Below are 114,548 nucleotides of genomic sequence, written 5' to 3'. Positions count from 1 at the left end.
AAAGAGGGACCGAATTGAGTTTCACTATTAATAATATTTAAATATTACCAAAACCTACAATCATTCAATATTTACACAACTGAAAATACAATCTGGCTAACTAACATGTATAGCAAAGCAAAATAGTTGAATACTCCATGCACTGCTTAAAGGGTTACACAAGCTACTCAATGTGGCGAGCATGCTAACCCATCACATTGGCAAAGCTACATTCACAGGTCCACCTGCTCAATGTGGCGAGCATGCTAACCCATCACATTGGCAAAGCTACAATCACAGGTCCACCTACTCAATGTGGCGAGTATACTAACCCATCACATTGGCAAAGCTACAATCACAGGTCCACCTACTCAATGTGGCGAGCATACTAACCAATCACATTGGCAAAGCTACAATCACAGGTCCACCTACTCAGTGTGGCGAGTATGCTAACCCATCACATTGGCAAAGCTACAATCACAGGTCCACCTACTCAATGTGGCGAGCATGCTAACCCATCACATTGGCAAAGCTACAATCACAGGTCCACCTACTCAATGTGGCGAGTATGCTAACCCATCACATTGGCAAAGCTACAATCACAGGTCCACCTACTCAATGTGGCGAGCATGCTAACCCATCACATTGGCAAAGCTACAATCACAGGTCCACCTACTCAATGTGGCGAGCATACTAACCCATCACATTGGCAAAGCTACAATCACATGTCCACCTACTCAATGTGGCGAGCATGCTAACCCATCACATTGGCAAAGCTACAATCACAGGTCCACCTACTCAATGTGGCGAGCATACTAACCCATCACATTGGCAAAGCTACAATCACAGGTCCACCTACTCAATGTGGCGAGCATACTAACCCATCACATTGGCAAAGCTACAATTCACAGGTCCACCTACTCAATGTGGCGAGCATACTAACCCATCACATTGGCAAAGCTACAATCACAGGTCCACCTTCACTATAACCTGAATAACCTCAATAACCTCTTTGGTTACAATACATGGTGACTCACATATAACGCTCACATATAACATCATATAATCACAGCACAACCGGTAGTATTCTGGATTCTGTCTACTTGTATAAACCTGGTGTATACACCAGAAAAGGAATTATTGTTACATCTCGTTTTTAATTTGCATTTTATTAACACTAGCAAATGTAGCCAATACATTAGGATCTATAGTTAGGACATACATTTATCTATATAACTGAAACTATTGTCTTCGATGAATACAGTGACAAGCAAGATACTAAGCTGGCGATACACCTGTACATTTCTAAGTGTCCTACTGAACAGCGACAATTTACCCTTTGTACTCATTTCGTCATAATGGACGCATTTGATAACGTTCGATCAATCCAAGCAAGAAGACGAATTAAGTTAAGATCATCTCCGTTTAATGACGGATATAATCATACATTTATATTATTAAGTCTTTAAAATACCATTAAATCTGTAAACAAAAATAAATTTATTACAAAATGTATTACAAAACGAATTTATCGTACTACTGTCAGTTTTAATGATAAATGTTTATCACACACTGTCATACCCAAATACAAGCCTTCCTCACACTGAAAGATATATCTGATACTCGTCTTTATCAAACTAAAACATATAATGAATACCTGCCTTCCTCACACACTGAGCCACATATATAACACCTGTATTCACTGACATAAATCATTAATCAATTTACATGCATTCGCCTGCTTCAGACACTGAATTCCAAATCAAATACCCGACTTAAGTAAACTAAAACATAGTAAATATTCCATACCACAATAAACCATACCATAATAAAATATGTAATATTAATACCAAGCTTCACCACATTACAATATATATCAAATATCCGTTCCATGCATATCAACACCGACATGTGAATAAGTAAAAACGTGTATAAGCAGAAGAGAAATGTAGCTACGACGGTCGGATATACTGTTGAGTCTTATATTTGCAAAGGGAACTCAAGCTGTTGTCCACAATAAATAAAAAAGTTACAAGGAAGACTCCAATGGTACTATAGGTCCGTGTTTCCCACAGGACGGACAGTGGGTCAAGCATGCTGTGATGTCAAAACACGGTATAAATGACACCTTCTTTGAGTACAATGATATGAATAACACCTTTGAGTGCAATGGTATAAATGACATTTTTGAGTACAATGTTATAAATGACAATTTTGAGTACAATGGTATAAATAACACCTTTGAGTACAATGGTTTAAATAACACCTTTGAGTACAATGGTATAAATGACACCTTCTTTGAGATCAATGGTATAAATCAAAACTTCTTTAAGGTCAATAGTATAAATGACACCATTGAGTACAAAGGTATATATGACATCTTTGAGTACAATGGAGTAAATGACACATTCTTTGAGCATAGTGGTATAACTGACACCTTTGTGTACAACGGTATAAATGACACCTTCTTTGATTACAATGGTATAAATAACACCTTTGAGTACAATGGTATAAATAACACCTTTGTGTACAATGGTATAAATAACAAATTTGGGTGCAATAGTATAAATTACACTTTTGAGGACAATGATATAAATGACACCTCTCAGTACAATGGTATTAATGACACCTTCTTTGAGTACAATGATATAAATAAGTCCAATGGTATAAATAACACCTCTGTGTACAATGGTATAAATAACACATTTGGGTGCAATAGTATAAATTACACTTTTGAGGACAATGATATAAATGACACCTTTCAGTACAATGGTATGAATGACACATTCTTCGAGTACAATGGTATTAATGACACCTTTGAGTACAATGGTATTAATGAAACCTTTGAGTACAACGGTATAAATAACACCTTCTTCAAGTGCAGTGGTATAAATGACACGTTCCTTGCGTACAATGGTATCAATGACACCTTCTTACAGTACGGCAACGTATCTGTGAAGGAAGGATACAAGCACATTCAAATCTACACAGGGTTAGGTCATACAGTGAATCAGCGTAAATGATAAAGTTGTCATCCGTATTGGTGTTTGTACCATTTGGTGTGGTACCGATAGAGCAGGACATGATCACCCTTCCGCGAACACCTGGTGTTCTCGCTGATTTTCAGTGATCCATTCATATAACTTTCACCGCTATTTATACTTTTACGCCCAAAGGAATCTGTTTCGGTGGATAATCGAGATTGGATATTCTCTGGCGTTGACGTTTTGTGTGTAACTACAAAGACGACATGAATGCCAAATGATTTATCAGTACCTGGTTCTAGTGTCAATATACCTTGTTGAAAAGCGACAAGGTAAACACGACATTATGCTCTAGTGTAGTCTTGTGTTCTGCAGACAAAACACGTTGATGATGTGTTATACTTCTGTGCAGCTAATGCACGAGCAGAATGACAGATTATAGGCACGCAAACTACAACAGGTTATTCTAAATGAAAGCGACGAAAACATTTCCATAATCATAATATAAAACGAGAATAATCAGTCTCGATTTTCCCACGAAATAGATTCCATAGGTCGTAAAGATAAAATAGCGGTGACATTTGTATGAATGGTTCAATGAAAGCAGTGATGACACCACGTGTTCGTGTGAAGGGTAAGCATGTCCTAAGGAATCTTAAACAAAAGCAGAGTCTTCCCAACGATTCCGACCCGTTCGTAAGCAAGCGTCTATGAATCAGTATCAAACAGTGAGGACACCAGGTGTTCGCGAAAAGATTTAATGGCGTACCAAATGTGACAGTTTATAATGATTTTATATGCATTTAAAACATAAATTGAACATCTTGCCGTCAAGGCGAGTAAAAACTGGTCCGGTATCTAATCAACGTGTCGTACATCTTCCCGAGGCAAGGGAGTCAGCTGACTATAAAAATCCAGTTTCCACCCTTGCCGAACTAAGCTGGAATTATGAAGTTATATTTTGGCTGGACAAACGAGTCTGTGCATTGTAAAATCAAAATCGACAGCCGGTTCGTAAACTTTCGTGCAGATTTTGGTCAATTGCAGGATTGCAAAACACGTGTACCGTCAACACGGTGTCCACAGATATTTTCAAATCTTTTCATGTTTTTAATCAAGGAGCTGACGCGATTTCATGCAGTTCGCGAGGTAAGACCCGTCATTATCTTGTGATATTCCTGTTTATATCATTGTCACCATAAACAAAATAAAACGTTTGTGTGCAGCTGGAATACGTATAATTTAAGACTGCATTAATTCATATCATTGTTTTATTAGCTGCTGATGCGGGTAAAATACTTGTCAAGAACACAAAGTAATAATACTGTTATATAACTGATATAGTTGTTGTGTGAAGTATCTAAGCTGAGAAATAGCGAAGATAGAACATTTTGAAAGTCAGATAAGAAACAAGATGGCTATCTTACGATCTGGGATGTTTTATCATCTTATGGGTTTACCATCCCGTCTAAGTGGATGAGTAGGATCACGTGACTCATGTAGCACATTAATGTGGGCGGTTGTCAGCGTATCAGTCCATCTGATCTAGATGATAAATGAAGGTTAGAATTACTGGCAGAACAACAGATGATGTCCGTTAAAGGCTTCCGTCTTTTCCACAACAGTAAATCTGAATACCAGGGGCACTAAACTCAGGCAAATTGGCAGCTCGAACAAGATTAAATCAAGTCGTTAAACATCCAAAGTGTTAGTCTGCTAGCGTAAATTCTTTGACGTAAACTGTTCAACCTATCATAATAATATTCTCCACATTCTGCAATCTGCGTCATGTGTGCAAACTGATCTCCATATAACACAAACCATTACAGGTTTAAATACTAACTGTTTGACTGGTTTTCTAGAAGTTGGTGCGAAAATAAGAAAACAAACAACTTCAAAAATGACAACTTCTGGCTTATTTCATTTAGCAACGTTTCGATGTAGATTCTTACACCGTTATCAAGCTGGAGTGCGTGAGTATGTTTTTACGCCTCTTTTAGCAATATTTCAGTAATATCACGGCGGGGGACACCAGAAATGGTCTCCACATATTGTACCCATGTGGGGAACCGAACCCGGGCCTTCGGTGTGACGAGCGCACGCTTTAACCACCAGGCTACCCCACCGCCCCGCTGGAGTGACTACAACGAAATAATCAGAGGTATATATACACGATATGTTGCGATGAGCAGCAGATTAACACTAACAACACCAGAATGGATAACAAGTTACACACATAGATTTAAATATAAACGGAGTGATTTAATTTATCATAATGACATATATGACATATATGACAGGCCCACGTTAATTATTACTAGGAAGGAGCATGAGTTAAACAGCAAATATTTTCACTTGTGGAAATCTCCCCGCTATGTATTATTGTACGATAAACAACGACCAGGAGTCGTTTATTTCTTATATGAGATATTAACATTATGTACAGCCTCTTTAAGGGTAGTAATAAAATGTACAAGCTTTAAAATAAATATTTACCCGTACTCAAATAATGATAACTCCCAGAATACAATCCGACATCGGCACTGTCGGACAAGTTCACTTCATGAACAGGGAGGTTAAGAATATTCCCGAATATTCTCACAGTTTTCTCACCCATTATCTGTATCTTTTCTCCTAATACTGATTTTCACATCTCTCCCACTTTTGGGTGAAATCGTTAGGTCATTGCGTCTATTTACGTTGACAAGGTACATCTGTGGGGACCAACCCATTAGACACTTCCCTCTCAAAAACAACGTCGTCCAGTTTGCATGTTCGAATCTCCAGAAATGACCTCATCGTAGAACAATGTTTTATCGTTTATCATTGTTCTTTGCAATTAATGGCGTAGCTGTCTTATATAGGTGACTATACCCACTACACACCAAGCAACAAACAAACAAACAATCCGTCACAGAGTTGCATTTGGTTTATCACTTTCCTCCGATATTTGAAACAATCCGTCACATGGCGGTTTACTCAGACAGCTTCGCTGAACCAGTTATATGAAAACGTGTTAACTCTTGCTCGTTATAAAAATGTTCATATGTTATGAGATGTTCAACCGTTTACAGTACCTGTCTCTGTCTGGTTATAAATCTTACATGCATACCTGCTTTGATAAACTCATCTAAATAACAATAACGAAATATATCATGACATTTGGAATTCAAAATATAACTTGCCTGAAATTGGGGCAAATGTACGGACGATGAGATTGCAAAAAGTGTACAATGCTGAAACATGGAAATATGCTAAACGTCGATCTTAAACGTTACTTCTGACAGCTAGGGTATAGCTTTGGAACCACGTTTTTGGTTATGGCTCAGTGATATGTGTGCGAACTTGAAGAAACTTATCTTCATTCAGATAGTTAATGGTGGATCCCACACCCAGCCAACGTAGCGAAAACGTTAGGAAGAATCTCCTTGATGCATTTACCTGCTTAGTGTTCTCATCAAAACAGAATATTTGCAGATAAAATCCTTCACAAAATCCTCATCTTGGATTTTTTAAAAGTAATTTGAGTTTACAGTGAGAATCATTACATCTCGGCTGATGCAGTTGGGATGCTCTAAGGACCATGCGGGGACGTTGACCTTGAACATTAGTGAATTGAAAACTACTTTTTGGTAATTGTTATGCATAAGCTGGTTTAGTGTTAACTGTTGTAAAGGTATATTTTGTAATTGGCAGTGGCAGTAAATGATTGAACTACAGTAACATATGTTAAGTGTGGTGGCCGGATTTGAGTGAGTGAGTTGGGTTTAACGCCGCTTTTAATAGTATTCCAGGAATATCACGGCTGTTCAGCTTGATGTGGGAGGAAAGCCCGAAGTGATGCAGGACTTCGGGGAAACCATCGTGCTCGGGTATGGTGCTGACAAACCTAGAAACATAATTGGAGCGAACCGAGATTCGAACTCACAATCATAGGTTTCTGGCGTGCGCAAGGGACGCAACTCTGCACAGCGAATCGCGGCGCCTGAGACGACTGGGCCAGCCCTGCCCCCTCCGCCCTTGTATACATGAGCATGGCAGGCTTGATCGTTCGAACAATTTCTGGGTAGGACAGTTTCTAGAAGGTAGACTGTACCTATATAAGAGCGACAAGAGATCGATTTCAGCCCCTTTTTGTTTCTCATGTACTTGCCAAGTGAGGATACATATTTGGTAACATCGACTTTCTGCCAGCTCCCAACACTGTTCTGGATTTAAAAACGAGGTCAAGAGCTCTTTCCAGACATAAAACAATGCCGCCATTCTGAACATTCGTGAATTCACTGACATATCTAGTCCCGTCACTTATTGCTGGCTCCACTTATCTGACCTCTTGTACTCTTTTTAATGTAAACCCTGATTGTGATTAAGTATACTTTTTTGATTATTCATTGATCTTGTATGGTCAAATAATGATTTCACAATTTAGCTGTGTGCGAACTGATTGCGAGGTTAATCTCTGGGTTTCAATTTGGAGATCACCTCGTAATATAAGATATATATTTTCTACACTTATAAACGGGCGTAGGCTCTCTAGGAGTCAAAACATACTATTTCATTTGTTCATATTTCCATTTTTTTTTTTTATTATTCCCTAAAACACTAACAACGATAACAATGAGTGAGTGAGTATGATTTTACGCCGTAGAATTATTCCAGCAATATCACGACGGGGTACATCCGAATATGGACTTCGTATCTGATGCCATTGTTGAGAATCAAACTGACGAGCGAAGGCTTACTGCTCGGCTACCCCACTGCACCGATAGGAATAATGACGAATAATGATACAAGTACTACCAAGAAAAATATCAACATTGATAATAAGTATAACAATAACATGATGATAACAGTGATGATACTACCACAACAACAATTAATATATATTATAACAAGAATACTACAACTACTAGTTTTACTGCTACAACTACTACTAGTTCTACTACTACTACTACTACTAGTTCTTCTTCTACTACTACTACTACTACTACTACTACTAGTTCTTCTTCTACTACTACTACAACTACTAGTTCTACTACTACTACTACTACTACTACCACTACTACTACTACTACTACTAGTTCTTCTTCTACTACTACTACTACTAGTTCTACTACTACTACTAGTTCTACTACTACTACTACTAGTTCTTCTTCTACTACTACTACTACTACTACTACTACTAGTTCTTCTACTACTACTACTACTACTACTACTACTAGTTCTTCTTCTACTACTACTACAACTACTAGTTCTACTACTACTACTACTACTACTACTACTAGTTCTTCTACTACTACTACTACTACTAGTTCTTCTTCTACTACTACTACTACTACTACTACTACTAGTTCTACTACTACTACTAGTTCTTCTACTACTACTACTACTACTACTACTAATTCTACTACTACAACTACTACTAGTTCTACTACTACTACTACTACTACTACTACTACTACTACTAGTTCTTCTACTACTACTACTACTACTAGTTCTTCTTCTACTACTACTACTACTACTACTACTACTAGTTCTTCTACTACTACTACTACTACTACTAGTTCTTCTTCTACTACTACTACAACTACTAGTTCTACTACTACTACTACTACTACTACTAGTTCTACTACTACTACTACTACTACTAGTTCTTCTTCTACTACTACTACTACTACTAGTTCTACTACTACTACTAGTTCTTCTACTACTACTACTACTACTACTACTAATTCTACTACTACAACTACTACTAGTTCTACTACTACTACTACTACTACTACTACTACTACTAGTTCTTCTACTACTACTACTACTACTACTACTACTACTACAACTACTACTAGTTCTACTACTACTACTACTACTACTACTAGTTCTACTACTACTACTACTAGTTCTGCTACTACTACTACTACTACTACTACTACCACTACTACTTCTACTACCACTACTACTATCACTATTACTGCTGCTAATAATTCTACTACTAAAACTACTACTACTACTACTACTACTACTACTACTACTACTACTACTACTAGTTCTACTACTACTACTACTACTACCACTACTACTGCTGCTAATAATAAATAAATAAATAATGACAACAAATTTCTTCTCAAATAAGGATGATTTTCGCATGAGGCGACTAACGGGGTCGGGTGGTCAGGCTCGGTGACTCGGTTGATGCATGTCATCGTATCCCCACTGCGCATCATGTCAATCACTGGATTGTCTGGTTCAGAGTCGATTGTTCACGGACCGGTGTCATGCAGCCGGGATTTTTGTGAGTGCGGCGTTAAACAACAAACAAACAGAAAAGTAAGAAAGAAACAACCACAAATAAGGGCGTTGGTTATAAACGATGACTCGTGCGAAGTGCGTCGTCATTTGGCAACTACTCTACACAAACAAATACCCACTGTCCTCGTTTCATCAATATCGTTATCATCACATCACATCTGACGTCACAAACATCACACACAAAAAACAACCCCAACAACATTGGGAAAACACGAAAGAAGGAAACTATATTCCTTGTTGCCACGATAAAATATCACCATTACCTGGTCGCAATCATATATCTAACTCAGGCAACACGATAGACACTGAACGCAGGGCCGACGTAGATCGTGCATCAGATATGGTCGTTCATTATGCATGGACATATAGCGAAGGACCTGCTTTGAGATCTGAGTCCATGATTATGTATTAGTAGATGGTGGGAAACCAGTGACCCGCTACTGATGCAGTAACAACGGAACTAGCTTCGCGTGTCACTTCGCCAGTAGGTTTGATTAGTGCTATTTCAAGCTACGTTGTGAAACTGGCCTATAAACCCAATATTGGTGTATTGTCCGCAAACGAACTTCTGGATGGATTCAAAGGATATCATTATTTTATTAAGCAATATGAGACAAAGGCTTGGCCTTTGTTGAAGGGCTTCATCCCAATATTGCAATCAACTAGTTCTAATCCGAAAAGTGTTTCGATCCATGTAAAGATTGTCCTACAATGGCAAAGTTTTTTGTGAGTCATTATGACTTGTCTATAAGTTACATTTGAATAACTCACATGTCAAGTGACGTCGGTCGTATTTTATATCACCAAACATTGCTATGGATAATCTGAGTGTCTCCATGGGGGACAGGAGGTTTGGAGTTGTTGGCTTACGAATAGGGCATGGTACCGACGCTTGTCTAGCTTCAATTCAAGTATTAATAAACATTAGAGTGAGTGGGTTTAACGCCGCTTTTAACAGTATTCCAGTTATATCACTGCGTGTCAGCTTAATGTGGGAGGAAAGACTGAAGTTAACAGGTCTCAGACGGGTATGGTGCTGACAAACCTAGAAACATAATCGGAGTGATTCGAACCCACAATCATAGGTTTCTGGTGTGCCCAAGGGACGCAACTCTGTACAGCGAATTGCAGCGCCTTAGACGACTGGGCCACCCGTGCCCTCATAAACATGAGAAGAAACAGCGGGTTTTGTGTTGAGACAAAGAATGGGAAAACGTTGATGATTGTTCACACAAATGCATGAGTCCGAACAATACTACTCAACTCCTTATAGGGATACTGTGCAAGCTTATATTTGTTCGAAAGTCGCAAGAAGACAGCGTTCATAAATATTTACTTTTGTTTATTATTAAATGAAGTTTAACATGTGACAGGTCCAGCCAAATCGAATCCTTTTCGTTCGGCATCTCCAAAGAACCAATCAAATGTATCCCCCACCTGGACACTCCGAATATCCCTATAATATGTGGATTAGTATATACTCCTTTCGTCAGAATGATTGAAATGTTTGTGTGTTTGTTTATTTTCACCCACTGCACTCAGCAATATTCAAGCTGTATGACCGCGGTCTGGAAATAATCGATTCTGGACCAGACAGTCCAGTAATTAATATTAGAGCATCGATCCACGCAATCAACCAAGTTAGCGAGCCTGACCACCCGATCCCATGGAAGAGCTCCCTTTTGTTACACAAGTCCCAATCGTGGCTGATATGCAGAGAACAACCTCGTGGCACCTCTTGTCCACTGAGATTCGTGGTGTTCCATGAGGTGCATCGTGTTTTATTCTCTCTAAGGATTACGGTGTATTCACAAATGAGTACTGCGTAGTTGCTATGGTAACCCGACGGAGGATCGTTGCTCATGCTATCACCTATTGGTTCGACTGCCGACGCGAATATTCCCCGGCCGATATTCACCTTGTACAACCTTGACCCAATCAACACTTTCGACAAAAGAGGAATAAATGTGGTTAATTTTTAATCGTTAGCCTACATATTTTGATATACATACTTTTCTGAAAGTGTAAAGTTTCACATTGAGCTCCCATTTCTATGTCATTATTTATTCAGCTCCTAAATGATTTGAAATCTTCTCATTCAAATCTCCTTCTCCCGTGCAGCAATTATTATATTTACCAGGAAGGCAGTCGCATTCGCTTCCGTTCTACACCATAAACACGCCAACTGCGTGTGTTCAGGAAACCACATCAGTGTTTGTCCACACCCGGTTAGCCTAACAATACCCGTATCACGCCAAGCCTGGTCTATCCTCCGGCTCCATTGTTGTTGAAAAAATGATGAATGTGCTCGACCAGAAAATTAGAGAGGTCATGGTATGAGGGCAGAGTTCACACCGTCCACTGCAGAGCTGGGCAAGGCTTAATAGACTGCAAATGAACTCTCATGACCAACAATGGCATTGGCATTACCTCGACAGACCGTCGATGACGGCCCATACTGCGACTTGATTCCTGGAGTCGCAGAGAACCATTAAAATGGCCGGTCCTGTCGACTTGATTGATGTATCATCGAGAGAACCCTCTGTTGGCTGTGACAGCCTATGTACCAGCATCAGTGGGGCCTGCTTCTCGACTCCCGTGCAGATTGTTTCATTATAGCTTCGGCTTGTAGGGTATGCTGATGTACAAATTCTCAGTCATTTAACTAGATCTCGGTACGGATTCAGAATAGACTAATATGTTATCTGAATCTGGTACTATTGGAACTGAAATTGAATCTGATATTTTACATAGTGTTTCATTAGGTCGTCGTTCTTGGTCGAAATGTAGCCATTGATGGACTAACATACAGGCCACATGCCGATAAGGCACATACAGAACACACCAATCCTATACCGAATGTAGGGTTGGTTGAAGACATTTTACATGAAAAGCATGAAATATGTATGTTCGGCCATATTCACCTCAATGTAAGTTTCATATGTTGTAACTGGTTTGGGTCAGATGACAGTTACTGTTTTTGGAAAACATAAATAAAGGTTACCTACCTTTGTTACTCTGGCTGTTGGTCAGGTAAAATTGACATTTGAAACGACGTTTGACTTATGATCATAAGGGCCAGTTTTGTAGGTTAATCTTCGTGTTTCCTTGGCTTTGACCTTAGCTTTGACATATTTCTTATGGGATGTTATTTAGATTACAAGAATCCCAATAGCAGCTGGGCCAGTGATTATGAAGGTCTTTGACCTTACGAATACATTTGCGTGACTTGAACGTTGATTTTCACCGTTTGCGCAAGAGAAAAACGTTATTTTACGCCGCAGTCAGTAGTATTACAGCTATATTATGGGGGCCTGTATTTGAGTTTGAGTCAGTTACACCAGTGGTTGACAGCATGAGCAACGATCCATGCCGACATCATCATGCACGTCACACATTGTGAGAATCCGATCCTTGAGATGTTTCAAGACAGACATAGGGTGCTGGGGACCTATTTTACCCCCGGACTCCACTCGGCAGGTTTTCAGACAAACATACACTGATGGCCCAGAAAAGGAATAACTCAGATGAAAGGCCTAGCCATTGAAAATATGACAGAATGTTAGCTTTTGTCTGTGTGTTATTTTGCAGATAAGAGTTACATGTGTGGGACAAAAACACACGTCAAACACACGTCATCAGCAACGTGAATCAATTACAAAGTAATACAATTCACAACAATGTATTTTCTATAACGCATTACGCATACATATTTGTTTCAGGATTAACGCTTATTTGATGCAGTTTTATAGATAACTTAGATTCAACACATCACGTTAAATTAAACGGATTCTTTCATCTTTATTTGTAACTTTACAAACGAAAGTTTTCCTATTGGAGATTTGTTAACACCTGATCAAAGATTGAATTAGATCAGCTTACAAAATAAACTTCAATGATCTGTAGGCTTGAGCGCATGACGGTAGCTTCTTTGGGGATCTCGCCGACGGTATTCCGGGTGAGGAAAAGAGGCGACGAAATGCATCGGGTTGTCCATGACGATTGCGTGTCATTGTGTTCCGAGGGCGTGGCTCGTGGGTAGCAGTATCAATCACTTGCTTGTCTGGTCTAGACACGATTAAGTACTGGCTGCGACCATACAGCTGGATCATGTTTTAAGTTAAGAAACATTTGGGATCTTTGTAATCATAACTTAGGTTGCTATGGGCAACAGAAAGGTTCATACTCTTTCTGAAACCAAGGTGTTCCTGCTTTTATACAAAATGATGCATCAATGACCAAGCTCATCCACGAAGTATCATATCTCGAACAGTGACCAGTATTGGGCAGTAATTACCACACAATCGATGGTTTATAATACGTGCCGCCCCGATATACGTTTCATGGGATTGTAATGTGGCCAGCTATGGATTATTTACAGAGTCTGGTCATTTTCTTAAATATTGAAAAGCTTATTCGCACCTTCATGTATAATATTCTTCTGGGATATATCCCAGTGAATAATAGGTCATCTTATTCCATTGAGGTTTATAAAAACTGGTATGGTAGTTCTCTAACAAAACGTCTAATTTTCTTTGAGGTGAGTCAGTTGATTTACATGTATGTTTGTCGATATTGTCTCAAATGCGAACGGAATTGGGGTTTAACATGGAGTGTATACGCTATTGTTCTTATAAGCATCACGATTGAGCAACCACAATCGTACCCATTAGAGACTTAACAGAGATGGCTTGAATACAGACGAAGTCTCTATATTTATCAAGAACGCTCGCTTATGCCTCTAAACGGTTTAAATACAGTTTAGAAGGTTCAGACAAAGAGCATATTCTTTAACGTTTTCAAATATTTCCTGCCGCGGAAAATACGATTCCTTTAATGTTGACACAAGCGTGAACTGAATTTTGACGAAAAGGCAAAAGTTTAAGTGTCTCACAATATTCTTTGAAATGCGCCAGCCAATACGACTCCTCTCAGAGCTGAATACTCGTGGTCTCGGCGGTATAGGAGTATGACCAACTTCGTGGGTGTGTGTTGTGTCAGATCGGAATCTACACATGTTGGGACATGTCCCGTCTCTATGCGGCACAATTAAATATGTCCCCATGCCCCTCTAAGTACACAAATATAATAGAGCCCAAATCGGCCAAAGCTGTCTGGAAAGAGACAATGTAATTGCAAGACAATAAGATGTGGCACACATGAGTGCGCATGACCGGGGGGACTAGTTCGTGTTTTTGTTACTCTCCACGACATGTGCGCCAAATCAAGCGACGACATACCATCTGTCCACGAACTGTCCTCGCGGAGCCCGTGCTGCACGGGCTAAATCTGTCCACGACCATTTCGTGAGCTGATCGTTTGAAGTCCTAATTAAAGAAACATTTTAGTTGATTTGGGCTAAACCTTCTTCCTGTGTCATGATCTCGTTTCTCCTTTTGATCGTTTATGTCCATTTTGGACGAAAACTCTATGCTCCACCTACTTACGAGAAGCGAGCTGACAGAGCCACGCGACGCGCACGAGGACAGACGGAGCGGCCGGGCGGGGACAGCCCAAACATCGATAATTTTATTGTAATGGCAGAGAGGACGAGAAATCTGAGATGGAGGCTTTTCAGCTTTTATCGCCAGTAATAATCGTGAGAAGTCCCGTTCTCTACTTGCGCCATTGTTTCCCGTTGGTGTTCAATGTAATATGGCGTTATTTTCTTTTCACTGTTTCGCTCCTTGTGAATAATTGTCGACGGCCCAGCGCTGTAGGGGGTGGTACCTCAAGGCGAAGGTGTTAGGTGGCATTCAGTCCTCATGTTAAAGTCATCTTCAGACTCCTCTCAGCTCCACGGGAACTCTTTCATATTGACAACATTAGTTTACGACGTGCTATTTGATGCATAAAGTACAAAGTACCACGTGACATAAAACGAAGTCAGTGAGTATTTTAACCGGTGGGACGGAAGAGCAGATAGTTTAATCTTACTGGGTAGCCAACGTATGAAATCTCATATTTGATGTCGAACGCTTGGACAATTAACGCATATTTTATGTCCAACTTTTACATGTGCTTCTTGAAATTTTTTAGGCCCCCGTGATAGCTTGAGAAAAAAGCAAGTTTCCAAAGCTTTGATATCGAATCTGATAGCGATGATGAATACTTCTAAATGCGGGAGGATATCTGATAATCATATTAACACGTTTGAAGAAATTACCTACAGAAGCATCACAAGAAGAACTGAAAATGAGGGTGTATGTTTAAAATATTCCTGATCTATTCCCATCTTGTGTGGATGGTGTTCGCGCCCTACACGATAGCTTCCTAGCAAGTTTTGTTGCTTAGAAACACATCCGATAAGACGTAGATGTAGGCTCATCTCTTGCCCTTCTCTCCACATTTACCACGAAACTTGAAAACACACTGGAGTGAAGTCAAGTTGTGATTGCGGTTGCTCCTTCGTGATGACTTTATTGTATAGTCCCTGAGTTCATGATGTCACCATTGCAGTCCCCTGTGTTCCCGACGACGTTATTTCAGTTCCCCGACTTCAAGACACGAAAGTACATTCCCATCTGTTCATTATGAAATTATGCCCCGAGTTCATGATGACATCACACTACTGTCCCTTTAGCTCATGGTGACATCACACTACTGTCCCTCTAGTTCATGATGACATCACACTACTGTCCCTCTAGTTCATGATGATATCACACTACTGTCCCTCTAGTTCATGATGATATCACACGACTGTCCCTCTAGTTCTTGATGATATCACACTACTGTCCCTTTAGGTCATGATGATATCACACTACTGTCCCTTTAGCTCACGATGATATCACACTACTGTCCCTCTTGTTCATGATGATATCACACTACTGTCCCACTAGTTCATGATGAAACCGCCAGAAACCTATGATTGTGGGTTCGAATCCCGGTTCGCCCCGATTATGTTTCTAGGTTTCTCAGCACCATATCCGTGTTCGTGGGTTTCACCGAAGTGGTAAACGCCTGAGACCTGCATCACTTCGGGCTTTCCTCCCACATTAAGCTGACACACCGTGATATTACTGGAATAATGTTAAAGGTGGCGTTAAACCCAACCCACTCATTCATGATGAAAGCAAACTGTACCTTGAGTTCATGATTGCATGTATTCTTCTCCTAGTGTTCATTATGCTCTTATGATGCAGTCCCTTAGGATCATGATGATATCAGACCCGTGAAAATCCGAGGTAGGATGAGTCTTCATCAACCCGGCCATGCTTGTCGTAAGAGGCGACTAACGGGATCCGGTGGTCAGGCTCGCTGACTTGGTTGATGCACGTCATCGTATCCCAACTGCGCGGGTCGATGCACATGATATCAATCACTGGATTAACTGGTCCAGGCTCGATTATTTACAGACCGCCGTCATATAGGTGGCATATTGCTTACTGCAGTGTTAAACAAACAAACCACGAGGGATAATAATAAACGAATAAACTTTTTGCCTATAAAGAGATTGTCATAACGAGGTATATACCCAGAGGGATTCTTATAAACTGAGGAGCAAAAGAAATTATACCTCTTTGTTAATTGTATAATACTTGGTTTCATCGTTTTATATATAATCTTATTGAAAACTTATATAAATTAATAAACAATTCGCTTAATACACAACTGCAGGTGGGTAACTTAGACGTCTTATCTTTGAAAATCAAATTCAGCAAAACATTTCAACATTTCAAACATGGTGGGGGTCATGTGGTTGCAAATTCACTTCGTCATTGAACCAATTCATTTTTACACAAAATCATTCTGCCACACAGTACTCATCACAAACTGTTGTCGGAATTGTTGATGGTTAAATAGACAAAATCAATTTTAAGAACATTTCTTTCAATTTCAATTACATAAAAACAAACTCGGTATACTTTCTTGTGTCCCCCAGTTTATATAACATCATAATTACCAAAGAGGATTTAAACAAATAGCATTATTGCCCATAAAGTGATTGTTGCAACGGAGTCACCAGTGCCTCAAGGGATTGTTATATATAACGTCATAATTGTAATATAATTATCAGTATTACCTATAAAGAGATTGTTTCAACGAGGTTATAATTGCCACAAGGAATTGCTACATGTAACGTCATAATTATCCACTGAGATTGCAATATAGCTATCAGTATTACCTATAAAGAGATAGTTGAAACGGGGTCATTATTGCTGCAAACGTCAAAATTACCCAAAGAGATTGTAATATGAATATCAGCACTATCGGTAAACAGATAGTTACAATGGAGTCATCATTGCTGCATGGGATTGATACATATAATGTCATTATTACCCAAAGGGATGGTAATACAAATAGCATCATTGCCTAAAAAGAGATAGCTACAATGGGGTCACCATTGCCTCAATGGATTGTTATATACAACGTAATAAATACCCAAAGGGATTGTAATATAACTGTCAGTATTACCTATAAAGAGATTGTTACAACGAGGTCATCATTACCCCAAGGTATTGCTCTATATAACGTCATAATTACCAAAAGGGATTGTAAACAAACAACATTATTGCCTATAAAGAGTGAGTGAGTGAGTGAGTGAGTGAGTGACAAACCTAGAAACATAATCGGGGCGAACCGGGATTCGAACCCACAATCATACGTTTCTGGCGTGCCCAAGGGACGCAACTCTGCAACCCGTGCCCCCGCCTATAAAGAGATTGTTACAACGGGGTCATCATTGCCTCAAGGGATTGTTATATATAACGTCATAATTACCCAAAGGGATTGTAAACAAACAACATTATTGCCCATAAAGAGATTGCTACAACGGGGTCATCATTGCCTCAAGGGATTGTTATATATAACGTCATAATTACCCAAAAGGATTGTAATACAGATAGCATTACTATCTATCGCGTTGTCATCATTACTAATAGGGATAGTTATATTATAATGTCATAATATCGCTTCTGTGGATTGTAATATACGAGTAATACAAGATATATATATATATATATATATATATATATATATATATATATATATATATATATATATATATATATATATATATATATTGATATCAAGGGATAGTCATATCATGTGCCATGTTATCCCAGGTGAAAGACACCGACTAGTTCATCGCTATCTCAAAGACTGGTAATATATTAATATATAACATCATCGTGTTGAATATAATGTAGAATAGTGTCATAAGACTAGACTATAGTGGCGGTTTACAAAAACAATAGATAAGGCACAAAAGAGATATTTTTGTTCAACATATGTTTCAAGAAAATATATTTGTAGACGAAAGGATTGTAAATGAAGTATGGGTGCCGTACTTGTTTTCGACTTTTGTCACTTTTGGTCGGAAACAAAAAAATGACAAAATGATGGAAAAAATACTTCGTGTCTCGATCGAAAGTCTGGACGATAAAATGTGTCTTTTACATGTGGAGAAACTAACGTGCCATTCAATTCTATCAACACCTTCAGACCGCCATACATGCATGTTCTGGCGGAGCCCCCAATCCCTAGTTAGGGATTGGTCTCTAGTATCCTATGATTCCTTAAAAGTTGACAAAAGGGATGGGATGGTCAGGTTCGGTGACTTGGTTGATTGTGTAATAGTGCACACCGACTGCATTGTTGCTGCCAAGTTAAAAAAATGTTCTTGTGTTTCTTTCAATAAATGTTCTTCTTTGTCAGCATATAATTCATTTTGTCATCCTATGTCGGGCTTTAATGAGTATTGAAGTTTTCAGTTATTACACAAACTGACTGAAGGTTTTCTGTTATTTCTCAAATTGATTTTCAGTTATTGTACAAATTTTCTGAATTTTTCCGTTTTTTTACACAAATTGACTGATTTTTTCAATTATTACACAAATTTACTGAATATTTGAACGAGTGTTTCAGTTATAATACAAATGCACTGAAAATGTCAGTTATTACACATATTGAACGAGTGTTTCAGTTATTATACAAATTCACTGAATATTTCAGTAATTACACACATTGAACGAGTGTTTCAGTTATTATACAAATTTACTGAATATATCAGTTACTATACACATTGAACGTGTGTTTCAGTTAAAATACAAATGCACTGAAAATTTCAGTTATTACACAAAATGACCGAATTGTTCACTTATCTTACAAATTCACAGGCCGCGGGGAACAGGACGCTAATGTCTCGCCATATTTCACCAGCCTTCCTGCCCTGTAAAACAATTAAGCATGCTCTATTTGTAGACTCGGTCTCTTACAATTGTTACTCCTTTCAAACTTGTCATTTTACGGTAAATTAAGATTTGGCAAAACGCATACAGAAATTAAGGGTAGTAATATATCTTAAAAAACGAAGACATACATTTTTATGTGATACGCCTTAACCAAGGAATTTGAAGACAAGGCATCGACACCTGCTTGAAACTGTCACATACATGCAAAACAACGAACTGTTTTTTCATTCAAACAGAAAAATAATGGTTTTAGAAAGTTTCCAGGCAATGCCATAGCCATGAAGTTTGAAGTGTGTAATATATTACAGGAAATTAGTTTTTGTTCGTGTTGGTTATCTAAACGTTACGTCAGGGGTTAAACCATTTGTCAAGGGAAAATATACGAACCCTTTCACGTGTCATGGGACACAACCCGTTTGTAAATGACATGTATACATTGTAGACGTTTATGGTTTGTTATGGACCAAGAGTGAGTGAGTGATTATTGCTTAACGTCGCATCAGAAATCTTGCATCTCATTGCGGCGAGTATTGACCAAGACATACCCTACTGTGTTATTGAAAGCTGTGCTCGCTTAGCCAGTGGGAAGGGCCTGTTATTGGTCCCTGCAGCTAATGCATGAATGTTGACAGCAGTTTAGGCGTTGGTCCGTTTGTGAGTGAGTGAGTTGGGTTTAACGCCGCTTTTAACAGTAATACAGTTATTTCGTGGCGGGTCAGCTTAATATAGGGGAAAGCCCGAAGTTATGCAGGTCTCAGGCGTGTACCACTTCGGTGAAACCACCAGCATGGGTATGATGCTGAAAAACCTAGAAATGGGGGTGAACCGGAATTCGAACCCACAATCACAGGTTTCTGGCGTGCCCAAGGGACGCAACTCACTTTATCAGATTCATATTTATTATAGTATGATTATTGCTTCACATTTCCCACAAGGTGTGGAAAACTAACTCCTTGATGTAGAATCATATCATATTTTCACAAAACCCATGTAAACATATCCCTACAGGCAAAAGTATCAGGTCTAATCCATGTATACATTTTAAACATAATTATGACGATAGGGACTGTTTTGATTTCCAGATTGTACACGTGAAAAGTAATTTCCCCATAGCATGTGTCAAGAACGAAAAAATGATATTAATAAGTCCAAATACATTTTAAAAATGTTTATAAAACCTATGGGATTCAGAGTCCTTCTTCAACCCAATTAAATATCAGTAAACGTCACAAATCTTTAAAAAACAAACTTAAAAACATTTAAAAAATAAATATACATATGTACTCCAAATTACATTTTTTCACAAATTCAGTCTTTAACATACAGTAGACATGAAGTAATGGCGATGACATTACCCGTTTTACGGTGTTTAGAAAGACGAGTCATATATACAGATGTAGTTATAAAGAAACAAACAAATTGGGTAACATATATGTACGTGATGGTGCTTCGACGTCAATGTTTTTTTGTAATAAAGAGATATCAAGCGCTTGTTTCAGTCTCAAGGGCTATCTAATTGCGTACCTTACAAACTTATTGACATCGGTTACTCGTTTATTGTTTTTGTGAAAATGTATAATTTCCGTTTTAACTAATCTCACACAGGTGCGTGATATTATTTTTCTATAGTTATTTCTGAATCCCTGATTTACTTGCATTTAATTTGTGTTCATGTGTATATAAAAACCGTAACATGTTCCGAAATACAAGCAGTCGCTTAATACTTGTTAGTACGCTTACGATGTTTACTAACGTGAATTTGATTAACCTGACTTAATCTGTGATCGACAAGGTGCGGTTTAGGTAACTGATATATCTACATACTTAGGGACCCGTGAAGATCCGGGGAAGAATAGGTATTCAGCAACCCATGCTTGCCGTTAAAGGCGACTATGCTCGTAAGAGGCGACCAACGGAATCGGCTGGTCAGAATTGCTGACTTGGTTGATGCATGTCATTGTATCCCAATTGCGCGGATCGATGCTCGGGATGTCAATCACTGGATTGTCTGGTCCAGACTCGATTATTTACAGACCACCGTCATGTAGCTGGAATATTGCTGAGTGCGGCGTTAAACAACAAACAAACAAACAAACAAACAAACTTAGGTTTACTTCACAAAAGGGGAGAATGCTTTCAACCAACATTGTTTTGTGTTCACAGTAAATAGTGACAACACGTCTGGCAAATTTCGTAAACAATGCATCCTTGCAGACTTTAAACACGTATAAACCGAAACCGAGTAATCACTAAACGTTGATTTTATATTTTGTCAACATGTACACTGAACTACATGGGTTATAAATCTCTTCCTTTAGGAAATACGTGCTTGAAACCTCACCAGAGTCACACTCATGTTTTATGTGTTTTCGCTCTGAATATCATCGATGTTTCACGCAATTTAATGGCCTTTCCACCGATTCCTCATTTTAGTAAAAACCTCCTAAAGTAACGATTACCCTCGAAGCGTGGTAGTCGGGAGTGTTAAACCCATAACCCGGGGTAATTCTTTCCGCGTCAAATTTGATGTCATATTCAAAGCCGTGCCACCTCACGCAGTCTTTCTTTCATTTTCTCCTTACTTCAACAAGAAATATATTTTCGCATGATGTATTAGGTGGGTGTGCGTTGTGTGTATTACTCTTCAAAGAATCATTTGACGTTCCTGTAAACAAAATGTCAAAATAATTTTGATATTTTATAGGATATGTAAGTTAACGCACCGTAGGATTTAAATGTTTTTGAGACTGTTTACTTCCAGCTTCATTTCATGTTTAAGAAACAAGTTTAAATAACAACAAATTCGAGTTCTTAATTTTATAGGATAATGCATAAGTGAGTGAGTGACGTGGGTTTAACGCCGCTTTTAACAGTATTCCAGTTATATCGCGGCGTGTCAGCTTAATGTGGGAGGAAAGCCCGAAGTGATGCAGGTCTCAGACGTTTACCAATTCGGTGAACCCCACGAGCACGGGTATGTTGCTGACAAACCTAGTAACATAATCGGAGCGCACCGGGATTCGAACCCACAATCATAGGTTTCTGGCGTGCCCAACGGACGAAATTCAGCACAGCGAATCGCGGCGCTTTAGACTACTGGGCCACCCCTGCCCCCAATAATGCATAAATAAACTTACTAAATATCAAATGAATAAATCATACTCCTTTTAGTCCACTCCGTGGGGATGCAGAAAATAGTCCTAGGTACACTAGTGTCGCAATTTCAATGTACAGAGGATCAGGGGGATTTGGTTGATTAGGTGCTCATGCTTTCAATCACACGTTTGTCAGACTTGTCTACAAACCGTCCTGGGAACCGTTGTACAAAACGATCTTAGCGCTAAGGTGGCCGTTACCCACATACTTTAACATAGGCTTACGATTATGGTACCCTAAGGTTGTTTTGTACAACGGCACTCTGGTAAAGTTAAAACAGTGCTGACTCATATGTTGGATGGCAATTGTCACCCGTTTCGCCATTACGTAAAAAACACACAAAACATCAGGCAGATTTTTATTTGAAATTTGTTACATTTTACTTTATGAAACATTGACAATCTTTAGAGATGGTACTGTATTTACTTCAGTTCAAAATTAAATTCCACCTTCAGATAAAATAAAAAAACACAGTAATTATTAACTTATAAAGAGAGATAGGATTTTCGTTCTGTGCTTCTAAAATTCAACAAGATGATATGCTTAGACATGACCACATTCAATTTAGCCTTTTACAATACGATATGGTAATAATCGTAACACCTTTAGCGTCAACACCATCTAAAGACTCGTAAGCCAAAAGCAACACTGTTGATGTCATGTTCAAAATATACTGGTATACACAATGTGACGATAGTCAATTGTTTTAGGTTATACATGTATACGCCAATACTGAGTGAGTGAGTGGTACGACATTAATACTGTAACAATGAACTCTTTCATACCTATGTATTAATGTCAACAAACAAGTAATATAACAACAAATTCGAGCTCTTAACTTTATAGGATAATGCATTTATAAACTTACTAAATATCAAAATGAATGTCATTAATTATTTCTTCATGTAAATACTATATATAAACACAAATCCGCAATACTTTCATATTCAATGTGCAAATAGTATTTATATAAGTGCAATATATTAAAAATGGAATCTGCAGCACTTGCATGTAACTATTCTATATATAAGTAAAATATATAAACACTGAAATCTGCAACGCTGTCATATATTGTGTTTAAATACAAAAAACTATAAGCAACACTTTCACATCTTAACATACATGTACACCTTCTTTGAAATAACGTGCTTGATAACGATGTCAAAACTATACACCGGGATGTCGCACCTAATTGTAACAAATCCGTTGTTCATTCATATGTCTTATCTTTACACACAGTCTAAGTGCAACATGTGAATAATGGTTCTGGGAGCACTTCACATGTTATCTGCACACAAATATTTCAACAAAAACCAACTTTCACTATGTCATCCCTCACAAGATATGCCAACCATTCGCCAAGGGTGCCTTTCATTCGCCAACGTTGACCCCCTTTATCGCTCTATCTAGGCTGGCAATATCCGGAAACAACAAACACTTTCTCAATCAATGGAAACTAATACACATGTAGATCATTCAACGACTCGGATATTTACAAAAAACTCATCTATCTTTATTACCATCATTTTCAAACAAATTTTCTTAAACACACATAACATTTTAACGAAGTTAAAGAACACCCGATTATTTCATATTACAAACGTTAATCTGTTATGGCAATTTAACTGTAGTATTATGAAAGAATCGGGTGTTCTATACCTTTTCGGAAGTTTATATGCAATGATAAAAATATTGTCATTGACATATTTAAAAGCAAAACCAGCCAGGAACTCATCATCCCGTTGGCACTCCTTAGGTACTTGTCAATGTAGCTACTCAGTATATAACCCACAATAACGGGACTTGTAACGGGACTTGTAACGGGACTTTTAACGGTACTACGGGTGGTGTTCATGTCAGGACTTTTACATTTGATCCCTTGAAAACAAGCATAAAACCCCAACAGGTGTGAAATCTATAACGTTATAAACCTCCGGACTATTTTCAGATTTCGTACCTGGTCATTGATTTCTGTCAAACACATACATCGTTAGGGAGAATGCCTTCAAAGGAACTATCTTCAAATTCTGTTCACAGTAACGTTCTCGCCTTAAAGCGTGGGACAAAAAACACACGTCTCACATTTAATATCGGTGTAAACTTGTGAGTTTTTATGCCTTTGTTTGTCATTTTCTTGTAAAACCAGATAACTTAGTTTTCTTTTTCGCAACATGATGTTAGTTTATGTTAAAGTGCTTGTCGCTTTCGTTTGTTCGCCGTCAGCAAAGCCCGGTTAAGCTTTTAGTATCCCCCATCTAAAAAGCTGGAGCGAAATCCAGACACGGACCCCGACCGCTTTCCATTCTAACGACACGCTATAACGTCTTACTCTTCACTGATGGCGGTCTAAGAGCCATGAAAAACCTGTAGCTCTCATTAGAGCCAAATGTTTGCGTTATTGGAAATAAGTTCCGCTCCTGCGGGTAGGGTTCGTCGGAGAAGCAGGTGAATTTATGCCCCAGTGATAAACATGTTGGAAGGCTATCAACGTGATGAAATTCGCCATAATTGACGGCCATCAATTTGTTCAACGCCATGTTGAAGCTTGTAACAGGACAGGTTTTGTCATTACCGAGTAATCTCCCCTTGAACGATAATGCAGATGGCGCTAGCGAAATAGATGGCGACAGTTGTGATGTTGTTTCATAAATCTTGAGAATGCTTACCGCATCAGTCGCCGCGAAATGAGCATTTAATACGAGATTTCAAACTTTTAACGGTCTTTCATTTGGTTTTTATTTGAGATTTTTTTGTTTCTTCATCACGGAGGTTAGGAATGAGCTGTCAGCCAAGAATCCTACTATGAATTTGAAACGTGCTGAGTCGATGTTTCATTAGAAGTTAAAACTGCCTTGTATTTTATGAACACATATCCTGACGTGTTTTACGTTTTGCAACTGAGCGTATGCATGATGTAATGAACCCATATAATTCCTCGTTACAAGGAAGAACCGATATGTGCTTTCTTAAATATCCATGGCCGATCAAGTATGACGTGAAATTGACAGAAAAACACTGATGCCTCAAAAAAGGATTATATTATGCAGTAACCTCTGCATATCTCACGGAGCGAATTAGCGTGAAGAGAGCGAGAAATGAGATAGTGTTACGTGAAATTGACTGTGCTTAACAGAGTGACTTAAAAATGATAATATTTAAGACCTGTATGTATTCACAGATAGAGAGGAAAAAGGGCAAAGCGGGGGAGAAGGGACAAGGAGAGAGAGAGAGAGAGAGAGAGAGAGAGAGAGAGAGAGAGAGAGAGAGAGAGAGAGAGAGAGGCTGCCAGTACATCTCTAAAAGACCGAACTAGTATATCCTTATTGCAGACATGGATATTTGCAATCGATCGTCATTCAGAAACTGCCTGGGTTCGATTCTCACAAGGTATAACGATCGCCGTGTTGAATTATGGCTAAAGGGGCGTACAGTCATGATCACTCACTCACTCGCAACCCCAATCCCCCTCCACTTTCCGTAAGATCACTACAGTCCAGCATAAGCGAGAGCTGAATAACATTATTAACACAAGAAGAAAATAACTCGGATATGGGAGTTCGTTAATACAATATATCAATGTCAAAATGTTACCTGATCATGCCTCAGAGATATGTTTAAGCGGATGATAAAACAATTGCAAGATAAATGTAAATACATTTGTCGTGTTGAGTTTAGGCCCCATTGTACATATGCTCATAGTGTGTGGAAGCACTGGGAATAAAACGGTCTTTTGGGGGTCGTTTACTTCAGCTTAAAACACTCTCGCTTTATTCCTGCCCGTCTTCCGTGACTTGTCACACTTTACCGGGTCATAATTGCCACAGAACTACAAAACAGTCGACTGACATCAAGAGCCCTTCATCCCGTTATCTGAGACAATACAATGCTCGCGCACCTTTGTCTCTGACTTCCTGTGACACGCTCCAACATCCGGGACTTCTTGGTTCTTAAGACAAACAGCATTAGGCAATGAGAGGCAATTGAGCGACTCAACGACCCCTGTTAGGATGATCTAATTTAGTCCGGTGCCCGAGTAGCTAAACTGCCATTCACGACCGATCCGCATCCTAGCGCTGTGCCATATTGAGAGAGGTGCTGGGTGATAGCGAGCCAAACACAGGCCGAATTGGATCACATTAGCTTCGTCCAGCGTTCAATTGCCTGGAAAGGGAAGGAAATTGGTTAACCCAGCTTTCAGTTTCTTCTTTAAAGCAATTGCAGCCACGAATAGCCATTACATCGGTCATGTGCATGGAATCAGCACGCGCGCACGTGCATCATGCACGCGCCCTGCACGGGTATCCGCTCGTCTGCTGCGCCCAAACACGTGACTTGAATTGAGGGGAGAATTTAATGAATAAAAAAGTCATCTACGCCTCCTGTTCGTATCTGGATGGTCAAACATCCCGATGGTCACTCTATGCTAATGTCCAAAGCAACGTGTCGTGCGAACGTCATACCAAATTTGATTGGGTCAGCCATATTACTCTGTCAATCCAACGTTTGTTTATGATGAGTAATGATAGATGGATGAGTGCTGCGAGCGGAAAGGTCAGTGTGATACAATCTGTCGTATGGGAAAAGGTCTCGGAGCTTTATAGGTGAGCCTAATAGAAGAACGATTCCGGACAAAAGAATACAATTAGTCCCCTCCTTGTACACATGTACGTGTGTGTGCGGCGCTGTATGATCATGCGCACACGCCACCATGAGCACAAGGTGTGTCTATTGCACTCTACGTCAACTTTGATGTCGCGTCTTTTGCCAGACGACGTCACGCTTTCGTGTATAATTCATATAATAAACTTGCAATGATTACGTCATGGGGTAGGTAATTTTTAGTTCAAAGGAGATTTCAAACAGTAAACAGTGTGAGATGTTGAAATTACATAAATTCGCTTCCATACCGCATTTCCTCAGATAAACGCTCGACCGTATATTTCTTTAAAACACTGTTTACCCCCAGCGTTTAAGCGCAAAGATAATAATGAGGAGAATTCCGCGCATAAAATTTTAATCGCTCGGCGTTTAATCGAAAACCGGTATTTTATGGAGGAAATACGGTATATTGTTTTTGCTGCATGACCTTACATCGGGATTATGACGAAATGCACGTATAATATTAAAACAACAGCGACCAGACGAGAAAAAACTATAAATTAAATTATATCATGTCTCAGTTTGCTTTTATTTTCTTAAGAGGCTGCAGATTTTCTAGAGGATAATCGCCTCTCTCTTCAACAGCTTACATTCACTTCTCAACATGAAGTCGCCGCTTGGCGGCCTGTGGCAAAATACTCCAAGAGCCATGTAGACACGCACTCCTGCAAAGAGAAAATTGCATTTTGAGTTATTGACTTTTCTTTTATGTGCCCTTCGCAAATATTGCCATCGATATTTAATAATAGTTAAAAACTGCCCTTTCATTCTATTTAGTTTTCGGCACGTCGATACCAGGTCATATCGTTTTATGATTCGAAAACACTGAAAGAGTGTGGCCTACGTTTGCATTCCTGTGGTATTTCAATGTCAAGGTCACGTTTGCTTTAGGTCAAAGGCAGCCTTTCGAATTGAAGTTTCATTACCCCGAGTGTTGATGAATGTTCGAAAGCTAGTGTTAATCTTCTGTGTCAGCTAAGACATAAAACTTTTACCTCAATATTCCAATGAAGCTTACCGATGATCCATCAATTTGAACTAAAGTCCCCAACTGCAAATATGTTCCCGTAACAAAGCTGGGATTAACGGTTAGCTGGAAGTTGATTAAACATCAATAAGGCAACTGATAGCACATGAAAATATCCAAATATTATTTCATTTCACAATTATGACTCTTCAAAAGCGGTTTTAAATCATGAAATAATCAATGGTAATTGCTCTTGGCCAGCTTAATGGCGGTCTTATCTTCTCATCCACTTCTCGCGAGATTTGAATCGAGGTTACGTTGCAATGAAGGGATGTCGTCACGGACGTGCACGGGATTTATGGGGCGGGGGTTGACATGGGGGGTATCACTGTGCCTGACGAGCACGAGGGGTCAGTACAGGAATCTCATAAAGTAAGCTGAGTCACATTGGGGACAGGGGGAAGAGGAAGATGGCGGTTTTCGAACTCCAAACATTGAAAACTCTTAAAATAGTCAGGGATTTGCGACTCTGGAACTATATGTAATGTCACACCACTAAAATGAACTGTTCGTCACATAAGCAATTTAACAGTGTGGATTACATTTGGATGTAGCAAATAACAAAGAATAAAACAATACTCATGTTTTGAGCAAGTGAGTAGGAAGGTGGTTAAGGCGGCTGTAATATCAGTGATGTCAAAAAGGGAACAAAAAAATAAATGGGATCCACCATCTTTGTAATCGAACTCGGGTTTTCGCGTTACGAGCGAACATTTTAACCGCTTGACCACGAAGTTGTGCCTTTATATGTCAGAATAGCATTAATAAGTTGTTGGACACAATTAGTCGTTGTGGACGTCAGCTTCTTGATTGATGTATAACACGAACTGTCAAGATAGATACTTGATAAAAGATGAAGAAGAATTGATCGGTTTGATGGAAGGTGGTTGATGGCATACCATTGTGCCCCGACGGCATGGATCATTCACAATGTCACTGGATTGTCTGGTCCAGGCATGGTTACGTACATGTCTCCGCCATTACCTGGGATATTGTTGTATGTTGCATCAAACCCAAACATATATGCTTACCATGACATGTTCTCTGTACTGACTGGCGTATTGATACACCAGTAGGGGATCTATAAGAAATACGTTGAGTCATATTGTTGGATGATGATACGATTCCGTGTTCGAGGCAAAGGATTAAGGTCGAGTGGAACTTATAACTACAGAAATATGCTACATGAACGTACATTGAATAAGCACCATAAACCCGTTGTTTATTTGAAGCAGGCATATATTCGAGGCAGGTATGTTTAGTGAGGCGTTTTGGTGGCGTTTTTTTAAGCTTGAAGCAGACATAATTTGACCAGGCGTTCCTGAAAGAGAGGTGCTTTTTTCTTTCTATGCGTCTAGAGCTTATTCAAGGACTTACCATATATTTTATCACTATAACCAAAGTAAACAAGACTATTAAACGGGCCATCCGATGTGCAGAGTTGCTCCCCTTTGGCATACCATGATCTTATGACCGTGGGTTCGAATCCCAGAGTCTCCCTGAATATGATCCTTTGTTAACACAATACCCGTATCCGTTGGTTTCACCGGAACGATAAAGGACAAAGAGCTGCATCCCGTCGGGTTGTCCCCCGCGCCCGATACTGTTACTTTTCATATCAGCGTTAAACTAAACTCACTCACTCTTAGCGGCGTGGGAAACAAAACGGCCCGTTACTGTATCTTTACGCGGTTCTGTTGTTACACTTCATCTCTACGTAATGTTTCAGGACAATGAGAAGTCCCTGTTGTGGCTATTTGTGGAATGTGATTGTTAGCTGGTTGTACTCCGGCTCATCACAGCAAAGTCAAGGAACAGATACTTTTCTTTATTTGCACAGAGCCTAGTCTCAATAATATCATCATGGACAACCGCTGGTCAAGTGGTCCTTTCACAATATTTATCCCCGTGAGAAGTCTTGCGGATTGGAAGCACAAACAGACAAGTTATGAAACTGGACGCCGACATGAAGCGCAGAGAGAACGCACCTGCAGAACCAGTCCCGAGGCAAGGGGAGTTGAACGGCGACCCGGCTTTCATTTAGGGTCATTTAAAGAGGATTTTGATAAATTAAGTTACCGTTTTCGGATATTTTGGTCATCGCCACCAGATGACCTCCGGCTGTGTGTTTGCTACAATCTTTGTTGTGTCAGGTTTTAGAACGACGTCTTAAGTACTCGCTAATGATGGAGGGGGTACAACCAGTTATTTGTTGATGGTTGAGGCAGGCATGGTTGAAATACTTGGCATATGTCCCTAGAGGTCCTGCTTAGCACCCGTAAGAGTGTTTACAGCTAATGGTTAGCCTTTTAATGTGGTAAGGCCCGTGATAATCCGGGGTAGAATAGGTCTTCAGCAACACATGCGTGTCGTAAAAGGCGACTATGCTTGTCGTAAGAGCAGACTAACGGGATCGGGTGGTCAGGCTCGTTGACTTGGTTGATGCATGTCATCGATCCCAATTGCGTGGATCGATGCTGAAGTTGTCAATCACTTTATTGTTTGGTCCAGACTCGATTTATTACAGACCGACGTCATATAGCTGAAATATATTGATATGTCTGGCCTTATATAGCTGAAATATATTGATGTGTCTGACAAACAAAATTTTAATGTGGGAAAAGTTTACCTCAAACTCTCTTTGCAAGGGTATGATAATGATCATTGAATAATCTTTACGTTTGGGATATATTGTCGTGAAACATTTTGTACACTATCATATGAGCAAAACGAAAATGTTGTTCTTACTACCTTATCAAAATGTATTGGACGCATGGCATCATCTAGTTTGGATATAACTTAAGATCTGATAATTATCATAACTTTCATAACGTAGTTGTCCTCATTTCTGACTTTATTCAAATCAAGTTGGCCTCAAACAGTTCTTACTTCGTCCCTTAACATAATGTTGCATACAGTATTGCTTTCGTCTTTCATGTAATGGTGTTGTGCATGTGTTTTGAGTGAGTGAGTGAGTGAGTTTGATTTTACGCCGCTTTTAGCAATATTCCAGCAATATCACGGCGGGGGACACCAGAAATGGGCTTCACACATTGTACCCATGTCGGGAATCGAACCCGGGTCTTCGGCGTGACGGGCGAACGCTTTAACCACTAGGCTACCCGACCGCCCCGCATGTGTTTTGAACCTTTTGACATCCATATACCGACTCACAAGGATTATCAGAAACTCGGTTGGTTATACGTTTAGTCATATTATACCAAAACGTATAGCCCTGGTTACATCTTTATATATCGTGTATTGTACCTTTAAAGAACGGTTGAAAATTCATATCATCCGTGAATAATAATGTACGTTTTGTATGAAGGTATTCATGAACATATTTTCTCTCCAAAGAATATTAAAAAGTTATAGAAATAATAGACTTTTATTAAGTGAGTGAATGAGTTTGGTTTAAAGCCGCCTTGAAAAGTATTGCAGTTAAATCGTGGCCTGTCAGCTTAATATGGGAGGAAAGCCCGAAGTGATGCAGGTCTAAGACGTTTACCACTTTGGGAAATGGTAGGGTAGGAACATAATCGGAGCGAACCGGGATTCGAACCCACGATCATAGGTTAATGGCTAGTCCAAGGGACAGAACACCGCACAGAGAATTGCGGCGCTTCAGACGAATGGGCCACCTGATCTTCAGCAACCTAAGCTTGTCGTAAGGGGCGACGAACGAGATCGGGAGGTCAGACTCGCTGACTTGTTTGATGCATCTCATTGTGTCCCAATTCTTAGATCGAAGCTCACGATGTCAATCACTGGTTTGTCTGGCCCAGACTCAATTATTTACAGACCACCGTCATATAGCTGGAATATTGCAGAGTGCGGGGTTAAACAAAAAGAATCCATTAAAAATCCAAAAAATCCAAGTATGTGACGCGGTTGACTCTTGATCTCAGCATCTGCTCTTCTTCTGAATTGCAAAGGCATTGTAATGAGAGGCTTAATCGAATCAAGTTTCAAATGAGTATTTTATACAATTCTTTGTCCACCGACATTTCAATTTCTTCTGAAACCCTGGTTCAAACAGTAACCGAATTCACATTTCAGTGCTTGCATGTATAATTTACGCCTCTTTCAGAAAAGCAGCAACATCGCGTCGGGGGGCACCAGAAAAGGTCTCCCTTTTCACGGGAAGATGATAAGAGTTACAGTAAAGGTACACGTTTGTGTCATGTAACTGCTAAAACCCCACATCTAAATCAGAGACTGACAAGGACGTGTATTTCTAAGCTGAAGTGCAAACACACTATGCCACAGCTCACAACCTTATAACGCTGCACGAGAACATTTCGTTTCGGCACTGTATCTTTTTCTCTACCCGTTTGCACCATATATTGTCACGTGACCATGCATATCCCCAAGGTATATCAGTCCAACAGATGTTATCGCGTGTTAAAGATAAGACAGCGAGGTCTAATTTCAACTCTCCCAATTTGTACAGAAAAAGCGAGGTATCAAAGTTTCCTCCCGGGAGATAAAACATAATTCGTCTTCCGTCGATGCGTTTTCCGGACTTGAAATGTTTGAGACGGTTCTGTTTTAAGCGTTATGTAAGATGCTTATCTGTTCCTGGAAGTTCTTCTTCTGACAATTAAGCCGAATTCCGGTACCCTGTAACATAATTGCCCAGAGGTTTACCAGATGAAAGCTAGAGCGCTTGTATGGTGATATGTATAAAATGCACCAACTGAAAGCGTTTTCATTTTCGTAAATGTAAACACAGATCATGATGAGATAAGATGTATAAAACTGCACGGTTCGACAGACGCGCGGCGTGTGACGATTCGAGAGTTCGTAGCCAATCAGAATGTGAAATATTGCTTAGCCTGGTCTCCATGGGTGGTAGACTAGGTTTGCAATAAACACCCCTTTTTTGTCACGTTTTCGAGATATCGCATATTTGTGAAGATAAAAAGTGTGAGGGAGAGGCTGTGTGTATGGTTATGGTAAAATAGTAAATTCACACATCACACGGGTACAGAACGTGTTCTGTGATGGTGATGAAATTTGCGGAAGAAATCCTGACCGTGAAGCTGTATTTGTGTACCGTGCCTAAGTTCTGGCACAGTCAGGCCTATCATTATTATTGTCATGTTCAGGTATATTCTTCTTCTTATTGTTTTCAGTTGGCGCTATGGTGCGATGAAATGGGGTTTAACGTCGCGTTCAAAATTTTGCAATTATATAGCAACGTGCATGCACGTGTGTTTGTGGCTGCTTGTACTCAGCGAGGGTGGTGCTCGGCCCGGACGTCATCAGCCTTGGGCCACATGAAAACTACAACCTTCTCAGCCTCAGTGGTCAGTTGATAGTTGATGTACTGCCAGTGCATGTATTTAAGGCCAGACTAATGCCGATTTTATTGTGCTGGCTCACTGAGATATCATGCCGCAGGTTAACGTGAATGCCCCCAAAGACACAGTATATTGACCCCGAGCCTACTAGTCCTTGTTTTAGCCCCTTAATGCCGAGCGCCAGACAGGGTAACAACAAGTACCATCTTTTGTCTTTTGGTATGACACGGCCAGGGATCGAAACACCAACCCTCCACTCTCCGGGCAAACCCTCTATCCATTAGACCACGGAGGCGGTCCGTTTTCGGTTAGCAGTTACAGTAATAACAACAACAACAACAACAATAACAACAACAACAACAATAATAATAATAGGCCATTTATATTGCGGATATTTTCACATCACACAGGGGCATGCTAACTGGATCCCGGTAACTGGATCAGTGCGCACTCAACAATCATTCTCCGATCCCTGGGAAGTATACAACCCAAGCTACCTGTTAGGAGCTAGAAGGTTAACAACCACAATGCCGTCTCATCCTACCGGGTACCCATTCACTGCTGGGTGAACAGAGACACATTTCGAACAAAGTTACTTGCCGAAGGAGCACTTAGTTACATATGCTTCAGTTTGTTTGTTTGTTTGTTGTTTAACGCCGCACTCAGCAATATTCCAGCTATATGACGGCGGTCTGTAAATAATCGAATGTGGGCCAGACAATCCAGTGATTGACATCATGAGCATGGATCCACGCAATTGGGATTGATGACATCGATTTACAAATACGCAATAGTCTTGGCCCAGGGAGTAAAAATATATCGAATAACCAAAATCAAAATTATTTAATATAAATATCTAAATCATAGGACAGACCCTGCAGTACAAGCATAAGTTATACTAACTAGCAGCCTCCAGTGAATTGGTACACTGTGTGATAGTAAGACATTTGATAGAAGCTGTAGTTGTAGCAGCATCAGTAGTATGAGCTGTCATAATAATAATGTAATCATCATCAATTTCAGCCACTAAGGGGAACTTTTCTATTCTTATCATTTTAATAAAAACCTTATATTTTGAAAACTTTTAGACTCATTACCTTCGTAAGTTATAATGCCATCTGCAGTAATGGCATCCAAAGATTGCCTAACGATTTGAACACGTTGTGATTAACGCCTTGGCAAATGGAGGACTGTTCCCCCTACAGCAAGTCTCCAGATGATGGTATTGCCAGCACGTGGCACTTCCATCCTAACATGACAGGCCATTCCATCTCGTAGTGGTAAATGCTTCTATTGTGCATAATAGGCACTTTCCTGCTGTATAGATAAGGTTTTCTATTGGAAAGATTCCTCTGCAAAATGTAGTCATTTCATGGAACTACAGTCGCCTCTTCTTCCTGTGGTAATATACGTTCCGACTCAGGAAATAGGCGGTCGTCCGCCGTGTATGTTTATCACGCACTCATGCGTTTCTTTCACGGTAATATACATTCATATGCGTTCATCCCACCGTATGCGTATCCCCCACTGTATGCGTATCTCCAGCTCTATGCTTGTCTCCTGCACTAATATGCGTTTCTCCCGCGGCAGGAAATATGCGTTGCCTGTGCTGTAATATGCGTTTCTTACACAGTAATATGCGTTGCCTGTGCTGTAATATGCGTTGCCTGTGCTGTAATATGCGTTGCCTGTGCTGTAATATGCGTTTCTTACACAGTAATAAGCTTTGCTTGTGTGGTAATATGCGTTGCCTGTGCTGTAATATGCGTTTCTTACACAGTAATAAGCTTTGCCTGTGTAGTATTATGCGTTGCCTGTGCGGTAATATGCGTTTTTCACACGGTAATAATCTTTGTTTGTGTGGTACAATGCATTTCTCGCAAGGTAATATGTATTGCCTGTGCGGTAAAATGCGTTTCTCCCACTGTAATATGCAATGCCTGTGCGGTAATATGCGTTTCTTACACGGTAATATGTGTTGCTGGTGCGGTAATAGGCGTTGCGTGTGCGCTAGCATGCGTTGTTTGTGAGGTATTAAACGATTATCAAAAGTGAAATTGTTGCTTGTGCTGTAATATGCATTGCTTGTGCTGTAATATGCGCTTTGTTTTTTTATGTTTTCCTTCCACAAATGCGTTTCTCGAACTGTAATATGCGTTCCTCACCTTATGTCTGTCTGCTGCACTAATATGCGTTTCCCACGTAGACATATGCGTTTGCCTGAGATATCATATGTTTCTGCTATAATAATATATGTTTCATGTACGGTATTTTGATGGAGACTGGTATATATTTGTATCTTTTGTGTGCATGGTCGTGTCTGTGGTGTGTATAGTCGTGTCTGTAGTCGTTTATGTAGTGTGTATAGTCGTATCTGTGGCGTATGTAGTGTCCGTAGTGTATATAGTCGTGTCTATGGTGCGTAGGCGTATCTGTAGTGTATATAGTCATTTATGTAGTGTGTATAGTCATATTTGTGGCGTATGTAGTGTCCGTAGTGTATATAGTCGTGTCTATGGTGCGTAGGCGTGTCTGTAGTGTATATAGTCATTTATGTAGTGTGTATAGTCATATCTGTGGCGTATGTAGTGTCCGTAGTGGATATAGTCGTGTCTATGGTGCGTAGGCGTGTCTGTAGTGTATATAGTCATTTATGTAGTGTGTATAGTCATATCTGTGGCGTATGTAGTGTCCGTAGTGTATATAGTCGTGTCTATGATGCGTAGGCGTGTCTGTAGTGTATATAGTCATTTATGTAGTGTGTATAGTCATATCTGTGGCGTATGTAGTGTCCGTAGTGTATATAGTCTTGCCTATGGTGCGTAGGCGTGTCTGTAGTGTATATAATCGTTTATGTAGTGTATATGGTCGTATCGGTATTATATAGTCGAATCTGTAGTGTAAATAGTATGTGGTAGATAGTCGTATTTGTTGTGTATATAGTAGTATCTGAAGTGTATGTAGTCGTATCTGTTGTGTATGTAGTCGTATCTGTAGTGTATATTGTCGTATCTGTAGTGTATATGGTCGTATCTGTAGTGTATATTGTCGTATCTGTAGTGTATATTGTCGTATCTGTAGTATATATAGTCGTGTCTGTGGTGTATATAGTCGTACCCGTAGTGTATATGGTCGTGTCTGTGGTGTATATAGTCGTACCCGTAGTGTATATGGTCGTGTCTGTAGTGTATATGGTCGTGTCTGTAGTGTATATGGTCGTATCTGTAGTGTATATGGTCGTGTCTGTAGTGTATAAGGTCGTGTCTGTGGTGTATATGGTCGTGTCTGTAGTGTATATGGTCGTGTCTGTGGTGTATATAGTCGTACCCGTAGTGTATATGGTCGTGTCTGTGGTGTATATAGTCGTACCTGTAGTGTATATGGTCGTGTCTGTGGTGTATATAGTCGTGTCTGTAGTGTATATAGTCGTATCTGTGGTAGATAGTCGTACTTGCAGTGTATGTAGTCGTATCTGTGTTAGATAGCCGTATCTGTAGTGTATATTGTCGTATCTGTAGTGTATATTGTCGTATCTGTAGTGTATATAGTCGTATCTGTAGTGTATATAGTCGTGTCAGTGGAAGATAGTCTTATCTGAAGTGTATGTAGTCGTATCTGTGTTAGATAGCCGTATCTGTAGTGTATATAGTCATTTATGTAGTGTGTATAGTCATATTTGTGGCGTATGTAGTGTCCGTAGTGTATATAGTCGTGTCTATGGTGCGTAGGGGTGTCTGTAGTGTATATAGTCATTTATGTAGTGTGTATAGTCGTATCTGTGGCGTATGTAGTGTCCGTAGTGTATATAGTCGTGTCTATGGTGCGTAGGCCTGTCTGTAGTGTATATAATCGTTTATGTAGTGTATATGGTCGTATCGGTATTATATAGTCGAATCTGTAGTGTAAATAGCCGTATCTGTTATGCATATAGTCGTGTATTATATAGTCGTATTTGTAGTATGTGGTCGTATCTGTAGTGTATATGGTCGTATCTGTGTGTAGTCGTATATATATATATATATATATATATATATATATATATATATATATATATATATATATATATATATATATATATATATATATATATATATATATATATAGCCATGTCTGGTATATAGTCGTATATCAAGTGTACATAGCCGTATCGGTATCATATGGTCGCATTTGTAGTATATGGTCGTATCTGTGGTGTATACGGTCGTATCTGTAGTGTATATGGTCGTATCTGTAGTGTATATAGTCGTGTCTGTAGTGTATATAGTCGTGTCTGTGGTAGATAGTCGTAGTTGTAGTGTATATAGTCGTATCTGTAGTGTATATAGTCGTGTATGTGGTAGATAGTCGTATTTGTTGTGTATATAGTAGTATCTGAAGTGTATGTAGTCGTATCTGTTGTGTATGTAGTCGTATCTGTAGTGTATATTGTCGTATCTGTAGTGTATATTGTCGTATCTGTAGTGTATATTGTCGTATCTGTAGTGTATATTGTCGTATCTGTAGTATATATAGTCGTGTCTGTAGTGTATATAGTCGTATCTGTAGTGTATATGGTCGTGTCTGTGGTGTATATAGTCGTACCCGTAGTGTATATGGTCGTGTCTGTAGTGTATATGGTCGTATCTGTAGTGTATATTGTCGTATCTGTAGTGTATATTGTCGTATCTGTAGTGTATATAGTCGTATCTGTAGTGTATATGGTCGTGTCTGTGGTGTATATAGTCGTGTCTGTAGTGTATATAGTCGTATCTGTGGTAGATAGTCGTACTTGCAGTGTATGTAGTCGTATCTGTGTTAGATAGCCGTATCTGTAGTGTATATTGTCGTATCTGTAGTATATATAGTCGTATCTGTAGTGTATATTGTCGTATCTGTAGTATATATAGTCGTATCTGTAGTGTATATTGTCGTATCTGTAGTATATATAGTCGTATCTGTAGTGTATATTGTCGTATATGTAGTGCATATGGTCGTGCACGTAGTGTATATAGTCGTGGCTGTGATAGATAGTCGTATCTGTAGTGTATATAGTCGTTGCTGTGATAGATAGTCGTATCTGTAGTGTGTGGTCTTATCTGTAGTGTATATAGTCGTGGCTGTGGTAGATAGTCGTATTTGTAGTGTATATTGTCGTGGCTGTGGTAGATAGTCGTATCTGTAGTGTATATAGTCTTGGCTTTGGTAGATAGTCGTATCTGTAGTGTATATAGTCGTGGCTATGGTAGATAGTCGCATCTGTGGTATATATAGTCGTGCATGTAGTGTATTAAGTCGTGTCTGCGGTGTGTATAGTCGTATCTGTAGTGTGTGGTCGTATCTAATAACACAAATGTGCATACTTATAACGCACAAAATCCACAACCTAAATAATCCTCATAGCGCTGCCTTCCAATGGATCAGTATGCCCTTGATCGGAGACCATATCCTCAATTTTCTTTCTCAGCTCCCTGTTATGCATACACCCCAAGCTGCCTGTGTGGCGCATCATATCCCCACTCATCCTGCCGGGTATCCATTCGCTGCAGGGTGAACAGAAACATATTTTGAACAAAGTCACAAAGCCCTAGAAACTCTCAAGGATCATACCATCGAGCGCGGTCACCCCTCAACTACTCCCCGCGACCGACGTTGCTTAACATTGTGTTGTGGTGTTCAGCACAGTGTAAATGGCATAGGCTTCGCATAGTTCCCGAAGTCGTTTTCTCCAAGGCAACTAGTAACGTTTTCCAAGCTCCAACATTGCATATATACTAGTATTAAAGCGGCTTCTAATCTTGTGAAGCTACACATATAACAGGACGGTTTGTAATCAGGTAATATTACAGGTATATCAAAGCGGTTTGTTATCCAGTCATTTTACACATACAAAGCGGTTCGTAATCAGCTGATATTACAGGTATATCAAGGCGGATTGTACTCCGGTCATGGTACATATACATATATATATATAAGGTGGTTTGAGTCGTTACTTCCGGCCAAATATCCACGTATCTATGCATCCATTCCCAACACCCATTGTGACCACAGCATCCCATGTTCAATGATCGGCCAGATATGGGTTACCCTTTCAGTAACAATTATGATATTGGACATGAACAAAAGCGAAAATGCATATAGTCATATATTTCACATGCGAAAAAGGATCGATGCCCTGGCGTTAGCCCCGCCAATCTGACACCTCGCATCGCGCACAGTGAATGAAGCGCACGTAATGCTACACAGCACGGGTTCGTAGTAGGGGAAGCAACTCCAATTTGACTAATTCTTTCATTGTGTAACGTTATTATCTCCCTTCCTTTGCTGGGACTGTGCAATTTATTATTCATTCTTTCATTTAATTTACTCCTTAAACTTGAACAATAAAGAGCACCGTCTCAGGTAGTTGCATGTATATTTCCTTATTATTCCCGATGAATAAATAAACTGCAAGTGAATCTGTGGCATTTGTTTGGCAAAACCGAGCAATTTTGTTTCCTTAAACCGAAAATAATTCGTGCCACACTTACTTCCAGGCTACAAAAGCATTATTACGCTGATTCTGGCATGCCTAAGGGAAGCGACTCTTCACAGAGAATTCCAGCCCCTTGGCACCACTATAGTTGGCTTAACTGAAGTCAGGGTAGTATGGTCATCAACATCGTTATTACAGTTGTAGTGAGGTTTCAGAATAACCTTGCACACTTATCACCTGGCGCTCAGCATCATTTTTAGAAAACAAATCATTAATGGCAGGAAACATGAGTCAGGAAACTGGGTCTGATTCTTTTGAATATTTTTTCCTTATAGGTCAAGATTTATTTGTGTTATTGCTGGCTTTTCATGTCAAATGACATTCTCATCTCATGACATGACATGACGTGACAAATCTGATAGGTTACCAGCACAGGTAGTCTGTTATACAGACACTGATACAAATATATCCAATACAGTCCATGCAAGTCTATAACGTTTGGAAAGTCTAGATTACTGCAATTGAAGAGAGTTTCCTGGCTCCTATTATATTCTTATTAAGATAATTTAACAGCTGTTTTTCTTCTTCTGTAAGATATGTTCATTTCAGAGACTTGATCATAGTCTACAGCACAGGGTAAGAGCTGAGATCAACATTTTAAACGAAAAGCCATGCTCTATTTCTTATTAAGCATTATCTCACTGATCTCACATGTCAATAGTCTGACAACTAGTATCATTCATAGCCTCAGAAATTCATTTTTTCAAAGACTAGTCTAGAGGGCAAGTGTCAAACTTATTTCTCAGAGTTAGTAGCTAGTCATGCTTGCAAAAGATACAAATGTTTACTATGTTCTATGTCTATGTCTACCATTTTCTGTCATTTTTTCATATTGTAGCAAAATTAAAGCATAGAGAACTGGTTCAGTTATAGCCCACAATTGCTACTTGTCAATGAGGACTACCATGATCGGATTTTAACTTGTCACATGCACTATTTAGTAGTCTCGGACTAGCGGGCTAGCATGAATTTTGAAAACTGACCGGATTAAAAGTAGTTTCGGCATTAAATGTTATTTCACTCAAGTGAAATGTCGATTATATATTTTCAGATACATGCACAGTAAACACAATAACAACAAAACAACAAAGTACAGAAAGTGATTTTACTCAAATTAATATATATGTATGTATATACTACAGTTGTCCTCAACAGTATCAAAAGATACAAAGATAAATCTCTAATAAACATTGATAACGAAACACTATCACAATGGGGTTGGTTGTCAACAGGTGTGGCTCACGAGCCATGTAGGATTATCAGTCTTATCTTTCTTCTCAAACCAGGAGCTCTCATACCTTAGTATTTAGAACTTGAGATCTCAAGCCTCGTCAATTTAAACTCTTTGTTCTCAAAATTTGTGATCTCAAGCCTAATGACCTCATACCTCTGGAGACTACCGTATTTCCTCTATTAGACGCAGAGCTTCTAATAGAAGCCGGGTCAATTGTTCAGTGCAAAAAATAGAAGCCGGGCCTCTAACAGATGCCGGGTCGATCAATTGATACAATTAATTACCGTATTCGACCCATTAAGCGCCCCTCCCCCAATCTTATCAATTTAGATGCAGCTTTTACTAAACATATTTAAAATAATAATAACCCTAAGCGAAGCAGCTGATCGCTATTGCCGGGTATTATTTTTTACATGGAACCAGTCTGACCAGTCACCATCAAGGCTCCCGTGCACGTGATCGCGAGACTTACGTGTTGACATAGAATCGTCCAACAAAAACAAATAGGACTTTTAACGATTCAAAGTATGGTATTTATGATATATGTATCCATTCTCTGTCAACTTTAGTTCGTTTCAAGGCGTCAATAGCGGTAATCTGATTGTGGTTGCTGTTAATAACGGTGAGTTGTGCGATCTTCCGGTCGCTTCACACACGATTTTTATTAAAAGGAATTTTGAATAAAATTAATGAAATAAGTTACAAACAAAAGTCCAGATATACAAAGAACACTTTTTATAGCCAGACAGTGTAATTACATGAATAATTTGCGAACTTCAGTATGGATTTGTTGACATGGTATTTCCGGTGTTACGTGCTCACAGTAATGTCTTTCCATGGGGGGAAAAAACATCAAAACTCATTAATTCGTGTATACTGCGCACCCCCTTCTACACAGCTGTGTTTTTTGGAAAAAAAGTGCGCACTATTCTCAAGAAAATGCGGTAAGGCTTACTGATGAATTTACGCAAATTTGACCTGAATTGTCCCCAATAAGCGCCCACCCTTTCTGTCTTTTTTTAAGCGCCCTTGGCGCTTAATGGGTCGAATACGGTCTTTTTGGGACCTAAATTACATAATAATTAGGGACATTCGTGGTCATAGTGAAATGGGGGTATTAATAGAAGCCGGGCCTCTAATTGACGCCGGGTCAAAGGCTTGTCCGAAATAAATAGAAGCCCGGGCGTCTAATAGAGGAAATACGGTAGATACTAGTAACAGAAACTAGACACTTGTAACAGTCCCTCAGCAACTTAGTTCACCAGGGATGAACAGAGAATAAAACTTCTATTCACCTGCAGGTGACGTCACTGCCTCTACCACTACAAAACATTCCTGGTAGATCAATACTTAATGGTCAAGATTTCCCTGATTTATGTTACCATATTCACTGTAATATGCGATCTGGGTTCTAAGATAATAGACATTGGGTAGGAGTGAGGGGTGCTTATTAAAACCAAACACAAGTAAAGTTTGTTTTCAGAGATCCTGAGGTAGTCAAGTTCAAATGTTGAAACAAAAATGTTAATAGTTACCAAAACCCATTCTGTATTGCTGTTTCCCGTTAAAAATCTGTTATATTCACAAGAAAATAGGGGTTGTATATTTGGACTTTGTACAGGGTGCTTATGAATATTACTTACAGACTGGTCTCAAGGTTGGTCAGGGGATACATATTGGAGCAGGTCGCTTAATATGGTGAATACGGTAATAAATATCATGCACAAATTTCCTTCTTTCATTCTTTCAAACTAACTTCCCAAAGAAAGATATGCAACCAACCTAGGTCCAATGTTTGAATCATTTTATAGAAACCTCTCATGTCTATGGAACAAATCAGCTCTACTGTCATGTTGACAGTCTTACTATACAGAGACACACTACATGCAGTAATGCACAGAAGTAGAATAAATTGCAAAACATTTGAGATATTGTAAGGCACAAAGTTCATATCCTATATCCAGTTGTTTTTAAAAACTTGCCAGCTTAATGGACGCCAGGTTTTTTCCACATTACAGGTAAAGAGAAAATGTGAAATTTCACAGAAAATACTGGATAAACATTAATTTAACAAAACTATCCACTGGATGTCCTGAAAAGATCTGTAATGTAGGTCGTCAAAAAACCTGTCTCCTCCTTTCAGTGATATTTTTTTATTTCTTAGAGCAGTTACCCAAAAGATTCTGACTTGTTAAATCCACTCACAGATCTTGTTCAAAAGATTTTCTACTTGCCTTACAAATGTATAGGAATCATGTACACATTAAGTAGTGTGAGAAGAAAGATTGTGATTCGTTATAACTTGAGTTATCAGGTAAAATACCTTATCCAACATAGCCTCTTGCAGGTTCTTCAAACACATGCAAAACACATTCATTTCATTGGTTGAAGTGGTCTACATGGTATATTCTTTATATACAATAAATGTGATTGTAGAGAATATAACATAACTCTAAAAATAAATATATATATGATACTACATGAGGCTTTCTGTGCACATTACAAAATAATTTGTTTGTTGTTGTTCTAAACTCGGAATATGTGTTGTGCTAATTTAAGATGATTTGGGGACCTTAGTTTAATTCACATTAATTTCAGGAGACAATTACATGAAATGATAACAATTCCTCACAAAAAGCAGCACTCCAAAACTCAGTAATCATGGTGAAGTAACTACAGATTAATATCACAGACTAAAGTGTCAATTACTTTTTCTATACGGAAATTTCAAGACATACAACCTCTCTCATCATCAGCAAACATGTCATACCATGCTCTGTATATGGTAAAGGCACTTAATGCTAAATCATGTAATTAATGCGAGTGCTGACTCCCAGTCTAAAATGCATCATGAGATAAATGCAAGCAGCCCTGCCTTTGTACTTTACGTGAAACTACCTGTCAATCCAATCATGTCATAAAGAGATGGGTTTTGTCTTCCCCTGACTGCTGTTTCTGGTAATCCTATGCAGCTACTATGATGGAACAATCCCAATGTGCATCACATTATTAATCCAAGCAAGAGTGACACAGATTTTTCACGTTAACGACATGCTCACATTAATTTCACGATTTACATCTTCTATACAAGTAACAATAACAATGGTAGTCAAACATTTGTTTGTCCATCTTGGTTCTTTTGGCCAAGAAGGAATTTCAACAGCCCAAAGCTGTGGCATCAAAAGAAATCCAAATGAACCAAACTTGAAAACATATTATGCTAATGTTCTCATTAATATCACAAGTGCTTTACTTCAATGTTGATGATATTGCATACTGGAGTTATACTTTGAATGGACATGTGCTTTCATTAGTGATGGGTGGTCGGGTAGGCCAGTGGTTAAAGTGTTCGCTTGTCACGCCGAAGTCCTGGATTAGATTCCCGACATGGGTACAATGTGTGAAGCCCATTTCTGGTACCCCCAGCTGATGGCCTGCTGCAAATGTCTGGGAATGATTCTGGTCTTCTTCTTGTCTCTGGTGGCGTTACAAAGCACTCACTCAGCACAGAGTGAGTATGGTTTAATGCCACAGTGAACAGCATTCCAGTTATATCATGGCGTATCAGCTTGATGCGGGAGGAAATCCCAAAGCTCAGATGTTTATCACTTTGGTGAATCCCATGAGCATGGGTATAATGCACCTAGAAACATAATCAGGGCCAACAGGGATTAGAACCCATGCTCTTATATATTTCAGGCATGCCCAAGGGACTCAACTCTGCACAGTGAATTGCAGCACCTTGGCCAACCCCACCCCCTGTCCTTTCACTAACCTTTATCCAGAATATCTATCTCTTGTTGTTAAACTTAATTTATTTCTTATCATATTATACCAGTTTATTGTTGTTCTTTTAATTACATTTCTCCAAACTGATGACATTTTGTGAGCTGTCCTTGTGTCCAGGCAAGCCATGGTTCTAGCAAGGACTATCGGTGGAGAACCAATGGGTGACAAGACGAAGCACTTCAGGCAGATGTCTGCTCCTTGCCTCCCATAGATGCAAGACCATCTGCCGTGTTGAATAGGTTGAGGGGATTCTGGGCATCAGTGAACAACACACTCTTCATCCCTAGTGCCTTCAGCAAGCGAGTCTGAAGAACAAAGGCAACATGTGAGTGAGTGAGTGAGTGAGTGAGTGGGTGGGTGGGTGGGTGTGAGAGAGAGAGAGAGAGAGAGAGAGAGAGAGAGGGAGGAGGGAATCAAAATTGGGTTAATGTCGATCAAAGGCTCTAACTGGGAATCCCCACCGTAACTGTTACAGGTAAGGAACATGTCTACAGATAGATATTAACAGGTATATTTTTCTGTTCATGTAATTATAAATCGAAAAACCGAAGTGCAAGCTGTATGAATCCGAGTAGCAGATGAAAGTACCTATATATGCAGACAGCTCATCCAAGATGGGATTCCTCCATAGCTACCTTGTTCATAAATCTACATTGGGATTGCTTAAAGTATTTCAGTGGGTGTGGCCTATTTTTCTTTAAAAATCATTGAGTCATAATGGGATGGGGGATTGGGAGTTCATGAAAAAATGACACAGCGAAAGACTGGGGAGTGACCAGAATCTATCTCAGCTAGGCATAAAAAGACCAATTCTGAGGATGCCGATGGGTCCAGCAAACACCTACCACAAATAACACTTGTAGAGACATTTTGTGCAACATGCAGAAATCCATGGACCACTGACTGGCCGTCACGCATATGAGTGACCCCTCTCAGGTGGTCACTTGTACGCGAGACGGGAGAGCCGTCTCGCGTACACGTTACGTCCTCTACTGACCTACCACTCTGTAGAGAAAATTCTACAGCACTTGTACAGTCTCACCTGGGTATCTGGTCCGGCTTGGGCCATGGCTGCACAGGTCTCTTGGCCAACACTCTCAATCATCTCCTGGAACTTGTTCACCTGGGAATATACAGAAATCACGTCATCATTGTCAAGATTTGTTAGCATCTTATAATTGATAGTATGGTTTCTTCATAGCCTATGAATATTACTGGTACAGACTTATCAATGGGCTCTAATATGTTTTATTCCTATTCAGAACCATTTTCTATGAGACAAAACAAGTCACACAAGAGTTGCCTCCCCTTGGTCATCTGCGACTGACTGGAATACAACACATCAGCATATCACTCACGCAGTAACACAGGGATTACTGCACTGGCTCTAGCTATGTTCAAGTTCAGGGGCTTCTCAGAAATAAATTTTGAGGGTTCATGGGACACAAACAAGGGGGGCTCAGGCTGGTGACCATTCATGGCACACTTCATGGATGTCATGTCATTGAAGAAGCAGGGGGCACGGGTGGCCCAGTCGTCTAAGGCGCCGCGATTCGTTGTGAAGAGTTGCGTCCCTTGGGCACGCCAGAAACCTATGGTTGTGGGTTCGAATCCCGGTTCGCCCTGATTATGTTTCTAGGTTTGTCAGCACCATACCCGTGCTCGTGGGTTTCACCGAAGTGGTAAACGTCTGAGACCTGCATCACTTCGGGCTTTCCTCCCACATTAAGCTGACCCGCCGTGATATAACTGGAATACTGTTAAAAGCGGCGTTAAACCTAATTCACTCACTCACTTACTCATTGAAGAAGCTGAAAGCCTTCTAAAGATGAGAATTTCAATTACAGATTGAAGAAATAAAACACTGACATTCTGTACTTCTGAGTTTTCTTCTTACCAAAATAGAAATATCAGGTATATTAACATGAATCTATAGTTTTGATTCAAACAGCCATACTTCTTGCTTACCCCAGCACTTGCAATGCAACTTATTTACATTTATTCTGAAAAACCTTGCAATCCACTTTCTAACAATGGCTCTGATTGGACTTCCCCATTAGTTCCATCTTAAATCTTTGATGGAGAGAGGTAATTCCATGTGTTTTGTGTTTGTCCCCATGAAACTCAACCAGAACTGTTCAGGGACAAAAACAGTTATAAATCACAGTCTGGTGGGTATAGTGACTGTAGGATGTGACACGGAAAACTCTCGCACACAAGTCGTCAAACCAAAGCTGCTCTTGAAACAGAATAAGGCATGTTGTGTGTGTTTTGTTGTTTAACGCCGCACAGCAATATGCCAGCTATATCACGGCGGTCTGTAAATAATCGAGTCTGGACCAGACAATCCAGTGATTGACATCCTGAGCATCGATCTACGCAAAGGGTCGACGATGACATGCATCATCCAAGTCAGCGAGCCTGACCTTCCAATTCCATTAGTCTCCTGTCACTACAACATAGCTGCCTCTTATGACAAGCATGGGTTGCTGAAGACCTATTCTACCCTGGATCTGTATGTATCGGGATTCTGCTCACCTCAATCTCTGCCATTCTTCTTTCTTTGTCCAGGTGGAGCTTGTTACGACCTCGCAGGTAGTTGATCTCGCCCTGCCTCACCTGTCACAGAAGTCACAATATTCTTTACAAATTTGGAAACTTTTACTTTCTGCAAGAACTGAAGGTCTATAGAAATAAATATTAAGATTGTGTGAATGAATGTTTCTTAATGCTGTAGGCAGACATATTCCAGCCACATCAACACTGGCCTGTAACTAATGAAGTCTGGACACGTAGAAAACTGGGACTGTCATTATGAGGATAGTCCCATCCCATTGAGGAATAATGACTTGGTATCAGCTTACCTGACCACTTTGGTTGTCAATGACAACAAGTCACAATAAAGTATCCAGGTCCGCACGGGAGTTTATCATTAAGAAATTTAAGCTTGCATAGTCTCAGTGATTTCTGTTCACTAGAGTGTTTTAGGTCCAGAGTGTTCTCATAGTCAAGTGCCATGGCTCTGTGACAGTCAAGCATCAATAGTTGCCGCCTGTGACAGTCAAGCATCAATAGTTACCATGCTCTGTGACAGTCAAGCATCAATAGTTACCATGCTCTGTGGCAGTCAAGCATCAATAGTTACCATGCTCTGTGACAGTCAAGCATCAATAGTTACCATGCTCTGTGACAGTCAAGCATCAATAGTTACCATGCTCTGTGACAGTCAAGCATCAATAGTTACCATGCTCTGTAACAGTTAAGCATCAATAGTTACCATGCTCTGTAACAGTCAAGCATCAATCTTTGCCACGCTCTGTGATAGTCAAGCATCAATAGTTGCCACGCTCTGTGACAGTCAAGCATCAATAGTTGCCACGCTCTGTGATAGTCAAGCATCAATAGTTACCATGCTCTTTGGCAGTCAAGCATCAATAGTTACCATGCTCTGTGATAATCAAGTATCAATAGTTGCCTCGCTCTGTGATAGTCAAGCATCAATAGTTACCATGCTCTTTGGCAGTCAAGCATCAATAGTTACCATGCTCTGTGATAATCAAGCATCAATAGTTGCCTCGCTCTGTGATAGTCAAGCATCAATAGTTACCACACTCTGTGACAGTCAAGCATCAATAGTTGCCACACTCTGTGATAGTCAAGCATCAATAGTTACCATGCTCTGTGACAGTCAAGCATCAAAAGTTACCATGCTCTGTGATAGTCAAGCATCAATAGTTACCATGCTCTGTGGCAGTCAAGCATCAATAGTTACCATGCTCTGTGACAGTCAAGCATCAATAGTTACCATGCTCTGTAACAGTCAAGCATGAATAGTTGCCACGCTCTGTGATAGTCAAGCATCAATAGTTACCATGCTCTGTGACAGTCAAGCATCAATAGTTACCATGCTCTGTGACAGTCAAGCATCAATAGTTACCATGCTCTGTAACAGTCAAGCATCAATAGTTACCATGCTCTGTGACAGTCAAGCATCAATAGTTACCATGCTCTGTAACAGTCAAGCATGAATAGTTGCCACGCTCTGTGATAGTCAAGCATCAATAGTTACCATGCTCTGTGACAGTCAAGCATCAATAGTTACCATGCTCTGTGACAGTCAAGCATCAATAGTTACCATGCTCTGTGTCTCCAGTTTAGCTTGATGTTCTATTCCTTCTGCCTCGGCCTTCAGTTTTGCAGCTGAAATAAAGATCAAGTTCAGGAAAGAAGGCCATTGTTTACTACCCACTCCAGCTGGAGTCCTCAGCTCTCTCTTAGATAGTTATTTTAACAGTGGTTTATCATTCACGATTCTTTAGTAATAATTCTTTCTTACCGACCATCAAACCTGAGTCTTCAGGTTCCCAACACAGCAGGAACCTGTGATGGTGGACATGTGTCTGTCTGGGCCTAATTCAACACCTGCAGCTGAAGTGCACAGCTCCAACTGGGGATGTCATGATTCACTAAGACATCAATGTATCAATAATATTCTCAAACGATACAATACGCGATACACTTATGTTTTTGATTCATATTTCAATCCTGTATAGATTCATATTTTAATCCCATATCATTTCAAACATTTTGGGTGCACATCTAATGTATTGTGTGAATGGTGAATTTTCTATTTGATCAAAGTAATAGAAGGTACTTAAGCCTAGACACCAGTTTTCCCTAAAATAAAGTATTGATTGAAATGAGAGGTATTTCAAACATGAGAAGCCTTTATGATAGTGTTTATGCCCTTTGAAATATATAAATGCACTCAAAATTGCGGCTATAAATTAAGTATTACAATACATAAGCAAAGTATTGCAATACATATCAGAAGTTGGTCAAATCGTGACATCCCTTGTGCCAATTTAAGACATTTAAAAGTGTCTATAAATACATCACCTCACACTCAATCTACTTGGAGGTTTTCTGAAGTTCATCTGGACAATCTTTCACTTTCTCAATTTTCTCCCATCGGAACTCATGGTGAAGAGTCTACACCTTTCCCATGGACAATATTGGACTTGCTACACCGACATTTAGATTTGTCTAGTCCTGGTCAGACCAGCAAGGATTCAACAGAACCAGCCATAGAACAACTACATGACAAGTAGTCACATGTAACAATTTATTTCAATATCATCCTGTAGCACCCAATGCACCTTCAATCTTACTCTGATACTGTGATACCCATGAAGATCTGGCTTAGAATAGTTCTTCAGCAACCCATGCTTGTCGAATGAGGCGACTAATGGAATTGGGTGGTCAGGCGAGCTGACTTGGTTGATGCATGTCATCGTATCCCAATTGCGAAGATCAAGGCTCATCACTGGATTGTCTGGTCCAGGCTCGATTATTTACAGACTGCAGTCATATAGCTGAAATATTGCTGAGTGCGGAGTTAACATGGTTAAACAACAAACAAACTGACACTATGAGCTTTGGGGTAGCCTTGCGGTCAAAGCATTTGCTTGTCACCCCTGAGGCCAGTGTTTCGATTCCCCACATGTGCCATGAGTGAAGCCCTGTCCTTGTGTCCCTCCGTGATATTGATGAAATATTGCTATTGGAATTGGAGTAAAACCCAACTCACTAACACTATGAGTATCCTCTCTTCCTTGGCATGACCAGAAAATACACCTACCATTATACGCCAAGGACCAGAAAATTTAATGAATTTAGGCAACAATCTCCTTCAATAGTCCAGGCAATCTCGACCATTTTTTCACTGAACTTTGAACAAATTGCAACAGAATTTATGTCATCACAATGCATTTCTACAAGGTCCCCAAAACAACATACTAAAAGTCCAAAGGAATCACAGTTTGGGAAATATGTCTAATTTGCATAATCCAATATATGGGTCATTCTAAAAAAAAGTGAGTTTTTTAGTCCGAGTTGAATAACAATTAAAATATTTATTTTAGATATGTTTAAACACAAGTGTTTTTCGTAGAACATACCATGGTGTCTGAAAGTTAAGTTTCAGTATTTCTTATTAGGTATTTTATTTTAATTAAAACTGCTTAATTGCGGTTAAATTGAGCTGAAGGGTGTGTCCGTAACCCCCAGTTTGCACATCAACATTGTTTAATGTTGCTAAAAATAAAAAATATTATGTAAATAATGTTTATATATTGTACATTACCTTTCTAACTCATGATATAAAATTATCTTTTGAAGTTACACTCTTTTATTTATATTGGTTTTTGGTAAGAAACACTTGTACATAAAAAAGTGTCTGTCCTGTTACCAGGATGGATCAAAACTGAAAAATAAATAATCCTTCAAGATTCCCATGATTCAAAATAACAGAAATACAGCTTACTTCCTGTACTATCATGGCAGCAGTGTCCTTCAAGTGAGAGAAGACCTTGGATAATTCTGCTTGACAGGGAAGTTTAGTCCTATCATGAATACTCTTTTCTTATGTCTGTGCTGTTACTGCTCATTTTTGCCAAAACAATTATTTTTTTCTAAAACCATTTTTTCAGAATATTAGAAAATATGAACTGTTCACAACGCCATGTGGTCTCAACATTTAAAGGGAGGTCTCATTAAAAAAAACTGTAATTAATGTCAATTTGTCTATGCTGTTACTGTCTGTGCTGTTACCTTCAAACATGTAACAGGACAGACATTCCGTGGTAACAGCACAGACTTATCATCATCTTAAACTGTCTTTCCTTGTTTAACCAATCAATAATATAATTACCATAATAACTCAAATAATTCCTTTTGAAATAACACAGACATTCAAAAGGCTATAGTTGTACAAATCTTCCAAGCTGAATAAAAACAAGTTGCTCAAGACTTTAAAGTAACAGCAGAGACAAATATTGGTAACAGCACAGACATTTGGTCAGCTTTATCTAACTATTCTTGTCCAATCACTCAATATTCAAATTTTATGAAACATTAAGACATATGTTTTCAAATTTATCACAGTTTAGAAGAAAACATATACATAAAAAATAGACTACCGTACTTTGTTGAAGATAGTTATCTGATGAAAAAGTAACAGCACAGACATTCCGTGGTAACAGCACAGACTTATCATCACCTTAAACTGTCTTTCCTAGTATAACCAATCAATAATATAATTACCATATTAACACAAATAATTCCTTTGAAATAACACAGGCATTCAAGAGGCTATGGCTGAACAAATCTTCCAAGCTAAATAAAAAAAATTGGTTAAGACTTAAAAGTAACAGCACAGACATTTGGTCATCTTTATCTAACGTTTCTTATCCAATCACTAAATATTCTAATTTTATGAAACATTAAGAGATATGTTTTCAAATTTATCACAGTTTAGAAGAAAACATATATACATAAAAAAATAGACTACTTTGTTGAAGATAGTTATCTGATGAAAAAACAACAGAAGGGTGGAGAGGACAGGTGGTGTGGTGGAAAAGGGTGAGGTTGTGAAAAGTGTGGAGAGGACAGATGGTGTGGTGGAGAAGGGTGAGGTTGAGAAAAAGTGTGGAGAAGACAGGTGGTGTGGTGGAGAAGGGTGAGGTTGAGAAAATTGAGAGTGACATTTTACTATCCGTTCCAGATGATACAGAAGAGTGTCTTGAGAAGAGTTATATGATGGTTTTCCATATCCTGGATACATAGATGTTTCTACCTATGATATATATGGGCAATGCATGCACAAGCCTGGCAAAAAAATGGGATCAAAAATTATTTTTTTGGCCAAGACTCCTGCTGGACAAATGCTGGTACAAGCACGAGGACATTATTACCATCATTCCTGAACGAAAGAAGATTGAAGGCACTGCTTCCCACTTCAGTGTTGAAAACATTTACTGGGAAGCTATTACAGATATGATAAAACAAGAAACAATAAACAACCTGTGGTTTCTGGGTGAATGAAAGGCACCATTTAATTCTGGCACTAATCAAATAATCATAGATACAAGTGAATTATACTTTTAAGGAAACTATAATTCACCTTTTCAGACCGTTTATTTGAGTATTTGCGAATACAATTGCAAAAGAATACAGCTTCAACAGGAAATCTTCTGACAAGTTTTTTTTCTCCAGATTATGTTGATGTTTGACATGGATAAAGTTGGTTATTGTGTTGTTGCTTCATGACAAAAACTGTCACATGACTATTTAGTGTAAGTTTAAATCAATTTAAATTCTTTGTAATTCTAGGGATTAACCCAAAATGCAAAAGTTATTGTCTTTGGCGTTACTTCCGTCTGTGCTGTTACCTACCAGTATCCTACATTCAGATTACATAGAAGAACATTCAGTTAATAACATCCATATGATCAGATACTGTTAAATAAGCAAAACATTTTCTTATTTGTCAGAGTTCAAAACTTTGAACTTCTGAACAGGATAGTTGACTGCAAACATAAGTTTGTCCGTCCTGTTACTTATCAATTGTCCGTCCTGTTATCGACCGGTTACTATAGTTCAGATTACATACAAGAATATTCAGTTAATTACACCTTATATGTTCAGGTGTAATCAATTGCACATACTTTTTTCGTATTTGTCAGATATTTCAAAATCTTGAAACTCCTGAACATTATAGTTATCTGCAATCAAAGCCGATTGTCCGTCCTGTTACTTTCAATTGTCCGTCCTGTTACTACGTTGTCTGTCCTGTTACCAGCACTTAAAATAGAAATATACTGATTATTTATTTTTATTTTTCAGAAGAACATATTTGAATTCAAACATATATCATCTAATGAAGTATATGTGTCAAATATAAGATGCAATAATCAGGGTATGTTTGTCATATTGGATTTGAATGAATTCAAATGTTTTCATTTGACTCAAATGCTGGACAAATCTGTCCATAAAATAATGTATCCAATCTCTTTTTAATTGTACTCATTGAAATATTAAACAATACATTTAAAAACACGAACTGACATGATTTGTGTTGAACTTTGAAAAATATTGTTACAGAAAATATAATTGTTAAAATGGTAACAGGACAGACATATTTTTCCTATTCAGTGTTAATTAATCATCATAATTAGGACATCATTGATTATTAAGGTGTCATTTTGCTTAACATTATTATTCAGAAGTTACTTTGTGTACTGAGTCAATAAAAAAGGAATTTTACAAAAGACAATTTTGATGTTTTTGCTTAGTTGAAATTCTGACATTTTTTGAGAATGACCCATATATCTTTCATATGTCTGATGAGGGTCAATCATTTTATGAAAAAAAGTATGTTTTGTATTGTGAAATAGCCCTATTGTGTTTCTAAAAAGATATTCACAACTACCGAACATTTTTGACTATTGACAAATCTAAAAAATTCAAGATGGCTACCAATTTCAATATGGTCGACAAGTTTCTTAAATGTATGTTTAGACTGTGGAACCTTTAAAACAGAGTGCATATAACTTGTCACACTAACTCACTAGTTAACACTTTTAGATCAGAAACTCTGTCACCAGAGACTCCTGGTGGCCAAAATTTCAAGATGGCTGCCGAGAGAATGGTGGATAGGCATGGAACATCAATACACATTTGGTCTATGATGACATATTTGAGTGATTTGAACTTCTACATTGGGGTAAACAGACCCGAATGTCTTTTGAATCACTCTCTGCTCACCTTCAATCTCACTCTGACACTCTATCAGTATCCTCTCTGCCTGTGCCTGCGCCTCAGCCTTGGCCTGACCGGTTGACTCCACAGCTGCAGCTATAGCACACAGATGCAGCAGCTTGGCCCTCTCCTTCTCTGCATCCTTCTCATTGGCCAGCTTCTGTCTCTCCAGTTGTCCCCGTGCTGCCTGTTCGATCTTGTCGGCCTCGTGAGATGCTGCATTCTCTACGGACCTGCAAAGCAAGCATTGGGGCGTTAGCAGTCTTGGGTTAAACACCACCAGTGCTGGGGTTTGTTTAAAATTTCAAGATTGACAATTTTGTTTAACAAAGCAACTGTTGACGGAGTAATGATCAATCATGACTGAGAACACATAAAATCATATATAAAGAGCTGTACCTCTGCATACCTACTTAAAATAACAATAAACAAAGTAAAAAAATCAGCAAGATATACCATATTCTACAAAACAAAATCATCAACAGTAAGAGCTTGCAATGACAACAGGACTTTCAATGACAATACTGTGAGCTATGATCCACGCCATTGAGGTATAATGCCGCACAACGAACCAAGTCACTCACACTGACCACCAGTCTATTAAGACACCTAACTGGTTGCATGGGCCCTATTCTAACCTGGAATCCCTACAGGGAAGGGACTAATTTCATTGGAAATTAATGGTTAATACAATTCATCCTTGATTCCTTGGTTTGCAAATGAAACCATTTGATCTTCGTATAATTGAACAAAATTACTTTTATTAAAAAATTCACGTATATAATGACGTTCAACTTTAAAGGATTGAAAATCTAAAGGTCATAGAATTGAATTTAGTGAAACTATGAACAATGAGGACGCTGACATTACATTGATATTTCTACGGATACACATTTTGATACATTGACAACTTCACTGACAGCAGTCTTTTGACCTGCTGAAACAGGTGAGGTGAAATGAGGTTAACGTCGCATTCAAGATTATTGGACTTGCATGCATGTGCATAGCTGCATCTACTAGTCAGTTATAAAGCCTGTTTTATTATGCTAGGTCACCAAGATACCATGAAACAGTTTAACATGGATACCCCACTCAGACACAGCAACTGACTCCAAGCCGACATGTCCTTGTTTTATCCCCAAAATGCCGATCATCAGACAGGGTAACAACAAATACCATCTATCTGTTTCTGAAATTATTATTTTCTCAGGAATAGTATATTCCAATATCGTGTTATTTTAGTTTCAGCTTACTATGTATATTTTAAATAATAATAGCCAAAAGCATAGCACTTTGGTACAACTGATCACTGCTGCCGGATACTTTTTACATTTGGAACAATTTGATCAGTCACCGTCAAGGCTCCCCCACTTGCATTCCCGAAAATTTTATTGTGACATATAATAGTCAAACAACAACTTTAAGTCAAAGAATGGTATTTATGATATATATATATATCCATTCTCTGTCAATTAAAGTTCATATCAAGGTTTCAATAGCGGTAATCTGACCATGGATGCCGTAAGTGACGGTGAGTTGTGTGATTTCTACACACATGATTTCACCGAAATTAATGCAAATAATATTAAATGAAATCTTAAATAAAATAGTTTACAAACATAAGTCCAGATATACAATGAACCCTTTTTATAACCAGACAGTGTAATTACATGATTAATTTGTGTACTTCAGTACGGATTTGATGACATGGTATTTCCAGTGTTACGTGCTCTAGGGCAACCCCCCTTGAAAACCCCCCTTGAAAACCCCCTAGTTCTAGATACAATATAAATTGCCGAATACACAGTGATATATGGCATGCATCCAGGGATTCAAGCCATCACTGACCCTTCTGCTCTCCAGTCAGACGTCCTATCCACTAGGCCACGGAGGTGGTTGCTGAAAGAAATCTGGTATAACAAACCTTGTTGCGATCTCAATGGCCATCTGTATGGACTTGCTGAGGCTGTCCCTCATCTTGGTGTCCGATGGCTCAATGCTCTGAACATCGATACTGGTAATTACCTGGGGATATAAAGAACACAGAATCATTATACATGTTCAACAAAGGCCTACAGAAATAAAGGCTAACAGTGCCACAAAAATATACTACTGGTCAGGCAACTTATATCCATCTTCCTGAGGCAAGCGTGTCCGCTGGGCTATATCAAAGCCTAGTTTCTATGCTTGCTACATAAAGGTGAGGTGAGGTGAAATGGGGTTTAACGTCGCGTCTAAGATTATTGCACTTATATAGCGACGTGCATGTACGTGTGTGTGTTTGTGTGGCTTCTTGTACTAGTCTGGACTGATGCCGATTTATAGTGCTAGCTCACTGAGATACCATGCCGCAGTTTAACATGAAAACCCCACTCAGACACAGTATACTGACTCTGAGCCGACCAGTCCTTGTTATAGCCCCGTAATACCGAGCGCCAGACAGGGTAACAACAAGTACCATCTTTTAACTTCTTTAGGTATGATGCGGCCGGGGAGCATACCCCTTCCGCTCTCCGGGCAGACGCTCTACCACCAGACCACAGAGGTGGTCTGCTACATAAAGGCCACATATCTTAGGTTGTTCCTGGCGCCATCTCATGTAGATCACGAGTTGTGCCCCTTGTATGAAAACATGATATCCAATCAGATCTCTGTTCTTATTAATGGCTTCACAAAGATGGTGACTACCAGAGGTGACAGACTAGTTGATCAGATAACGTAAACATTCACAATTTCATCACTGACAGACAAACACAGGCAAACGTTGAGGTGTTTAAAAAGATTAATAAGACATATTCGGGATAATAAGACCAGTGGATGACCTTGCCTCGGGAAGATGACTTATATCAGTCAAAATCTTTCATCCTATCCATCATCAAGTATCTGTTTGATTTGCATTCTAGAAGGTGAGGTGAGGTGAAATTGGGTTTAATGTCGCGTCCAAAATCATTGCACTTATAAAGCGACACATGTATGTGTGTGTGTTTGTGAGGCTGCTTGAACTAGTCCGGACTGATGCCGATTTATAGCTCACTGAGATACCATGCCGCAGTTTAACATGAACACCCCACTCAGACAGAGTATACTGACTCCGAGCCGACCAGTCCTTGTTTTAGCCCCTTAATACTGAGAGCCAGACAGGGTAACAACAAGTACAATCTTTTAACGTTTTTTTGTATGGGATTGAACCCCGGACCTTCCACTCTAGACCATGGAGGCGGTCCGGAAGGTGGTGAGTAAGTAAAAAAGCTTACAACTTTATGGATAACAACTTCTGGTTTATTGCATATAGTGAGGTTTCGATGTAGATTCTAACACTGTTATCAAACTGGATAACGTTGTAAGAATCTACATCGAAATGTTGCTATGTGCAGTAAACCAGAAGTTGTTATCCATAAAGTTGTATGTTTTCGTACATCATTAAGTATCACATTGTCCACAAGGTGCATTTACCAAATCTCTGCATTTGGTGGTAAAAAAGTAAACAAACTGATTCATCTTCTAACGTTTGAACCCAATGTGATACTGTTTTGAACATCATACAATCATATATGTAAACTTATATCCATCTTGTTTATGCCCAAAACTTATTTATCGATGTAGAATATGTGAATTGAAATTTACGCAAATCTGTTACTGAAACATATCACTAAAAAAATGCAAGTGTCTTTTGATATCAAATATACCAACACAAGTTGATTTAAGTCTGAAACTCCAAGGTCTGTGAGGGTGAGATTCCATTTATCAGCCATTTCTTGCAACTTTTTCCGTTTGTAAACAGTAATAATCAGTGTCTTTAGTGCAAAAAGTACAGCTAACAGCTTTCAGTAGCAGAGGGATCATGAATGTCATTTTACTAAGACATCAGTAACTGAAGATGTCACAATGGTCTGCAATGCATAGTGATGCAATATGATGGCCACATACCAAGTTGTTTTCACTAAAGAGGATGTGTGAGTTGAGCTTGTTATTGGCAGGGTTGACGCCGAACACGGCCGTTCGAATGATCTGCAGGGAGTGTCTGTGGAACTCATCAAAGGGGACCAGGGCAACAGCGGCTCGGATTCGGCTTCCTGGAATCACATGTTGAGAAGAAACAGTAAAACTTGCTGGTTGCTACAGAATTGTAAATTTTCTAATAAATTGTATATTTTTATACTTATCCTATCTCACACTATGCATTTCTTCTTATTCTTGGATCTTGGTGTGGAAACGTCCTAGAACAAAGTTTCCAGCTTCAAAAACACCACTCACCCAAACACATCCCTTACATCACCAATCACCACTGTGATCATGGTTCACGCACCACTAAAATCCCGTGCGACACGACCCCAGCGACCTGATCACCTGACATATCCAGCACTCTCATTCTCATTTTATAAATAAAATTTAAATACACGACATCACTACTAAAGTTTAACATTACCACTAAAGTGAGTGGTATTAATAACGATGTCTATTGTGTACCACATTGCCATTCTACAATTAAGATTGCTACACAAATGAGTTAGGTAAGGCAACACTTAAGAAAATTTTTCCTCTGAAGATTTTGAAAACTTGAAAGTAGGGCAGGATTTTGTTTTCATAAAAAGGTTTTCTACACTGGGGTCAAATTGATCCTGGTTGACTAAACAAAATTTATGCCTGTTCCTTTTTAGGGATGGAGGTCACACCAGGTGAACTTTGTAATCAGCCTATCAGAGTTAAGGCTTCTACATTCTCGTCATGAGTGTGTGAAGCATTTAGACATGCATTAGGCAGCATATCTGATGTCTGTATCGTGAAAATGGCCAGCACCCTGTCGTTTCTGGGCGCCATGGCATCAACACCAAAAACGGATTCCCATCAAAGGAATATTTGAGTTCTGTGTGGATTTTCTTTTGTACAAATAAATATTCTTCAATCAAGGTGGTAAAAAAGTGGCTCAAGAACCCTTCACTTCGATCAGGAAGTCAAATTTTGGTCTGGTTTCACATCACATAACCTCATATGGAAATGGTGTCAGACATATCGGAGTAAAAGATCTGATTGTAATCACTATTTTTCGTACATTGTTTAAAGCCGCACTCGGAAATATTCTTTAACGGTCTGTTTTATCATCGAGTCTAGACCAGACAATCTAGTGATTGACATCATGAGCATCGATCTATGCAACTGGGATACGATGACATGCATCAACCAAGTCATGGGTTGCTGAAGACTAATTCCAACCCAGACATATTCATAGGGGTGATTTTAATGAATTTGGCTTGCTCTGGGAGTTTGAGTGAGAACCTTTGCAAGTTGATTACAATTAACACAAGTTAGTATCAAGGAAATAAATGTTTATTCTTTTGTCACAGAAAATATCTTTGGAGAGAATTATTTTTTCCCCAGCATCATACTTACCAACTTGGCGACTAGCAAAGCCAATGAAGTCAGGTACAGCAAAGATTTGCTTCAAACTTGCTTCATCATTTCGTTCATACTAAAAATAAACCAAACATACCTGTTCATAGACAGAGTACAAATGAATAACTTCTACAAACTATAAACATGTCAAATGTACACATATTTTATAAAAATACATAAAGATTTATAAAAATAATTAGAAATATGTCATTGTAAAAAGTTGTTGAAATGTTTAAAAAATCACCTCGAAATGATTGTTAAATGCTACTTGGATTCGAAGTCTTGCATGATCTGACGTCTCAACCTGCAGGAAAAAAATAAAGATGTTGTTCGTTACATGTTACATGTTAGAGAAACATCAGAATGTGTAACATGGTATAGTTTAATGCCAATCAATGCTATGTCGCCAAAATCACAATGTACAAAGTGAGATTTTGTCTAAATCAGGTAGCAAAACATTAATAGGAGAATAATCTTTACAACAAATGTATACACCTTGAGAAGACTTCCATTCAACCATCACTCGTGGAAAGACTTCCATTCAACCATCACTCGTGGAAAGACTTCCATTCAACCATCACTAACGGAAAGACTTCCATTCAACCATCACTCGTGGAAAGACTTCCATTCAACCATCACTCACGGAGAGACTTCCATTCAACCATCACTTGTGGAAAAGACTTCCATTCAACCATCAATCATAGAAAGACTTCCATTCAACCATCACTCGTGGAAAGACTTCCATTCAACCATCACTCTTGGGAAGACTTCCATTCAACCATCACTCTTGGAAGAAAGCCATGTGGTCAGCCATCTACTGTGAATAGAGTTCACACTTTCCAGCCCCAGGTGTTCGGATGGACACAGAGCTCGAGATAAGGTTTTGGTTATTTGGGTTTTATTTTGATTGGGTATCCTCAAAATTTAGAAGGTATTCAAATGTTTTCTACCCAGGCTAATTTTTTACATTTGGGTATCTTAGATGAAAAAACCTGTTTCATAACAATCCCTGTAAATCATTTACAACTAAATGAATAGTAGCATACCTGTCTGGGTCTGCTTGCGGCTCCCTCTCCGGGAAGCCAGTTTTGTTTGCAAAACCTAGCATTATAAGAAAGGTGCTATTATTTTAACAACAATCAGCGATCGTCTAAGATACATTGACTATGCATGATGTGCTTTTCAATTGGAATCTATCAGTATTCAAGTTGGTTTGATGCATAAGCTTTTCCAAATGTAACTGTTGGTAAATGAATATTGCAATCGGCCGATAAACAAAATCGTTTTATCTAACAGTTGTAATATACACATTAGAATTATTTCAACAGCATATTTATAGTTTTTGCTTCGCATTTGATACACTAAGATTGGATTTGTCTGCATTTTTCAGTTTTCTTACTTGATGCAAATATGCAGCTTATCTAGAGCTCTGTGGACAAATGAATGCTTCAACCACTGGACCACCCTCACACCCCACAAGGGAAGAACCTTCTATGGTACCCCATCACCTCTGCTGGTTTCTCTTTTCTTGCCTAGATCTCAGAGGTGTTGCCACATAGGGGTATGCAAGCTGTTCATCAGAACAGAAATCTGATTTCAAATTGCTAATTAATCAGCCAAAGATGTGCTTTGACAACAAAGAGAAAAGGAGAAGCTACCAACTGCAATTCAATTCAAAACATAAGAAAGAAACCAGAAGCAATATCGTGTGGAACACAAAGGGACATAACTTTGTAGTTGAATAATGCGTGGACCACTAGAAAATATGGCAAAAACCTATAACTTTACAAGCATAAGGGCATGGGTAACATCATACATAAATACTGTAAATCTGGAAAGTATTTCTGATAGGAAAGTACTGCAAAAACTGTGAACGACACACATAAAATAAAAAAAAAATAGTTTCATGGTGCAAAACTTTCCATATTTACAGTTACCAGGGTATCAAAGATTCCCTCACCTCCAGAATATCTGTGATGAAGTCTGGTCCCAACATCATGCACAGTGACTTCAGTGCATTGGCTTTTTTTGGTTTGCCCGCTGATTGACAACAAGGTTCATACTTTTAACATCAGGGTCATACAAAATCAATAACATCCAAACATTGTTAACATCAACAATACATAAATACATGATTGTTTGGTGCACAAAGCAATCTTAGAGATGTCACTATGATAACTTAATATGTTAAAGTCTATGTATGTGAAGTGAAATTGGGTTCAACTTTGCATCCGAAATTATTGCACTTATATAGCGACATGCATGCACGTGTGTGTGTGTGTGGCTGCTTGTACTAGTCCAGGCTGATGCCGATTTAAGTATACTGACTCCGAGCCGACCAGTCCTTGTTTTAGCCCTTAATGTCGAGCGCCAGACAGGGTAACAACAAGACAGAGAGAGTACCATCTTTTAACGTCTTTTGGTATGACGCGGCTGGGGATCAAACCCCCGGACCTTCCTCTCTGTAGGCAGGCGCTCCACCACTTGACCATGGAGGCGGTGTCTATGAATGTACCAAGACCAAGTTGTGAGTTGTAATTCTTACCACACAAAGCAGTTACTAGTAACTTGTTTAGCCAATCCACATTCCATGGAAACTTGACAACAAACTCTCAGCAAAGGGCTCAGGAGACCAGTTGTAGCTGGTTTTTCAAAATAATTAACTTAAGGGGGGACTAGTCTCCGGTTGATTGTCAGTAATTGCATGTTTGGAATCAATTCAAGTCATTCCAATCCCTCTTTGCCTGCTAACTCAAACTTTACTATGCATATCAGTCTAGCAGTAAACGATTACCCTAATTCCACAGAGACAACGTCTTGGCCTTTCACAGGGCACTAGTTACATACTCAAGACCTAGCCTACGGATACGCTCCATGGCTCAAGATAGTGGAGCATCATCCCTTTTTCAGAAGGGGATGAGCGTTCTCACACAAAACATCAAAATTGTCTTAAGACGAATTGTTAGTCTTTTCAACCTTTTAGATGTTGCCTTCATATATAAGACATAAACGTGAGTGAGTGAGTGATTGATTGAGTGAGTGAGTATGGTTTAACACTGCTTTTAGCAATATTCCAGTAATATCATGACGGGGGACACCAGAAATGGACTTCACACATTGTACCCATGGGGGGAATCAGACCCGGGCATTCAGCATGACGAACAAACACTTTAACCACTAGGCTACATAAGACATAAGAGGACAAAGAGTGACAAAGTGTCATACTGAGTACCGGAAATGACCATATTTAAGCCCAGGGCCTAACAACAGGCTAGGACCTAATAATTCATCCAAAAGTAAGACCTGAGCTTAAATATGGAAAATATGCAAACATGTTTAAGGACTCATTTAATTTCATTTTAATTAATCAACTTTTTTCAAATTCAAAAGTACCATGTGCCACTTACACACTAAAACATTGTGAAATACAATTAAGGAAAAAATGTGTCATATAAATATGGAAGCCTCAAAGCGCTAGCATTCTGAAGAAAGTCGTGATTATCCACATCGTCACATTCCATGTGGTTTGAAAATTCCAGTCCGCCTCTGGGGTTTAATGGTAGGCATCTGCCCGGAAAGCGGAAGGTCTGGGGTTTGATCCCAGGCTGCCTTTTACCAAAAGTTGTTAAAAGATGGCACTTGTAGTTACCCTGCCTGGCACACGGCATTGAGGGGCTAAAACAAGGACTGGTCGGCTGAGAGTCAGTTTTCTGTGTCTGAGTGGCATATTCATGTTAATCTACGGCATGGTATCTCAGTAGGCTAGCACTACAAAATCGGCATTAGTACGGGCTTAAATACATGCACTGGCAGTACATAAACTATCGACTGACCACTGAGGCTGAGAACGTTGAAGTTTTCATGTGGCCCCAGGATGATGAGGTCCGGGCCGAGCACCACCCTCGCCGTCTTCTGCATGTAGTTGTACACCTGCAGCAAGTCACCAGTGTGTTCACGCATTGGCAGCCTAAGAAATTCATCCTTATAAGACTAGTCCAGAGGACTAGTGTAAACCTTATTCACTAGTCCTCAGACTTTGTAGCTATTTTTCAAAAGACATTTTCTGTCAGGTTTGTTGAGTTCCCAAATCGAAGCATTAAGAACTGGTGATAGCTCTCAAATTCTAATAGTCAATGAGGACTACTATCATTGTATTTTCACATAGTTATTCAGTAGTGTGAGGCTAGCTGACAAGCGTGAATTCCGAAGGCTGCCTTGGTTGAGGAAACAGAATGGTAGGTAGAATTGATCATGGAACTAACATATCATCAAGACTTGCAGAGGTAGTTGCAGGAAACACACCATAAAGGTAAAATGCAGCTTACTTCAAAGATGACAAAACTTGATTTTGTCAAAGTAATAGGTCTGCCTATATATACTACTGAAATGAAGTGAAGGACCACCTGATCTTTCATATTACCATAGTGTATATTTCATGCCAGGACAGATTAACTAGAGTAACATGTAAGAATCAGTTGGTCCTTCACTTCTTTTCAGAATTTACAGATATACAAAACTGCATAATCAAAACAAATGTTGCCAAAATGTAAAATAGACTGAAACTGGTTTATTATAATAATGTTCTGTTACCAAGGTTACAATTTTGAAAAAAACCATGTTGTACCTGCCATGTTGTAAATATGTTAACTGTACCATGTCCATTGTTCTTAAATAAATACTACACACCTGTTAATGAACCACCTACCTGGACAGCTGTGTTACCAGGGCAACGGTAGGTAACTATTTTGGTTTTGTTTCGACCCTGAGAAAGAAATAATAGACATTATGATGAGTGACAGTGGAGCAGGATGTTGGACTGTAATGTAAGGTTACAGCAAACCACAATGATAGGGTTCTGGTGTGCCCATGGGACACAACTCTGCACTGCGAACTGCGGCACCTCAGATGCCCTGGTCAGGCTATAACAGACTTCAGGAATTATGTTATGTGGACCTGTAAATAATCCAGTTGACCAGTCAAACCAGTGATTGATATAATGTCGGGCCAAGATGACAAGCAATCAACCAAGTGGCCAAGGTTGACCACCAACATCTGCTGTTAGTTGGGCTGATAGTGAAACATTGCCTGCAATTCAGCAATAGCCTCAACTAGTGTTATAAATTTGGCTAAAGTCTCATCTTACAGACCAATTTACAAATCTTAACACTTTTGTCGTGTGTGTTTCTTGTTGATGAAGATGACACCAGAGTTTTATGCCAACGTACCATGAGGATGCTTGGGTTGATGGACTGCTCATAGTACGCCAGTTTTCGGATGTTACCATCTCCGATTCCACCGCCATTCCTAAAATGATACCAAAGAATACATTTTAGAAAATACCCTCATTACCACTTCGTAAAACACTCCATAGTAGAGGGCTTGCTGTCTACCTGCTGTGGAAATGAGTACATAAAGGGCATTGTACATAATAAAGGCTTGTATTAAACAATTTTATTCCGAATATAAGATAGCTACACTATAAATCGCACAGAACAATGAAGAACAATGCATGGTTTATTTCACGATAAATCACTGTTCTATCATGACGTCATTTCTGGTGATTCAAATATGCACTCGCAACTTGATGACATCATATATTATGGACAACGTTATTTTTGAGCGGGAAGTATCTGGTACGTTGTTACCCATAGATGTAGCTGGCTACACAGAAAAACGCAGTGGCGGAATGATCGCATCCAAAAGTGGGAGCAATATGACAATCGGTGTGAGGAGAAAAGGTACATATAATCGACATGAGGATTAAAAGAATATGTGGGAAATACCAAACTTATGGTAAACTGGACTTGTCTGACATTTCCGAGGAGGGATTCTATTAAGGGAGTCATCATTATTAAAATACGGGTAAATATTTCATAATCTTGTACATTCATCTACACCCTTAAGGAAACTGTACATACCCAATGTTGATATCTGATAATAAATAAATGACTCGTGGTCAATAAAACATTGAAGGGAGAATAAACCATGATTCTGATGCCCCTCATGGTATATTCTCTCTGCAGTGTTTTATTGCATGATAAACAGCCCCCACTCGTTTATTTCTGAAATATATGATATATACAAAACAAAAACACTCAGCTATTAATCTCTTATAACAGAACATAGGGGACTGTATTCCTGACAGACATCGTGAGCACAAAGCAGGGATCAATGAATGTGTCATGCCTACTTTTTTTGGAATATGTGCTGAATGAAAACTCAGAGACTTATCTACACTTGCTCAGAGGTCGATATTTTGCTCCAAGTTTGCAGCAATACTCAGAAAAAATTACCAAATGGGAATATAATTGTACTATTTCATATAAATGTAGTCAGTAGAAATGACTACTCATAACAAGGCCATAAAAGAGTAGGTGGCTCAGTCGTACATTACTGTATTGAATGTAATGTTAAAATACCTGGGAAAAATAAGAAATCCCAATTCTGAACACATTTTTTCCCCAAGGTACTTAGTTTGAAATGCTAGACAAATCCCAGCAATGTACTGTTGATAAAATACTTCAATGATAATATTCTGAAAACAAGTGTGTACAGATTGTGATGGAAGAGTCCCTTGTTGGGTACCTGAGTATCTCCTCGACCTCTGGAGTTAATGGTTTCTCCCACAGTTCTTCATGGGCGTTCAGCATGTATGAACATGGTCCCATGACACTTCTTATCTGGGGACACACACAAAATTAAACAGGTAATTTTATCAGGCCTCAACATAAACTGACTCTGATTAATTATTACTTCAAAACATCACCACCAGGTTCTCTTTATGGTCTGGGCAGTTGGGTGGTCTCGTGGTAGTGTTTGATCATCATCAGTAGGCATGGGTTTCATTGCCCATGTGGGTACAATGTGTGAAGCCCATTTCTGGTGTTCCCCGCTGTGATAGTGCTCGAATATTGCTAAAAGCGGTGTAAAACCATACTCACTGATATTTGAGTGATCCAGGGAAGCATATGTACCCACAGTGTTTTTGTTTGTTTGTTTGTTTGTTTGTTTGTCTGTTTGTTGTAAAACGCTGCACGCAGCAATATTCCAGCTATATGACGGCGATCGGTAAATAATTGTGTCTGGACCAGAAAATCCAGTGATTGACAACATGAGCATCGATCCACACAATTGGGATTGATGACATTCATCAACCAAGTCAGCGAGCCTGACCACCCAATCCTGCTAGTCGCCTCTTACGACAAGCATAGTTGCCTTTTACAGCAATCATGGGTAATGAAATGAACACCACCCTTATAGAACCTAAGTCCTACTTGTTGCCATGGAAATATAAAAAGTGAAAATTTCTAAAATTCCTAAATAGCAAAAGGCACCAGTTCAGCATGAGTCTGATAGACCTGCAAAGTTTCATAGAGAAATATTTGACGGTTTCTGAGTTATGCTCCAGAAACAATTTGGGGACTCACACACACACAGGCACAAACGTACAGACAGACAGACGGAACCCATTTCTATATCCCCTGCCAACTTCGTTGGGGCCCGGGATAATAATAGGCAATTTATTTTGCGCATATTTCCACACCAGGGGCGTGCTCAAAGTGCTATTATAACTCTGGTCACTGGATCAGTGTGCACTCAACAATCATTCTCAGCTCCCTGTGGAGTATACAACCCAGATTCAAGGGAGATCTTGCTGACTGCAATGTAGACAATCAACACCACTATAATATGAATACACAATGCCTTTTACAAGAATATTTACTTTATTATGTAAGAGTTATCCCAAAAATAACATTTACTATATTTGACCACTTTCTAAAAGGCATTGTATATTCATAGCTTTCGTCCATGGGACTCGTGCCAATGTGCACTTGTCAGAGGAGTACACAAAGTACGTGATCTAAACTACCCTATCCATTTTGTGGAAGCCTTGCTGACGATGTGTGCTGGTGATTAGGTGCCTCACTCTGAGAGTGTGGGTTCAAATCCCGGATGTGACTCAACCCTAAAATGTACAAGAATTTGTACTTCACTACAAAAGTGTTGCCCCAGATATACTCCACTATGTAATGCTGTGAGCATACCTTCCCGGTCTGTCTGTTCTGTACATAGATTCCCTCATTTTTGCTGAGGGGTTTGGTTTCTCTGGAACAAATAATTAGATGTCAGGAGCAACCTCAAACACTAATGTATGTCCCACAATGCATAAATCAGAGGTGATGTTGTGATTCATATTATTCAACTGCAAGAATTAAATTCTCTTTACAATCTCCACTTCAATGGGTGGGATAGACCTACCTTCTCTTCACTCCAAGAGGTGGGATAGACCTACCTTCTCTCCACTTCAATAGGTGGGATAGATCTACCTTCTCTTCACTTAAATAGGTGGGATAGATCTACCTTCTCTCCACTTCAATAGGTGGGACAGATCTACCTTCTCTCCACTTAAATAGGTGGGATAGACCTACCTTCTCTTCACTTCAATGGGTGGGATATATCTACCTTTTCTTCACTTCAATAGGTGGGATAGACCTACCTTCTCTTCACTTCAATGGGTGGGATAGATCTACCTTCTCTCCACTTAAATAGGTGGGATAGATCTACCTTCTCTTCACTTAAATAGGTGGGATAGATCTACCTTCTCTACATTTCAATAGGTTGGATAGATCTAACTTCTCTCCACTTAAATAGGTGGGACAGATCTACCTTCTCTCCACTTAAATAGGTGGGATAGATCTACCTTCTCTACATTTCAATAGGTTGGATAGATCTAACTTCTCTCCACTTAAATAGGTGGGACAGATCTACCTTCTCTCCACTTAAATAGGTGGGATAGACCTACCTTCTCTTCACTTCAATGGGTGGGATAGATCTACCTTTTCTTCACTTCAATAGGTGGGATAGACCTACCTTCTCTCCACTTAAATAGGTCGGATAGATCTACCTTCTCTTCACTTCAATTGGTGGGATAGACCTACCTTCTCTTCACTTAAATAGGTCGGATAGATCTACCTTCTCTTCACTTCAATTGGTGGGATAGACCTACCTTCTCTCCACTTCAATAGGTGGGATAGATCTACCTTCTCTTCACTTAAATAGGTGGGATAGATCTACCTTCTCTACATTTCAATAGGTTGGATAGATCTAACTTCTCTCCACTTAAATAGGTGGGACAGATCTACCTTCTCTCCACTTAAATAGGTGGGATAGACCTACCTTCTCTTCACTTCAATGGGTGGGATAGATCTACCTTTTCTTCACTTCAATAGGTGGGATAGACCTACCTTCTCTCCACTTAAATAGGTCGGATAGATCTACCTTCTCTTCACTTCAATTGGTGGGATAGACCTACCTTCTCTTCACTTCAATGGGTGGGATAGATCTACCTTTTCTTCACTTCAATAGGTGGGATAGACCTACCTTCTCTCCACTTAAATAGGTGGGATAGATCTACCTTCTCTCCACTTCAATGGGTGGGAAAGACCTACCTTCTCTCCACTTCAATAGGTGGGATAGACCTACCTTCTCTTCACTATCTCCACTTCAATAGGTGGGATAGACCTACCTTCTCTTCACTTTAATAGGTGGGATAGATATACCTTCTCTTCACTTCAATAGGTGGGATAGATATACCTTCTCTCCACTTCAATAGGTGGGATAGACCTACCTTCTCTTCACTATCTCCACTTCAATAGTTGGGATAGACCTACCTTCTCTTCACTATCTCCACTTCAATGGGTGGAATAGACCTACCTTCTCTTCACTTCAATAGGTGGGATAGATATACCTTCTCTCCACTTCAATAGGTGGGATAGACCTACCTTCTCTTCACTATCTCCACTTCAATAGGTGGGATAGACCTACCTTCTCTTCACTATCTCCACTTCAATAGGTGGGATAGACCTACCTTCTCTTCACTATCTCCACTTCAATAGGTGGAATAGACCTACCTTCTCTTTACTATCTCCACTTCAATGGGTGGAATAGACCTACCTTCTCTTCACTATCTCCACTTCAATGGGTGGAATAGACCTACCTTCTCTTCACTTCAATAGGTGGGATAGATATACCTTCTCTCCACTTCAATAGGTGGGATAGACCTACCTTCTCTTCACTATCTCCACTTCAATAGGTGGGATAGACCTACCTTCTCTTCACTATCTCCACTTCAATAGGTGGGATAGACCTACCTTCTCTTCACTATCTCCACTTCAATAGGTGGAATAGACCTACCTTCTCTTTACTATCTCCACTTCAATGGGTGGGATGTACTCGACTGGTCCTCGGATCAGCCACAAGTCACCTGGCTTTCGTTTAGGCTTTCCTGTTGTAAAAAATGTGCCAATGAAAACTTGAGGAATAGGTTTACTTTTATAAATGAGCAGGATTTAATTAACAAGCTTATTGTGGTTGCAAATGTTCTGTTTGTGATCAAGGTTTATAGAAACTTGTCTGCTAGTCTGGGGCAAGTGCAAATCTGGGATATTACTGGCAAAGGAGAGGTGCAAGGGAGGTAACTCTCACTCCCAGAAGTTCTTATTCTGTGTTAACATGGGACTCAGATCGATGTGATTGTCAGTTGTAAGTTGGTTGGTTTGGCTGGTTTGTTGTTTAACCCCACACTCGGCAACATTCCAGCTATATCATGGCAGTCTGTAAATAATCAAGTCTGCACCAGACAATCCAGTGATTAATATCATGAGCATCGATCCAGGAAATTGGGATCAATGACATGCATCAACCAAGTCAGCGAGCAAGACCACCCAATCCCGTTAGTCGCCTTTTACGACAAGCATAGTCGCCTTTTACGGCAAGCATGAGTTGCTGAAGACCTATTCTAACCCGGATCTTCACGGGTTAGTAAGAGTTGTAAGTATGGTATTGTTATGGGTGGTAGCAATGTGCTGTTCTGGTAATGTGTAAAGTGACTAGAATAATGTGTCAGTCATAGTTATTATACTCGGTAATAACGAAGTTTGCTTAATGTAAAGAGTAGTTATCACCGCTGAACATTGCTTTAAACATCATCACCGTACATACCTTTAAACATATTGTCTGTGAAGGCTCCCTTGGCCTGGAGGACGAGGCTCTCGTCAGCTGACAAGACATGGGTGTTCTGTATCCCGTCCTCTAGCCTCTCACCTACAAATGGATAGACAATGTTGTTTAGGTCATAACTTGGAACAAAACTGGCTTTCAAAAAGTTTAGAAAAAATTAAAAGATTGGAAAAGCAAACGTTTTTCAATTTTTATCAATTTTCAAAAAATTTTAATAGAAGGAGCGAAAGGAAAAAATATTGCCCTATTGAAGACAATACATTGATACTTTCACACACTTTCCTTCAAACTCTCTTTACAGCATTTACATCAAACACCTACTGATTAGGAAGTAAGTTTTCCATATCCACATCGACAGCAAGTCAATATGTTAACAAATAACAATCATGGATCTGTATGCTAACTATCTCATATGTGCATGTCCGTCATGATACAGGGATTTATTCAGGATTTCATGCTAGTGCCTTTGGCTGACACATTGTGAAAAATATTGTGATATTGTCCAAAGTTGGGTTTCTTAATGTTTTCTTTTTTTGTAAATTCTGGGAAATTGGGAAATTTTTCATTCAAACTGGGAACTTTGCTACATATGACTGCATGACAGATTAACTATAGTCATATGAAAATATTAAATGTTCTTTAACTTCTTTTGAGCAGTATTAGCCAAAGTTGAGTTACTTGTGATCATTGTGATTGTGCTTCTCAGGGTTGTATCTAGACCTGCTCAGAGGCAGATATTTGGCTGCAAGTCTGCAGCAAATGACAGTAAAAATTCCCAAATTTAAATACAATTTTCCCAATTCTTCAGATTGTCACTATTCAGTCAAGTCCCGTTAATCCGACATCGTGGGTTGCATATGATTATGTCGGATAAACGAGATTGTGGGATAAACGAAATTAAGTAGTATCAACGTTCGTGATAAAAAATCGCACAACTACACGACAGGTTACAATACAAACAAGTAATAAAAAATGAAAAATGAAATATTCATATTGTTTTATTACATTGTTAGCGGAACATGTTTTCTAATCATGCAACCTTTAAAGCTTAGCACAAAAGAACTGTTACAGACTGTATGACTTATTCAAAATAATTTAAAAAGGATAATCTGGAATGGAAGTCGCCAGTTTGAAACTGGTACCGCAAAGCTTGAGAAAGCTGTTCTCTTAGTGGCTAACGTTTACTTCCTGTTAGTCATTTCATTGGTCGGTCATAGTTCGCGAAAGGTTGTTCTGTTGTGATCTGTAACGGGATGTCCTCGGCGATAGCTAGAACTTGTATCTGATTTTAATGAGAATGAGGTAATAAAGCATGTGATTAATCCTGTATTTAAAGCATTAATTGTTTATTGTTAAGCAAGTTTATCTCTGCATCCGTTGTAATATGCAGCTACCAGCCGATTCGTCTCGCATCAAAACACTGGCTGTGTAGTCGTGGGCAGATGACCACGGAGTACCCTGATCATTATGTCGGATTAACAAGACTGATAAATGAGTGATTTCGGTAATTCGTTGCAAATTTGGTGTGTCGGAGTCGGAGTGCGAGACTGTCGGATTAACGGGTCTAAATAGCACTGATTTAATCGGTTCCCATCATTAGTGTCGGATAAAGCCGATTGTCGGATTAACAAGACATGACTGTATTTTCCAAATTTGCCTGCCAAGGGCACTTAGTTCAAAATTCTAGATATCTCTTAGCTTCTGTAGACACATACAAGGTGGACTTGGTGTAGGTATGTACTTGTGAAGCTCTTGTTTACCTGGGTGGAGGAAAAATGTACACAACCCTTTCTTCAGCACCCTCTGTCCAAGGCATGGCTTCTTGTCCTCATCTACAGGGTCAAGGACAACACAGTACTGACCCTTGCTGACCACCGTCTTCTTCACCTGTTTCACCACCTCCTGCAGCAGGAATTTCAGAGTTACTGACAACATCAACATCATTTACAGCATCTACACGTACATAATCTATACAACAACATTGACTGCACCTTCATTCACCAACAGCATCTGCACCAACAGCATCTGCACCTACATTGTCTACACCTACCAACATAATCACCAACATAAACATCATCTACACATACATCAACACCATCTACACCCACATCAGGATCATCTACACCTACACCCACATCATCATCATCATCTATATCAACATCATCTACACCCACATCAACATCATCTACACCCACATCATCATCATCTATATCAACATCATCTAAACCCACATCATCATCTATATCAACATTATCTACACCTTCATTATCTAAAACATCATCTACATCATCTGCACCCACATCATCATCATCTATATCAACATCTTCTATACCAACATCTACACCTACGTCAACCACATCAACATCATCTACAATCTACATCATATACACCTACCATCACTGATCAGACCTACTTCACTGATCACATCTATTCATCGACCAATGAAGATTTGAGGTAGAAATAGGTCTCACGCAATCGATGCTTGTCATAAAAGGCGACTTTGGTTGTCGTAAGAGGTGACTAACGGGATCCCGTGGTCAGGCTCGCTGACTTGGTTGATACATGTCATTTTGTTTCAGAGCTTCAGATAACTTTTTGAGTAATTGAGTTTTTACTCTAGGGTATCTATTATAATTAGTTTATTACATTTTTCATTTGGTAACCAATATTTTTTCACTCATCTATTCATCACTCTATTGGTATTTTTCCCCAAATTAGTGAACATTTTAAGATTTAAAAATATGAAATAATGTTTCAGATGTATATAACTTTTCTAAATATATAGGCTTGACTCGGAAAGTAAATTAGCTTGTAATGGTGTTTCGGAAATTAGTTCCTATGTACTCATGCTGAAAATGCATCATGCGGTATTTACACGTGCTGTTTTTATAATTTGAGTTTTTCATTTTAATGCATGTGTTTCAGTACACAAGTTAATTGAAAGTAATTGGGTTTTGAATATTTTTTTGGGGTATTTTACGCAAATACGCTGCTTATCTGTAGCTCTGTGTTTGCTTGTTTGTTTGTTGTTTAACTTCGCTCTCAGCAATATTCCAGCTATATGATGGCTGGCTGTCTGTAAATAATTGAGTCTGATCCAGACAATCCAGTGATTAATATCATGAGCATTGATCCACCTCAATCCATTGAGCATTAGTCGCCTCTTACATATCCAAGTTACACCGACATCACTTACACATCAATCATCAACACATCTATGAACCAATACTCAGACTAACTTACCACTCCGACTTCAGGGAAATAACTATCAGTTTCTTCTCCAGTCAGAAGCCATTCCTCTCCAGCAAGCCTGCAACAGAAGCATCACATCCTCATCACTCCGTGTTTGCATGACGATGTCAGTTTCTGTTACATTTATTGGGAAAACAATGAGTACTGTTTGTTTAATGCCGTACTCAGCAATATTTCAGTTTTTTGACACAGAGTTTCACATCGCCGATGGTCACCGATCATAGACTGATAAAATTCAATTTCTTAGATGGTTTGCTTAAGTAATTTCACCACTGACCAATAGAAATGCTGAGTCAGTCAGATGATCATAATTTCATATATTATAATAATGAATAGTAAGGCATAGTCCTACTTAAAGTATTGATTTAACAAAACAGTGCACAGACATCATAAATCATATAAAAAATTCTGATCGGCGCATGTCTTTGCATCATCGGACAGTGGGATAGCCTAGTGGTTAAAGCGTCGCGCCAAAGACCCGGGTTCGATTCCCCATATGGGTACAATGTGTGAAGCGTGTCCCTCGCCGTGATATTGCTGGAATATTGCTAAAAGCGGCGTAAACCCATACTCACTCCCTTACTCTTTGCATCCTCCTTTGTGTATCATAGGAAATGCTGCAGGAGCTATAGTGACTTAGTCAAGCGCTTTTCTTATCATGATGCTCCTTGGCCAGATCATGTATTCATCCAGTCATGAATGGTATTGCATTGAGTTGTTGTTATGGTTCGCCTTTTTGAAACCTTAAGACTTATTGACTTTTGCCACTGACTTATTACATTAATTGGGTCCAAGTCATTGACCAACACACAGATCTTTGTGTCAAAATCACTGTGATGGCGGCCTGTCTGGACCAGTGCAGTGATTGATGTTATGAGTGAGTTAGTGAGTTTGATTTTATGCTGCCTTTAGCAATATTCCAGCAATATCACGGCTGGGGACACCAGAAATGGGCTTCACACATTGTACCCATGTTGGCAATCGAACCCAGGTCTTCGGCGTGATGAGCGAACGCTTTAACCACTAGGCTACCCAACCGCCCCTGATGTTATAAGCAACGATCCACACAGTTGGGGTACCATGACACGCTATCAGCCAGGTCACCAAGACTGATCACTCAATCCATTTAGTTGCCTCTTACAACCAGCATAGGTTCCTGGGGACCTATTCTAACCCGATTCCTCACGAGGGACAATGCATACTGTTAGTGAGAGAAAGTTTTTCTTCTGTTGCTATACCCTCGTGGCATCATGGCAGCCTATCATTAGTCATATGATCTGCATCTATGACAAGCAAGGGGTATTGTGGACCTCTTTGGAGAACCACACAGGGTCTGATGAGAAAAATTAACAGATTCATAGAAAGTGGGACTTCAAGGCTCACGAGTAAGAATCAACTTAACTTACCTGCTGTCCCCATATGCATCATTTAATGTCCGGGTGGCTTGAAGGTGAAGGCCAGAGTCATGGGTCAAGGTAATCTTTGATTTAAAGCCAAGTACCTGCAGTGAAGCACAGTATAAATTAAACTGAAACTTTGTCTGATTTATTTCACTGATCAGAAGTAACTGAATAAATAAGTTATGTACAGAATATATTTGGACTATGCAAACCAGTGGTAATAATATGAGTAACAAATCAAGAGTTTAATGTCATAATACGAATGTTAGCTTGTCTTAAGAATTTCAATTACCGTATTCGACGTAATAAGCGCCCAGGGCGCTCTCAAAATTAGAAATAGGGGGCTCTAATTAGAATATTATTTTGGTGGAAAAAACAGAGTTGAAAGATAAATTTTGCGGTTTATGCTGACAGACTGAAATGTTTATATGCGACAGATATATTTTTCCAGAATTTAATTGCCAATAATAAAGAATGCATATAACACACGAGTGCATGGTATACATGAATAAATAAGTCTTGTGCACATTGATCAATCGGAAGGGGTGCTAAATGGGATTGTTCACAAGCCAATATATTAGCAAATATCGACCTGGGCGCTTATTATGTCGAATACGGTAGTATGTGTTTTAATTATTACATCCATGATGGGAACAGGAGACCCCTTCTACACACCCCACATCCCTCTCCATCATCACCTCCCCACCCCCCCCCCCCCCCCCACACACACACACCTGCTAACTCAAAATATATTAGGTCTATGAAAGTAACAGTTAACTAATGGTAACCCTACTGAAAATGAATCCGTATCTTCAAACAAATATCCAACAAGGCACTTCATGTACATTGTACTTGGGCCTGTACTACAGACATGCAACAGACTGTACTCACTGTTCCCTAGAAGAATGTCTTACCTCTTCAAACACTCCAGGTACATAAGCCCCTGGTATAGACACGAGCCACTCCTCGCCCGTCACACGCTTGCTGAAAAATAGATTGAAACAATGTACCTATCCTGGTTAACAAGATGTGATGCAAACTTCATGACTATCAATCTATTACTATTCAAACACATGGACACAGACAGAAATCTAGTTTGAATGTGCATTTCTTTGTTTTGGTCACTAGGATGGATCATAGCGAGGATATTTGTTGACAATGATGTAGTTAAACACTCTTACTTTACCCAATGGATGCTAAAACGTTGAGTTCACGATTGAAGGTCTAAATGATCAGAAACAACACTTCTGTATTAATTCGTGCTATTCGTGGAAGTATTCCGTCAGTGTTTATGTCATTTCAAGAATACAATCTTGTGAAAAACTTAAGAATTTCAAAATATGTTGTTAATACGCTTATGAATGTCAGTTTCACGTCATGTGACCAACTTCTCGTCCCACAGAAAAACAGAATAGTCCTGCTTAAACAAAACAGAAATTTTATTATGTTTACATATTCTGTCAGTTTTATCCAACAATTTGTAGTAAAATTGAAGCATTGAGAACTGATTCAGAAATATTGCCCTCAAATACTACAATTCAATGAGGACTATCATGGACTACAGTCCGTTTGACTCCAAATGAGAACGATGAATTGCAAAATAACTCAAAATCCAGAAAAGTGTATGAAACATCAATACGGTACTTGACCATGAATACCCTGTACCCAACAAAATCTGAATTTTGTTTAAAGACCCATGACGGATGAAGTTCTTTAACCTTTAGCCTGCTGAATTATTTTTACACTTCTTACCCCTGCCTGCTCGATTAATTTTAGCATAAGGCGCTCTAAAGAGGGTGGCTGATTTCAAACAGTCGGTGCCTCATTAAACAAGGGCCAATTAAAGAAATATTTTGCACATTTATTCCTGATAGAAAACTACACAATACTATATATAAATATCCCGATGTTTTCAATCATAACAAGGTTGAGACCAAAGCGAACACAAAATTTGTAAATTTTCTTGAAACTTACCTGAATTGATTTATTGAAGGTGGTTTGCATTTCATGCTAGGAACCTTTTAATATCGTAACATTTGTGCAAATTGATTTCAATAATCCTATCTCCGATATCTTAATTTTAATTCAGTAAAAATTCGGGTTTTTTTATCGGCATATAACAGCGCGATGGTAAATTATGAACCATTTCAGTAAATTTATTATCTAAACGTTAAAAAGAAAAATAACTTAATTTTCGAGGTCATCATGTCGTTTGCAGAAATACGAATATTCAGAAAAATCTGACGTGTCATGTAATTTAAATGTTACGCAAAGCCTTTTAGATATGGCGAGTTTTATTTTGGGGTGTCCTTATGCTATTCGCCTGTCTAATGGGTTCGACATCAGATGCACGGGAATGGACACCTCTGTCGAATGGGTTAGACGTTAGCGAGCAGAGCTTTAAGAAACTATCATGTAATTTTGTATAGAAATGTGTACATGACACGTAGGGGGACGAACCGTGGAAGGAACAGCGCAAGCACGCATGCAGTGCACGCTCTGCAATTCATCGTTCTCATTTGGAGATTGTTCCAGCAAGATTGATTCAATTAATTCATAATTCAACTGTCTGCTTACCAAGATATGTACTTCAGTCTAGCAGTTGTGTTCATCTTATTAATACAAATAAATTTTCATTACTCACATAGGGCTCTATTCACAAGTTGAAGCCACATTTTTCAGGGGAGGTAATAAAGTGTTATGGAGGAGTTGTTTCCCTTTAATCATGCAAAGTGTTTAAGCATTGTTTTAAAATGCAAACCAAACTCAAAAGCAAACATACTGACTTCAAATTGTCATTAACTTCAAACTGAGAGACAAGATCCCACAAGGTCAGAGTGACATCTGTTTGAGTGTAGACGGAAATAAGCAAATATCTATGTACAAAATAGAATCAGCACATATTTAGAGTGACACTTTCCATGGTTACCGCCTTACCTTCCTTCACTATCATAACAGTCCTGAATTGCCCGCAGATTGAGGGAATCACCATTCTTGATGATGAAAGGTTGTACAATCTTCACAACTTCCTGGATGATAATAATTATCATGACAATTATTGATCACTTTTATTGAACATATTGATACTTACTGACATTTGAAAAAATCTAAAATCTAATAATTAATCTATAATTTAGCTGACATTTATGCTTATAATAACTGGGCCTCTATAAACCGTAGAATAAACAAACTAGCTAACAATGTGTTTATGAAAATAAAAATTCTCACAAATGCTACTCACCACATACATTCTAGATACATGGGCTAAATCAGCTGTAGGAATTTTGGCTACTCACCAAATCAGCTCTAGGAATGTAGCCTACTCACCACGTCATCTCTAGGAATGTAGGCTACTCTCAACGTCAGATCTAGGAATATAGGCTACTCTCCATGTCAGATCTAGGAATAAAGGCTACTCTCCACGTCAGATCTAGGAATATAGGCTACCCACCATAGCAGCTCAAAGAATGTTGGCTACCTGCCTTCTCAGCTCTAGGAATGCAGGCTACTTACCACGTCAGCTCTAGGAATGTACGTCAGTGGTCCAGGCAGCTGCCACATCTCCTCCTCCTTCCTCTTCACCCCGAATTCCACCAGGTCAATGAGAGCGCGGAGGCGGATGGCATGGTTGGCCTTTATGACAGGGAGGGGACGGACTGCTTTCTGGAACTGCCCCCTTTGCATGTACTCTGGGGCCATCGTGAGGGATTCACCCGGGTAGAGGGGGAACGGGTCCTGCAAGGAGGCAAAGGTGTTTATGTTGTCTTGAAGGTGTGAAGCAGGGTTTTACCTTGACTTACAAAAGTGGGGGTCCAGGGGACCCCCAAAACTAACTTTAAGGGTCCTTGCAGGCAAAATGAGGGTCCTCTACAGTAATGAAAGGGTGCAGTGTAGATAAGGATTTCAGAGCCTGGAAGGAATCAATGATCATGTGGACAGTGGTCGTGATTGACGGATGACATAACAGACACCCATAACTGCTCTTGATGCACCGTAGGTACCATGGACATAACTGTGCATCCCTTGGGACGCAGTACATCTGCATCCATTGAACAAGTTTAGAAGGAGAAAAGGACTGTCTCTGAAAACAGGCATGGCGTCATGTACCTGAGCGCAATTTAGGTTTTGGTATATAGCCACAAGCAAGACCACAGATGATATACCTGATACACTGGTATATCCAGAGACATGCAAGACTAATGATGACGTACATCAGGTACCGTGCAAGGATAGGACGAAGTTCAAGGTAAGGCAATATTCAAGTGAAGACAACTCCGCAGGTTGACAGACGGTAAAACTGCTATAAATAAATTTTCACTATCTCACACAGGGCTCCATTCACAAGTTGAAACCACATTTGTCAGGGGAGGTAATAAAGTGTCATGGAGGAGTTGTTTCCCTTTAATCATGCAACGTATTCAAGCATTGTATAGTTGCAGTCTCATGGAAGTCCTGAATCATGCCATTCTGGATGATAGAATTAAACACCACAGTCACATGGAGGACTCACGATGATGGATTTCTGATCAAATACAAGACGTGTTTGTTGAAGACACCACACTTCAGCCATAAAATGACGGCCTGTAAATAATAAAGTGCGGACCAGACAATCTTAAATGCTGGAATTAAGATGAAGAATATCCAGTCAAATGAGAGGACAAAGATACTTGTAAAATAGCCATGGCAACATGCAAGAATTAAGAAGAAACAAGTCAAGTAAAAGGATGAACCAATAGTAAATAATGAGTCAGTAAATATTGCCTAACGCCACATCAACAATCTTGCAGCTATTTGTGGCATAAAAAAATCAATTCACATAAGAAATGATTAGTTTATGTCATACACTACTGCAGCCAATCACACACATTCGGGTCCCATGCTCAGCATATCCCTGTCACATGTTGAGTACCGGTAGTATATACTGTAAACAGGGAATTTTTTGCGACCGTTTTATTATTGCGAGTTTTGCGAACGAGACTCAATCGCAAAAATTAAAAACGCAAAAATAAGTATAAATAATACATACATACTGTGTTCATTGCAACACGTCATCAAATGTTGAAATCATCAACCAGAACCACAAGTTTAGTCAATAAGTTAAAAACACAAATAAATGCAGAATGGTCACACAATACATCACAAATGACAGTGTAAACAGACCAATTAGTGTAACTGTTGCCTCACAGTAATCCTGCCTTCTCCCAACCTTGCTTGATTGCGTCCACACAGGAAACAAGCCATCTTGCGTGAATCGGTTTCATGACACTGGTCAACTTTTCGGCCAACTCAGATTAACTAGCTTCGGAGAGAAGCTGTCTATTGTTTGGTAATCGAGGTGTCATCTCAACACGGCAACTCGAAAAAATATCTCGTCGCAGTATTGTCTTTGGTGTGGTATTCGCAATATTTTAACGGTGCAGAAATAAAGCTGTTTACAGTATTTGACTCAGCGCAGAACATCTCCTAAAAGCAATCACTTTTCAAGGAGGTCCATCATTGAAGTTACATTTGGATGCCAATACATTACTCTGAGCTCTGTCTTGGAGAAAACATTATGATATCTGAAGACAAATGTCTAATTTGATTTAGGACACTTACCTGATGAACCCTTACTTCCTTTTGGCCAATTTTGAGCTCACATGCCTTGCCTGCCTCATAGCGGCTAGAAAGGAAACAAAAACATCATGAAGACACAGAAACATAGTAGAGACAACATATCCAGTGTTTGAAATGATTAAAAACCCAATAAGACAGTCGGGCAGGTGACCTTTAAGTGCTTCCTGCCCATCTTCAAAGGTACCTGCCTGCATTCAGACATGATATACATTGAAAAATTGCAAAAACACAGATGTAGTGACGAGGAAGGACTCACTGCACCTGATGGGGTCTGTGACACTGATGTCGTGACTGGAAGGGACTCACCTGATGGGGTCTGTGACACTGATGTAGTGAAAAGGAAGGACTCACCTGATGGAGTCTGTGACACTGATGTAGTGACTCACCTGATGGGGTCTGTTACACTGATCTCGTGACCAGGAGGGACTCACCTGATGGGGTCTGTGACACTGATATAGTGACCAGGAGGGACTCACCTGATGGGGTCTGTTACACTGATCTCGTGACCAGGAGGGACTCACCTGATGGGGTCTGTGACACTGATATAGTGACCAGGAGGGACTCACCTGATGGGGTCTGTGACACTGATATAGTGACCAGGGGGGACTCACCTGATGGGGTCTGTGACACTGATCTCGTGACCAGGAGGGACTCACCTGATGGGGTCTGTGACACTGATATAGTGACCAGGAGGGACTCACCTGATAGGGTCTGTGACACTGACGTAGTCACCAGAAGGGACTCACCTGATGGGGTCTGTTACAATGATGTAGTGACCAGGAGGGACTCACCTGATGGGGTCTGTGACACTGATATAGTGACCAGGAGGGACTCACCTGATGGGGTCTGTGACAATGATGTAGTGACCAGGAGGGACTTATCTGATGGGGTCTGTGACAATGATGTAGTGACCAGGAGGGACTTATCTGATGGGGTCTGTGACACTGATCTCGTGACCAGGAGGGACTCACCTGATGGGGTCTGTGACACTGATATAGTGACCAGGAGGGACTCACCTGATGGGGTCTGTGACACTGATGTAGTGACCAGGAGGGACTCACCTGATGGGGTCTGTGACAATGATGTAGTGACCAGGAGGGACTCACCTGATGGGGTCTGTGACAATGATGTAGTGACCAGGAGGGACTTATCTGATGGGGTCTGTGACACTGATGTAGTGACCAGGAGGGACTTATCTGATGGGGTCTGTGACACTGATATAGTGACCAGGAGGGACTCACCTGATAGGGTCTGTGACACTGATCTCGTGACCAGGAGGGACTCACCTGATGGGGTCTGTGACACTGATATAGTGACCAGGAGGGACTCACCTGATAGGGTCTGTGACACTGACATAGTGACCAGGAGGGACTCACCTGATGGGGTCTGTGACACTGATATAGTGACCAGGAGTGACTCACCTGATGGGGTCTGTGACACTGATATAGTTACCAGGAGGGACTCACCTGATGGGTTCTGTGACACTGATGTCGTGACGAGGAGGGACTCATCTGATGGGGTCTGTGACACTGGTGTCGTGACCAGGAGGGACTCACCTGATGGGGTCTGTGACACTGATGACATGGCCAGGAAGGACTCACCTGATGGAGTCTGTGACACTGATGTAGTGACCGGGAGGGACTCACCTGATGGGGTCTGTGACACTGATATCGTGACCAGGAGGGACTCACCTGATGTTGTCTGGGACACTGATGTAGTGACTCACCTGATGGGGGTTTGTGACACTGATGTAGTGACTCACCTGATCGGGTCTGTGACACTGATGTAGTGACCAGGAGGGATGACTATCATAGGTAGAGGTCCAGCATCAACACGCTCATTAGTCTTCAGGACAAGGGTCTGTGGCCCGATCTCCAGCCGTGTGATGTTCGTTGTCTGCAACACAGGTCAAGAGCAGCATGTATTTTTCATGTCAAACATGGAATTGGCCTGACCATATGGTCATCCTGACAAACAGTTTTGTCATGTAGCCATTAGGAACAGAAAAAAGCACAAGGCTCTGTAGCTCACCTGTATTTTCTGGACTATTACATAAAATCACAAAAATCATAGTTTGGTAGTAAGCAAATATTAAGGTTATATAAGAATAAGCAAAGATACACAACACAACAGGCTATGAAGATGGATGATTGCCACGTCACTGTTGGCAGCTACTGTGATACATAGATAAACCAAATATTGAAGCTGTGGAGTATTATATTATACAGCAAAGTGTAAAATTTGTCAGTTAACATAGCACACAAGGCAAACTTAGACACAGTTTTGGCGAAGACGAAAATTTGAAGTAAAGTTTATAAAAGACCAAAATAGTGACTTTAATGACAGCGATATATGTCAAAATTAGAAACAATTCATAAAGACAAGACTGAAATTGGTAAGAGTGACAAATCAGTAAAGTTGATAAAAATGCTGAAAACGATAGGGAGAGAAAATAGCATGTTGCTTGACAAAAGTAAGAGGAAGTGACATAGTCCAAGGGAAGTGACATGGTTGAAGGTTATTTATAGAAATTAGAATGCGTGAAGTGGGATGATTCATGGAAAAGGCTAGACTGACATCTAGTCTCTGAAATGAACACATCTTACATAAAAAAACAGTTGTTCAGTTATCTTAATAAAAATATAATAAAAAGGAGCCCAGTGACTCTCTTCATTTCCTGATACTGCAGTGATCTAGACTTGCCAAACATTATAGACTTGCATGGGCTGTATTTGATAAATATTTGTATCTGGGTCTGTAAGACAGACTAGGGAAAGGCTAATTTTTAGACTTTTATTTATGAAAGAAAGATATACACTCAAATACTGTTGTGTCAGTGATGTGTCGAATTTACTGTTGTCTCAAAATATAAGGCTAAAGCTTGGTGCCTTTCATCATTTTCGGCTGTATCGAACCTCATATAAGTCAAAGTATTTTCGTAAGTCCCTTCAACTTCAACACAACGGCTTTTGACTTTAGAAATATTTTTAATGTGTCAGTTTTTAGTGCAGGGAAATATAAATGCTGCCCATAAACCCATTTAGAAATTTAATGCTAAATGTTAATATCATGTCAAGTTGAGTTAAAGATAAGCTTTTGGTTATTTGGCTCTTTCACCCAGGATTTTCAATTTGATTGGGTATCCACATTTTTAAGAGGGTATTCAAAATCTTTTTTACCCACTTGTTTCTTGATATATGGTATTTTAAGCTGTTTCGTAACAATCCCTGAACATGCTGAAAGTCATTAAAAACTAAATGTCTGCGTCTGCTTGCAATTCCCTCTTTGGGAAACAAGTTTTGTTTGCCAAACCAAGCATTGTTATAAAGGTGCTATTTTTTTAATCACCAATCAGTGGATGTTTAAGATACCCTGACAAGGCACGATGTGCTTTTGAATTGGAATCTATAGGTATAGTGTTTGTTTGTCTCTCAAGCTTTTCCGAATGTAACTGTTGGTAACTGAATTTTGCACAATCATTTCATCAAACAATTTTAATATACGCAATCATTTTATCTAATAGATGTAAACTACCCATTACTTTTATTTCAATTGTGTATTAATAGTTATTGTTGCGCATTTCATACTCTAGGATTTGATTGGTCTGCATATTTCCGATAATTTATTTATTCATTTTATGCAATTATGTAACTCACCATGAGCTCTGTCAAAGTCAACTAAAAGAAGTAGTGACGGTTTTGTTTGTTGTTGTTTAATGCCGCACTCAGCAATATTGTGATCCATGCAATTGGGATACAATGGCATATGCATCAACCAAGTCAAGCCTGACCACCCGATCCCATTAGTCAACTCTAACGACAAGCATAGTTGCTCTAATGGCAAATAGCGACAGTTGCATGAGCATATAGTCCCCCTATTTAACTTATAAATATAGTGATTTGTAAATGTGAGAAAAATGCTTATCCATACATGTATGCATTCATCATAATCACTAATGTTATATTTATACATCAAGTCTTTAATGTGTTAAATGTGTTCTGCAAATACATGAATAAACTAGGTATAAGTAATACCCCTTTCACATGCAGCTCTATACATAGAAGTGTATATTTTCCCTCAATGTAAACATACACATGAATATACTTATCATGTGAACACATTTACTCAGTTGTGTACATACTTACAACAGGAGCAAATTTGCATCATATGTCTGGAGCAGGTGCAATCGTAAATTAGACACGTGCAAATTTGCACTATGTTGTCATGTTCAACGTCAGAGGATGATCTAATTATTATATCTGTTAATTTGCCAACACCAAACAAACTGTCAGCAGATCTGTATTCTGAAGTTAATGCTATATTCTGCATACAGCAATACTCACTTTTATGTGGACATCCAGAGCTGGGCAGTCAGTGTTTTCTTTGGGTTTCAAAGAGTCAAAAAGTTGTGTACAGATTAAATCAAATATATTGGTTCATGTGAAGATCTTAGTGAGGTAACACTCTCCTCATTCGACTTTGATAGGAAAACAACCTTTTCAAGTTGAAAGTTGTAAACAGACTGATGAATATGTGTGCCTTATCCCATCTACTTTATTTGCACACCTTATAGTAAATTAACAGAGACACGTATGTATAGTTACACATGTTCAAAATTACTTACATGAGTAAATGTTGTGCATGTGAAGGGGTAAAAAATTGAATGTTCGGTGTTTACTAACTGATCAACTATTGACAGTTGATAATTGATCATGATGACCCCTAACAGAGACCATATCGGTATGTGATCTCTGCCCCTAATAACACTGATTGATCACAATCCGGCGCTAACTAATTGTGCATGGTTAAAAATGGTTACTTTTTAAAAAATATTTTTATTTCAGTTTAGTAGACATAAATGTAACATTAATACATGAGGTATATAAGAGTAGCAATTCATGGAATAAAAGATGATCAGATATAGGAATGTACAGATATTGGATTGACTGAAGTAGGCTGATAACTCCTTCCATTTTCTGTGGAATTTATTAATACTATTTTTCATTGCGATAATTTTTTCTATTTTACATACTTCTTTCAATAAGTAATGGTGCATGGTTGAAGAGGATTACTTGATACAACATCAGAGCAGCTGAAATAAAATCCTTATTCAAAACAGATCACCATGTTTACAAATCATTGTCAAACTTGCAACGCAGAGGTTTGACCCACTGGGCCACATCGCTCGCCAACGACCCATCCGTCACGACGGGTACCTGTCAATAACTTGACCTATCAAATTCCTCACCAGATCCAAAACGTGGACATATTGGTACGGCATCAGCCCAACAATAGCTCCATCCCTATCGTGATTCATGACAGTCGCTTGTATGTGCACTCGTTGCGGATAACTTTTGCGACTAATTCTCCAGTTCAGCTGTTTACCAAAAACCCGGAAGCGTTGCGACAGCTTGTGATACTATTATCCACATGGCTTATATTCGTTTATGAGATATTGATATATAACCTCTGTTGGAGAACTAAACATTTCATTTTATTCTCGGAAAACAGACAGATGGAGTTTCTGACATGACGCTGCTCCTTGCAAACTGAAAAAGTGATGTTTGTTGTCCCTATATATTTGAAAGCCATAAATGAAATGATCACCGACAGAATGTCCCTGTAATTTCTTCTGTTCAGATCGATATCTATAGTGTCTGTTTTCTTTATCAGTTATTGGGTATGTTCTTTATCTAAGGGATCCATACTGTTTCTAATTCAGTGTAACCGTGTTTATCTTTACACTTGTCACTGTGTGTTTTGTTGTCTCTGATAACGAGACGGACGAATTACCTGCAGTGTTGACATCTCCTTGTGTTGGTCGCGGAAAGATGCGAGTGATGCGAATATTGTAAGAGCGCTTCAGTGTATATACTACACGCTGATTCTAAATGACATATTTGAATAAATGTATAAATATTAATGTTCGATGTGAACCGTATTGGATTACTCTAAGAATCAACCAATGCGTGCCTTTCAGTTAAGGTCCCACAAATGAATACACTCAAATTTGTTATATTTTTCATACAAAATAAATGAAATACGTGATCTAGGCTGTTGATAAGAAAGCCATTAAACGTCTTTGTCTTCTCATGGGTGTTATATCATTTGGTGATAATAAAACTCATTTGTTTAGGTATTGATAATTCTTTCATCATAATTCTTCGGACATTCAACAATTATTTATTATTTGTTTCTCTATGAGTTATTAGTTGGTGGAAAGTAGTATACGAGTTACGGTCGACCCGTTTCGCCTGTCCGCACTCGGGCGTCAGAGAAGTGAATTATCACTTCAACCTACGTCAGTAAATATCTTTCGTGGTTCATCAGTTTCTATTCTTATACATAACGCAAATTCTCGCCACAGGTTAACTTACAGTTGAGAAAGAGAGATGGATAAAATATAATATATTTCAACAATATACATATATATATTTATAGGAGAACAATTTGACAATGATGAATGATATTACTTCAGTTATGTCTGTAATAGGGGGGTCGGAATGTCCAAGCAGCCCTATAGGTCAAATCACGTCAAAATGTCATGAACAGACGAGTAATACAGGTGAAACGCAAAGGAGAGCCAAGTATTCTGTGGCACATTGTGCATAACGATTTTGCATAACAGAATATTTTTACCTTCAGCCTTGATGATGAATATACAGTGAGTGAGTGAGTTACAATGTTAAGGCACATCGGCAATATTTCAGCCATATTGTGACTATCAGGGGTTAAACATAATAAATACATTGAAACTGATTTAAAATCCTGCCAACGAAGGACAGTAAAATAACTAGACGTATCACAGAAAGTTTTAAAACTAGTATTGAATCATAAAATGGATAGCACTATTCATAACAATACATTATAAAAACGGGCTAAAGATCGCCAGCAATTGGATGAGTGAGTGAGTAAGGTTTTACGCCGCTTTAGGCGATATTCCACCAATATCACGGCGGGGGACACCAGAAATTGGCGTCACACATTGTACCCATGTCGGGAATCGAGCGTGACGAGCGAACGCTTAAACCACTAGGCTACCCGACCGCCCCACTAGCAATTGAAGGTAGATCAGATAAACAAATAACGAATGATAGTGAAGTAATATGTACTCTTTAAGCCTGTACGAGGAATGGGACGGATAACATAGCATAGGTATCTGTCAGTGTATAACACATAATAGTCAACGACTATTTATACTTTCAGCATGGATTCCCTGCTTTCAGACTAGATAACGTGTGTACATAACGGGTAAGAGCAAAAGAATATTTTTATGGTTTTTTTAAGCCTGCATGAGGAGTGTTTAATAATAGTAAAGGAATATTTATACTTTAAGCTTTGATGACGAGTGTACTAGAACTATTAGTAAAAGCTAGAGTATCTATGTTTTATTAAACCTTTGTGACGAATGGATAACAATAATAGTAATGGGTTATTATACAATGTACGTTTCGCCTGCATGGCGAGCGCATAACAAATAATAGTAAAGTAATATTTATACTTTAAGTTTTCATGACAAGTGTATAACATACAATGATAAAGAAACATTTGTACTTTTAGCCTTGTTGACAGTGTATAACAAATAATAGTAGAGGGATATTCTCGGGGAATAATCCTTTTTGTTGGTTACGAAAAGATGCGAGTGTTGTCGAATGATAGCGAAACTATTCATTTGGAATTCACTTGGCACATGTCAATCAGAATGAATCGGCATCGTAACTTAATTTGCAATGATATTCGAGGTACCTGAATTCCCACAGAAACGTTCTGAATGTATCTATCATCTTCCCTTACGGTACATTCGGACAAAGCGCTTCAGAAAGGAGTACCAACAAGTACCATCTTTTAACGACTTTTGGGACGACGCGGCCGGGGATCGAATCCCGGACCTTCCGCTCTACGGGCGGACGTTCTACCACTAGGCCACGGAGGCGGCTTTCTTGATATAAACCCGGAGAGCAGATGGTCCGTGGTGCGATCAATCCAAAAGACGTTAAAATATGGTGCTTGTTGTTTCCCTGCCTGGCGCTCGGCATTAAGGAGATAAAACAAGGACAGGTCGGTTCGGAGTCAGTATACTGTGTCTTAGTGGGGTATCCATGTTAAAGTGCGGCAAAGTATCTGAATGGGCTGGCACTATTATACCAATTAGTCCGGAGGAGTACAAGTATACACGTGCATGCACGTCACTATATAAGTGCAATACTCTTGGAACTCGACGTTAAACCACATTTTTGTTTGGTTCTCTTTAACGAATATACTTGTCAGTCCTCTACCACTGTTGGAATCCACGGCATCCATGAATTAAAGTAAAACAAACAAACAAATCCCATGCCATGAGGAACAGTGTGATTGTTTCAAATAGGCCAAGTTCTAAATCTGTTAAGGGAAGCGCGATGGCTCAGTAGTCTTTGGCGCCAGAACACGCTTCGCAGAGTTACCTCCCTTAGCTTCTTACGTCCCAGGATCCTCTGATCGTGGATTCGAATCCCACCCGAATATAATCATTAGCTGTCAGCACCACTCGCCGCTGCAACATCTCTCTTGACCAAAACAGTGAAAGGTTTTCATGTGGAAACACCAAAGCTTACTACAGGATCATCGTCAGAAAACCTGGCCCTAATCTAATCACGATTCAGGCTTTCCATGCGTGTTAAGAATGGTAAATCCATTACACAATTATTAGATTATATAGGAATTCTGGTGCAAATGTATGTAGGGCTTTTACTGTTTGATATTGCTTTGTAATAAAGCCTGTTGTGTTCTGTCCTTTATCAGATTAAATAGAAATCATGGCTTGCTGTAGAAGAAATATGTTAATCGGAACCTCAAGAAGGACGTGGAAACACGACAACTGACGATATCCACACACGATATTTGGCGAAAACAGGAAATCTTAAAAGTGCAGAAAGGGTGACTATATAGATTAACATTTCTAACATTTTGCCAACAAATTTTCTTCCCTTTCCTTTTTGTGCGATAATGATACACGTAGTTAATTATCGCAGTGCACCGACAAAGGCTGAGACACCCCAGATGTAAGGGCCAAAGACAAGCAATGCTGTTTTTCACGCATATTTTCAACGTAAATCTATTTACAAAGTACATTTTTATTCCATTAATTTTTAATGTTTTTATTCTTTGAAACACACGACTTTATTACAGCGACGAGTACATGTACGTGCGTGGGGTTCAATGCACTCAGTGTGCATATAGTTGTGCACTATTAGAAATTGCAGTTGCACAGTACAAAATCTATTTATCATAACTTAATTCATTCATACTTTAGCAAAAATATAGTGGAAATAATACAAGCATGATTGTGTGTATCAATTCTGTGTGTTACTTTGAAAACTCTGGGTGCACATATTTTTTGTGTTTTCTGGCCAAGTTCAAAAGGCTCTGCTTAAGCTACGCTATGGAAGTTACGAGAGTCGTGATAAGAGCCGCTCGACCTTGCCTTGCCACTAGACTAAAGCGCTAAAGCGGGATAATATTATGAGATATGATCAGTTTTATAAAACTATAACCGTTTTTGTTTTATTTGACTACTTACATTAACAGTTTAGGATGGAATTAACACCTTCTAGGAACATATGTTTTTTCTCTTTTACAAGCCCTCCGCGTTTGAATCAGGTATGCATAATGATATATAAACAATACGTTTTTGGATGGCCTATTTTAGTACCCGTTATTGTTAATAATGCCCTGTTCGCAAGCACCTGTTTACAAACCCATGCAAATATTTATACGTATGTAAAATCTACACACATGTGTAATTTTGCATGCGAACTTGTGCACATTTGCACAAGGAGTAAATTTACATCAAGTCGGGAGGATGTGCAAATGTATATTTGCACATGTGCAGGTTTGCAGTGTGTGTAAATGTTTAATGCGAACGGATAACAGAATAACACAAGGAAACGTAGCCGTCTATGCGATGTTCACTACAAACGTCATTTACTTCATGTATACTATCGAGCACTGCAGATTTCCAACACCAAACATATTTCTCACAGTAGTCCACATATGTATTCCGCTGTAGACGTCATCCAGTACCCAGTTGTCACAAGGTTTAGGTGCTCACTGACCTTCTCGCAGACTCCAACTAGCACATTTGTGTGCATACGACAGTTAGCATACCATTCATCGTCAATACCAGTATTTTTCCCCACCAGGCCGTATCTCGGTGAAACCCCCGAGCACGGGTATGGTGCTGACAAACCTAGAAACATAATCGGGGTGAACCGGGATTCGAACCAACAATCATAGTTTCTGGCGTGCCCAAGTGACGCAACTCTGCACAGCGAATCGCGGCGCCTTAGACGACTAGGCCACCCGTGCCCCCTTGTCAAGATGATGGGCGATGCGATCCCATCCTACCACCTTGTGTGAATGACGGATGGCATCGGCATCAATCACCCTTTTCCAAAACACCTGGTGTCAGTACTGATTTACAGTAACCTATTCATATACTAGTCAGCACTATTTTGCCTGTTGAGCCCTGTGGAATATATTTCGTCAGATATTAGAGACTGTTTATACTCTGGAATTTGACAGCAACACTCTAGTGAATAAACTACTTCTCTCATCACCAATCATCCCATTATTAGATTAATATTATGAACCATTTCACTAAATGAAGAGCTAATATGTATTGATAGCGATTGCAGTGCCATTTTGTATCCCATGCCGTAACCCCCAAGCCCTTGTGGAAACAATTCCCTGTATGATTATTCGCACACGTGTGTGACCACACTCCGTTTACATAATTATCATATAAATACTTTTATATTTCTGAAGACGGCATTTGATTGTTATTATACCCCATTGCTCTATTCTGTAAAAGGTGTTTTCTGAATTACTCAGACTGTTTCTAGATGGTAAAACGCCCGTAAAATCTAACATTGCGAGACAGTTATGGAACGCATGTCACAGTGTGGCGCTTTCAGAATGAAGGGCTCAAAGATGTAGCTCGAATACAAAAAAGGGTCTTGAGATTCGTGTTGAAACAATACGTGAAAGATGAAGACAATAAAAACAACGTCATATACTCTGGTAGGAATAAGTGATGTTGAAGGTATTGAAGAAATATATCACTGTGTGGATTATTAAAGAAATATGACTGTGTGGAGTATTGACGATATATCGCTGTGTGGAGTATTGAAGATATATGACTGTGTGAGTATTAAAGATATATCACTGTGTGGAGTATTGACGATATATGACTGTGTGAGTATTGAAGATATATCACTGTGTGGAGTATTGACGATATATCACTGTGTGGAGTATTAAGGATATATCACTGTGTGGAGTATTGACGATATATCACTGTGTGGAGTATTGAAGATATATCACTGTGTGGAGTATTGACGATTTATCACTGTATGGAGTATTGACGATATATCACTGTGTGGAGTATTGAAGATATATCACTGTGTGGAGTATTGACGATATATCACAGTGGAGTATTGAAGATATATCACTGTGTGGAGTATTAACGATATATCACTGTGTGGAGTACTGACGATATATCACCGTGCGGAGTATTGAAGATATATCACTGTGTGGAGTATTGACGATATATCACCGTGCGGAGTATTAAGGATATATATTAATGTGTGGAGTATTAAGGATATATCAATGTGCGGAGTATTAAGGATATATCAATGTGCGGAGTATTAAGGATATATCAATGTGTGGAGTATTAAGAATATATCAATGTTTGGAGTATTAGGGATATATCAATGTGCGGAGTATTAAGGATATATCAATGTGCGGAGTATTAAGGATATATCAATGTGTGGAGTATTGAAGATATATCAATGGGTGGAGTAGTGACGATATATCACTGTATGGAGTTTTGGAGATATTTCACTGTGCGGAGTATTGACGGTATATCAATGTGTGGAGTATGAAATATATGTCGCTGTGTGGAGTATTGAAGATCTATCCGTGTGTGGAGTATTAGAGACATATCACCGTGTGTAGTATTGAAGATATATCACCGTGTGTAGTATTGAAGATATATCATTATGCGGAGTATTGAAGATATATCACTGTGTGTAGTATTGAAGATATATCACTGTGTATAGTATTGAAGATATATCACTATGCGGAGTATTGGAGAAATATCACCGTGCGGAGTATTGAAGATATATCACTGTGTGGGGTACAGGAGATATATCACTGTGTGGAGTATTGAAAATATATCACTGTGTGGAGTTTTAAAGACATATCACTGTGCGGAGTATTAGAGATATGTCACTGTGTGGAGTATTGGAGAAATATCACCGTGCGTAGTATTGAAGATACATCACTGTGCGGAGTATTAGAGATATATCACTGTGTGGAGTATTGGAGAAATATCACTGTGTGGAGTATTGAATAATTAGTTGGAGAAATATTACGTATTCATTCATTCGGTGTTTACAAGTGAAATGTCTCCAACTCCTCAAAATAAAGTGAATGGTGTGCTTTACGCGTGAATAAGCTGTGTTTGACGCAGCATTAAGCAAGTTTAGATCCATCTCACGAAAGGTCAACCACACACAAAGGATACCACAAACCAGTGTACTTTTAACCAAATCTCATATGAGCGTCACCATGCCTTGAAATTCGCTTATCTTATACTTAATGGCTGGTACCGAAGCTGACAAATCATCACCCAATCCTTATGGACAACGTCTCTCAAAAGGGCAATATGCCATAAAAAGACCGCATCTTAGATGAAAAGCATTGTCCCTTGTGCCTGCTGTAGTCTTGATAGTTAATACTCGAATGACCACAAGCCGCTCACTGCCCTTTCGCACATTAGCCGAGACCCAGACAAGACCAAGAACGTCTCACTGATTAATCTTCTGATGCGACCACAGTAACAGAGTACACCATTGACCTCCTTCACGATACTAACACTTATTTAGCATCCTAGTGTAAATCAGTTTTGATTGAGCAGGTGATTACAAAGCCATCTTTCTGCTGGAACATTCTTCCAATACAGACAGGGTTTGGCACTCTGAGGGAAACGCTCATTGTTTTTGTATTAATAGTCCGTCCCATAATTTAATTCTATTTCCTTCCGACTAGCATGGACGGCCACATCTCACGATTTACTGCAATAGCGGGCAGTGTAGCAGGTAAAACATCTCCCCGATGCAAGAGAGTTAACTGACTTTAAAAGTGGAAACTGTACTTTTATAGTCAGGTCAAATTGAATTTCACATTCACAAAGAATTTATGGATTTCGTTTTGATCAAATTAGCTACCCAGTCGACCCTGGTAATTGTAACAGGTGTCCCCAAATGGTCATTTAACGTTTTGTTCATGTGAATATTGGCATGATATGTGTTTTAAAACAATGATCTACTCTCTTCTTCGTCGCATTTGTCAACGGTGCTCAAGTGTTGAATGCTTAAAGAAGCGAGGGAGGGAGTGAGTGAGTGAGTGAGTGAGTTGGGTTTAACTCCGCTTTTAACATTATTCCAGTTATATCATGATGTGTCAGCTTAATGTGGGAGGAAAGCCCGAAGTGATGCAGGTCTCAGGCGTTTACCACTTTGGTGAAACCCACGAGCACGGGTATGGGGCTGACAAACCTAGAAATATAATCGGGGCAAACCAGGATTCGAACCCACAATCTGGCGTGCCCTAGGGACGCAACTCTGCACAGCGAATCGCGGCGGAGGGAACCGTCTTAATACTGTAATAGCAATTAATATATACATCGTTGCTGTTGAGGTTACCCATATAATAAAAGATAAACGTATTAAAAAAAGCATTTGCTTTTTTCAACTTTCAAGAGTGCAGTTCAGTTGCATCTGGAATGAATAATTTTGTGCCCAAGTTGACTGTTGCTTTTCATGTATTGAACGTGCAAGGGTTAAACAAGTGGTTGCGTTCAGGTGTGTGTTTTGGGTTACTTTTTCTGTCATCTTCAATCTTGCACTTTGCATAGTTTTTAGTAGTCTATTTCTCCAGTTTCATGAAAGCTTTCAGTCAGTGTGACATGGATATAATCAGCATGCTCTTCAACTGTTTATCACATTGTCAAAATACTCAGACCTATTGACGCTTGATGGCATATGTTCATGTTTGACACTCTACATACCGAGGTGACCCTTCAATAATGAAGCAGAGTATATATCAGTCTGTGTGATGTCGTTATTAGACGAGAGAGTTTTATGCTACAGTCATCACTATTTAAGCTATCACTACTTGAGTCCCTGCCAGGCAGTTCACCTATCAACAAGGTTACTTTGATTTGATGTTCCATCGTTCAGAATGATATTAAGCCACGAGAAAAAAAAATCGCTTTGATATATTTGTTTTTAAAAAATAAATATATGTTGAGAAAAATAGCACACGTTACTTCACTATTAAATATTAGGTCAAAATTTTGTTTCAAGAACACAGTAGTGTGTCTCTGTGTGTGTTTTAACGCCGCACTCAGTAATAGTCTATATGACGTCTGACCGTAAATAATCGAGTCTGGACCAGACAATCCCGTGATTGATATTGTGAGCAAGGATGCACGCTGTCGGGGTTCGAGGACACGCTATCAACCAACTCCCCGACCCTGACCACCCGTTCCATGACATCGCCTTTTACGACTAGCATAGAATCCCACGGGCGCTTCGTGATGGACAGTCTCCATAGAAAGTGAGTGAGTGAGTGAGTTGGGTTTAACGCCGCTTTTAACAGTATTCCAGTTATATCACGGTGTGTCAGCTTAATGTGGGAGGAAAGCCCGAAGTGATACAGGTCTCAGACGTTTACCACTTTGGTAAAACCCATGAGCACGGGTATGGTGCTGACAAACCTAGAAACATAATTGGGGCGAACCGGGATTCTAACCCACAATTATAGGTTTCTGGCGTGCCCAAGGGACGCAACTCTGCACAGAGAATCGCGGCGCCTTAGACGACTGGGCCACCCGTGCCCCCACCTCCATAGAAAGAATCTAATTTAAGTGTTAAATTGGAGATTGTGCGGGTATTTTTGACACCGTTTCAGCAATATACCAGCAATATCAAGGCAGAGGACACCAGAAATGGCCTTCACACATGTGGGCAATCGAAGTCGGGTCTTTGGCGTGACCAGCGAACGCTTTCACCACTAGACTACCCCACCGCCCCATAAGACATAAGGGGGCAAAGAGTGACAAAGTGTCACACGTAATGAAGTTCAGCTCAAACGCTGATATAGTTCCGTTCAAATATTGATAGGACAAACAATAATCAGCGTTTGAGATCATAGTCTTCACTAATTTAAAGTTTTAGATTCCTTTCTATCCTGTCACGGGTGGGGTAGCCCAGTGGCTAAAGCATTGGCTCGGCAAGGCGAAGGCCCAGTTTCGATTCCCCACATGGGTACAACGTGTAAAACCCATTCTGGCGTTCCCCTCTGTCATATTGCTGGACTATTAGTAAACGTGGAGTAAAAAATACTCACTCACTCATTAACACTTAGATCAGATTCCTTTTATCGAGACCCTTGACTGCCCATCACGACGCGCCCGTGAGATTCTACGCTGGCCGTAAGAGGCGACTTAATGGAGTGGGTGGTCAGGCCCGGTACTCACTCATTCCTCTGCTGAAAGTATTGCGAAAGTAGCACAAATCATCTGTCACATACCTAATTCATATGAATCCACTTTGTCAATGTTAAAAATAATGACACCATTGCATGAGCGTTGTGCGTGGAAAATAATAATTGTGAGCATGCAGTGTCCACCATAATGTACGGTATTCCCAATAGAAGTGATCAAAGTTACTCGTTAACAATACACACAATCTCAGCCACCGCTCATTCATCTGATATCTTGTCTACCTACTAATACTTGCTATCTGTGCCGCAAGACACAATTTGCTCCAGACAAGCACTACATTTACATTCTGGGATTTACATATGTAGGTGGTATTTACTGTGGAAATGAACCCCGTTGTCAATACGATACACAATAAGTGTATGACGTTCCAGACGTATATTTATACATCATAGAGATGGTCACTGAGATATATCAAGTCATGGCCATTACGTGACGTCTGAACTAGATGTACAGACACATACAATGTGATGATGATATAGTGGAGACTCAAATATGCAGTCTATTGGTTATAAGGAGTAGACTGACAATTTAGAAGATAATAATTAAGAGGTACTTTCCCCCTCAACTGGCATAAAATCAATAAAATCGGTCCCCACATGTACATGTATAATGCATTGGGATGTATGGTAATAATTGCCTTGACTGTTGTAAAAGTGTAGTTTATGAAGCAGCTCTGTGATATATGAGGGCGTCTATCTAAAATGAATAATTGACAGGAATGACCACCTACCACCTAGGTGAGAATAATCCGAGTACCTTTGGTACAAAGTGAGTGAGTGAGTGAGTGAGTGAGTGAGTGAGTGAGTGAGCGTAGTTTTTCGTCACGCAATATTCCAGCAACAACACAGAGTGTGACACCAGAAAAGGCTTGTATGTGACAATCAATTTCCCATCGATGAATCTTGGCATCACAAAGGGTCGTATATCTGCACATGAATTTGCGAAATTGGTCGTTGGAATGATAGACCAAGAGAACAAAGGCTACCATACTAATTATTATTTCTGTGTAATTTGCATAAAAAGGAAGTGTTTGATTGTTGCCTTACGCCGCGGAGCAGTACTCCTGCCAAACGACTGCGGCCTGTATGTAATCGAGTCTTGACCAGACAATCAAGCGATTGTGGACCAATCCAGTAACACGCTAAAGTGTAAACGTACCGTTTTCGTGAAACAAAAACGGATATGTTCATTTTGAATCATGCCTGCTGCGTACACGAACAGAGATTCTGCTGCTTATAAGTAAAGGAGAAACATAAAATATAAAAAAGTCAACATTAGAGAATAACCAGTCTCGATTATCCACCGAAACAGATTCGGAGTAAAAGTCCAAAGCGTTGAAAATCATATGAATGGAAATCGGAAATATGTTCGTTTTCAATCCTATTCAATCAATCTTTATTTGTACCTGAGGCATCAGGCCTATATACAAAGTATACAAAGTGTTCATTTTGCAACACAAAACGAAATGTTTAAAAAGTGATATCATCATGAATTAACATTCACGTACACTTAACCCTTCTCAAGGAATTTGTTTGTTAGATGATTCAAATTATCAGGATCGTATGTGGCATGAGAGGCTTTAACGTGTCTACAGAGCGCCAATAATTCACGTCATGTAGGCCTGACGTTACATCGTTCCAGACAGTTGCGAATACTATGGAGTTATGCCAATCAGCTAATGGATATGTGCTAAGTAAATAGTGTTCTCCCATCTCACGTCTTATTCCTCTCAGACATGTCCAACAGCACCATTCTTACCCTGACACAGTTCCAAATGCATGAAGTCTTTTATGTGGCACTGATCAAAGGAGAGCATTTACGCAAACCAATGTGCCAGTCTAACTGTAGAAGATTTCCGATACTTTGGAGATTTGTGATCCTAAATATGCGTTCTATTTTGTCATGGGTGTAAATCTGTCATATTAAAAAGAATAGCTCGGCCTTAGAATACTGACGTCATATAAATAAAGTTATTTGTGGAGATGGGTTCGTATTTTTGTAGCGTCATATAAATCCGGATCAGTTCATGATCAGAATCCAAGCAATAAATCTGGCATCAGGGTGTCTTACTATACTACGTCTATAATCGCACAGTAAATAACACCTCAAGCCCACAGAACTGTACATAATAACATATTAGCCGTCAAACATGTTTGATATATTACCTTTGAAGGTTCTTCTCGAAAGGGTCTATGATCCTCGTTCCTTTACCAACTGAAGGGAATAAAGTTTTGATGTATAAAGAAGAGGAATTCGAATAATGTTTGATAACTTTAAATAGTTAACTTGTGGCTGTATTTTGTAATTTCTTCCAAAGACTTTAAAATTAAACTTGGTTCGTGAGAAATCCCTTCACTTACACATAATGGTCGAATACTTAATTGTTGGAATATTACCATTGATTCACAAACATGGCAATTAGGTGTTGAGGGGCTGACCATTTGATATTCTGGGGCGCGGATGGGAGGAGGGTGGGGCATTTTAAAAAAAATATATATATATTCGTATGTTTGTACAGGTGAAACACTTGAGTCGCCTTTGTATGTGTTTGTGACGGCTGCCACATGTATATGTTTCCTCAGTATCTAATAATCATTCTTATACATATGTTTTGGTATACTCCGAATGTGTTTATTTCTTATGAATATGAAAACGGTTTTGATATTTCTATTTTTCTGAAGGGGCGGTGAGGTAGCCATGTGGTTAAAACGTTCCCTCGTCACGCCGTGTGAAGCCCATTTCTGGTGTCCCCCGCCGAGATATTGCTGGAATTTTGCTTACAGTGGCGTAAAACCATACTCACTCGCTAGCTCCATTTTTCGGAATCACTATCAAATAGCATTGATACCATATTTTTTTGCAGTGGACATCTGAAGATCATTTCAAAGCTTGTCACTACATGCACCTTACATTTGCATTAACCTGTCATTCAGTCGTGTGCATACTAAGTTAAGCTAAGGGAAAATACGTCCAAAGTCTTCAGTTACAAACTGAAATCCAGTATTGTGATCGAATGTGGAACCCTTTCCAGCAAGTGCTACATTTTACCATTACCGTGTAGAGAGCGAGGAATGTATGGACACTTGTGTAAACTGATGACGCCACTGGTGATTACTTTGTACATTAAGGAGACCATATAGACGGGACCACCTGATAAAGTCTGGTTACATTTTCTAATATTCACGCCAGGGTTTCTTTGATGAGTGTTGCTTTGAAAGGTTAATGTGACTCAGTTGACGCTCAATGGGATTTGTAATGTAGTGTATGCTGTAGACAGAAGATCTAACGTGTGATTGACGAGACAACAAGGACATCCAAATCAACAGCCCAGAAATACCTGTTTTGAAGCTGTGTGAAATATCTCTTTCTCTGTGTCTCTCTCTGTGTCTCTGTCTTCGTGCGTGCATGCCCAGAAAGACCTATTTTGAAGCTGTGTAGAATATCTGTGTGTGTCTCTCTGTCTCTGTCTGTGTGCGTGCATGCCCAGAAAGACCTATTTTGAAGCTGTGTAGAATATCTCTTTCTCTGTGTTTCTCTCTGTGGCTCTGTCTGCGTGCGTGCATGCCCAGAAAGACCTATTTTGAAGCTGTGTAGAATATCTCTCTGCGTGTCTCTCTGTCTCTGTCTGCGTGCGTGCATGCCCAGAAAGACCTATTTTGAAGCTGTGTAGAATATCTCTCTCCTTGTCTGTGTGTGTGTGTGTGTGTGTGTGTGTGTGTATTTTATATATTTCAAATAGAGGTATTCTATAGACATCAAAAGTATCCATCTGTGCCTAAACGAAAATATACACCCATGTTTGATGGTAGCTACAATGAACAAAAATCAATGTATTTGATTATATTGTTTTGAACCTGATGTCTTCAGTGTTTCGGCGACTGTTGTCAGCCCTGTAACGTTTAATGTTTGATAACGTTCCTAAGTCTTGACAAATATCATATAAACAAAGGTCACCTGAGTCATAAAAGCGGGTCAACAAAATGTTTGGAATAAATGGATTATGGAATGCAAGAGTGACCAGAGCACATGAGAGCATATAAAACTGCAAGGCTATCATTTTGTGATAATCCCAAAGACGTTGTCCTCTATTTCCTTTCCTGGAATGCGTGAACCGTCTTGGCACACACATATTACCCCCGGGAACACTCCATCAAAGATGAGAACCTAACAGCCTGAATCTTTCAGCTATTATCCTAATAATATAATTCATTCGTGAAATGACGATTGGTTATTCATTTTACAGAACCTGAACCAAGAAAATATTATTTTAGTGACAGTTTTGGCTTACAAAAATCATTCAGATTGACATGAGCTGGCTGGGGAGATTCAGAAGTAATGTTCAACTTTTAGAAGCACAAAACACCTCAGAAACGACCCCAAATACGCAATGTAAGTTTATATTGAAAACTGTTTCGATCAGTCATCGTTGTCAAGAGCGAGATATGATTCAGAAGCAATTTTTATTAAACCGATATTTGACATCTTTTGCAATCTAATTATCAATTATGAAATAGAACACTTATTTTCAATTCTTGCCGGGAATAGCTGCAAGATTCCATTATTTAGTCACTCACAGTACTACATTTGTACATTGTGTGCGATTAATTTCTGGTCCCCCAACCTCCAACACACGCACACACGTCCAAGTTTCTTTAAACTTTCAAAAATACGTAGGGAAGTTCCTGCTTGATGTAAAAATTAACAGGGTAATCTCTCTTCCGATGTGTGTAGTATATTGGCATGGTGCCGATTATTGTACCAAATGGTTACTTAAATTAATGCATCAAGATGGTCATAATGAACGATTGATGTCGGGTGAGAAAAAATCTGACACATAACGACTAGTTCTACATCTTCCCGAGGCAAGGGAGTTACGTAACTGTCTATAGAAGTCGTTTTTCCACCCGTGCTGAACTAGGCTGGAATTATGCAGTTATATTTTGGCTGAACTAACGAGTCTGTGCATCGTCCAATCAAAATCGCGTAACGAAAACGACATCCGGTTCATAAACTGCCATGCAGAGTTCGGTCGATTGCAGGATTTTTAAAACAAGTGTACCGTCAACAGAATTTTTTCAAACCTTTCCATGTTTTTAATCAAGGTGTTCACGTGATTTGATGCACTTTGCAAAGTAAGACCTGTTTTATTACAATATAGATCTTGATTATCGATCAGATCGTCGTGACAGGGCGCCGCTATTTTGTTTGAAGCAAATGCAAGCGATATTAGAGGTGGTATCTGATTGATCAATAGGAGGGACATTGAAGGGACATAACTCGTAATAGCCACGATCGAGGCCGGAAATTCCAGTCTAGTTTAGCAAGGGTGGAAAATTGCCTTTTTCAGTCAGTTAACTCCATTGCCTCGGGAAGATTACTAGTTCTAAATCAGGCAGTCAGTGTGGGAGAGACAATTAAATGGAAGCATCTCTAGTGTTCTTAAACTACAAACTTAAAACATTTCGCAATGACTTACCACAGGCGCAACTAGTATATGTCAGCTATAAATAAGTTAACAGTCACCAGTCATAGATAATGAAATTGCCATCATAATATTAAATGACCGTATAATGTAACGAACAGCTTTTAAGTAAGAGTAGATTGATGAAATTAGCTAGTTACTCTTACATTTTTGTCATAAGAACGTCCAGACAAAACAGAAGAAATATATTGAGTTTCATTAATTTGGTAAATGTAATGTACTTATTTCCCTCTTGGGTTCTAAGAAATACTCTATTCACAGTTATTGCGTAGGGTGTATGGACACATGTAAGAACAAATGACGATACCGGTGAACGCCACGGGCATAACGATTGTCACACAGACAGGAACACCTCTCTGGTAACATACTAATATTGGTTACTAACACAATGAGTTTCGTTGACGAGTGTTTCTTTGAAAGGTTAATGTTGACTCCGTTGGTTTTGTAATGCAGTGTATGTTGAACACAGACGATCCTAAGTGTCAGTGATGAGACAACAAGGGCATCATACGACAAGCGGTTAGAATATTTTCGGGACTGGCTGTCTTGTAGAACGTCTGAAGCCATTAAGGTGGAAGCACTCTGTTGAAAGCGTTTTTGCCCATCTGTGGTTTTGCTACTCATCTTCACAGTTTGTATATAACTAGGCAGTTAACTTTGACGAATCAGTTACAAAAAATAATTGAGGTAAAGAATGATATTTAAAAAACCCCAGAGATATATAATCGCATTATTTTTATTCTTGTACTTTCGTTTGGATGTGCTTCAATGAATGAACTATAGAAACATTCGTGACCCAATTATCTACCACGTCACAAGAAATCCCATAAGTATCACCACTGCCAATACCAATTATGCTTGCTGATACAGTTTGTTCATTACATTTATCCCTTAAGATGGAATACAAATAATGCTTACTGTATGGTACAGGGTAATACAAACAGCTTAATTTCTTTTTCTGGAATTCCGTTTGCCTTGAATACATGTACTTGGAATAGAAGCTACAAAACCCATTTCTATAATCACAAAAAATATCTGCTGAAGGCAGAGTCCATCAATACTGTATCGTATTACAAAACATGTGTTTGTGAATCACTGTGAACCACTGCCATATTTGGAAATGTCCGCCATAACTAAAGGCTGTTTGTACTGTTGTTTCATTTTGGTTTTGCCTTTGCTCTTTGTTTGAGGAATTGTTTGACAGTATTAAACTTTATCAAAATGACATAGAGATTGGTTCTGTCAACCAATGGTGTCATTTTCCGAATATAAAAATACATTATCACTTCTTGGATGGCACGTTGGAGTCAGCTGTCAACATTGAAACCAATGCCATAACTACGAGCTGAATGGTGTTTCTGACTCTTCCTTGGTCTCTTCATCACAGTAACTGACTTAAAAGTTTGCTCATGAAATTAGACAAGGATGTTACTTTGTTAAACAGTGACATTGCATGGCAGGTTTAATTAGCGATATTCGTGTGTTTCTTCCTCAGATACTTCTTAAAATGAAGTAGTCTCGTTTATTATGTATGAAATCAACTGCTTAACAGACATGTTAATTTCGAGGTTCCACTGAAGCATATACATAAAAGAGACAAAACTATTTCTATAAGTACACGAAAAGTCCATTGTGCTATCCCGACCTTTTCATAAGAATGTGTTTATGAATCATTTAGGAGATACACTTCCTGTGTTTTGAAATTTGATGTAGTTCCACTGTTGAGTAGATACCTCTTATTTTAATTTGTAACCTAGGATTTTAAGATGAGGTTTCAAATGTATAAATAAGAGTTATCAACTCTACATTTGGATACATGAAATGTCAAAACACAGTACATTTATCTTCATTCTACCATGACCACAAGAGGGTTTTGAAAACGGTGCTCTTTTGCAACGTATAACAACACAGGATACAAAAGTCGCTATCTTCGAACATTCCGGAAAAAGGGTCGCCGGTAGTTATAAATGTAACAAATATTACTAAAGTTCAACATTAAAATACCTATAGTCTTGACTAGTTCAATCTGAGGGTTCCAAACACAAAGTTTTTCAAACAGAAGTTGACAAATAACCCTCCAAACCGAGTCAAAAGATGTGTTTTAATTTCATAGCAACCTGTTCGGACTCCCCAAGTCATTTTTTTTGGAAATCAGCTCGACATATCATATCAAGTCGAATATGCCATCTCGCATTGTAGAGGTGACAGGTTGTAAAATAATTTTTAAAGAAACCCTGAAAGAATTTAATTTTCCAACAAACTTTATTAATTAACTTGTTGCTATTTATTTTAAATGTGTACGTCTTAGTAGTTAGTTAGTGAGTACCCCCAGTAAATAATACAAATTAAAAAAAATGCCTGTTAACCCGGAAGTTGGATGTTACTCACAACTGCATATGGCTGCCAATTTTTGTTTGTTCACAATATCCGTAGCTCTGAAGAGTTACACAAAGCACAATAACAAGCCCGAAATGTGATGTTGTTGAACATAATGTGTAGATTTATAATTACTTGGAATGAGTGTGATGGTATAATGTGATTGCCAAGGAAACTGGAGTATGACTGATCAGACGTTTTTAGGCTGCAAACGAGCCAGTTATTTTGGATTGGATTTGACCTGTCAATTTCAAGACCTTCGACGCCAGAATGAAAGAAATGTAACAGTTTTTGGTCCAGTAACAATTTGCTTAATTGTTCATGTTCTGAAATGAATGCCATCAAGTTTGATAAGTTGTTATGACCAAGTGCCTGTGCTGTGACTTCAGTGATGTCGGGACATTGTTTTCGTGGCCTTTCGAAGGGAGGAGTCTTTTCTGATGGACTTTCAAGTCCTCTCCTGCCAAATGCTAACGGTGGTGGTTGACGGAGATGGCAACGGATATCAATCACAAAAAGGTTTGTACACAACATGTCATGAATAAAGTTTTTTGAAACACTTTTTGAACATGTTATATTTTACTTTCTCTGTCGTTTGTTTCAATGAGGAATAACCTGTTCGCCATCGAACATGTCTCTAGCAGTTTCATACACACCATCATTTTTGTGCAAAAGATGCCTTCGTTAAGTATTGTATTCTCATCTTCGACGCAGTCAGGGGTACGGCCTAGAACGTCGTCGTCGCCAAAAATCATCCGATATCCAACTGCCGTATTTCCTCTAGAAGACACTAGACGTCTATTATTTTCATGAGAGCTGTTGACCCCGCGTGTATTAGAGACCTGGCTTGTATTAGGGACCAAGCGTGTAATAGAGGAAATATCGATACGTTTTACAGTCTCTATGGGTGATCGATCGGCAGCCATTTTTTTATGAATCGATATTAGGTTATCGATGTATTAGTTACACATGTTTCTTTTTAATATAAAAAGGCGTAATATATTTAAAAGTGGTTTCCGCAGAAAAAAAGAAAACCTCTTTTTAACCAATCAGAATCTATTTTTTTTTCAATGTCGCGGAAGGATATCAATTAGTGATATGGCCAGGTGTTCACGAAAAATTAGCATATCCTGCCCCGGCGCTGGCATCCATCACAAACACATGCAAAGGCGTTTTTTCCACGGGAACCATTTTGTCATTCTGAATCGATATTCTTATATCTAAATATGAAACAGATGAGCTTTTTGACCATTTTATCAGATATAAGGACATTGTTACACTTGAAGATTGAGTTAAACGTCTTGACCAAATTCCCGTGTTTTGTTTTGCCAATCCTAGCAGAAATTATGATTCATATGCATAAAGAAATCGATCAGCGAGGAGAGGAGCAGAATTTGTGTCCTTGGGGATGCCCTTTTCTTGCCTAAATTTCCTATCCCTCTAAGTCTATCATTTCGCAAATTGTTTTCTAAGTACACGTGGATGACATTTGCTTTCAGTCTTGACAAATTGTACCGACCCTTTGAAGATAAAGATATAAGTATATCCTTGGTTACAATGTATTGTGACAAGTTCCCCTCAATGCTTTGTCACAAAGCATCAGATATAGCCCTGACTATGAATGGATAAGTGTTGGAAATAAACCTAACCTCACTGCTATTTCTGTCCAAACTTGTTCGTCTAGTTCACGATATGACACTTACAGATCATGTTAAAGCCAGTTACAACCAACGAAATATCTGTCAGCAACAAACCATGAAATACATTTGTTAGGTGACTAGATTTGACAGAAATAAAATTTAATATTGGACGAAGACAGTCACGACAAACCATTTAAGAATAAGCTCCTTCTGTACGTGCCGTATTGGAGATGATATTCATATGATATTGGGGCGGTGGTGTCGCCTGGTGGTGTGAACGTTCGTTTGTCACGCTGAAGGCCCAGGTTCGATTCCCCACATGGTTTCAACGTCTGAAGCCCATTTCTGGTGTCCTCCGCCGTGATAAGCGTAAAACCATACTCCCTGACACATTTTCTACATGTGTGAATGATATTATTATTTGTGGGAGAATACAACCCTTTTAAAGACTTGCATACTTACCATAGTAACTGTTTTGTGAGACTTATCGTTAGTGGTTCATTTATTCAATTCAAACCTTCAATGTACATTTTACTATTGAGCAAAAACTGTTGACCAACTGCCACATATTTCTATATAAGTGTATAATATGTAATATGTTGAATATGGGCTGGACCCACTGAATGATTAAAACTTAATCTTAATCCCAAGGGTACACGCATATCCTAATGTATATAACATTTAACTAATTGCTCATTGTTTAATGCTTTGAACCGAAAAGAATCAGTCAGATTAGAAGCAAAATAGACTCATCACAAATCTGATATGTTTTCCATTGTTAATCATCCATAATCCCACCCTAAGAACAACGGTATTATCGCTACAATGCGTCTTCCGTCATGTTCCATCTGCATAGGGCTACATAATGGACAGAAGAAATATGCACAGCAGGAAAAGACACATCAGTAGCTTCCCGGTGGGACATCACATAGTGATAATATTTTAATGACAACCAATTGATGGACAAAGAAACCTTTGAATACATTCAGATTGTGTCTTCAATGGGGTATTTTGGAGGTGATTTTCAGTGGGGAACTTTTTTTTGTTCCTCGTGAATTGTTGACTCCTTTTAGTTTCTGATGTTTAAGTTGTAATTTTTCAGACAGGTTGAAATCCGACTGTTGCTCTGTTGCAGGTATTCCAGGGAGTATTCTATGAAGTGCTGTAGAAGCCTCATATGGAGTGATATTACTTCAAACTTTATGTAAAAAGTACTTCAATCTAAAAGGGATTTGGATAAGTTGAGAAAACATAATAAAAACATATTGCAAACAGAATAATCCCCTTTCGACCCGCAGTTTTATCAAATCTCACAGGGAAGAGTCCAATCATAAGTAGGCTGGTATCCAGGCAACAACAACAAATATTACGTTTAGAAATTGACAAAATTATGGCAATTCTGGCATTCACAAATACTATCTGCGGATTCTATGACGTTCCTATGTAGAGCGAATTTCGGTACCTCAGACACCTCGGCCAAACGTGCTCCTTGTTTCCTACTTCATTCAGATGTTGCTTGTTTAACGCCGGACTCAGCAATATTCCAGCTATATTACGGCGGCCTGTAGATAATCGAGCATGGATCAGACAATCAAGTGATCGATATTGTGAGCAACGATCTACGCCGTCGGGGTACGAGGACACGTTATCAACCTAAGTGATAGAGCCTGACCAACCAAATGGGATCCACTTGGTCAGCGTAAGTTGTTGAGGGCCAATTCTAACCCGGAATCCCCCTTTAATATGTACACAAAGCATACGTAAAAACTTCTCGCTAAACCTTTGACATCTTACCTTGTCATGTTCATGTCAATCAACATATTAAAAGTGATTATATATGCCGATGTGTAGTGTGTCTGTAAACGGTAGGTAAATAGTTGGTTATGCGTGTCAAGCAAAACATGTCCAAAGATAGCGCTGGAAGAAATACATTGACATTTCAAGTTAAGCATTATGTTATTGCTCATATAAAAGGCGGGTTTTGGACATAGTACGTGTCGGTAAGAAGTGAATGAGTGAGTGAGTTGGGTTTAACGCCGCTTTTAACAGTATTCCAGTTATATCGCGGCGTGTCAGCTAAATGTGGGAGGAAAGCCCGAAGTGATGCAGGTTTATCACTTCGGTGAAACCCACGAGCACGGGTATAGTGCTGACAAACCTAGAAACTTAATCAGGGCGAACCGGGATTCGAACCCACAGTCATAGGTTTCTGGCGTGCCCAAGGGACGCAACTCTGCACAGCGTATCGCGGCGCCTCAGAAGACTGGGCCACCCGTGCCCCCCTGTCGGTAAGGAGGACTGTTGCAAATATTATCTACGTCCTCTCAACAACTAATTCAAGGTCATATTTGATCATATTCAGCCAATATTTGATCACACTGCATTGACTTACTGATCTTACACTCTCTCAGGCATTAAGTAAAAACTTTGCTTAAAATATCGACCCATCTGTCTCGTCTTCTAGCTGCAATTTATCTGAAACGTTTTAAAATATTTTTTCTTGGTGGTCGTAACTGACTCTTTGAATCACTTCTGTGATGGTAGTGTTTGTTCACTGAAATTATACGTCGCTCTGCTCATACAATGTAATCATCATTCCCAGGAACTCGAGTAGACTCAAAACGTCCATGGCAGTCAGAGGCCGACACAATGACTGCCAGTTCTAAATCAGGCAGTTTGTCTGACCAAAATACGTTTTATCATCTTATAAATAATGCCAAAGTCAGCTGGCAAAATAGAACGAAATGACTTTCATGAATATACAAACTGAGGTTAGACTAGATTTTTAAAACTTCAAAGCTTGAGATATTCATATTTTTAGCCCTGTCACATGAAAGTGGGTGAAATATCTACTATTTTACCAATGAAATATGTTTTCATGCACACTATTGTAGCTATATTTTGTAGTTGATTTTGTGTGAAGCGATGTAAAACCTTCGACATTTTGATACTGAGTATGAATTCTCTGAATACCTGATTTTACGAATCACTGAAACCAGCTCTGGCTAATAATACATTTATCACGTGAATTTGTATATAAAATACGTTGAATAACTGCACTTATGGTGTGGATGTGTTCATACATACTTGGAATCGTACAAAGGACTCGCAGATATTTCTGATAATTATGGAAATATTTTTGTGAGGCTTATATTATTTTAAATGACTGACATAGAAGGGATTCCACACAGTGTGATATTATTCCACTGGGGAATTTTTTAATGTATCACGATCTAAACGAAAACAAGACTTTATGACAGTAATGAAATTCTGAGGGTAAAAACAGACAAAATAGCAAGGGACATTTTCTACAGATGGCAATTATTAACAATTGAGAGTTATATATATTTTCGTCCACTGTGGTGGAAGTCACTGATCTTGATAAAACAAAAGGATGGTCTGACATTAGAATTTTTCGGGAACAAATTCATTCCAACGGAAGCACGGTACTCGGCGTGTTTATGGCTGTTCAATAGTTCTTTTCAACTTGAAACGTTGAAATCAATTTTAACTGGATCTAAAATACCCATAAACCTGTGATTGACATAGAAAGAATCCTATTATCCTTTGGCAATCTGGGGACAAGGAAAGCCCAGAGATTTAAGGCGCCGCAATTCACTGTGCAAGGTGTTCCCAAGGCGTCTGAAAAACATATGACAGTGCATTGGAATCCCTGATTCACCTTGATCTTGTGTCCAGGTTTCAGTATCACACCCGTGTTTTTTCGGTTTCAGTGGTTTCCTGTTATCGTCCTGGATTACACATTGTGTGTACTTAAGGGATAAAATGCCTATATTACACTGATGTTTCTTATTTATGATAGTGATTACATTATAACTGATGCCACTTTTCTACCAACGGCTCTTCAAAGAGTCGATGTCTACCCATGGCTGACGGAGACATGAAAATGGAACACTTTAAGAATTCTTTGAAGTACAACGAACATGATTACAAAGGGGATTCATACAGCTTGTCTCCGATCCGTTTGATATAAAAGAAGTATGCAAGGATGTTATCTTTACTGATGTATGACTATAAGCCGTGATGCACGATAGGTAAGACTAACTCAAGCGGTAAAAGCCTTATACAGCATTCTTATGTGGCAGTATATAATTGTAAGTTTAGTTCTAATGATTTATAAGTGGCAGCAAATATGAGGCGCTCGTAAAATCTCAAGCTTTAACAGTGGCCCGTGGAAGTTCGTAGACATAGAGTGTCCTCCCTTTGTTGTTATTTTTGTTTACAGTTTTTTCTTTTCTTTTGGGACTGACTATTTCATTGAGTAGTTTCGTCTGGTTGCAGTGTTGTTATACCTCTATTAAAAATCTTGCAATTCCATTGGTTAAACCGTACCACGTGATGAAACAATACATTTCAATGTTGACCCAGAATTCATGTGACTGACTCTGAGTTCGAATATATCAGTATTGATCTGTCACGTGATGCATATTGACTCGTCTGCTAGAAAACAAGATGGCGTCTGGTACGAACATTTCACGGCTCGCAGGTAAGTTACTGTAATGAAACAGAGGACGGTTTAAAGACTTCCTAAACTTGATTCCGCTGTTACAAAACGATTGATTACTCTTGACGAGGTAAATATGCGAAAGCAAGGACCTTCCGGCCCGACCCCTTTAATGGTGGTAGGATCCTCGGGTCCTTGTTTTCGCATACTGACCTCGTCAATAGTAATAGCTGTCACATATTTGACTCATGGTATTGCCCATTTTGATTGCAAACCGAACCATGTGTGTTTCAATAGAATTTGGTAACTTTACATTGATATTGTGGAGTTATTTACTGATTTCACAATATCGTCCTGTACTTTACGATGTCTGTATTAAGCCTCCCGTTTCAACTTGGGAAATAACTCGTAACAACATGCATTTATACGTAACTGGATTCGACGTAATTGTATTACTGCAATGTTCACTTGAGTAGACCCTAGAACGTTATTAAACTTCGGAAGCTTCTTGTTCACTCCCGGATGGCTTTCCCCATGATACCCCACTGGTGTATCGATAAAGGAGTTTACAAGTTGGTGATTAAAAATCTTCCAACAATTTGAGTTCCTATCTCATGGAGTTAGTGTCTTGAGTGCATTGACGACAGGAACGGAGGCACAAGAATTTGGTAAAATTCACATGTTTTTACTTGCTCTTCTGGTTTGTTTACAGGCCGCCGTGGCATGGCAGGAGTACTGCTGTGTGGCAACAAACAGGCAATTATCTCTTTTAGAATATTGTGTGAGTGGCGAATGCTGCCGGTAGGGTAGGACCTGCCTTTCCTTTGCGCGAACACCTGGTGTCATCACTGATTATTAGTGATCTATTCAGCCATGATCCATCAGTCATGATCAGTGTTCGTTCCATGAGTTTACATGTGTCACGCCTATAATGCATGCATCGATGCTCCAACAATTGACTTGCCTTTGCATGTGTTTGTGGCGGGTGCCACCGATGGGGCAGGATACGCTCACCTTTTCGCGAACTCTTGGTATCATCATTATGTGATAGTGATTCATAAACACACGCTCATGATATAGTCGGAATCGTACTATCGACTCTGCTTTATGCAGAGATTTTTGTTGGCTATGGAAAGGGTTTTGTCGCTTTTTTGCCTAGATTTGGTTCACTCTTGCATTATAACTAACTATGCAATGAACGTGTCTTTGTTAATATATTCATATTGGATAACATTTAACTGGCTTGATACTCAACACGATCAATATGATTAATCTTCTGTAGACTAGGTCCAACAATTTAACGGCAGTGTACCGCAATGCACAGTTGCATGCATTACAGACAGGACCTGTCCAGGGTTCGAATGTAAAAATAGCCACGATTAGGATTCGTGCTCTGTGGAATTCTTACATGTTCGTATTCTGTGATAAATAATGACATGTAAACCATATGTTAGCGTCACGATTCCTCTGAGATGCTCTACAAAGTGACGTTTGCAAGTCATTTATCATATTTAATCATGCGCTTGCTACAGGTGTGCTTAATTGTTTGCCACACTTGTATTAATTCCGACCTATTGATATTTCCCTTGGTGAGATTAATCCATAGTTGTTTTTTATCTCAAAGCTTCTGAAATCACAAATCACCGATTTAGCGAACAGTCTAGTATTTATTATACACCATAAATTACGTCAATCGTAATTAGTAAGCTCATCAGCAGCATAATCTCCCCGTCCAAAGCACATCACCTACTTGGATATTCATCATTTCAGAAGGTGAGGTGAAATGGGTGGTATTCAAGACCATTGCACTTACATTGCGACGTGCATGCACGTGTGTTCGTCCGGGTTTTTATTGTGCTAGCTCACTTAGATATCATGTCGCAGTTGAACATCGATACCCTTCTCAGACACATTATACTGACTCCTAGCCGACCAGTCCTTGCGTTGTGTCGAACGCCAGGCAGGTAAAAAGTAAACGTCAAAGTCGTCTAGTATGACGAGGCCGGGGGTCGAACCACCAACCTTCTGATCTCCGGGAAGACGGTCTATTCAGTAGAATGCGGCGGCAGCCCATCATTTCAGGAGACATCAGGGGCGTGTAAGCTTGTATCGAACTGTCACACCAGCAGCTTTCTTATTTGATACAGTCTATTCCGACTGTATCAAAGGGTATCGTAAGGTCGTAAAACGAACTCTGCTTTAAGGACAGCTTTCTTTTGATTATGGAAATGTTTTTTTGTAGCTTTTATAGTATTGAATCATTGAGATAGCTTCTGGTATGACGATTAAGACAATATCATAAGGTTATTTCGAAAAAGGCGACTAACGGGATCGGATGGTCAGGCTCACTGACTTGGTTGATGCATGTCATCGTATTCCAATTACGTGGATCCGTGCTCATGATATCAGTCACTGGATTGTCTGGTCCAGATTCGATTATTTACAGACTGATGTCGTAATGTGAGTGCAGCGTTAAACAAAAACAAATACACAAACATAAGGACAGTTTTATGACTTAGTATCAAATAGTGATGATACCAGGTGTTCGTGAAAAAGTTAGCGTATCCTGCCCCACCGGTGCGACCCGTCACAAACACATGGACAATCTAATGTTCACCTGAACTAACAAATATCACAGACACCGACCACAGATCGCAGGTATAAGTCCAAACAGGGAATTGCATCGGACATATTTTTGCTCACTGGTGCGGCTAGTTCGGAAATTACCCCAACATGTCTACCATAAAACATGTTGAAAGCCTTATTAAAAAATTAATTCCTGTACAGTAAAGTACGGTTATAACGAACTCAACGGGACCACGTATTTTAGTTCGTTATAACCGTAGTTCGTTATAAGCATATATACAGCATTACTACTGTAACAGCAAACAGTCGGGACAAAAAAGTAAGTTCGTTAAATCCGTCAGTTCGTTATAAGCGGGTTCGTTATAAACGTACTTTACTGTAATTGGTACCAAGTATCTCATTAATCCAATATGTCACCAACCCCAATTTGTCATATGCATCATGCATCTCTGCAGCTACAGTTACAAACATAACTGTTACATACATGCTGTGCATATCAGCTGTAGCCATGACAACTTTTTGACACTGACATTATTGCACTATCATAGGTGGTTGACGCCATACCAATACCAATGGCCAGATCTACCTGGCTAGCATCGACATCATGATCACAATAAAAAGTAAAGACGTAAAGATAGACTAACATATAGTCTCTGAAATGAACATATCATACAGAAAAAAAAACAGTTGTTCAGTTATCCTAATAAAAATCTAATAAAAAGGGAGCCCAGTGATTCTCTCCAGACTTGCCAAACATTATAGACTTGCATGGGCTGTAGTTGATATAAATGTATCAGGGTCTGTAAGACAGACTAATGTAAAGAGTAAAGACGGAATTTAAGAAAGATCCTTTTGATTACAAGTAACTCCCGACGGTTTAATAAAGGCACATATTGGGATTTTACGTGCAAAAAAAATAAAGGAATCATGGCGTGTTGCTACGAACAAGAAATTATTGGATGACATGCTT

The 114,548-nt window shown here is 39.2% G+C and overlaps 1 protein-coding gene across 1 annotated transcript; it reads right to left on the bottom strand.

Annotated features, from left to right (window-relative positions):
- Positions 1-41,263: 41,263 nt before the first annotated feature.
- LOC139452182 (major vault protein-like) lies at positions 41,264-86,800 on the bottom strand. Its single transcript, XM_071233543.1, has 26 exons — positions 86,671-86,800; positions 83,185-83,318; positions 81,405-81,468; positions 79,320-79,541; positions 78,744-78,835; positions 76,721-76,790; positions 75,813-75,907; positions 74,398-74,464; positions 72,915-73,056; positions 71,137-71,238; positions 70,330-70,420; positions 68,181-68,241; positions 66,721-66,815; positions 65,361-65,439; positions 64,841-64,897; positions 63,969-64,065; positions 62,096-62,175; positions 60,380-60,439; positions 60,133-60,211; positions 58,672-58,817; positions 56,669-56,769; positions 54,751-54,977; positions 49,280-49,344; positions 47,683-47,763; positions 46,187-46,267; positions 41,264-45,449 (listed from the first exon to the last, which is right to left on the bottom strand). Exons 1-26 carry the CDS (start codon positions 86,737-86,739, stop codon positions 45,324-45,326), a joined length of 2,583 nt encoding a protein of 860 aa, XP_071089644.1. The 5' UTR covers positions 86,740-86,800; the 3' UTR covers positions 41,264-45,323.
- Between the last annotated feature and the right edge of the window lie 27,748 nt (positions 86,801-114,548).

Source organism: Haliotis cracherodii, unplaced genomic scaffold (genome assembly GCF_022045235.1).
Source record: "Haliotis cracherodii isolate W230 unplaced genomic scaffold, xgHalCrac1.p SCAF_9, whole genome shotgun sequence".
NCBI lineage: Eukaryota > Metazoa > Mollusca > Gastropoda > Lepetellida > Haliotidae > Haliotis > Haliotis cracherodii.
This window is presented reverse-complemented; position numbering and strand designations above follow the sequence as displayed.

Coding starts and splice junctions, on each gene's coding strand:
- LOC139452182 (XM_071233543.1), bottom strand. CDS start 86,739: ATGAATCACGATAGGGATGGAGCTATTGTTGGGCTGATGCCGTACCAA. Junction 73,057..74,397: donor ATTTCCCTGAAGTCGGAGTG/GTAAGTTAGTCT, acceptor TTCCTGCTGCAG/GAGGTGGTGAAACAGGTGAA. Junction 64,066..64,840: donor CTGGTAACACAGCTGTCCAG/GTAGGTGGTTCA, acceptor GACTTGCTGCAG/GTGTACAACTACATGCAGAA.